Source organism: Alosa sapidissima, chromosome 5 (assembly GCF_018492685.1).
Source record: "Alosa sapidissima isolate fAloSap1 chromosome 5, fAloSap1.pri, whole genome shotgun sequence".
Lineage (NCBI taxonomy): Eukaryota > Metazoa > Chordata > Actinopteri > Clupeiformes > Clupeidae > Alosa > Alosa sapidissima.
The window spans coordinates 17,508,777-17,635,987 of record NC_055961.1 but is presented as its reverse complement, the minus strand read 5'-3'; the positions used below and the strand labels follow the sequence as shown (position 1 = coordinate 17,635,987).

At 40.7% G+C, this 127,211-nt stretch overlaps 12 protein-coding genes and 2 long non-coding RNA genes across 34 annotated transcripts; 7 read left to right on the top strand and 7 right to left on the bottom strand.

The window, feature by feature from the left end:
• The first annotated feature begins 6,021 nt into the window (after positions 1–6,021).
• Positions 6,022–10,147, top strand: LOC121709377 (mannose-P-dolichol utilization defect 1 protein-like). 4 transcript variants are annotated; one of them, XM_042092693.1, is made up of 8 exons: positions 6,022–6,157; positions 6,416–6,573; positions 6,986–7,051; positions 7,152–7,284; positions 7,424–7,509; positions 8,239–8,357; positions 8,751–8,861; positions 9,436–10,147. In XM_042092693.1, the coding sequence occupies exons 2-8, from the start codon at positions 6,468–6,470 to the stop codon at positions 9,556–9,558; spliced, it is 744 nt and encodes a 247-aa protein (XP_041948627.1). In that variant the 5' UTR covers positions 6,022–6,157; positions 6,416–6,467; the 3' UTR covers positions 9,559–10,147. The 4 variants fall into 4 exon arrangements, with proteins under 4 accessions (XP_041948627.1, XP_041948629.1, XP_041948630.1 ...); XM_042092695.1 differs by lacking the exon at positions 6,416–6,573 and having other exon boundaries at positions 6,079–6,157; positions 6,986–7,035; XM_042092696.1 differs by lacking the exon at positions 6,416–6,573 and having other exon boundaries at positions 6,084–6,157.
• A 6,660-nt stretch (positions 10,148–16,807) lies between these two features.
• LOC121709138 (transcription factor Sox-19a-like) lies at positions 16,808–19,459 on the bottom strand. The gene is made up of 2 exons (XM_042092272.1): positions 18,538–19,459; positions 16,808–17,951 (listed from the first exon to the last, which is right to left on the bottom strand). Exons 1-2 carry the CDS (start codon positions 19,182–19,184, stop codon positions 17,705–17,707), a joined length of 894 nt encoding a protein of 297 aa, XP_041948206.1. The 5' UTR covers positions 19,185–19,459; the 3' UTR covers positions 16,808–17,704.
• A 4,523-nt stretch (positions 19,460–23,982) lies between these two features.
• Positions 23,983–25,341, top strand: LOC121709978. The gene is made up of 2 exons (XR_006032072.1): positions 23,983–24,434; positions 24,913–25,341. It is a non-coding gene; the product is annotated as an uncharacterized LOC121709978 (long non-coding RNA).
• A 194-nt stretch (positions 25,342–25,535) lies between these two features.
• On the bottom strand, positions 25,536–29,933 carry plscr3a (phospholipid scramblase 3a). Its single transcript, XM_042093741.1, has 7 exons — positions 29,808–29,933; positions 29,247–29,305; positions 29,041–29,083; positions 28,534–28,754; positions 27,604–27,765; positions 26,386–26,544; positions 25,536–26,244 (listed from the first exon to the last, which is right to left on the bottom strand). The coding sequence occupies exons 2-7, from the start codon at positions 29,298–29,300 to the stop codon at positions 26,185–26,187; spliced, it is 699 nt and encodes a 232-aa protein (XP_041949675.1). The 5' UTR covers positions 29,301–29,305; positions 29,808–29,933; the 3' UTR covers positions 25,536–26,184.
• A 3,845-nt stretch (positions 29,934–33,778) lies between these two features.
• LOC121709176 (PHD finger protein 23B-like) lies at positions 33,779–39,838 on the bottom strand. Of its 2 annotated transcripts, XM_042092342.1 has the most exons (6): positions 39,372–39,838; positions 38,138–38,172; positions 35,819–35,911; positions 35,105–35,651; positions 34,824–34,874; positions 33,779–34,717 (listed from the first exon to the last, which is right to left on the bottom strand). In XM_042092342.1, exons 1-6 carry the CDS (start codon positions 39,397–39,399, stop codon positions 34,545–34,547), a joined length of 927 nt encoding a protein of 308 aa, XP_041948276.1. In that variant the 5' UTR covers positions 39,400–39,838; the 3' UTR covers positions 33,779–34,544. The 2 variants fall into 2 exon arrangements, with proteins under 2 accessions (XP_041948276.1, XP_041948277.1); XM_042092343.1 differs by having other exon boundaries at positions 34,524–34,874; positions 39,372–39,835.
• A 91-nt stretch (positions 39,839–39,929) lies between these two features.
• On the top strand, positions 39,930–47,980 carry LOC121709177 (CTD nuclear envelope phosphatase 1A). 3 transcript variants are annotated; one of them, XM_042092344.1, is made up of 9 exons: positions 39,930–40,848; positions 42,550–42,616; positions 42,713–42,831; positions 44,057–44,128; positions 44,703–44,819; positions 44,969–45,080; positions 45,237–45,311; positions 46,708–46,792; positions 47,118–47,980. In XM_042092344.1, exons 1-9 carry the CDS (start codon positions 40,744–40,746, stop codon positions 47,176–47,178), a joined length of 813 nt encoding a protein of 270 aa, XP_041948278.1. In that variant the 5' UTR covers positions 39,930–40,743; the 3' UTR covers positions 47,179–47,980. The 3 variants fall into 3 exon arrangements, 2 of the variants coding, with proteins under 2 accessions (XP_041948278.1, XP_041948279.1); XR_006031856.1 differs by lacking the exons at positions 45,237–45,311; positions 46,708–46,792 and adding an exon at positions 46,837–46,996 and having other exon boundaries at positions 39,940–40,848; XM_042092345.1 differs by lacking the exon at positions 45,237–45,311 and having other exon boundaries at positions 39,953–40,848.
• A 1,577-nt stretch (positions 47,981–49,557) lies between these two features.
• Positions 49,558–51,397, top strand: LOC121708747 (gamma-aminobutyric acid receptor-associated protein-like). The gene is made up of 4 exons (XM_042091601.1): positions 49,558–50,001; positions 50,282–50,360; positions 50,587–50,705; positions 50,801–51,397. Exons 1-4 carry the CDS (start codon positions 49,912–49,914, stop codon positions 50,882–50,884), a joined length of 372 nt encoding a protein of 123 aa, XP_041947535.1. The 5' UTR covers positions 49,558–49,911; the 3' UTR covers positions 50,885–51,397.
• A 409-nt stretch (positions 51,398–51,806) lies between these two features.
• gps2 (G protein pathway suppressor 2) lies at positions 51,807–58,052 on the top strand. Of its 5 annotated transcripts, none has more exons than XM_042091597.1 (12): positions 51,807–52,310; positions 52,569–52,686; positions 53,033–53,142; positions 53,237–53,349; positions 54,680–54,759; positions 54,902–54,981; positions 55,546–55,735; positions 55,915–55,998; positions 56,261–56,337; positions 56,492–56,587; positions 56,732–56,815; positions 57,194–58,052. In XM_042091597.1, exons 1-12 carry the CDS (start codon positions 52,308–52,310, stop codon positions 57,284–57,286), a joined length of 1,128 nt encoding a protein of 375 aa, XP_041947531.1. In that variant the 5' UTR covers positions 51,807–52,307; the 3' UTR covers positions 57,287–58,052. The 5 variants fall into 5 exon arrangements, with proteins under 5 accessions (XP_041947531.1, XP_041947529.1, XP_041947533.1 ...); XM_042091595.1 differs by having other exon boundaries at positions 54,881–54,981; XM_042091599.1 differs by having other exon boundaries at positions 51,808–51,958; positions 54,881–54,981.
• LOC121708748 lies at positions 52,687–64,181 on the bottom strand. The gene is made up of 2 exons (XR_006031755.1): positions 63,737–64,181; positions 52,687–53,311 (listed from the first exon to the last, which is right to left on the bottom strand). It is a non-coding gene; the product is annotated as an uncharacterized LOC121708748 (long non-coding RNA).
• tp53 (tumor protein p53) lies at positions 61,125–89,772 on the top strand. 6 transcript variants are annotated; one of them, XM_042091589.1, is made up of 13 exons: positions 61,125–61,145; positions 66,864–66,971; positions 67,162–67,198; positions 67,318–67,509; positions 69,721–69,907; positions 70,025–70,137; positions 70,405–70,514; positions 70,632–70,771; positions 71,419–71,513; positions 72,614–72,717; positions 72,817–72,927; positions 74,314–74,324; positions 89,762–89,772. In XM_042091589.1, exons 2-11 carry the CDS (start codon positions 66,922–66,924, stop codon positions 72,917–72,919), a joined length of 1,131 nt encoding a protein of 376 aa, XP_041947523.1. In that variant the 5' UTR covers positions 61,125–61,145; positions 66,864–66,921; the 3' UTR covers positions 72,920–72,927; positions 74,314–74,324; positions 89,762–89,772. The 6 variants fall into 6 exon arrangements, with proteins under 6 accessions (XP_041947523.1, XP_041947524.1, XP_041947525.1 ...); XM_042091590.1 differs by lacking the exons at positions 74,314–74,324; positions 89,762–89,772 and having other exon boundaries at positions 61,126–61,145; positions 72,820–73,087; XM_042091591.1 differs by lacking the exons at positions 61,125–61,145; positions 74,314–74,324; positions 89,762–89,772 and adding an exon at positions 66,403–66,490 and having other exon boundaries at positions 72,817–73,087.
• On the bottom strand, positions 80,361–88,912 carry si:ch211-114c12.5 (zinc-binding protein A33). The gene is made up of 11 exons (XM_042091588.1): positions 88,209–88,912; positions 87,801–87,883; positions 83,964–84,088; positions 83,782–83,862; positions 82,883–82,996; positions 82,466–82,573; positions 82,242–82,370; positions 81,835–81,886; positions 81,681–81,707; positions 81,541–81,567; positions 80,361–81,086 (listed from the first exon to the last, which is right to left on the bottom strand). The coding sequence occupies exons 2-11, from the start codon at positions 87,832–87,834 to the stop codon at positions 80,557–80,559; spliced, it is 1,227 nt and encodes a 408-aa protein (XP_041947522.1). The 5' UTR covers positions 87,835–87,883; positions 88,209–88,912; the 3' UTR covers positions 80,361–80,556.
• A 7,183-nt stretch (positions 89,773–96,955) lies between the features above and the next one.
• On the bottom strand, positions 96,956–106,422 carry LOC121709190 (macrophage-capping protein-like). Of its 4 annotated transcripts, XR_006031861.1 has the most exons (10): positions 103,851–106,422; positions 102,663–102,856; positions 101,543–101,697; positions 100,684–100,845; positions 100,262–100,411; positions 99,906–99,992; positions 99,568–99,700; positions 98,483–98,574; positions 97,195–97,357; positions 96,956–97,164 (listed from the first exon to the last, which is right to left on the bottom strand). XR_006031861.1 is itself a non-coding variant. In XM_042092369.1 (9 exons), exons 2-9 carry the CDS (start codon positions 102,853–102,855, stop codon positions 97,292–97,294), a joined length of 1,038 nt encoding a protein of 345 aa, XP_041948303.1. In that variant the 5' UTR covers position 102,856; positions 103,851–106,422; the 3' UTR covers positions 96,956–97,291. The 4 variants fall into 4 exon arrangements, 3 of the variants coding, with proteins under 3 accessions (XP_041948303.1, XP_041948304.1, XP_041948306.1); XM_042092369.1 differs by having other exon boundaries at positions 96,956–97,357; XM_042092370.1 differs by having other exon boundaries at positions 96,956–97,357; positions 98,483–98,571.
• A 75-nt stretch (positions 106,423–106,497) lies between these two features.
• On the top strand, positions 106,498–111,161 carry slc25a35 (solute carrier family 25 member 35). Its single transcript, XM_042092373.1, has 5 exons — positions 106,498–107,129; positions 107,412–107,477; positions 107,594–107,746; positions 108,168–108,302; positions 109,814–111,161. Exons 1-5 carry the CDS (start codon positions 106,758–106,760, stop codon positions 109,982–109,984), a joined length of 897 nt encoding a protein of 298 aa, XP_041948307.1. The 5' UTR covers positions 106,498–106,757; the 3' UTR covers positions 109,985–111,161.
• A 686-nt stretch (positions 111,162–111,847) lies between these two features.
• On the bottom strand, positions 111,848–124,553 carry rangrf (RAN guanine nucleotide release factor). 3 transcript variants are annotated; one of them, XM_042092374.1, is made up of 6 exons: positions 124,443–124,553; positions 123,834–124,022; positions 123,559–123,675; positions 119,021–119,183; positions 118,187–118,281; positions 111,848–112,305 (listed from the first exon to the last, which is right to left on the bottom strand). In XM_042092374.1, exons 2-6 carry the CDS (start codon positions 123,896–123,898, stop codon positions 112,182–112,184), a joined length of 564 nt encoding a protein of 187 aa, XP_041948308.1. In that variant the 5' UTR covers positions 123,899–124,022; positions 124,443–124,553; the 3' UTR covers positions 111,848–112,181. The 3 variants fall into 3 exon arrangements, with proteins under 3 accessions (XP_041948308.1, XP_041948311.1, XP_041948309.1); XM_042092377.1 differs by having other exon boundaries at positions 118,187–118,233; XM_042092375.1 differs by having other exon boundaries at positions 124,428–124,519.
• Between the last annotated feature and the right edge of the window lie 2,658 nt (positions 124,554–127,211).

The following is a 127,211-nucleotide window of genomic DNA, read 5'->3' as shown; positions in this document are numbered from 1 at the left end:
CTGATCAGGCTCTTCTGTTTAACAATAGTGCTGTGGAGTGGGTGACACTCATTGTCCAAGATGTTGATCAGTTTGTTCAGGGTCCTTTTGTCAGATAGTGAAGTGATACACTCCAGTTCAGCTCCCACTACAGAGCCAGCTTTCCTTACCAGCCTGTCAATTCGCCCCACATCCTTCTTCCTTGTGCTTCCACCCCAGCATACTACTGCATAGAAGAGGACGCTGGCAACAACAGACTGGTAGAACATCCTGAGGAGCTTACTGCACACATTGAAGGACCGCAGCCTCCTCAGGAAGTACAGCCTGCTCTGCCCTTTCTTGTAGAGTGCATCAGTCTTGGCTGACCAGTCCAGTTTATTGTCCAGGTGGAGACCCAGATACTTGTAGGTGCTAACCACCTCCACATTGACCCCATCAATGTGAACTGGTAGCAGAGTGGGCTTAGACCTGCGGAAATCCACCACCATCTCCTTGGTCTTTGAAGTGTTAAGTTGAAGATGATTGAGTTTGCACCATTGCACAAAGTCCTCCACCAGGCTCCTGTACTCCTCCTCCTGCCCGTTCCTGATACACCCCACAATTGCAGTATCATCAGAAAACGTCTGCATGTGGCATGACTCGGTGTTGTAGCAGAAGTCAGATGTGTACAGGGTGAACAGGACTGGAGAGAGCACAGTTCCCTGTGGCGCTCCGGTGCTGCAGATCACAGTGTCAGAGAGACAGTTCTTCAGTCTGACGAACTGTGGTCGCTCGGTCAGGTAATCTGTAATCCAGGTTACCAGGTGAGCGTCCACACCCATCTGCAAGAGCTTGTCTCCCAATCTGAGGGGCTGGATGGTGTTAAAAGCACTTGAGAAATCAAAGAACATGATTCTCACAGCACTTTTCCCCTTGTCCAGGTGGGAATGTGTCCTGTGTAGAAGATAAGTGATGGCATCGTCCACACCCACTCCAGGTAAGCAAACTGTAACGGGTCTAGTGCATGGCGTACCTGGGGTCTGAGCATGCCTAAAACCAATCGCTCCATTGTCTTCATCACATGTGATGTAAGAGCGACAGGTCTGTAGTCATTAAGCTCACTAGGGTGTGGCTTCTTAGGGACAGGGGTGAGACATGATGTCTTCCACAGTGTTGGAACTTGTCCAAAGCTGGTCATGCCAGCAGTTAGATGTACAGTCCATTATAGTGCCCAACAAAATGTTGTGTCAAATTTAGCATTATCGTCCTCTAGTCAAGTGGCACTTAACTTTTTTGAGCCGCAGTACCCCAGAATATCAGGGTGGTGTTTGGGACCCTCCACCCCACCCTCCAACTGCATGCTCCCTGCACTCTGCCCTCAGACAGAATAATACATTTACTTTTTATCCCCACTTTATTGCTTTTAGTTTAGATTTATATTGGAATCTTGAATTTGAATAACTTCACTTTTTCTAAGAAGCTATCTCCATTATAACAGGAATTCTTCATCATTAACAAACAACAATGCACAGCAAGCAAATACATCACATAGTGTAGAATTAAAATATGGTTTTTTTACTTTTTTTTCTTCCCTGATTGAGAACCACTCCAGTTGCCCCATCAGTGACTGCTCTTGACAATAACTACACATTATACACAGTCCTGGTTCTGTACATTAGAAATAAGCAAAATAGCTCTGCCCTCGGCTAAAACAATTCCAGCTAATCATGGGCGGATTATGAACTTTCGGGCCCCTGGGCCCAGATGTATTAAGGGCCCCCCACTTATTGTCGTATATGTGGGAGGGGGGGTTTGGGGGTCCTCCCCCAGAACATTTTTAATTTATTTGATGTGATTTCCTGTATTCTGGTGCATTTTGGGGATGGTCAATACTAAATTAAATCAGATTCATAGCCTACATCCTGATTTGTTGATATTGAGGCAATGATTCCATGCAAAGGCTTGGGCTTCAGGGCCCCCTGACCCCTTGGGCCCCTGGGCCTGGGCCCGGTAGGCCCGTGCAGTAATCCATCCCTGCAGCTAATCAACTTGCACTGTTCCCACTTACCCAAGACACACACTGGCCTATCATCAAATGCTGACACTGGTCTACCTCTTTAGAAAGGTGAGTCCCTATAGTTTCTTAGGAAACAATCAGAATAATTGTGTGAAGTACTGGCACAGAGTTACAGGGGTTACAATATTGTTTTTATGGAATAATATGGAATAATTACACAGAAGTCTCTATTTTTGCATTTTTTGTTGGCTCAATGGGTGTGTATACGATGGACTATATGAAGCACCGAGGGGGAGGGACGCTTATTATTGGGACAGTTATTATTGAGACATAGTAAAAATGAATTTGACAATGTAAAGCAGTATACATATATACATGAAAAAGGTTGTCATGTATGGATTCCCAAGAGTCCAAGCTCTCAAATGGTGTATAATATTACTATGCTACATATCAATATGATGCATGCAAAGGATTTAGAATGTTTGGGGGGAGGTGGAATGGGGGGGTAGGTACACTGACTCATAACAGGAGCAAGAAAAGATCGCCATAATCACAGACTACACCTAGGGTTGCCAACCGTCCCGAATTGTCCGGGACATCCCGTATTTTGGGTGATTTTGATTTGTCCCGCCAGGGACAGCTCCAGTCCCGAAATTTCAATCAATGCACCAACAGCATCTTACATAAGGATGATACTTTGGGGCCTCTCTCAGTCTCCATTATGCAGCAGATCTAACATGAACGTTATCCTTGAATTTCCTCTTTAATAAAGTATATCTATCCTACTCGTTTTAATTGGGAACGCGTCTGAGTGCGCAGCAGGTTCCAGCTGGCTTGTCATTGTTGATAATTGATTTATCCTTTTTAATATGAGAAACTTTTAAAAGGAAATCACGAGGACAACAAAAACAACGCTAGAGGAGATTGCGCAGTTATCCGGTTCCCACTACTGACCAATTATAAAATGTGAGAGGGCACTTTGACAGGCTGCACGCACAGTGATTTGGACTGTAAAGGAATTGGTGAGCCTTGAAGTCTTCAAAGAGTTTTTTTGTACCTTAAAATAATGTTCCCAAAATCGTTTCCGTGGTTCATCAACTCGTAACAGGGTGAACGGCAATTCTGCATTCGCTTCGCGGCCCTCTATCGGCTATAACCGCACTATGTAAGTTTGCCAGATCGGGTAGCGGATCTGTAGTTCGATGGAATGAGACATGAGTAAGTATACGTATATATACTCTTTTGATCCCGTGAGGGAAATTTGGTCTCTGCATTTATCCCAATCCGTGAATTAGTGAAACACACTCAACACACAGTGAGTTGAAGCACACACACTAATCCCGGGTTTGAACTGGCAACCCTCCGGTTACAAGTCCGAAGCACTAACCAGTAGGCCAATGCCCCCAAAGTAAGTATGTAGTAGGTAGTAGGTATGTCTCTGCTTCCTTGTAGGAGTTCCTGGCAGTGTGTTCCACCAACGAGGAACAACAGATGAGAAAAGATGAGAAAAGTTTGGATTGGCCTGAGTGTACCAGTGGTAGAGCTAGACGTCGTTCGTCTGAGGAGCGCAACGGTCTGGAGGTAGCGTATGTCTGTATGAGGACATTCAAGTAGGTGGGAGCAGAACCGTAGACTCCTTTGTAGGCAAGGGTTAGAGCCTTGAATTTGATGCGGGCCGCCATAGGTAGCCAGTGTAGCTGGATGAGCAGCGGGGTAGGCCCTAACATGTGCCCTTTCGGGTTGGTTGTAGACCAGGCGCGCCGCCGCGTTCTGGATCATCTGAAGGGGTTTCACTGTGCAGGCTGGGAGACCTGTCAGGAGGGCGTTGCAGTAGTCAAGTCTGAGAATGTTAGTTGGTTGTACTAGTACTGTACTGTAACTACTAGATTTCTTGCAGTCCTGGTAGGTGAAACAGACAGGGAATCAAATTTAATGTTGATGTCGTGGTGTATGGTAGGTTTAGCTGGGAGGACCAGCAGTTCAGTTTTTGAGAGGTTCAGCTGGAGGTGGTGTGCCTTCATCCATGTAGCTATGTCTGAGAGGCAATCCGAGATCCATGCTGAAACCAAGGGGTCATCAGGTGGAAAGGACAGATATAGCTGTGTGTCGTCTGCATAGCAGTGGTATGAGAAGCCATGAGAACGGATAATCTGTTCCAAGGAGGTGGTGTAGATAGCAAAGAGAAGGGAGCCCAGCACTGAGCCCTGGGGGACCCCTGTGGTGAGATGGTGAGGTGCAGATAGCTGTCCAAGCCATGATACATTAAACGAGCGTCCTCTGAGGTAGGATTCAAACCTGGAGATTCCCATGTTAGAGAGTATAGAGAGAAGGATGCGGTGATTAACCGTGTCAAAGGCAGCCAATAAGTCAAGCAGAATGAGTACTGATGACCGAGCGGTCGCCCTGGCTTCCTTTAAGGCTTCTGTTACAGACAGCAGAGCCGTTTCGGTAGAGTGAGCGCTTTTGAACCTAGACTGATTTGGATCCAGAAGGTTGTTCTGTGAAAGGAAGTCAGAGACCTGTTTGGAGACTGCTCGTTCAATGCCTTAATTTGTATAGGAAAGGCAGGAGTGAGACAGGGCGGTAGTTCTCGACTTGAGCAGGGTTGAGAGGTAACGGTGTTACCCGGGCCGTTTTGAACGCTGTTGGAAATGTGCCAGAGGTTAGCAAGGCATTGATCAAATGTGTGATAGCTGGTGCGATGGTCGGGCTGATGGACTGAAGTAGGCTCGTAGGTATAGGGTCCAACGAGCATGTGGTAGGACGGCTACATGTCAGGAGTCTAGATACCTCACTCTCGGAGAGAGGCGCGAATGCTAAGCATTTACGTGAAGCACATGATATGCCAAATGAAACACATTCCACTCAGATAGCAGATAGCAAACAGAAAATGTCTAGATAGCATCATGTCATACATGCTTCTATTTCCAAAGGAACGAAGGTTGTTTATACCAACTTAATAGTATGCTCATCATTGTTAATATTGTGCTATAAATGTGGCACAAATAATGCTAGAGTTTGTGGACTAGCAATACACGGGTTTCCCGTTTACCAACAAAATAGATGCGCGCGCAGCCATGGGGCAGAAGACGCTTGGTGGCCGTCCACAACAGTTATAAACTTAACCTAAATAGTCGACTGCTGTAAGCTACAATCGGAATTTTTGTATACCCCTGTTGTCTCAATGATAACATCTCATTTCAGGCTATATTTCAGAGTTTGCCGTTCATTTGCATTATTAATATAACATCGTATTTTGACAATTTTGGCGAAAACATCATTCCGTAAGGGATATTGAACATTCTTTAACCATCGTGATTTCGAATTGGTGCAGTTTTCAGCACAAAAACTCATTTTATTTTTTTCATGGAGAGCACTGCTCTATGCTGTTCTATGGTGCTTTCTGCCTCTTAGTTGCGCATGCATGTTTTCGTGACATAGAAATTCATGTATAGGGTATTTGAATGGAGCTGGCAAATTCTTATCAATGTGTAGACATTAGACAATGTTCTTAAAGTGACAGTGCACCATTTATAAATAGGTTAAACCGCATCAAATCGGTAGTATATTATTTTTAATATATATTTATTAAATCGGCAAACAATATTACTTTGTCATTGTTATCATCTGAATAAAACAGATGGGATTTTTTTGTTGGGGGGGCTCAAAGTGTCCCTCATTTGGGGTTGAGTGTTCCTCATTTGGGGTTGAAAAAGTTGGCAACCCTAACTACACCTTAAATTGTAATGGTGGCAATACTGAATACTGTATGGGGTCTTCACACAGGCTTCTTTCCCCCATAAACAACGGAGGGTGTAGGCCTGGTTCGGCTGTTGGATAAGCCATGTTGCTTCTGTAAATTTCATTTTATTTGACCAAATGAGAAGGCCTGCATGTACAATTGGAAATTTGATCATTACTATGAGTTACTGTTGATCGTTAATATGAGTTACTGTTTTTTGTGACCTTTATGTGTAGCCCCACTTTTGCAGGTCTATGAATTTAGAGTTTATGCAATTGGCCGTCCCCGGATTTTACGCCATGTTTTCCGCCCACTTTAGAGAATCAAATGCGCATCTGGCATGATCTCCCAAAAGGAATGTGGGGTTGTCTAGCGTACAAAGAGCACCCACCCCCTTCCTGAGTAGGCCAACGTGGACTATGAACGATTACAAGACCACGGTAGGTCTCCGCATGAAAGTATGTAAATACTTGTTAGACTCAATGCCATAAAGATATCATGGCAAAAGCGGGGTTCTTTTACCATGCATAGCCTTTTGTTTTAATGCCATCATTCATTTCATGATATTTTTAAGCTTTGTAAAATCTGGTTGTGGCTTCTAGTTGCATGAATGTGTATGCAAAAAGCACTAACCGAATCGTCCAGATGGTCAAAACAACCCGCATTGCTTAAGGATTTGCATGGGCTTGCCTTCGCAGGAATAGCTTAAAGGAATTTACCACAGAAACGAACTTCTTTTCTACATAAGTCATGGCGGAGACAGAGCAAATGCCATTTTTGAAAGAATTCCTTCTGACATTCTTCATGCCAGAGAAGTGTTACGACGAATTTTTTCTTCACTTCAACTTTGCTCATGGTGAGGTCTGCACAATATCGTAGTGGTGTTTTCACAGCGCAGCGACATCAGGCAATAAAGCAGTAAATTATTCCGAGGGGTGCACAATGTGCAGTTGTCCTCCATCTGACAGCATTTGAATAGATGAGGAGATATGGGACATACTGTCTGAAGTCCTTTGCTGAGGACTGTATATTATGCAGCTGTGCATCATAGTTTACGTTTTAATGTCTGGGGAGATTTGAAAATTAAGATAGTTGGGGTATATTCTTCACTCAACAGATATACGTTTTCAGCTTCAGTGAACCTAATAAAATGTGCATCCAAGGTTCATAAGAACCTTCCTTAATCAGGTTTGAATACAGCATAATATTAAGATACACTTATCATAGGTATGTGTGTTGGAATGAAGCCTTGTTTTGTATCTGTTTAGGGCCATGTTTGAGGATCACCCTGAGCAAAGTCATGGGTCTTTGGATCATGGTAGGCACTGTTCTTGGTAAGCTCTGTTCCCCCATCCTTTTCTCTCTCTGTCTCTCTCTCTCTCTCTCTCTCTCACTGTCCTCTTCCATCATGTAACATGTCTCTCCTCTACATAGCTCTGCTGCCTCAGATCTGGAAGGTTCTGAGGGCAGGAAGTGCAGAGGGACTGAGTCTGGCCTCCGCTGTGCTCAGCCTTTATTCCGTCTCTGGCGATGTGGTGTACTGTATAGCCCAAGGCTTCCCTATTGGGTAAAAACAAAGACATTTTATGAGACAGTGTGTTGAAATCCTGCTCCAAAAATGTTATGCAATGCTGTGGTTTGTGGAGGAGGAGGTTTATATTTAAAGATTTATATTCTCTGTAGATTTATATTTTCTGTTTACACAGAGCCTGGGGAGGGAGCCTGTTTATACTGACCCAGGTCATGTTCCTCAATTTCCTCATTCTGCATTATAATGGACAAATTGTGAGAGGTATGCCTTGTTTTCCATTCTCTTTGTGTGAGTGTGGGTTTTTTAATTGGGACACATTGATGGGGTCTCTTTGAGTGAGAAAAAACAGAAGCACTTTTTTAGCATGAATGTGGTTTGGTGGCAAGCATCTGGTGTGGATGTTCATCTCACATATCCACACACACACACACACACACACACAGACTCTCTCTCTCTCTCCTTCTCTCTCCCTCTCTCTGTCTCCTTCTCTCTCTCAATCATCACGTTTTCATGCCGGGAATAAATGGTTTTGAACCAGTTTATCGCCCAAATTCCGTTTATGTCAATATTCCATTTCACCTGTTTACAAGCAAGTAGAATGTCACATTTTGAGGATATTCCTTTTTACATAGCAAGGTGTTTTCATGACCCAATATTCTGTTTAAAACAGGCATATGCTAGGGTGGGCGAACAGTTTATTAGTAAACCGAATATGGCCTTTTTCAGTTTATTTCAATCAGAATAAGGTGTTTACAAGACACACGCATTTTCGGTTTATTCCCAATAAACTGATTCGAAAGCGTTTATTGGCTGCATGAAAACAGGATGATGATTCTCTTCTCTCTCATTCTCTCTACTTCTCCTCTCTCTCCTTCTCTTTCTCTCTCTCTATCATGCTCTCTATTTATCTTCTTATACCAGTTTAATAAAGTAAATAACACAACACTGAAAATATGAAGATTGTATTCATGCTTTGCTCTCTACTTACAGGGTTACTGTTCCTTGTGGTTTATAGCACCTTTATGTATCTCCTGACATCCCCATTGGTTCCCAGAAAAGCCATAGCTTTGATGCAGGAGTCGGTTGTGCTGGCCGTCATTGCTAGCAGGGTACGTCCTCACAAAAAGAACCTCGTCAGATGTAACCCTAACCCTTGGAAGGAATGCTGTAGTTTGTGTCCGTGTGTGAGTTAAATGTTTGGCTAAGGGGGTGACTTTTCATTACTCTGTATGTGAAGGGTTCAGATGCAAAAGCCTCTAAATGCCACCTATGTCAAAAATGAGATAAAGATGGTGAGGGGATGCTCTCCACACATAGTATACGCTAATCAAATAATTTAACTTCTAAACCCACTAAATACCACTGTCTTCCTGGTCTGAAATATCGATTTATAGGTAAAAACCTATAGGAGCCTGAATTTAAATGCTCATTTAAAAGAAAAGTAGTCAGACGGATTTAGAGGGTTTTGCATCTGAACTCTGTATGTGTGGTCATGTGTGCAGCTCGTCCAGATAGGCTGTAATTACCTGAGCAAACACACAGGCCAACTCTCTGCTGTGTCCCACTGCCTGGTGTTCTTCGGCTCGCTGGCGCGCATCTTCGTCTCTCTGCAGGTGTGTATGTCTCTGGTCCTGGACTCGGGTGACCTCTGGTGCATGGGAGGCAGCCTATATCCCAAGACACACACTCCTCTGTCTGGACTAATCATTTCTAGTGCAGCCGATGTGTGATTCATTCCTCCTGATAATCAGTAGGAGGTCATTCAGACTCTTGTGCAATATGTAAAAAACACAAAAGATTGGATGTGTGCTCTTGCATTCCAGTTAACCCATGAGAGAGATAAGTCAACTGCACTGACAGTTTTATCTGTGTAGCAGTAGACAGTCGCTGACAAACAGTGCAGTCATCCTAAATGGTTAACCAAGTACTCTCAAACAAAGCATGTTTTGATGAAAGCCGATAGCTCTGTGGCTTCGACAAAGTGAATGCTCACACTCATTCACTCACAAGCACACACACAGGCACACACACACACTCACTCACAAGTGCACATGAACACACACACACACACTTAGTCACACACACACACACACACACACACACACACACACACACACACACACACACACTCAGTTTCACACATACACACACCTGACTCTCCCTCTCTCTATCTCTGTCTCTCTGTAGGAAACCGGAACCTCGCTGTCCACTCTGACCCATGTTCTGGCATGTTTATGCAGCGGAGTCTTGGTGGCCCAGATGTTTCAGTACCGGAATGCCTCCCGCCCTGGAAAAGAGAAAGCTGAGTAGATGTTACGGGTAACTCCATAATGGCTGAAATCACCCAACCCTCTTACCTCAGTCCAACCCAAACACTGCTCTTATTGCATTCCAAAGGATATTACCCTAGTAGCAGTGTTATTAAGGCAGTACTTGGTACAATCCAAGCCTTTTATTGAACCCCACCCTGCATGTGAAAATCTCAACACAAGCAGTCCAGTGTTTTTCTTTTTTTTTTTTTTACAGTAGAATCAGTTACTGGTATAACTGTATTTCACATTAATAAGAAGGAAATAGGAATAATGTGAAATGTATAGCATCTCAGGGAAGACCTAGTCTTTGTTTGAAAAAAAAAAAACAGAAAACCACAATGTAGCTGTTATAACCTTTGAGCTTTCACGGCTGATGGAGCCATATGTGTCTATTTTCTTAGTGTGAATGTGAAAGTGTTGCTCTGAACAAAATAAAGTTACTGGTTTAGTTTGTTAGTTAAAAAAAAAAACATTATTTTGATAATGATGTAACAGATAATTCAAGATAACGCCAATATGGCCGGTGTCTACACATATCCCACCCCTTCCTCGCCAAAACGTCAACATGTGTATACATTGAGCCAATCATGTGGTGTGATGTGACTACATTGAGCCAATTATGTGCTGTGTTGTGCAGTCATCATGTGTCAATCATGTGTTGTGAACTCGCCGCTGAAGCACGGTTGGTGTCGTGAAGCCTTGCGTACGCGCATTTCTGCCGAATAGGATGCCCGATGAGTACCCAAAAAGCGTTGCAATATGGCCGCTGAGTGGAGGGAATTGCCTAAAAGGACTTTGTATAAGCAGAGAGGACATACCACTACATGCTCTTCTACTAAACAACCCCTAGAGAGCAGCAGTGCTTCATTATGTGATGTTCTCAACATGTTGAGAAATCATTAGCACAGAAATGTTTTTTTTTTTGTCATAAGAGTATCGTACGTCTCAATTTTTGGAGCACAGTCTGTCAGTTAGTCATACATGGGATCAGAGCTACTCTTCTCTACATTTATTGTCTTATAAGTGGGCTTTATTATGACCGCTGCGCAGCGAAGGTTCAGTCAGAGTTTTTTTCAGTAATTTTGTTTCAACGATTCCCAGGACACTGAAAGACCGGTGTGCACAAAACTTGGTGCATGTAGCCCCACAAGGCTGACACGGAACCATTGTTTTTCATTTTGATCTGTCGCCCCCCGTCGGACTGAACCCCCCCCCCTCCCGAAAGGAGGGTAGGGTGGACACAGTTTTCTGTGAATATCTACAGTCACTAAATATATAACAATAACATAACATTTAGTGTCTGTACACCAACTGGCCTGTAGATGGCTAGACACAGTTTTCTGTGAATATCTTAAGAACCGGTAGGGCCTAGGATGACCAATTTGTTTTTGTATGTTGGCCTCCAGGGGCCATGTCAGCCCATCCATATCACACGCAAGCAGGCACACACACATGCAGGCAAGCAGACACACACACACACACACCATTACCCCCACACACACATTCACAAGCGAACATACACACACACACATGCAGGCAAGCAAACACACACACACACACACACACACACACATCCCATTACCCCCACACACACACTCACAAGCGAAAACACAGAGAAGCACACATAAAAGCAAACACACACATGCACACTCTCATTTACATACAGAAAAGTAGCAAAAGTAGGGTATGGAGTAGGACAGTGGTTCTTAACTGGTCTGGCTTTGGGACCCACAATTTCCCATGTTCATGAAGTCGCGACCCATATATTTTTTTAACGATCAAGCCAACGGATACGGTGAGCTACATGTTAAGACTCGCAATGTGCCTGTAGGCCTACTTGTTTGGAACATGCTGGTGTTTGGTATTACATTTGTGAAGTCTTCAACTCCTGATGTCACCTTTCAAAGTACTCGACAGGTTTGCCTTTGACAGTGGTGCTTTGCTTCCATGTGGCATTTTCTCTTATGTACCAGCAATTCAGTGAACAATGCACACTGGGGTTTCTGTCCCATTTTGTCTTAATTTAAGTGAATCCATATCCTACTTCAAGTACAGTAAATACAGAAACATTTACAAGCATTACATTACATTACATTTGGCTGACACATTTTTAACCAAAGCGACTTACAACATGGTAACAGTTTAAGGTTTAAAGCAATTCTCTCACAATTTTAAGATAATTCAAAAACGGTAGAGTACAGTAAGAATAAGTGCATCAGTGAGTGCTGTTTTTAAACAGTTGAGTGTCAGTTCAAGACGGGTGATAAGTGCTAGGATACAAGCGTGATTTATTTTTGCGGAGAGAGTGTGCAAGACTGAGCAGCAGTCATATTTTTTACCACTTTGCGGTACATCTAGTTCTATTTTATCATTCCTGAACATTTGTGTGACATCCAGTTCACAAAATTGAACACAATGTTGTCACCTTAGGCTGTTCTACAGAAAAATATAAATAAATGAAATTGATCAAATATGCATTAATGGTTGTTTTCTTAACTTCCTGTTAATAGTTGAATTTCCCCTTGGGGATCAATAAAGTATCTATCTATCTATCTATCTATCTATCATAATGACCTCATGGTTAATTGTTGCTTGATTAGTTAAGAACACTAGGTTCGTAATATGGCAAGTAGTCTAGTACTGCCCACTATCCTTTGACCTGATAGCTCTGACGTTATGTACTGAATGGAAAAAACAAGAGGATGTTTATAGTCTTTACCTCTGCGTTGCTACAACCTCCTCCTGGGAGGTCTCACCTTGATGTCGAGCTGTATATCCGCAGCTGGGTAGATTAGCTGAAATGCTTGAACCGCAATGCGTGCATGTGTGTGTGTGTGTGTGTCCTTATCTACCTTGCCCAGCCTTATCTGATGTCTGCCTCACTCTTTCCACTCTCTCACGTCTCATCATGCACCCTTACACAGCGACCCATCTGTCCTCAACTATTTTACTTTACAGCTTTTCTCACATCACTATTAACATTTGCACAGCAGTTAGTGCATTTCTTAGTGCAAGTCTTGACACCATCGTTTATGAACCAGATAGTCAAATGGCTTTGTAATGTTTTCATTACGACAGTTTATGCTCTCAGTGTTTTCCCATGCAAAAAAGGTCAGAACTCGGTGACACTACCTGGAAATGCTCAAGACAGTACTTGTACAGCCATTTGAAAACTACAGTAAAGTTACAAATTGCTGTAGTTAGGGGAGTAAGTGAGTACAACACTGAATACAGTATGTACGTTTCACAGTTTTACTGTATGCTCTATGCAATTCTACAGCATTGTGACAGAATTTGATAACTAGTTCACCAATTTTTGTATGTAATGGCTGAAGCAATGAAATGAAGACTATTAGTTTTATTGGGAACGACTATTCAGCATCCATAAGTATAGTTCATTTTGATTGACGTGACAAAGCAACTGATACATGTTCAAAAGCATTTGCAATTTGTTCAGAGGAAGGAGAAATAGCGACTATGATGTGCACAAATGACTAAATGTTGTGGAGGTTGAACTAATAGTTATGAGAATTTTAATTCTGATCTGAGAAAAGCACCAGCGACTGAGAAAAACTGTAATACATTTTCACATGATTCCAAACCGTTCATACACACTTGCAAAGACTTTGCCATGTACGGTTTCATGACAAAGTTTTTGCAAAGGGTGTATGAATGGTTTGGAACAGATGGAACATTGAGTCAGATATAGGTCAATAAAACTAGTCCATTACTTAAGTAAACACTGAAGCATGTAAATGTTAAAGAGGTTCTCATCCGTCTATGTGTGCCTGTGCACATGACTTGCTCTCTCCTCCGCTGCTGCGCTGCTGCTGAGGCAGAGAAGAGACAGACAGCAGGGCTTCACGGGAGCAGTCAGGGGCCCTCTGATCTTAGGGCAACATCTGCTGGCAATCAATAACATAATCCCAGCCTGGTCCTAAGTCCTGCCACCGACCTGCTGTGAGGATACTGTCCTATACACATGCACATGGTCACTCATACAGTTCCTCACAGAGCTAATAAGTTAAGTAGGCACATGGGTAGGAATGATTTTTTGTCCCTGTGTAATTTTCCTTCACTGAATTATTTGGCTTTAAGTACATTAAGTACAATTTTACATTTTTAATGATGTTAATGTAGCTTTTTATTTATTCCCTACGAGACCACAGGGTTTTGGGAGCAGAGTAGGTGTGGAGTTGATGAACCTGTTCAGGGATTGGGGACAAATTGTGTGGTGAGTTTGCTAGTGATTGTTTGTGAGCAAGTGTGATGTGACTCAGACTGAACCTGCTAGGTAGACGTCAAGAGACATCGAATGGCAAAGCACTGACAAAATTAATATACTTAATACTATATTTATACTTAATCAGTCTATACTGATATTGCACTATTCCCACCCTCTTTTCAATGTATATTGCATCTTGCTTGTGCCTGCTGAGTTGTCCATGACTTTGCAACCTTGACAGGGACTACAAGGTCATCCCCAGCCGTACTCTTATGGACAATTGAATTACCCTATACCACCTTAGTGTCAATTTATTTGCAAATATACTGTATTTATTATTTTACATAGCCATATTCTATTCTACTGCCCTTCATTCTATTCTTACTGTTCTGTTTTCATTCTTTTAATTTATTTTTTTTATTTTTTATTTATTCTTATATGTTAAGTGAGTGTTGTACTTTGAGAGCAAAGATTAATCAGAGTCAAATTCCTTGTTTGTTTACACAAACCTGGCCAATAAAGCTGATTCTAATTTTAAAAATGTTTACTCAAAACATTACAGTTGAAATGTATCTGCAGTCTTAAATATTTAACAACACTCAAATACCCCAAAATGCTGACATCCCTATTCCAAAAAAGACTAAAATAACACCAAGTATGGCATTTGATAAAATCCAATATGTTAAAAGTACAAATACCAAAAGGTTTTTTAAAAGATGATGTCATATCTGCATTCATATGAGGTGTTCTTGTTCTAAAACACTTCATGTTTTTGCCCTTTCTACCTTCTTTTACCCTACAAAACTACTTGAACTAAATGTTTCTTTTCTAAAGTTCCACATATCTCTCTCTCACACACACACACACACACAATGTAAATGGAAGCCTGTCTGTCAGCCCTGATGGGCTGCACAGCCCAGCTCTTTTGTCCTGGTCTGCTGGACAGCTGTGCTGAGGTATGGAGCCCCCAGTTGTGACATTGCACTGGAGCGTGGCACCCTTTCTAGAAGCACAGGCCGCCCACTCCTTCCCATACATCACTCAGTTTGCTGCTGTAGACAACACCCCCCCCCCCTCCCACACACAAACACACACAGGCACATTCACACACATGCACATACAGACACTTGTGCATACACAGAGCTGAGAATGGGACTGTCTATGCATGGTACTGCTATCATATTTGAACTTCTTGCTTCAGCAAATGATGGAAAGAAGGTCTACGACAACAGACAGTATTGACATAAATTGAGACAATACTCAATAGAACCCATGGTTAGGTATTTAATAGAATATTCTTCTGGGTTTATAGGCCTACACTAAATATGAACAAGGTCCCAGGTAGGCTATAAATGTTAAGGTTTTTTTTTTGGTCATTTTTTTATATTTAGTCAATGCTCTTTAAAATTATGAATGGTTGGTGTCCATTAAATAATTAGGCTACATCTCAGATTATAATGATTGGAATAATTTTGTTACATCTGAAATGTGGAGTTTATCCTGATTTTGATAATCTTAAAAAAAGACCTTCAGCAGTGCAAAATCTCAGTTTTGAGTTAGCTGGGGGTTTGTTTCCAAGGTAACAACCTGTGGAGGCCTAGGCTTGTTGCTAAGAGAGTTGATACTTTCAGCGAAAAAATCTGACCCCCTCCTCCCCACATAGACACCCCCCTGCAGAAGGGGGGGTGGGGGCTGAAGAAAAAAACCTGGATAATGTTAGGTAGTCACACATTAGATAGTCACTCATGGTTAATGCTTAAACAACATAATTTGAAATAATAGCCTATAACAAACAGCTATGTGACTTTTAATCTGCAATAATAGGCTTTGCATGACTATTTCACAATTAGGCTTAAAAGCCATGTTAACCTGATTGTAGTGAGTTATTTTTTATCAAGTCTATTTTCTCTCATTACTAGAGAAAATGACTATATGCCAATAATGTGCCTTGATGATCAAATAACCACATATCAACTCTATAACTTTAATTATGGGCTAACCCACATCTTTATTAAGACAGTAGTTTCCTGCAGTAGGGCTATAATTAACGGATTAGCTCTGTAGGCTATATTTATGGTCATATAGCCTACCTTATATGAATGCTTGTGTTTATAACTCCCTCCCCCCTTTCAAAGCTTCTTACTTTCTTCCCATCCCCTCCCCTCCTCTTGCCCCTCGATTAGCCGGTCCTCACTGGACAATTTCCATGAGAATAGCGGGGGGCAGAGAAAGGGTTAAGCCGAAGAGAGTGGGGAGACGAAGCACTCTATGCAACGCTAATTTTCTGCCCAGCGGGACTCCGAAAGAAAGGAGAACAAAGGCGACCATAAGAGGCGCTGAGAACTACGCGGTTTTACTATGTGCACCTGCGTGCTCAAAAGCGCAGGACAATGCGTCTTCGAAACGGCCAATTACTATCTGGACAGGCACTCGCTCTCTCTTCAAGGAAAAAAAAACTGGGTAGACAAAACAGAGAAGTATACGACTTCTGTGTTTTGATCTTCCTAACTTTCTATCAGCTTTTAATCGGGCTTTCTCGCGAGGTGAGGAGAAGGGGTCGCATGTCCAAGCCACAATCGCAAATCTTCAGCCTACGTCTCCCTCGCTAAAGCAGCGGAAAAGTAGAGTGAGGGAAACGGACTATTCTTATTTAAAGACCAATTACAGTCAATATTGAATACGACTATTCGTAAAGATTGACAGACAGGAGAGGGAGAGACCAGCTGAGCGCAAATAGACCCACTAATTCTGTTCACGTTATTGAAAATGTAAACATAGCCTATCATGATGATCCATTAGGCATAGAGGTTGTTTCCAGATTGTTTATCTACTTTTAACATAGTTATTCTGTCTTTTTTCTGTTAGCTTTATCTCCACACTACCACGTTTAATTAACATCCTTTGTGGTAGGAAGTTGCAGTGTTATCATTTATTTGAAAGAGTTGTCTTCTTTAAAAAATAATTAAAAAAAAAACTTTGTGCACAAGTATTACAAAAATAATAAAATTCTTTATTACTTTGTTGTTTTCCCCATTTAACACTTTCAAGTTACACAATGCAATAGGTACCCTTAGTATAAGGGTGAGTAAAACAAAATTATACACAGTACAATCTCATTCACACGGGGTTTTCACCAACACATTTGAACACGCTATGAAAAAAATATTTACATAATTGAAAAGCTTGCACTATATTGCCAACATCTTGCAAATTGCAAATTTCATATTACACTGGATTTAAGTTTTTATGTACAGCAGTTTGTAGACCCTAACATGGGAAGACACTGATAGGATTCAACATTCTCAATCTCGTTGAATTGCCACCTATAATAACAGTCTACATATCAACAATAATGCCCTCTGATGAACAAAGTTCCTCTTTCAAAGTTCCTCACTATTGAGGAGGGCAGGGAGTTCCTGACTATCTCTTTATCTTAGATAGAAAAAGATAAGGAACTCTCCTCAGTCACAATTCACATTACTCAAAACATTGATTAAAAAAAACTATTTGGGAATGTGATGGTGAGTGAACACAGATTCTTTTCGGCAACTAAGAATGTCAACTTTCTTAGCTTTGCCATCCAATATAACGTTATCAGGACAAGTCACCTGTCAGGACTAACGGTAACACTGTCACAATGACATAAAACTATCATACACACTTGGATATAAAATCCACAGCATTTGGCCAAACAAAGCATCATAGCCTTGCAGCAAACACGTCTCTTTTGTCTTATAGTGACAACAAAGGCGTGCACCCCAAAGCAGCCTGAGGCCAGAAACCAACCGCCGGTTTCCCCAGACCACAAGCGGGAGAGCGATGCACCTCGTCCGAAACCACATGACAAGTCACACAGTCACATGACCGGTCTGTGCTGGAGGCCTCTCGTTATCGGGAGAGGATACCTGCGCTGCGCTGGTCAGATGTGAGTGAGGGGTGGCGTTCCCCCCACGTAGTGTTGCTGGAGGTTGGGGTAGCCCCTCTGGACGGCCGTGTCGCTGGTGTCCCCGTTTGGGATATACATGCTGATCATGTCCCTCAAGTCCCCCTGAAGGGGCCCCCGCTGGTGGTTTGGGGCGCCAGTTGGGGAATGTGACATGGGTTCAGGCTTCACCATAGACATCACTGGGCTGGGCTGCTGGGGACTGCTGCCATAGGACATGGAGCTGAGGGAGAAAAGGGAGGGAGAACAGTTATTCACATGCTCACACAAGTTCATACACTAGCTCAGGAATCTTACATTTAAGAAAGTTGGAATAGTTGGGGCTTTGTGGTGAGACCATATGCATGTCTGGATGCAATGAATTTAAATACATCTTACTATGCTTACGTGTTAAATTTTGCCAAGTGTGTTATCTAACCATAACCGTACACTGAAATATATACTGCAAGCTATGATGTAATTTTCCCACTTGACTGTTCAGGGGAAATCAACTTGGTAATGAAGTTGATCAACAGCCTTATATCATCAGAGATAATTGTTGCATCAAAGTAAACTCAATTTACTTGTAATGTAAACACTCACAACCAGGACAACTGTTGTATCATTAACACAAAGAACAGGAACAGCAGCATAGTTACAATGTCAATATTATTCCTTTAGATGTCTATTATGGAATTATGGGGAATGATTCTGTCATATAATAGTGCCTAATCTTTTAAATCATATTTGATCCTAACAAATTTTTAAATCTTAAATTTTAAAATGATCTCCTGGAGAGGGTAAGGCAAGAAGGTTTGATGGAAAATTACCTGTAGGAGTTGGCACCGTTCATGTACGTCTGAGCAGTGGTCATTGCTGACGGATACTGCAGGGCTGAGAGGTCATAGCGATACGGCTGCTGGCCATACCCAAGTGCGTCACTCTGCATGCCCGCATACCCTCCTGTGTGACCCCAGCCATAGCTGTCCATCCTTGGACTTCCCCCGGGTCCCTGGACAGCTGCTGCAGCTAACAGGTTGCCGGCCGACAGCGGGTACTTGGCGGCCGGGTTGTCCTTTTTGAGCACAGCCTTGGTCTTGCGGCGGGGTTTGTACTTGTAGTCGGGGTACTCCTTCATGTGGAGTGCACGCAGCCGCTTGGCCTCGTCGATGAACGGCCGCTTCTCGGCGTCGGTCAGCAGCTTCCACTCGGCGCCCAGGCGCTTGCTGATCTCCGAGTTGTGCATCTTAGGGTTCTCCTGGGCCATTTTACGCCGCTGGCCCCGGGACCAGACCATGAAGGCGTTCATAGGCCGCTTGATCTTGTCCATGGGGTCCACATTGGCCTGGTTGGCCGCTCCTTGTTTGTTCCCCCCGTTGCTGACCCCATGCATGGGCCCGTTCACAGGTGGCATCCCTGGGCCAGTCTGGTGGGACTGCACAGAAGACTTCAGGTCATGCTCCATCATGCTGTACATGGCTACACCTCAAAGAGAAGGCAATGTCACTCCAAAAAAATGTATTAAAAAGTGTTTAAACTACAAGCACGGCAGACCTATGTACCTCTAGACCTGTGCACTGACTACCCAGAAGAAACTTTTTATCATCTACCACACATCCTGTGTCTAGGGATGAGTTGAAGTTAATCCTCAGATCCTGTTTGCTCTAAATTAACGCAATGCCTCAGTAGCTCTCAGACTGTCGCTGCCAACTTCTTGCTCAAAAGGTGCTCAGATTCTAGTGTGTCATCACAGTCCCGTCCGCTCCTAACTGCCTCCTTGCCAGCAAGGTCATTTGCATGACTAAAGAAGGGGTGCGGTGAATTAGAAAGCCCTTCAGCGAATCGGAGGGACCAGTGTAGGGGGGGGGGGGAGTAGAGGGGTGGGGGGTTAGAAAGTTTCCGTCCCTTGTAAATAAGCAAGTTTTTAGGTCAAAAATACAATTAACAAACCTGACACTATAAAATTGTTAACTCTTCATATTACCTAAACATATTTAATACCAAAACACAGATTTTACAGCAAAACCGAGGCCTACGAAGTTTCGCAAAATAAAAATATCCTTAGGTCCAACACAAAGATCTTACACAAAGATGTCCTTTGGAACAAGAGACATTCTAACCAATAAAGTTCAAAATTAATCAACAAGTTGCAAACTGAATTGTAGTATGCAGAGGAATGTGATATACAAACACATGTGTACTTAAACATTGGCTAAACAAATCAAAGTACATAAAAATAATAGGTTTTAATGTTAGTCAAGAATAACTTTTTATTTTATGGTAGATACATCTTTCTCTAATGATAACCATGCCACCAAGCCACCATGACAAACAAGTCATGTTGATACCTCAGATTTTTTTGTGTGTGTGAGTGTGTGTTGCTTGTAAAGAACAGAGGTCAAATCACAGTTATGGAAGTATGTTGTTTGTTATGCTTATTAGCTTTTATTTGTGCTATTGGAACAATCTGGTCCACCACACTGCAACATTGTCCACTTTTGTCCATGACTTGACAGAGTAGGGGTGACGGCAGGTTAAAGAAGAAAAACACATAAGCTGCAAATACTCAGCACGTTGTGAGAGTGGCATGCTTTCCCTCCCCCTGTGTCCTGCTACTGTAATGAGCGCAGGTGTGAACCGCTCCTCCTTAGCGCCCAGTCGAGTGAGACCCATTAGTATCTATGGTCGTCACTTCACACGTTCATTGTGGTAAAGGTGTCTGCATGCACAGCAGAGACAACGGCCGCCCATCCGTGAGCCTGGCCCTCCCGGTGAGCCGGGCCAGCATCTGCATATTTTAAAGCGTCTCTTTTACACAATACTTTTCGCAGCGCGCCCATATTAAACTATACTGTCTGAATGAGTCTTAAGTACACCTCGGCTCATTAGAAGTGAGGCTGTCAGGGTGAAAGACTAAGGCATATTTAGAGTCTTTAAATAGCATGACATAGTGAAACATTAAATAAGTCCTTCACTAACACTGGGGCTATAGTCTCTGAGGATTAGGCTTGGTTTGAACTAAATAGCACCCAAAATAAGGGTCGGCAGTTGGTCTTTAAGAAAGTTGTTAGGGGTGACATTTTCCAGGATGGTGTTTTGAGTAGGCTAAAGACATCCTTCTGAATTCAGCCACACAAATGAAATATCACTCAAAATTATTAAATCAAACAAGGCTAAATGAAATAGAGGATTGTGGGGATGTCATACCCCCCACCCCCCCTTTTCCACTTACATGATTGAAGTTTAAATATGCCCAAATCTAGAAATATTTTGATACTACAATGTGCAAGACAAATGGATGGAAATAAAATGATATGTCTATATCACAAAGGCCGTATTACAAAAGAGTGGATGAAGCCTTCAGCTCAAGTCTACAAGATCCATCTAAAGGTCATGCATTAATTGTAAGAATAACATTACAATTCGACTGTACTGTGTCAATATTGGCTCATTCCACCTTGTGACTCATTGTTCCTCACTTATTATGCAATTAACCTTAGTTCGTATAGGACCTGAATATGGAGTGTGCCATTGCTATTGTGCATGGGTCATTCTCATGTATGGGATCAGTCTCATTATGAGCAAAAGCAAAGGAATAAAGAGAGGAAACACATTGATGTCTCCTGGCGTTGTGTCGACAATCAAATCAAAATTTAAGTGGGGCCGCTGGGGGAAAAGGAGAAAGAGGAGTGAGTATGAAAGAGCCAAACATCATACCCATAAGAGACAAGCGGATTGAGAATGACAGATTGGATGGTGGGGAATAAAAGAAAAGGAAAATGAAGTGAGGAGGTTGGAGGAATATAAAGCACGATGAACAGAGGGAGGGGAAGAGATGGAGGAGAGTTGGGGGACAGCGAAAAACACAGGGAGAATGAGCGAGCAAGCGAGAGAGAAACAGAGAGAGAGGTGGGGGGTTGTTGGTTGGAGGAGAAAGTTCTTAAGCTTTTCAATGACAAGTAGATTGAAAGCCCCTCTATTCAGTCCCACTCTGGCCGCTCTTCTCATGTAAATGGGTCCTGGGCTCTCCCAGCCATCCATCACTGGCCGCAGCGTTGCAGGCAGGCCCTTTACGATCCCCCCCCAACCCCCCAGTAGCACAATCACCCTGCCCCGCAAAAACTGAACTGCTGCAGAAGAGCTGGGGGGCAGGGGGCTATGGGGCTAAAGGGGGGGGGGGTTGGAGCGGCTCGGATGAGGAAGCGAGCAAAGTTTGGGGCCACCTACATGGTGCGAGAAAAACCGGGCATTGAGAACACGCCACAAATGTGAAAGGAGAATCGGTTCCAGCCAGATTAGAACGGTTGATTTCTGTAGCGAAGCCAAAGGATGGAGAGAGAACAGGGAATGACAGGCAGGATGCTTACTGGAAATGAGTCCCAGTCCCAAAATGTGACCACACATATAAAACTTCACCTGTGTTGGTTATACAAAGAGGATAACAAAATTCTCTGCAAGATGGCAAGAAGATAGAAGATAGACACTTCCCTACTTGCATTCAGGTCTAAACTGTAGCACTTAAAGTAACAATTATGTCATCTTTACTGAAGCCTATCTTTTACACAAAAAGTTCAACTCAAAAGTTCTGTCAAACTTACTTTGGTACACAAAGACTTACAATACATCGCTGCCTTGTTTGTGGCAGTTAAACGATGTTCAATGTTGTTTTGTTTCAGGGTGTCGTCACCGCTTTTTTGGCACTAGTTTTGAACCATTGGTGAGGGTTATAGTTTACCTTCAAGCATGTTTTTCAGTGTGTACTTAACTGTGCACATGCTTGTTTTTTATTTTTTCAATTGGGTCATTCCGTGTCAAATCAGACCAAATCCAGGAAAATGGTTGCTACACCATCTCAGATTTTGCTCAGAGTTTGTCTACCTATAAGATAAGACCTGTAAGATATTTTTGATAAATTCCAATGCTTTCATACATTTTTTCACCCTTGATTTTGTATCATTTTTACACCCTCAGAAAGGCCTTATTTTGGAGGCCATGTTTGAGCATTCATATCTTGAAAATTATTATTCCCAGCCTGCCTAAACTTTGTAGGGTAGAAGACAGACATGTTCTCAGTATGATTGGACTGTTAAGAGTTTGCACTGCATGGTCATTCATTTTATATAAGGCCCTAGATATGGAGCAAAATGCAAAACTGGTGACATTGACGGTCTTCTAAACTCATTTTTTTGTATCCACATGACACTAATCATTATTTTGTGTGCAAATACAATACTTTATTAATGTTGAGCCAGTATTTTAGGTCTCTGCAACAAATGAACATGAAGATATTAAGGATGAAACATGGTGATAACATTTTTTGGTAATTTGCATAGGACTAAAATGGTGTGTGGGGTAGTTAACATGGGAATAGCTCAGTTTATAGTAATTTTGTGTACAAAGTGGCAATGATGTACCATGTTTCATTCATACATAAATACAATTACTTGGTTACATTGTATACCAATGCCTTTTCATTCTTGTCCCTGAGGCAGAACAATGATTTTGACTCTTTATTTATCTATAGTACAACATAGGCACTAGGCAACATAGGCACATAATGCCCATACACTGAACTACTTTCACACAGATTTTCAAGTGCCTAGTAGATACCCCACATACCATTTTCATCCTGTGAAAATGACATAAAAACACAAACTCCCTTTGTTTAATCCTTAAAATCTTCAAGTCTACTACCCATAAAGTCACTCTTTTTGCACTTTTGTCCAATCTAGGGTCTTCTAGAAAATCAATGAGAATGCCATACAAACTTTTAATGGGGTCATATTGAGAACATATTTGTCTTCCATCCTACAAAAATTGGGCTGCCTATGAATAATACTTGTCATGATATTAATGCCCAAACATTGCTTCCCAGATAATGTGATTTTCAAGCTGTAAAACTGATGTAATTTTAAGGGCTGAAAATAACATGAAGACAGATTTGAACAGAGATATTTTACAGGCCTTGGTTTTAGGACCCATTCTTGAGATTTGAACAAAATGACACGATGCTGCAACAACCTTGTCTGATTTGACACGGAATGACCCAATTGTCTTTTTTTCCAGATTAAAAACAAATGCTACTTAAAATGCACTTCTATTCTACGAACTATTAGATATCAGGAGTTCTACACCTTTAAAAAAGAAATATGGTTCACTTGTTGAGCTTGTTTATTGTCGTGCAGTATCCATTTAAAGATGAACTATTCAGTTCAGCAAATGAGACACTGCTGATGGTTATAACTTTTATCTTGTAACACTTGTAGATCTCAGAGATCCAGCACATCTATACAAAAGAAACGTGTTATCATTCAATTGTGCATTTGATCACTGTTCATCTCTTGTTTATTGCCACAACAAGTATATTCCTTTAACTGTTAAACATTCAACACATTAAGGTATCAAATTAATTTAGTTAAGGACAGCAGAGCTCAGGAGGCAGGAGGTCAAGCCAAATCCCCTTTGTTGCATATAAGCAACCCACTGCCCAAAAGTTATAGTGAAACATTCAGTCAGACAGAGCTGGTAGTCCACCTTGTGGCCAGATATAGAAATTCTACACAGCCTTGTTTAACACAGTAGGCGTGCCACAGTAAGCTCAAGAAATGAATGCATGAGGTACACTTGGGATGAATGTGTATTTGAATGGTTCTGTTGAAAGTGGATGGCAAGGGCACTGCTGTTTAGCTTATTAAACAGATAGGACAAAGTACAAAGTAGGTCACAGGTCACCATGACCCTGTAATCCTGTCACCAAAACAGTGATTCTACAGAGGTTGATTTTATGTTACTGTCTTTTTTTACAGGCTAAACAGACTATGCGCTTCATATTGAAATATACATGATGACTGTCAGTGCTATATACGTTTGGAAACAAATTATTACCTTATTTACTATTCAGTCTAACAAGAATAGAGGTACAACAAAGAGAATCACACACAAAAACAGAGAGAGATTTTCCACCATTACTTTGTGGACTGTGTTGCAGTTGTGGAAAGGGATATGGGACCCTGCCACATTGGAGAGCAGCCCCATCTCATCTACCAGACAACTACATTCACCCTGAGCACAGAAGGCAACTCAGTGATTCTGGTGTGAGTGGGGGAAAAAGTAACCATCGTCGCTCTTTTCTCTTTTTATTTTGCCTGAAATGTCTTATCCGTAAAGTAGCACTATTCCCACGTACTCTTGACTCATTTGGGAAGAAAAAAAACTCTCAGGTTTTCTGCACAGTCAGAGTCACTGACACTGAAAAATAGAGGCTAGAATGCTGTTTATTTCAGATATCTGACACCAATATCTCCAAAGGATATTAGCCTTTTCCTCTAGGTCAGCTTTACAAACACACAAACCACCACCAGAATGTGTATCCAGGCTGGATAATGTCATAATAAAAGAACACAGGGATCCGTAACCTTTGCCCTGTTAGTCTCCATAGAGACATTTCCAAAGAGACATCTGTGTTCACACACATGATTTTATAAGCGCACAGCAGGTCTATCTACTACACATTGTCTTGAGCAGAGGAGGTATACTGAAATATCTAAATAGCAGGTTTATCTATTTATATTCTTAATATAAGAATAAAACACTTTATGCCCACAGTGTACATATTTGTTGGTCTTTTTAGTCTTTTTGGTGAACTTCAGAAAAACATTATTGCTTTGGTATATGCTTACTCAAATTACCAAATATACAGTTATGGCCATTTCAAGATATAGGTTATAATTTTCTGTAATAATCAGAAAACAAAGGAACGGTAAGCTGTTTAACTTAAAAGTCTGTTGGGCCCTCTTTGCCTTGCAGTAAAGGACAGGCTGACATTGCATCCTTGTTGCCACTCACAAAGACCAAGTTTAATCATTTAAGAAGTTGTCAAATTATCAACATTAATGAGCTGATTTTAACAGTTTACCAGTACAAAAAAGGTCATCAGAACAGAGATCAAATATTGACACATTAATAATTAAGATTGTATAAACAAAACTAAACTGGTACTGCATAACATTTGTTGTCTTTATATAAAAAATAAAGCACATATTATTACCAAAGAAATTTGTATTAGAAAGATTTTAGCAACAACGCTTTCACCAGTGCACAACAAATATAGGATTTCTTCCACATTAACATTCATTCATTTGGCAGACACTTTTATCCTTACAGCAATAGGATAACATAAGCTACAGTGTAGAGGAGACCGTAGCTAGGAATTACCACTGTATCTGTCAATACTAGTACTGAGAATAGGAGTGCCTACATTATAAGTACTAGTCAAAGTGTGGTAGGTGGAGAAAATGGTAGGAGGAGATAGAGGAGAGAGAGGGAGGTGGAGAGGAGGGAAGAGAGGGCAGGGCATGGCAAGTGCGCATAAGTTGTGTCAGGTTGTCAGAAGCGCTAGGAGAGGTATCCTTGGAAGAGTTGCGTCTTTCAAGAGCCAGAGAGGGACACCCCTGCTCTGGCGCCACTTCTGTGTGGCTTCACCCAAAGACACTGCATCGCTGTCCACTGTCCCTCGTATACTCGAAAAACATGAAATCCTTTCAAGTGAAGAGAAAACAATGACCAACAATAATTAAATGCAACCATCATTTTTAACAAACATCTGGAGAAGAAGGTCTCAGTATTACCTGTAAATGAATATACCATGATCCATGAATATGCACTTTACGTATACTTACGAGTAGAAAACAAGCCCCAAGCAACACAGCCTTCACTTTTACGTCGAGGTCGAGGGGAAATGTGATTCCGAAGTTGTCTGCATCAGTGAACGCCTCCTTCACCAGTCCACTCCATTGTTTACTAATCTTCCCAATGGCTTGGTCATCTTTACCTTTTAGCTATGAGGAAGAAGACCAATCAGAGACAAACACATGTCCACTTTGAGGAACCTTCTTGTAAAACAACATATAATCTGATACAAAGGATAGTGCATAACAAAAAACTCATTGTATTATCTTCAGAAAACATTTATGGGTCATTCCGTGTCAAATCAGACAAAATCCAGGATAATGGTCGCTGCACTATCTCAGATTTTGCTCATAAGTTTGTCTACCTAATATTTAGGTCCCAAAACTAAGACCTGTAAAATATTTTTGTTAAATTTCAATGTTTATGCATTAATATCTTTAAAAGTATTAATCCTAGCCTGCCTAAACTTTGTAGGGTGGAAGACAGACTGTTTTCAGTATGACTGGACTGCTAAAAGTTTGTACTGCATGCCCATTAGTTTCATATAAGGCCCTAGATATGGAACAAAATGCAATACTGGTGATATTGAAGGTCATTTTTTTGACACCAATCATTACTTTGTCAGCAAATACAATACTTTATTCATGTTGAGCCAATATTTGAAGTCTGTGCAACAAATGCACATGAAAATATTAAGGATAAAACAAGATGTGATTGCATTTTTTTTTTGTAATGTTCATAGGACTTAAATGGTAGTAGGAACTCGAAAATCAACGTGGGAACAGTTCAGTTTATAGTCGTTTCATGTAAGTGGCAATGATGTACCATGCTTCATTCATACATGAATATACTTACTTGGTTACATTGTATACCTAGGCGTTTTTCATTCTTGACCCTGAAGCAAAACAATGATTCTGACTACTTGCCTATGAATAATACTTTTCTTTCTAATAATGTCCAAACATTACTTCCCAGATAATGTGATTTTCAGGCTGTAAAACTGAGGTAATTTCAAGGGCTGAAAATAATAAGACATAAGATTTGAACAGAAATATTTTACAGACCTTGGTTTTGGGACCCATTCTTGATATAGACAACAAAATCTGAGACAGTGCAGTAACAACCTTATCTGATTTGACAAAGGATGACCCTTATGAGTTTAATATGAAAAATGTATACTCTAGTATCATTTTTTTACTCAAACGTACCACAAAGTCTACATCCCCACAGCAGCTAATGGCACAGCATGGTCCCTCTATTTTCATCAGGTTTTCCTTCGAAGGCCCCAGGACTGACAGTTTGGGTAAGAACATGTGCCAATCCTGGACCACATAGCCAATTGTAGTTCCTGGTGGTGACTGGACCTCTATCTTGGTGTGTAGAGAAAATGATAGTATATTTACATACTCTCTATGAAATAGTGTTCAAGCGTATTGCTAACGTATGAGGGGAATGACTTTACATTACATTAAATTACATTACAGTATGATTTTAACAAAATGCTTAACTGGGTGCGACATGTGTCACGTGTCTAAACACTATCTGTACTAGGGATGGGAATTGATAGGATTATATCCATATTGATGCCATTGTCGATTCTGCTTATCGGTCCGATTCTTATCAATTCTCTTTTCCTGTGTGGAAAAGGTAGTCCTTTCCAGCATCTACACAGTTGTTATTATCTCTTAGTCTGAATATAGTGTAAAATGTATGCCAAATAACATCTGAACATTTAAGAAATAATATGTAATTATCCCTTTTTAAACGCATTTAATGAAGAAAAGAATTACAAAACTGATTGGTAACAATTTGTCTTTAAAAAATATTCTTATAAAATAAACCTGTATGCCTTGCAGCCTATATTTGTTTAGTCCTCAGCTTGTTCAATTTTGCAAATGCAAACTGTTTGGTGTTGTGTTCAAGCCTACTGTTAAGCAAATATATAACCTAACTGTAACACCTTTGTTTAGGCACAGAAAACCTGCTTCAGAAAAAGCACACTAATAATGTAGGTGCTTGATTCCGATGGATTGGAAAATCTGGAGTCGTTTCTACTTGATACTTGATTCTGGATTTTCGATTCCCAACCCCTAATCTATGACGTTAATAAATAAATCAATGAGTGTATCTTGGTGTACCTCTTGAAGACAGCAGGGGCAGCAGCAGGACGCACACCGGAAAGGTCTGATCAAATGGATGACTTCCTGGTCATTGTGATCTTTGATCAGAAGGTCAAAGGGCCTCATTGGGCCACAACAGTTCCTGTTGCAGCAGTTTGTGTCCTCCTTGGCACTGAAGATCTTTTGGCCCATGCTGTTTTTGATCTCATACTTGTTTTTGGTCTCACAACCAAGAAAAGCTGGAGAAACAAAGATTACATTTGACTATGAAAATAAAGCGTAAAACAGTAAACACAGAAACAGACAGGACAGCCAATAAAATGTGGTTATATATTAGGATTGCGGGTCAGCCTATGGCACGTGATGTGTCTGTCTTAAGCCTACTGTGCACTGCCCTTGTATCATGTATTATTAGGCTTGATTGTTGTTGATCAGCCGTTGTGGATGGTCCCAAACCAATAGCACAATGTATTTTTATTTTCTTCTGTCTAACCATAAACAGAAAGGCCAGAGTAAAGTACACACCCTCCAAGAGCTCCACTTTCTGGTGAACCAAGAGCTGGTCAATCTGTAACGCAAAAGGCTGTTAAGACTGTGTACATATGTTAGTCATATATTATGGGTGTGTATGATTAGTCCTGCCCTGAATGCTACCTTATATCTGTAAACAACAATGTTAACACCATGTTCTGGCATAACGAAAGAAGATGAGCATAAATGACCATACTCACTTGAGTAAGATATTCTAAACCTGGTGGTACTCCTACTGGGTGAAAAGCCATCATGTAGCCTACAAAAACAGATGTTGATGGTGAAATTACATTAATCAATGTAGCCACGACCGTGGAGGGAAATGGTGGCAGTAGCCATATCTTACAGATAAGCATATGACATGATCATAAGCTTTAAGGCTGACGTGAGCAGGTGCAATTTGCTTTACAGCTCCCCCTTTCACACACAAGGAGTCAATCATTAATCTGATAAACAAATTAGGCTGGTGTGAATAAAGTTTACAAATATACTTCTAAACAATTCCTGAGGTTAATTTTTATCTTAATATTTACAATTAAGAGATTATCTGAAGGTAAACTTAAGGTTGGCATAAGGGTGTCATGTTTACGTAATGTAAACAAAAGATCCATCGGACATTGACACCCATCAGAACTAAAGTGCAGCAAAAAACAAGATGTAGGCCTACACAGTATTCATACTCTGCCTTCAAGTTGTCTCTGTAGTTATGTCAATGTTTGTGATCGTCCTTAAAGGAATCATAGTAATAGACCTATACTCACCCGATCTGGTAAACGGTGATCTCTTTGTACTGGCAACCCACACTGGGAGTTAATGAAGCATTTGCTTGACGATATTTGACTAAAGCAGAGGACAGCAGATGGCTCATATACCTGTAGTTAATTGCAATGCGCATGCTCCTGTGGTTTAAGAGGTGTGTGCTTAAGTAAAGAAACCTACCTTTCCATTATCTGAAGTGGGTTTTCCACTGAGATATGAGGGCAAGAGATCAATAGTAAGGATTATCCATACATGGGCATCATTCCTAAAGACAAGAATATTCAACTACAGAAGTATTAAGAGAGTGATCACTACACCATATAGTAATGAGCCATCACTGGACATTGGTTGGCAGAATTCAGGCAAAAGTGGAAAAGTTAGGTCTTCAGATATTTATTATAAGAGGACCATACAAGATATTTCAGTCTACCAAGGAACTATAAACAAACAATTGTAACTTAAAAGTATGATTTGAGAAGTCATATGCAAAAATGACCAAATAATATGGACCAGAGGTGGGAACAAGTCACTGTTTGGCAAGTCACAAGTAAGTCCCAAGTCTTAGCACTCAAGTCCAAGTCAAGTCCCAAGTAAATACAGAGAAGGGCAAGTCGAGTCCAAGTCCAAGTCTCATCAAAGCCAAGTCGAGTCCAAGTCCAAGTCCCAATCTTTTTCAAGTCCTGAACAAGTCATCAGGTACTCTTCACTTAATAATGGCATTATTAGACTATCGATCATAATTTTAACACTTCCATCTAATCCACAGATTTTTTTTTATAAATACAGATTAAAATATGTTCAATGTTTCTGTCTTGAAATCTTTTACGATATATGCATGCGCATACAATATACACATGTGCATACCTGAGTAATCTGTACAAAACGGATAGCTACATGACAAATAAAAATATTGTTTTTCCAAATTTCGGAGCCCACTGTAAGGATGAGTAATAATTTGACTGATGGCATTTCACTGTGCTAGGCCACAGATTTGCCTGCAAACAATTTATTAGGCTGTCTGCCAGTGGCGACTCATAAGGGAAGCCAAGGTCAACACTTTTATATTATTTAAAAGATAATAATGACACAGTAATTTTGTTTTAAAGTATTAATTTCTTAAGAAATACTACACATGTGATGCTGTTTATCTCATTTGTAAATGGTGCACTGTCACTTTAAGCCCATTGTGTGCCACTGTCCACACATTCTCATAATGATCTTTTTTACCAGCTCCATTCCTATGGCTAGTCCACAAACTCAAACATTGTTTGTGCCACATGAATAGCACAATATTAACAATGATAAGCATTATATTAAATTGGCACAAACAGCTTTCATTCCTTTGGAAATAGATGCATGTATGACATGATGCTTGCTTGACATTTTCTGTTTGCAATTAAATGTGAATTATGAGCCTGGTAGCCAGTAGCCACCTAGCTAGCTGAGTGGAATGCGTTTCAATCGGCATATCAATGTGCTTCATGTAAACAAATTATTGAATAGGCCTACTTCAAGACTCACCATTTCCATTAAACAAAGGCAAAGACAACTCTTCATATTCTTGTCCACTTTCCAAATCACAGTGAGTGCAGCCTATGTCATAGTGACCTGGATCTCATAGTTTATAACAGTAGTGAGAACCGGATAAATCCGCAATTTCCCCTAATCTCGTATTTGTTGCCTTCATGATTTCCTTTTATACGTTTCTTATATTTAAAAGAAAATATCAATCATCATCAACAATGACAAGCCAGCTGGAACCTGCCACTCGGTTTCTCTCCCTCTCGTGCGTGCTTAGATGGGGTTCTCAATTAAATGGAGTAGGCTAGCATAAGTTCAAGTTGGATCTTAATGGAGAGGACTCGAAAAGTATCATCTTTATGTAACATGCTGTTGGTGCATTTTGACATTGTAAACGTTCTCTAACAAGAGTGCAAATCAGTTTGCAGTAAAGCTACTAGTTATTAGCTAAATGTTGGTCGTTTCTCTGTCTCTTGGTGCTCTACACACAGTGCGTAACGCATGTGGGGGTAGCGGCAGCACTGAACTGTGCTCTGGACTGGCCGCTTGTCTCCGCTATTTTTTTTTTTTTTAGTCGCGGAGGGAAAACATCTCTGGGGTGACTGGTCCACGATCAGGAAATTTAGTTTTTGACTCGAGACATGTCAAGTCGTCACAAGTCAAAGAGGCAAAGTCCGAGTCAAGTCTCGAGTGAATAGTATTCAAGTCCAAGTCGAGTCGCAAGTCATGCCGAATTTTATCAAGTCAAGTCTGAAGTCATTAAAATCATGACTCGAGTCTGACTCGAGTCCAAGTCATGTGACTCGAGTCCACATGTCTGATATGGACTATCACAAATTGCTGCAAGCAGGATATGTGATGCAAACATATCTGTCGCAAAGTAGTGACTTAAGCATTACTTACTGTCCTTAGAGGAAAGCAATGACTTTAGAGTGTAGAAATATATTAAATGTCCAAAACTGAGACTAAGGAAAAGCTATTTCCCTCAGGCCATTAGACTCTTCAACATGGACATGCCAACTCTTATGAATACCATGGACCCCATCCCATTTTAATAACATTATAATTTATTTATTTATTATCATTATTATTCATGGAACTTTACTTTAATTCCATGAATATAACTTTAATAGTTCCATGAATAGAAATAATATAACTTTATTCTATTATTTTGAATTATTTATTATTACCTTCTAGCCTGGGTGCCATTCCGAACTTAGTCCCGCCCCACGGGAAGTTCGGTCTGACATTGCTCCATTGTGGGGCAAGTATGCTCGCCCTAAATCAGGCGGACCAATCAAATCAGGCTTTACGATGATGGACAGGTGAGCAACAGCGCTTGGTCTATCACGTCATCTGAGCACGCTTAGATTTGGCTTATGTTTGAAACAAAAACGCTGTGGCTAGAAGGATACATGGCTTTTAAGACCCCATATGGAAAATTCATATTATTTAATGAGTTTGTATCACTGAAAACGATTATTTCTGAAAACTTTGGCCAAAGTTGAGATGTGCGAAAACTGGTGGTTTCACTTTCATCAAGGGAAAACAGTGCTGTTGCATTGCGACATGTTCCCTCGTTCGTTTGAAATCTCTGATTGACCACCTGTTCGAGGGATTTGCGACAGCCTTTCCCAGCTGTTTAACATGTTTGTAGCATATCACTGTTCAACAGAATTATTTTAAAAACGGAGGGGATATAGGAGCAGAAGGATGGTTCGTGTGTTTTCTTCCTACACCTCACGGTAAGCTATTTTGTTGGTCTGATTGGTTAGGTCTATCCAATTGAGTGCAGAGGCATTCCCCCCCTGTATCGGTTGAAGCACGCCCCATAATTACGTCCCAATGGAGCAGTATCAGACTCATATTCTGACTAGAATTTGAGTATGACAACGTCAGGCTAATTACCTTCTGCTTTTAATCTTATCTGTTTACTTAATTATTTCTACTTTACAGTCATGAAGCTAACCAGACTTACTTTTCACTGCTTGTTATATACTAATATAAATATGTGATGAATAAATCTCTTTGAAACTCTGAGATGTAATGAGATGTTTCTTTACATTTTTCAGATATTTCTCTGAAACATCCTGATGAATATTTTAGATGACCACTAGAGGTCTCTCAAAGCACTCTGACTAACCAGCAGCAACATAGGCTGAGCCCTGAACCCTCAAAAGCCTTCACGGATATCCGTGGAGAGACTTTAAGGGTTTATAATGCTAATAAAAGGAATGTGACAGCACCTGTGAACTATTGTTAAACTTGACAACACCAAAAATGTGTGAAAATATGTTATGCAGTTGTTTATTGAGGTTTCCAGCCTGCCTTTGGGTAATCCCTGTGCATCACGTCACAACGCTACGAACTGTTGGCAATTCCCTTTAATAAAGTCTGCGTAAATAGAGAAAGGGCACACTCTAAATTTCAAAGAAATCTTCAAGGGGAAACATTTTTACAGCTGTAAACCTTTTATTCACTTTGGCATGGGTATACTGAGAACCACAAAACTATCACCATCCACTAGGGTATATTTACAGACTTCTCACACTGAAATTGGAGTCAAAGCCATTGTATACATTTCAAAAGGGGAACAAATATTCTTTAGTACTACTAGTACTAGTACTTTTTTAGTACTAGTACTAAAAAAAATTAATAAACATATTCATTCATAGAACCAACCAATTGCTCTTTCTAATCAATCAACAAAATTGCCATTCCCAAGTCATAACAAAATATTCAGTATATCCATCCAGCACAACACCTGACTTTTAGTCAGGTCTGCATAATTTCAGTTACAATAAAAACAGATAGCTCCATAGGGCCTTAGTACAGGTATGACTGAAAGTACATTCCATAATGCAGTATAGTGAACCACAAAGGTAAACACCATACAATTCATTAGAAAAATAAATAATAAAGAATATCTGAATAGAAAATCTGACTGCAAAAAGGGCAGTAGTGAGAGATCACTGGATTCATGTAGATGGCAGGCTTTACTGAATAGAGAAATTTACTTAACTTTGCAGAGTGGGACTCACCACTGTTGCAAGTAAATCCAAATTATTCTGGAAATACAGAGCAATTTAATATTACAACTTTGGCTAACTGTAAAAAGAAAATGCTCCGGCATTTTATCAGCATCACCTTCTTTGCATGGTGCCCAAAATGATTACCAAAACATATGCTTATGCCTACCAACTTGCCATGTCTCTAGGTCAGGACTGTGTCCGATCTTTAAAAATAACATTAAAAACAAGGAACTTGTTACTGTTAGTTTCTCCTGCTGAGGAACTGTATACATCAAATGAAAGATAACATAGTCTGCAGCAGTGACCCAAGTCTTCAGTGATCCTTCCTGGGCATGGATTTCCTATCATGTGGGCAGTTCCTGCACTTGTGACAGTAGAATATGTCAGGTACATTGGATTTTTTAATTTTGGCACATGACAGGTGCACCCATACACCACATTGGTTACACTCAATCATAGGCCTACCAGCAAAGGGCTTTCCACAGTAACAGGTAATCAAGTCCCACGAGTCATCACCTGTGATAAATAAATAAATAAATCAGATAGTTTAGCTATGTAATTCCACAAAATGCACGCACACACATCAATTCTCAGTTTTTAAGTTTGATTTGTCACAATATTTAATAGGGCACATCAGCACAGTTACTCATCTGTGCATGCAGAACATGAATTACTTCTGGCAGTAATGCCATTATTTTTAACAGGCTTCATTCCTTAATGGCCACTTTGCAGATGCAGACACTTACCTGACTCCACCATGATGTCTTCATCTGCAATCCATGTTTCACCCTCACTGGAACTCAAATCTGCTTCCCTTTGATGCTCATCCTTGAGCACTATTCCAATGGATCCAACACAGTCTTGCTCCTGTGTGCCACGTGACATAGACACATTACCCATTTGAAAGGAGTCTCCTTCAACTTTGACTGAACCATTGATCTTCTTTGGACTTGCTTTGGCCCCTTTATGCTTCTTGCTGTGCTTGATGCGCGCCCTTTTTTCTAACAAAACACAAGAATCGTGCCCTTCATTGTTGCTTACAATCCCAGGTGAAATCGGTTTCCAGTCCCCCTTATGTTCAGTATCTACACGAGGGCAGTCCAAAAGCCGAGAGTCATCCAGGTGCATCTTTTTTGCTGAGGCGCCTTCAGAGTGCTGAAGATGGAAGCTGTTCATGTCCCCGTTACTTTGAGACTTCTGAATGAATGTGTGGATTGTGTGCACATCTGTATGGCCCTTCTCTCCTGGGAGATTTGCGCTGGCAGATTTTGAGTTTGAAGCCCATACACTTTCCTAAAATAATAATAATAATAATAATAATAATAATAAAAATAAAAACACACATCATTGAAAATTGCTTAACTCAAAAAACATTAAAACACCAAATAAATAATTGCTACAGCAGATTACTGCCATCCTTTAAAACTTCTCACAATGCAATTTTATGCCTCACAACTCACTTCTTTAGATGAGGGCATATATCCAGAGTAGGCAAGGACAAAACTGCAGAATTTGTTGAAGTCTTCAACAGTCCTTTTCCTTCTCTCTGGATTCTGATCAGGAAAACAGTTTCTAATTAATTCCTTTTTGTCCCCATCAGTTGTCACATCATACAACTGCAACAAAATGTAACTGTAATATGGTACATTGCCATCTGATTCGACATATTATTCATTCTCTGTTCACAAATCTAAAACATTTCCACCGCCGAATACAAAACCAGATAACTCAATTATGAGTCATTTATTTATAATTTAATGATAGTTTTATTCTTTTAATCTTATATGTTAAGTGAGTGTTGTACTTTAAAGACCAAAGATTAACCGGAGTCAAATTCCTTGTTTGTTTACACAAACCTGGCCAATAAAGCTGATTCTGATGTAGGCTAAAGATCCATGTGGTCAATGTCAGGTGATGGTCTAATTTCATAATTTGACAAATTGACCACTTCTCAAATCTCCAATTGCTAACAGGTTTGTCTGGGTTCTCCCAGGCTACATGGACAGGGGCGGACTGGTACCAAAAATCGGCTCTGGCATATTTGGCCCAAGCGGCCCTCAAATTGGTCGGGCACACCTAATTAAATCCAAAATCCTTGCATTGCCCTTAAATATGCATATATTTTCAACTGTCATGGAGCACTGAAAGTGATGTAGGCCTCATTGGCTATCACTCTGACCGATGAGAGATAGCCATAGAGCACATGATCTCCATATTCAAGTAGGCTATACAAGCAATTATTAAAGAAGAGTTTTTGCTTGAATTCAAAGTATCATTTGAAATTATTCAATAGGCTACATTTTAAACTATACAATGTTCAATTGACAGCTGCACAAAACAATTACTGAAGCCTATGTGTAAATAGATAACCTAGATTGCCATATACATTAATGTAATTTATACCAGTTATCACTGTGGACAACTGAAACAACACGAAATAAACAGGGCTGTTGCTGGAAATATTTTATTCCTGTGGGCTATAGCCTACAATGAACAGTATAGCTACATGAACTAATTATCTTTAATGTTTTCCAGTAGCCTATCGTATAGTTTATATATAGCTTAGGTGGCTTGTGCATGAATATGACTTAACGTTTTGTAGCCTACATTTCCATCAGTCTACAGTCTTTTAGCCCATCTTTACCATGATAACTCTTTCAAGATAGAGAGACCAACCACCACTCATGCCATCGATGTTGAATTTTCCAAGTTTGGGCGTCTGACTGAAACTGATCAATCTGACCAACAATTAACAGAAAATTAATTTAGAAAATTTAAGTTGCGCTATTTGTTATTATAATGACAGCACGGCCTTACTATGTTATCATAACCATATCATTACATTATTGCAATTAATAAGTAATCATAATCATCATCGTCAGCATGGCATGTCACACATAGCCTACCTGCTCCACCACGGAGTTATTATCATGTAGCCTCAACTAGGCTCTACACTCTCCACCACCTGCTCACTGTCCCTCTGCTCTGTATGCTTGCTTACATCCTCGTTCAAACTCAACGAACTTCAACATGTTGCTGACATATGCTAGCCTACTTGCAATATTGTAGTTTTGAAGCTTCTACATTGGTGTTACTTTTGCATAATTGTCACTACCGGCACCCGCCGCAATTTCATGTAGGCTCTGAGACAAAATGGGAGGGGTGGGGCCTGACGTGAGCTGTTATTGGATCAGTCGAGTGTCAATATAGAAATGTAACCAATGGGCCGCTGATTGTCCTTCCTTTGGGCCGATCGTTGGCCAAAATGATTCAATTATATATATATACTGTAGCCTGTTCTATCAGCCCAAAAGGTGCGTCGGCCCACCGGGAAAATGCCCGGTATGCCAGATGGCCAGTCCGCCCATGTACATGGAGGATGTTCTGATAAAGAATATGTTGTCACCATCATGACCACAGCCAATTCTGCCAAGTTCAAATTGAACTATTGAAAAAATGAACTTCAACATGGTATACTATATCACATTATCACACTTAAAGAATCAAATGTGGTTAACAGTGATGAGTACTTCATGCTCATATTTCAAATGTAGTGGAGTCAAAAGTATAGTATTTTGTCTTTCAAACTTAGTGGAGTAAGTCACAATTTACAGATACTAAAAACGCATACTTAAGTACAGTAATCAAGTAAATTAACTTAGTTACTGTCCACCACTGTTTAGAATTTGTAAGATGGAGACAACATAATGGATTAGATGTGTACAATACATGTGTTGCTTGACAATGAGTCTTCTATGAACACTACACAGGCAACTCACCACAAAAGACTCTGATTTGCATTTCCGACCCGCACCTAAAGAAGAGAAAACAAAATCGTTTTACAAAACAGCGATCATCCTGTCAGTCACGCCCACGTGCAGCACGGGGATCTCCGAAAAACTAAAAAAACACTAGTATGCTTTGTTAGTGTTAGCCTAGCCTCGATCTTCAAAAGCTACATATTAGGCTACATACGAATGAGGGGTTTGGTAAGGTCAGAGAATGGTACGGTTAAGCTCAGCTCATAAGCTAAGCAATGTAACTTTTATCAAAGAGAGAATGTAAAGAAATTGCAGTAATGCTACTCTACAAAATCTGACCTGGTGTCTCGAGTTAGAAATCTCAGCATTTAGAATCTAGCAAATCAAATAGTTGAGAAGTTGGAGGATACCATGCTTAGAATTCTACAATTTACTAGCAATGTTAAGCCTTTGAGCATTACATGAGTGAAACACCGTTAACACTAACATTAACCATTTACTCGAGTAAGTTAATGTTCACGTTAGTTTAAGTTGTTTCTGCATCACTGTTACATGTTTGAGTTCTAACGTTTACTTCACGTTAGGTTAGAACATTAATTTAAATGGGTGTTGCCGTGAGCCAACGTATAACGTTACGCACGTTAACGTTAGCTGCTAACGTTACTGCGTTACAACTTCCTTGGTCCACTCCTAACGTTAGTTGGGACAACGAAGACCCTAAGAGACTTTGATAACAATCAACTTAAGATTAACGTTAATCACCGTCGTGTGATAGAGAAACAGTTAAAGTTTACACTAGTGCTACATTTCACTTAGCATTGATGTTAGCTATCAATGATATCAAGCTAGCAGCAACCATCAGTGAAACTGAAGTGTTCCATTGGATGGATAACGTTACTTGTGGTATGGCCAATTATAAAGCATAAAGTTAGTCTAATAAGTTTGAAAATCATCATAAATGTACCCATTTGCACAACGACACGTTATGGTTAACGTTACGTTACTTCTATTTTGCATAGAAATGACGTTAACGTTAAAGCTAGCCGGCTAACGTAAAATTAGCCAGCCACTGAGGCAACGTGAACGTTAGGTTAACCACACTTAACAGCAGACTTAAGCAAATGATAAGATCCCTTTTTAGCTTTCGTAAAATAAGTTAACGTTAATAGTTCGGACAATGCAATTATTTGACAAATCATCAAACAACAGCGGAAAGCAAAGGATCATCTTTCATGTTCAACGTTAACGTTACCTTGATGGCCAGCCATTACCCCATGCATGATGTTCAGGATCTGCAAACCGTCAAAATGTCCAAAAAGTTCCGTTGCTTTGAACAAAATCTCGTCCCAACCAGACGAGGTGAAATGATCTAACGTTAAAAACGTTTCCAATGCAAACCACCCGCCAGAATAAAGTTAGCCAACTAATATAGCTTCGTCGTCGCTAACGTTAACGTCTGCTATTTTACTACCCTGCTTTCCCATCCACCGCACTAATGAGAACATCCTTCGAGGTCTTTATGACCAAAACGACAGGCACGGTTACATTAAATAGAACTACACTGCAGAACAGAAGAAGTCCTTATCCTCGTAACGTTTCACCAATACTTCGGAACCTGGCTAACCATCTAGCACTAGTAGCAACACTTCAGACTGCGCGCGACGAGACAATCTGGTGTGGAAATCCTGCTGACGTCACATTTTGTGTAGTTGCCCGCGACCACGTGCGTGAACAGACAGACAGGATATGTATTTATCAATGAATTATGTAAAACCCTATGGTAAAACCCATGCTGCATACAATCATAACGTGAAAATATGTGAAATGCAGCATTTATTTCGTTTTCTCCACATTTATGATAGCTTTCATGGAAGTGTTCGACAGATGACTAACCTACTTTTTTTCAGACAACATAGTTGGAATTCTTACTTTGTATTCCCCCAGAGAATGATTCCCCCCAATAGTGTTTATATTTGTTTCTCATCAACTACCGCGAGGACAGGGACCATGTAGCTCTGGGACTTTCACGGAAGTGACGACTATTATACCGATGGCGGCCCTCATTACGGTTCCGGCTTGGAAGCTATTTTGACGGCGTCCACTGTGACTTTCTGTGTGTTTTTTTAAAATGGTCTCAAATAATCAGATGTTCAAGGGTACAATACCAAGTGCACTTGTCAATGCTTAGTACAGGTTTCAATTGAAGCAGCAACTTGGCTAGTTATTGTCCGAAACATTTACTCCAAACTCCACAAGACAGCCTTGCTACAGGTTATCCGTGAACGCCAAGAATGTCTTCTTGACAAAACCAACTCATAGCTTTTTGCCCGTTTAGTCGGGGCTTTTATTTTGTGTTAGGTGTAACGTTAGTTGTTGTAGAGCGAGGTCTTCAAGGTGAAAACAGGTCGACCCAATAACTGGGTTATAACTGTTAATATAAAGAGTCGACGTACAAGCAGCGGATTCTGGAGGGAAGTGGCTAGCTTTTAGCTGGCTACTACTGTAGCTAGCTGAAGCTGGACTCTCAGCTTTATCAAAGTCGTTTGGACCTGGACTACCAAGTTTGTGGACCAATTTTGGATTATACACTTGGACGTTTGCCGCATCGATCTTGACGTATCAACATGCTGAAAACTCGTCAGTGTTTACTCGGGATTAGGACTTTTCTTGGAGTGGCGTCCAGAATATGGGGTTTCATTTTGTACATTCTCAGGAAGCACTTAAGAACGGTTAGTATCCGTTGCTTTGTTACTGTTGCAATCACACCTGTTAAAATTATGATGTTTAGCCCACCTTTTGCCTAGTTTATCATAACTAATTGGCTTTTAATTGCCATATCATATGTACCCTTGATTCAACTAGTTGTATTTGCTGTTTATTGTTAACAGGGAAGACATGAGAATGACTTTATGCCAATAAATAGGCCTTTATTACTACATCAGCCCTTTCCTTCACAGTAAGCTGTGTAGTTAATTACTCCATGCACTTCTTATCAACCCCAAAACATTTTCTTAAATACGATTTACTACCGCAGCCGTCATTTGAGGAGCTGTAATTTGTGAGTCACATGATGAAGAGAAACAGTTTAAATGTAAATGTTTATGATGCTCTCCAGAGCCTCACACAGTTGAACCCTAGACTTTTGACCTGATAATATCAGGTTCAAAGTGAAAGAGTAAGTTAACATGTAATTGATTTTATTTAAAATGATAATGAAAACAAACTCATAATGTAGATTTTTGTTATTGATACTACAATAAATTATAAGCTTATTTTGTAAATAAATTCAAAACTTTTTCTGATGCCTCAATCGGGGCTTATTTTTTAAATTAATATGTGGACATTTTAATGTATAAGTAACTGAGTTTCATGATCCCATGTTGTGCACACCTGTTTTTATAAGATCTACTGAGTCAAACAGTCCATTATGACCTTCAAATGTTTTTTGTATTATTATTATTATTATTATTGTTATTTATGTAAGGACGACTTGAACTGGGGCAATGTCTTGTGGTCCTGCCAAGTGCAAACACTGTAATCCCTACTAATTGATCTCTTGTGGGGTCAGTCCAAGTTGTTAAAACACAACATAAAGTGAAAAAGTTAGTGTGCTGAAGTTTCACTCTTTATGTAAGCTTATAAATTGTGAAGTTGATATTGTTTACAGCTCTTAACAAATGTGAATGTGTTATTTGTTGTATGTCGCAAAGAAAAGCATGCTTGTGGTCATATACAAATAATGCAGGTGTGTTTTTAATAATGTGTATGTCAGCAAGTGTGAAGAAGCCCTTAAAAGACTTATGACTATACTGAAGTCACCCTGATCTACAGTTCCATGTTTGACAGCTTTTGACAGCTGTGGGAGGGGCTATAAATAGTGTCAGTTAGGGCTGGTGTGGGGGGCAAGGATGTCCTTTGCACACAGTGCTTCATTCTGCACTTGACACTGATATCTTACACTATCAAAGAGAAAAAAGACATTTCTTTGAAATATGAGTAATATGAACAATGCTCACACTTATGGGGTCAAGTTAACAGAAGTTAAAATACAGACAGGCACATTTTGGACATGGCATATCCTTCTGAGATGCACACATGAGGAAAACCAAGCTTGAAAGATTCAAACATTGCAAAGAAAGGCTAGCTGATGGGTTGACTTGGTATTTTAACAATCATTTAATGAATAGACCCTTTCAACAATAAAAACAAAAACAATGCTTGAACATTCTATTTGGTTTCCAATCTACTTCCTCTGCATTAAGATAACATATGGAATGTTAAAAAGGAAGTCTTGTGGGGCCAACTATGATGCTGATAATGGAACTCTCTTGAAAGGGTCCATAGCTTTGACTTCTGTAATGGTGAACAACCTTTACAATCACTGATGCCTCTATTCATCCTATGCTATTTCTGTCATTTATTTCACACAGATAATTCAGTATCAAACAGTGCGCTATGACATATTACCTCTCTCACCTGTGTCCAGGAATAGACTGAGTAAGTAACAGTTTTTGTAGTGTGAAACATGTTCTATGCATACCAATGCTATCTTGGAATATGCCACCATTGATGTTTGTGGTCTTGTTTCTTCAGATGCTGTCAAACGTAAAATCCTGGTGCTGGATCTGGACGAGACGTTGATCCACTCCCACCATGATGGGGTTTTGAGACCTACAGTCCGACCTGGCACACCACCAGACTTTATCCTTAAGGTTTGGACTGCTCTTATTCATTGTGCAGTTTTATAATCAACAAATCCACTGTTACATACATTCACAGTTATATTGTTTAAATTGCTTTGCCTTAATGTTGTAGCTCAAAACATATCATATGTACCCTTGATTCAACTAGTTGTATTTGCTGTTTATTGTTAATTTTATACTGTTTCAAACTAAAAATCTTGTAGCATGTTTAGTGGAAGCATGGTTAGTTGTTAGTAAACATCAAAGTGGCCAACATGACAAAACAAGTAGAATACATGAAACTTGTGTCATTCGGACATTCTTAAAGAGAGAGTTGAATGTTTTGAAGAGTCAGTTTGCGATTTCAATTTAACATTTTCACCGTTTCTACCCACTGTCAAAGCAAATATGGCTCAAAAATGAGAAGAGTGCACAGACTTATAGGAATGGTCAGCAGTAAGTGCATATTTAACTAAAACCGGGAGGCCATGTGCGATAGATATGAGGGAAGCGGTTTCAACAAGGAGACCGAACTGAACCACTGATATAGAGGTACCTAGTTTATCACTGCCCACAGACGGCACATGGCCACAGTCGGTTACACCAAAGGCTGTGCTTTCCAATGCAATGCCAAGGGTGGTGTTAAATTATTATAAACATCCTCCACCCATTATGCCAGCCAGAGTCAGTTACGTTTATTTCTTGAATTGGTACCCATTTGGAACCATAAACAGATTGTAAGAATATAGCTGTGTGCATGCAAAACTGACCCATATTTGTTTTACTGAGAGATATATATGCCACAATGTGTTGTTTTGACATGATGTATGCATGGGTTTCATCAGGTCCCTTTCCACAGGTGTATAAAATCAAGCACCTAGATTATGAATGCAGACTGCATGGTGCTTGATTAATACACCTGTGGAAAGGGATCTGATGAAACCCATGGATAGCTCTACTGTTCACATGTTGTTTGGTGTTATGCAGCATGTAAATCCAAGAACTGGTAGATTCTCGGTTTTAACCAATTTTAGATTCAATTTTGAAAAAGTTTTTAAACAGAGACAGATCACATACATGAGCAGTTCCCAAACTGCCCAGAACATATTTTCAACCTGATGGAGATGGTTCTTTGCATTATGCCAAAAGTTCATGCATAACATAACAGAATCTGGCACATAATAATGCAAGTGTTCACACAAATGTTCTGAATTGTCTAAATTTGCCTTTTTACTTGTAATTTCCCCACCTTTAGGTGGTAATAGACAAACATCCAGTAAGGTTTTTTGTCCATAAACGACCACACGTGGACTTCTTTTTAGAAGTGGTGAGTTTTTAAAGTATTTATGTTCTAGCTTCTATGTAAATTTGGTTGCTGGGTATTTGTGGAGGAAGACGTATAGCTGGCTTGACTGAGAAGTGACTAAAATGTAAAAGTGCTTTGCTATACAGAATATACAGTGTTATTTACCACAGGCCTATCATTTTTGTCAGTCAAGTTATTGCTGTCGTTGTGGTTGCTATATCTTTATTTTATGAATGTGAACTCTAGGGCATTGCTGTAATTGAGCTTGATGCTCAGTCAGTCTTTCCTGAATAAACAGTGAGTGATTGATTGAATGAATGAATGATAGTTTGGATGGTGGCAGTTTATGGTAATTAGGCACTAATGTGTTAATGATGATTAATCAATATCTTCGTGTTAAGATAAAATCAGTACTGTAGGGCACAGTGAGTCTTGAATGAATATGTTATATATGTGTTTATAATTTATAGAAATCAGTATTCCCTTATGTAGATTGTGCTCTGGATTGGTAGTGCAATTTACTCTGGCATGACAATTGTTTTGGTTTAGCTTCCTAATGGGGGTTGATTACATGTACGTGATCCTGTTCCCTCAGGTAAGCCAATGGTATGAGTTGGTGGTGTTCACAGCCAGTATGGAAATCTACGGCTCAGCTGTGGCCGATAAATTGGATAATAATAAGGACATTTTGAGGCGCAGATACTACAGACAGGTATGCTCACCATAGGTGTATCACTCCCGGATCTAATATCATATCATAAGTAAAAAAATAAACACATCTGTCATTTTATCTCACTCTATTATATACCCCTGCTGAGTGTTTTAACTTTGTGACTTACTTTGTCATCTACCTTTTTTTAGCACTGCACGTTGGATCTAGGTAGCTATATTAAGGACCTGTCGGTGGTACATAATGACCTGTCCAGTATAGTCATACTGGATAACTCTCCTGGAGCGTATCGCAGCCACCCAGGTGAGTGTCTTTGGGACATTTTGTGTCTTTAAATGAAAGGGCTTTTGTCGGATTATCAAAGACACAAGTATGGGGGAGTGTGACAATTTGAAAGTTCAATTATTTTGAATGAGCATACAGTCGGCATCTAGTCATAATGGTGGTTACCGCCCCCAGTTACTGTGGCTGAAACGCCTCCATGGGGGATCGTGTTCGATTCGATTGAATATAATCTAATGGAGGTACACCAGCGTGAGTACAGAAAACACCTCAAAAAAGATCAAATAAACATCAATAAATGGCACAACAAAGTTTGGACTGCGAGTTATCTGTGTGTCAACGAGGTTAAGGGTAACATTAAGTTCCCTAATTTTGGTAATTCCAGTTAAACTGCCAGAACTGTCCCATTGTAGAACTGTTTTCAATGACCAGACTGTGTAGCTCAGTTTAGCAAGCTAAGCCTTATGCCATAACACCACATACTCATAAGTTACATCTTAATTTATTCGCACATGAATGTACATTCCCTAGAATGTCTGTGGGAATAGTTTTAACAATTAATGTGTACTAGTTGGTTATGTTACACTGACAATATAAAATTAGCTAGTTAGCAAGCTAATGAAGCTACCATCGAATATGAGCTTCCAGATAAATTTGTCATTGGATTGGGAAATCGAGAGTGAATTAGGTAAGTAAACGCAATTCCTTTAAACCATTGTGTTCAGAAACAAACTGAACATCATCTGAATTTAAAACAAAGATATAACGTGTATCTGCTAGCGATTGTGCCCATTGAGTGCTGTTAGCATGCCTTCCCCCAACGTGGGGCGGTAACCTTTCAGAACCTTTCTGCCGACTTTGTATTACAGGTGGGGTCTCAAGAAATTAGAATATTGTGGAAAAGTTCATTTTCCCCCCTAATTTATTTCAAAAAGTCGATCTTTCATATATTTTAGACTCATTAGATAGAGAAATATTTCAAGCCATTTTTTGTCAAGCATAGTCCATTCAAGAACTTGGTGGAACTTACCTGAGCGAAGGAGAGACAGAACTGGACCATTCCTCTTTTCACTTGAAAACAAATTTTGCATTTCATTTGGATATCAGGGTCCAATCAAGGTCCCAAAAGTCTAAAGGAAAAGTGGAGAGGCACAAAATCCAAGTTGCTTGAAGTCCAGTTTGATGTTTCCACAGTCAGTGATCCAAGATCCAGAGTCAATGCAGCCTTCTACCAGGAGATTTTAGAGAACTTTGTGCTTCCACCTGTTGACAAGCTTTATGGAGATGATTGCCTCCATACTGCACCACATTGATGCAGTAATTTGTGCAAAAGTAGCCCGACCAGTATTGAGTGGATAAATTAACTATTTCAGATTAGTTAATTTCTTTTCAAAAGGTCAACATTTCTGTATCATAATCCCTTTATTTTAATATTTTGAGATACTCATTTTTGGTTTTCATTAGCTGTAAGCCTTGATCATCAAGATTAAAACAAATATTTCACTTTAAATATAATGAATCTAGAATATATGAAAGATTTACTTTTTGAAATAAATTAGGGGGGGTGAACTTTTCCACTATATTCAAATTTTTTGAGACTCCCCTATATTTCACCACCATATTGAATGCATCTTGTTTCTTTTTGCAGACAATGCAATACCAATCAAGTCGTGGTTCAGTGATCCTAGCGACACTGCACTTTTAAATTTGTTGCCGATGTTGGATGCACTAAGGCAAGTAACATCACATCCTTTTCAAGTGTAAACTCTTCTGTCAGTTTTCTTCTCTTGCAGCCGTGTCTAGGCTGAAGGTGTTTTGGCTGTTTTGGTCTTGGTCTGGTTTGATCATGACTGGTCTGGGGTTTGATCTTGGTCTGGCATGAATGCATATCCAAGGCACCTCAATTGTAAAATCTGAAGAATGTTTTATAGCTTCTAGTAAGTCCTGTAAAATTCAGTTTTGCTTCCTAAACTAAAGCTACACAGAACTCATGATACCCTTATTGAAGAAGTTATATTAGAAATGTTGCCAATAATTTGGTTGTGCCGTTTCTTCCAGGTTTACGTCGGACGTCCGATCCGTCCTCAGTCGAAACTTACACCAGCATCGACTGTGGTGATTCTGTCCACCGTGGCCTGCCTTCTTTCCGAGCCGGTTTTGTGAAAACGCCTCTTGCTGCCGTTCGTTAGCCCCATAGGCCCTTCATCCACTACTGAAGCCGTCAGCCCTTCGTCTCCATACCACTTCTGCTGAGGAAGTGGCGTGCAAAGAGTTTGAGGAATGGGGAAGGATAACAATTTTAGAGACTCTTATGGACTCTTATCACTGGGGCAGAGAGGCCTGCATCTATGATGATTTTTTTTTTTTTTTCTATTGTCCAAAATGGAAACTTTGCCTTACAGTCCTGGGATTCTGAGTGTGCATGTTGAGTATTTGTGCGAGAGTGTTTGTGTTTCAGCATTTTTTCTTTCTTTTTAATACAGAAGAAACAACTGTGGCTAAATGGTCTTTCCCCTGTCACTGTCAGGGCACTTATTTCACCCCAGATCTTTACTAGTCCAGGTTTTACACCATACCCAGCTCTGGTCTCTTTCTGTCCTCAGCCTTGCTGACTACCATGCTCAGGTAAAGTCATGTCATTGGTCCCCATCACTGGAATGTGATGAGCCATTAAGTATTTTTAAAATATAGATTTTTTTTGTTGTCCATAGTGACGAGCTGTGGTTCAAATCTCAATGAATGAGTTATTAGCAATATCAACTATTTATCCTATGATATTGATTTTTATTGAGATCTCGCTTGGGCAGAATCTAAGAAGAATAATTTGTAAGGGAAAAAAATTAAAGACTATTTTTACTGTTGTAAAAGATTTCTGTTCTCTCCCCAGGAATCGACCAAAAAAATAAACAAATAAAATAATACAATTTTTGAGTTCAAATATTTTATTAACCTTACCTATCCACTGTGACTAGTAGGCAGCAAATGCATATGGGTGAGTGTGTAAGAAAACCATTAAAATAAAAGCAAACATGCTCAAAGAGCATGCAGCAAAATATATTTATTGAGTTTATTATGTCGTTGTCACCCCTACCCAGGCTATTCACAACCCAGCTTGTCTGGCACGTTTCAGGTTGTCAGAATTTCAGAGTAAACTAAGTTTGTAAACTTTCATGTTTAATACAGGCCTAAATATTTAGCAGACTAAAATGACATCAACACCAGTTTACCTTTAAAATGATACTTGTATAATGTACTTATCAATAATCACAAAGACGGTGCAGCCTGTAGACAAAGACGGCTTCACTCTGCATAATCACATAACGCAGAGTTGCAGGTTTATGTGGTTAAGTGTTCCGTTAGTTGTGGCGCGTCAGGTCTGCACAGCTCCTGCGGATCTGGCCCACACCGGCCGGGCGGACTCAATTCAGTTGTGGCGCGTCTGGTCTGCGAAGCTGCCCCGGATAGGCGCCGCACCCGCTGGATGGACTGTCACAGTCAGAAGCTACAGACAAGTCTGGCGCAAAGTTGGTGCAGATCTGCATAGTGAGTGCGACTGCTGCGCGAATCTGCTGATTCAAAAACGGATCTGGCACAGATGTAAATGCTGTCTGGATGGGCATATGAATATTGCTGACATGAATTTAAAAGATAATTTTTCACGTCAAGAAAGTACTGTTGTTCGATAGACTTCAAAAGTTATGTTGGTTTTGTGCGAATCCGCTCAGTGGACTACATCTCTCGTCTCGAACGATGTACGTCACCAACGTAATTAACGATATGATTAGCTGTTATGCTAGTTAACGGTTGCATCTTGCTGCCTGCAATACCACTTAACAGTATCTAATGTACAGTCTATGGACGAATACAACTTACCTGATGTGTTTAATCCTCTGACTCATGGTATTTTCATCGGCAAGGAAAGCCCAATTAAGACCTGTTGTTGGTATGCTTGTACAATCTAGTGTGGCTGTGTATGAGCTACGTCACTAGCGCGACTGATTTGTTTTGTAGTCGTGGGAATTATGATCTTTCACAATGTTGTAATTCAATAGTTACGAAACAAACTGCAAATGTCTTTACATGAACATTTGTCTTTAAAATTGACAAACATCATATGGGTAATTCAAGGCACAAGTCAACCGGGACCAGAAAATAATTTATTTTTCGCCATAGACTGGCGTTCAAAATTTTTTGAAAGATAGGTCCCATGGAGGCAAATGGAAGTGGCGTCACTGGGACACTCTATAGCCTAAGGTTTGCAGTAGAGTTATCTCTAGGAGTTATCTTCTGAGTGATTTCGCAACAGATAGCTACATTTGAACCATTAAGCAACAGTTCACAAAGGGCGAACATTCACTGAAAACACTACCGAATAATAACCTAGTAGTAAAATTGTAATTACTTCCAGTAAAAACTGTCGTTTATTTATTCCCTTGTGTAAAGTTCGCATCCACACGCAATTTTAGGGTATGCACGTGCATTTGTTTCTAGGACACAGCTGCCAAGCGAAAATAACGGGGCGGGGCGGACTACAGTGAAACTGGGCTCTTGTTCGAGGATATATCTACTTAAATGATCATAGGGACAATACTAGGTTGAAATTTATTTACGCAAATGCAATAACTGAGTGCTGCTTTTCTTCAAACGTCATACTAAAGTGGTATTTTTGTTACGCTTACGCTAAGTGGGGTTTTTGTAACAGGCTAACCTAGAACACCTCTTCCGTGTTGTTCGAAACCCTTCCGCCTTCGTCAAATCCAGCTCACGCAAGTAAACATTAGCCTTGTTAGCTAACCGTGAACGTAAATTTAACAACAACTTACACGTTTCTAAAGGTCTCCCGTCTCCAAAAATGAAGTTTGTCTACAAGGAAGAACACTCTTTTGAGAAGAGACGATCAGAGGGTGAAAAGATTAGGAAGAAGTATCCAGACAGAGTGCCAGTAAGTATAGGCTATTATAGGTTAGATAGATAGATAGATAGATACTTTATTGATCCCCATGGGGAAATTCAAGAAGGTTCAATTCAAGGTTACTTTCATTTCTTATGCCCATACTAACATTTTACTATTTCAAGTCCTGACATCGAGCTCCTGGGATAATCATTTGGTTAGGCTATAACATGGGTGTGTCGTTTGGCTATGTTATGGGACATCAGCCGGTTTACCGTAATTAATAGATTCTGTCATCAGCTTGGGCCTTCTGTTTGTCTTCTATTTTCAGGTGATTGTGGAAAAAGCTCCTAAGGCCAGGATCGGGGACCTTGACAAAAAGAAGTATCTTGTACCATCAGACTTAACAGGTTATTATGTTAATTTAATTGTCCACATTTCTTAGCCTTACCTTGTCGTATAGGCGTGCTATTATACCTTCGGCACCTCTTGACTTACATAGAATGAGCTCCTCATGGGAACCAAAACTGTATAGTCATAACATAAAATAATGTTAATGGATATAATGGAGTAGGCTACCATACCTTTTTTGAAGAATCTGAACAATGTTATATGGTCTCTCTTTTTAAATTGAAGTGGGACAGTTCTACTTCCTGATCAGAAAAAGAATTCACCTTAGGGCTGAGGATGCCCTTTTCTTCTTTGTCAACAATGTCATTCCCCCAACATCAGCAACCATGGGGTTGCTGTATCAGGTAGAATCTCTCTCTCTCTGTCTCTCTAGAGAGTATGGATGTTAACATACCAGTGTTTCTTTCCTTTTCTGTAATCCTTTTTCTTTGTGTTTCAGGAGCATCATGAAGAGGACTTTTTTCTCTATTTTGCATACAGTGATGAAAGTGTCTATGGACGAGACCAGACAAGAAGCATGTAACGCAGCCCATGTTGTCAACTGCCATACCAATAAAAACGAGAACATCAAAGACTTACAATGAATATTTAAATTAGAAGGAATTATTTTAAAACATATTATGCCAGTGCCTCTTATCCATGTTTATACCATAAGAAGGCTATTTCAATGTTTGTTCTTCAGATGGATATTTTTAATTTCATACAGCATTAATCACCTGCACATTGTTGTCTGTCACCCTGTCTGTTAGCTTCTGATACACTACATTAATCATTTGATATGCATACATTAATCAGGATACTAGAAACAGGTAGCACAGCAACCTAAATAGAAATGTAATATTAAAGGGGAATGTTCATGAGACTTCTCATGATGAGATTACTCTTTTTTGCCTTTTTTTTTGTTCATTTCTTTGCACCCACAATATTTGTTGCCTATTTTAATTCTGTTGGGTGTTTTTAACATAGTGGTTTTATGTTACAAGCAAATGTGAAACATAGATGTTATTTTTTGCCCAATACAAACTTGACCAACAAATGAGAGTTTTATTTCTGACATATGAAGATTTTACTTCATTTTAAACACATTGACCTAGTGCCATGAAAAACTGTAAAATGGAAGTAATGATTTGACTACAAATAGCAGGCCTAGGCTTAAACTACACTGACATATTAGCAAGCCTGTTATATAGGCCTAAGTAGCCTAGTTTTCCATTTCATGTATTTTTTTTTTTTTATTAATGCGTTAGCTAACCACTAGCACCACAACAAAAATAAACAAGAAAACTGGTAGGTGTTTACAGAAGATGAAATGCAACGTGTCAAACTAATCAAAAGAGGAGAATGTAGGCTACTTGTAGTTTCTCATACTGGTTCAACTATAGTTGATATGTCTATGGTTTTGACGTTTGCCTTGCTGGCAGGTATCACGTATTATTTTTGCGACGTCTGGCGCTTATCGCCGGAAATGCGACAACCGAATGTGTATTCATTTTACAGTTAGCTGACTGCCTAACATTTAGGGCCTTATATTTTTGTCAGTTAATGTGACAAATAACTTCAAACAAGCTCAACACAGTTTTCTCAGACACGGACAAAAGTGCGTTAAAGAGGATTTTGTGAATATCGGTTCAAAACTATATTGTTGGCTTGTTAACGTTAGATATGTCGTTTTATGGAGCTAGCTGGCTAAGCTAACATAACGTTAGTTATTGACAAGGCAGTAATAGCTATTTGAGATTTTATTTTTGACTGTTCTGAATAAGAAGTAATCTGTAGTATTGCCTGGTTCAAGCAAGGCAATAGCCTGGCCAGCTAGCTCTTTCTGCACCCAGAGCAGGGAATTGGCTATTATCGACGGCTCTTAGCTAGCCGTAGCTATTCTGTGCTAGGCCTCTTGACAGTAGTTATTTCTGTCTTAGTGGTAGACTGTCGTTGTAGAGTTTGACATGGTAAGTAAGTAATGTGACCGATGTAGCAATATCTAGAGTTTTGGAGGGCGCTATGTGACAACTAATGAGCAAGGAATTAATTTCTCAAATATCTTCACTAGAGTGTCCAGCGCCCTTTTGCGTAGTCATCTTTTCCCTTTTAGTGAAGTGGGTCAATAAGCATCCATACCAGTATTGTGCTGGCTAACTAAAGATAATGTTTTAATAATAATATTCGGCGCTGTAGTATCTAATGTTCTCGTCGTATTTTCTCACTAGCTGGCCCCTCCAATACCAACCATCATGCCAGCTCTTCTGGAGAGGCCCAAATTGTCCAATGCAATGGCACGAGCATTGCACAAGCATATAATGAGAGAGAGGGAGAGAAAGCGACAAGGTTTGTACATTTATTTATTTTAATGACCACATCACTTTGATAAGTGGAGGCATCTGCATTCTGTCGTAAATCCAGGGAGAAACTGCGAATTGTTTTTATTTGAAGCTCTAGATGCTATTGCTTGTGCTGGCTAAATGTGAACGTAGCCTAGTCAGTACTAACTTAGCCTCTAAATGGTTCAAAATGCATTCAAGGATATATCTAGAGCCAGGAATAGATCATATAGAGCATATCTCTTCAGACAACAAGAACAATTCCATCACATGTGATTAACATGAGCTGAGTGACTTGTTTTGCCTACATCCATATTTGATATGCTTGATTTTGATTAAAAAACTGTCCACAGAGGAAGAAGAAGTGGACAAGATGATGGAACAAAAACTTAAAGAAGAGGAAGAGAGAAAGCGGAAGAAAGAGATGGAGGAGCGGATGTCCTTAGAGGAGACCAAAGAACAGGTGTGGCTGTGACAACGCAACTGACATCTCAAAATGACCTTGGCCTCCAAATGGCTTTTTCTACATTTCTTCTGGACATGTCCTACTGTTGTAGATTATGAAGATGGGTGAGAAACTGCAGGGGCTTCAGGAGGAGAAACACCAGCTCTTCCTACAACTCAAGAAGGTCCTGCATGAAGAGGAAAAGAGACGAAGAAAAGAACAGAGGTGAGCATGGTATAAGTATATATACTCTTTTGATCCCGTGAGGGAAATTTGGTCTCTGCATTTATCCCAATCTGTGAATTAGTGAAACACACTCTAATCCTGGCGCAGTGAGCTGCCTGCAACAACAGCGGCGCTCGGGGAGCAGTGAAGGGTGAGAGAAAGTGGAATAGAACATTATGTCCAATATTCCAATATGTGGTTTAATGTTCTGCATTTCTCATTAGTAGGTCACTTGATACTAAAAGTATGATTCTATGTAATGACTGTATGATATCTGTACTGTCCCTGTGTATATCTGTGTGTGACTATTTAGAGATAAGCAGGAATATTATGACTTTGCAGTGTTTCACTGTTCTGCATGGCTGCGTCAGTAGCTATCTGCTCCGGATTGCCAGGTTGCCACTAATCAGAGTCTGATTCAGTGTAGTCCACGTGAGATGTGATGACCAACGCCATCTCCTGTCAGCCTGGAAGGATACTTAAACCCTAACTATTTCCTTGTCTAGTTAGAGCAGCTGATGGATCTTTAGGTGAAGTCATGCTGTCTCTCCCTTGATGCGCATCATTGTAAATAAACTCTGTTCCTGATTTTTCTTACTATTGGTCTGACTGGGTCTCTAGTAAATCTGTGGTATCAAAATTACCATCAAGGGTTAGTTGCCTTGCTCAAGGGCACTTCAGCCGTGCCTACTGGTCGGGGTTCGAACCGACAACCCTACGGTTACAAGTCCGAAGCGCTAACCAGTAGGCCACGGCTGCCCTACGGCTGGTGATTGTTGTCTGTCAAATTGTCAGTCTGTGAAATCCCTTAGAAACACATATTGTGTTAAAATACTGGTGATCGCTAAGCTTCTATAGTTGTGCTTTCCTGATGTGTTGGTTCATCTGTACAAACAAACCCAAAACACACTGAAGAGGTAGCATTTCTTTAGAACCGTAGATAGGTGGAAATATTCTACCAAACATTCAAGGACAGTGAAAGAGGGTGGTTCTGGCAACTGTCGTTTTAAGCTTTCAAGAAGAGAAAGGTGCCAATATGATTATTTAATTTAATTATAGTATTTTTAGTCTGTCTCTGTTTCTGTCGTTAGGTCTGTTTCAATAGCTATCACGGTTACACCATATAGCTACATATGTGGAATTTGGGACAATTTTTGCTAACTTATGTCTTATTATTATTATTAATATTATTATTACCAAGTGTGCGATTCAGGACATAAAGCATTGTTCTATGCTGTTAAGAGTATATGTTGTTGGACCCAATTGTTCCAGTAATGCACAGAGAATTCTTCAGTCTGATGGGTTGTATTCATGTATTTTCTCTATACAGTGACATGACCACTTTAACTTCAGCCACATACCAGCCCAACATGGCCATCCACTCAGGACAGCATCTTTTGAGCATGCAAGGTAGGCGGACCACCCAGCAAGACACATCATAGCTAAAGATATGTATTTGTCTGTGGTGTGTTACTGTCAAAAACATATTCGTGGGCATTCGTATGTTTATTTCTTTCCTTTGTGATCACATGTCTGTGGTTTAAACGCCCAGCGAGTCCAGTGAGTCACGGTCGACCGGGAGCACTCCTGGGAGAGAGGAGTAAGCAGCTCTTTCAGACTCCTATCATTCCGGTGAGTATTCTCTATTTGATTTTTCTTTATGACATTCTGAAAAGCTATGTCTTACAAAAGTCCCCATTGGCATACGTTATGTCTTACAAAAATCCCCATTGGCATCTTCGTCTCTCCTCCGTGTGCCAAAAAACCCACACATTTATTGGCAGCTCGGATGCTAAATGCTTTTGAAGTTACCCAATTAGTTACCATAGCCAGAGTATGAAATGACATCAGTGTCAAGGAAAGTCCCACATTCTTTTAGAGCTTTTTTTTTTCTCTGAATATTAAAGGTTTCTAGCATAAGCATTACAAAGCATTAAACGTATTTAGACATTTGTAACACTGTAATGAGTCGGCTTTAATGCATTTCAGATCCCTATTGGTCTATAAACCTCAGGCCATTCAGTCCGAATGCAGTGATCTAAGAATGACTCAGAGTCCTTCCTGTACCGCTTCGCCAGAAAAGTGTTGAGCAACCACTGTGTTAGCTAAGAATAGTCCCTATCATTGAGCGGTAGTTTATGTGGCCCTGTAGTCTGTGTATGGGGAAGAATTCATCTCCTGTCCTTGACCTCACAGGGCCGACACTACCAGTCCCAACAGGGTTTCAGTGCGGGGACCTCAGAGCATGCTCAGTACTCTGGAGTCCAGCCAGCCCATGGGCCCTATGGTGTGGCCCAGTCCCAACACGCGTCCCCCTTCACCCCCAGTCAACCGGTGCCTGTCAGCTATGCCAGCAGTTCCCAGCTCAGAGGTGTGCTGTGCTCTGGTTTGTTGGTGTATTTCTTCGTCCCTTGTCCCTGTCTGTGTTCCTATATTTCAGAAGCAATTAAGAGGGTGTGAAGTGAAAACAAGACTGACATGACTTGTTTTAAAAGGCATGATATTTTTTGAAGGTGAATGCAGTCTTATATACTCATCAAGTGTTGCAACGATGTTCCTCTTTAGGCGCTGCGGCATTTCCGACCATGCCCTACTTGCCTCACCAGCAGCAAGGCCATGCAGTATACGGTCACTTTGTTTCTCAACCAGGTGCGTCCTTAGTCAGTCATAGGATAATTGCTAATGATAACTCATAAACTCACTCAATCATAACTCACTTTACTTTCCTTCCTGTGGTGCATTTCTCAAAACCATATTTGCTAACCTGTTAGCAACTTAGTTGGTTGGCAATGGGAAATTAGCAACTATTTTTGGGGGAAACGGGTTTGGTTCCGTTTGTTGTTTATAGGACTGGAATGTAATGGTTAAGTGATCAGGAATGTCATGCAGTCTCTCTCTTATTTCCACAAAGGTATTTTCCCGAGTGCTGCAATTCCTTTACAGAAACAGCTGGAGCATGCGAACCAGCAGTCCGGCTTCACTGACTCTGTGAGTCCACATCACAGACGCAAATATGATCATTCAATTTACACTACGTGTTAGTCTGTTCCTTTGAAATCAACGTCTGAAACACTGGGCTTCTTTTAGCCCATTATTGTGTATATATTTTCATAATGGTAATGTTCTGTGTGCTTGTGTTAAGAGTACTTTGAGGACTATGCCTCCTCAGGCTCTCCATGCTAGTGCTGCTGGTTTGCTGCCTACCCCCTCCATTGCAGTCCAGATTCCATCTGGCAAGGTTGGCATTGCTGCATTTTTCAGTGTATAACACAGTAGATCACACCAATAAGAATAAAGTGTCAATATTTCTGTTCCGTCAGGATTCAGTTTCTTGAAATATTGTAACACATTAGTGATAGTTGTGGGTTTAATATCTACACAGACTGGACTGCCGTATGCTCATCCGCCAAGGCCAGCCTCCCCAGGAGCCTTCTCTCATGGGACACCCCCACAACCTAGCCATGCTGTGAGTCCCACCATCCACAATACACTGGAATTTCTGAACTTCACACAAACTTCTGAACTTCATCACCATATTACCTCAGCGAATGAGTCTGGGTGCTAGAATAGTCTGACGTTTACAGATATTCACTTGTTAGTAAGTGAAGGGAATGCCTGAATAGGCTGTAGGAAGCAAAGAAGCAGATTTGGCATGGAGCTGGGTTTTTTTTGTTGTTGTTGTTTTTTTTACTTGATGATTATGATCCATCATCTGCCAACCAGTGAAATGAATGACGCAATCCATTACATCCTTTGTAGACAATGGTGATAAGGGAGCCAAAAATTGCTTTCCTGTCATTGTTGCCCTTTTGACCTAGCTTCTATTCTCTGTTCTCCAATAAAGGCTTCCTTTCAGAGTTCTCCTCAGCCCGGCCCACGAGCCGCATACATCCCTCACAGCCAGTCGGGTCAGAGGTTCTACCACCATGGCAAGTAAGCCCAGACGCAAGGCCTCGTGCAACGGAGATGGGAGTCAAGGTCCAAGCGAAACCTGCTCTCGGATGTTCAGCTCCCCACTCAGGGTCATTGTGTTGAAAAAGGTCATGTGACTGGGTGACCTTCATTATCAGTCTGCACGAGCATGGAACTCAACCCCCCCCCCCTCTGTGGTTTTTACTCTTCATGTTAATGTACAGGGTATATGATTTTACATAAAATGACAAAAGCAGGTCATTTTTGGTTGTTTGAGATGTAATCATAGTAGTCACAACCATACCTAATGCTAATGATGGGCTTGTGATGGTTGCCTGATGAAGTGCACCTTAAAATCTGTTGCTTTTCTTAAGAGAAATAGCCAGATAGGCTTTTATTGAGTGAAAAAATGTTGAACTGCATTTTTTTTTAAATGAATATATAAGAAAAAAACATGTACGGAAAAAGAAAAACCCTTCTCAGGGCTTCAGCAGGTGTTTGGATGTTATGACAAATGCCCTTACTTACTCCGTGATGCACTTATACACTAATACCCACAGCACTCTCGCACACAACTTGTTCACACAAATGCAAGTCTTTGTTACTGACAGACACAGAAACGCACACATACACATTTACATGTATGGACTGATATTTTCATACAATTAAATGTTTGTAACAAGGTCTTTTTAAATTATATTGAAAAATTTCTACTAATTATGGAGATCACATGAAAATGAAATTTATTTTCGCCAAATGTATCTCAAAAATTAAATCATACATTTAACTGATGTGGTTTGGTACTCATTTGGAAAAATATTTTTGGGTTTGTTAACAAATATTGGGCATGAATTACCAGACACATGAATCTTGAGAGCACATATTACCTATACTGCAGGTCACTTTGGATCAGCAATTGTGAAGGAAGTTGTGTTTGTTCATGTTTATATTTAAAATGATTAGCAGATGCTTTTGTCCAAAACAACATGCATTATATTTGAAGTAACCAAGGACCAAACGAAACAGCGGTACTCTGCTCACCCCTCCCTTCATTATTCCCAGGGAAACTCCTCACTGGGTTGTTTTTGTTTGGAGGACAGGCTGCCCCCACTTCGTTTGTTTCCAGTTTTCTGAGCCTGGGCTGCCTACAGAGTTTTTTTTACAGTACTCACAGAATGGGCAGCTAGCGGATCGTGAGGAGGTGATTGCTGAATGTGACAAATAATTGGGTTTGAAATCGCATACGATCGCTGACTACACCTTTAATTTACAAGTACCAGCAGCATACACTAAACACAAGGGGTCCCCCTCCAAAGTGATTTTTTAAATTCCTTTTTCCAGACCTGGAAAAGTCCTGCAATTTAGCAAATTCATTGAACGTTTAGGGGAAACTCATAAAATGTTATTTCCTTAATAAGGAAATTACAAAGGCAATTTATGTTGCTTCATAGGTGTTTTCTCAGTTTTTAATTTCCATCCAATAATTTAGCCCAAGCTGTGTAATGTTGTCTGCTGCAAGGTCATAGTAGTAGATATTTTATTAAGGGTTATTGAAGTTTTAAAATGTCAATGAAAATGGGAGGGAACCCTGGCTATACCTGAACCCAGACTAGAAGAAGAAGTTCAACAACTATTATTCAGGACCTTAGCACCTGGTGGCAACGTGGATACAAGTACAGAATGCAGAAATCCTTAAACATTTGTGTATCCAATGTGTTTTCAATCTTATTTTTGACACCTGACTTTTTGAACAATGCCTTTTATGCTATAAGTCAATATCAAAGTACAACACCTGACTAAATACTACTACAACAACTAAAAACTGGTTTCCAACTAGAAGTTGCCCTATTTGCTTAAAATGACTATTTGCTATTGGAAGAATATGCAACATTTAATTGCAGGTTTAAAAACTGACAATAAGTAGAGCTGTTTAAGCAGATAGTTTAGTGATCAAGTTTAATGATTAAAATTGGGATAATCACAAAATCAAAGAGTGTGGCGACAAAAAGAATTCAGGTAAAACACCAGGGAAAACTAAAAGGTGAGGTCATTTTTTCCAACCCATGACACTTGTTAAATTCACAAAAAAAGAAAAACAATGTTAATCAAACAAAGTGGCTTAGACCAAGCATACAGTATTCCAGAATATCATAATCAGTGTATGCTCCAATGTCACTTCAGGCACAGATGGAAGTTGTATTTCATTGGCTGTTCTTGTATCAACATCATCTTGCAAGGATCACAGAAAACAAACAACCCCGAATCAATGGACATTATGCATTTAGCATTATGACTTATATCCTATCAGCACCTTTAAATAAATATCTGTCCTGACCTGTCTTGCTCAAGGCAAATATGTAAAGCCTCTATATAAAGTTTATGAATTTAGATACAGAGACATGGAATGGAAGACAGCAATAAGAAGTGTCATGCTTTAGGTTAGTATTATCTAGTCTCTTTAGTGTGGGTGTAGTGTAGTGAGGGTCAAAATTGACTCACTTCCTCACACACACACACACACTCATTCAAATAACTTAATGTGTGCCGTTCAGTGCGCAAAATGGCGGTAAACACTCTGCAGACGCCTGTGTAGTGTGGGCACCCAACATCAGATCTCTGTGCTGCCAGTTAGTTGAAGTATCAGGACATTTCTCAGTCTCTAAAATGTATTAGGTCAAGCTCAATATCTCTATCAAGCATGGCTTTGGTTCGGGTTGAACTGAAGAAAAAGCATAAATTATCTTTTCTAAAAAAGCATTTTGGTTCTTAATAAGTAGCTCTCCAGACACATTCATCCAGTAAATGACCCATGAAGCAAGTTTAACATTATCCCTGTCCCCCCTCTAACTGATCTCCTCTCCTCTTGAAGAGAAGGGGGTGTGGTGTTCCGTTTAGCCAGTTTGTCAAACTGGTTCAGTGATGTGAATAGAAGCAGGAGAATTTTGGCGGGACTTTAACTAACCTAACAATATCAACACAGGAAAGGACTAGAGCCTTCTTTGTCTAGAAATTCAAACAAATCAAGCCCATACAGTAGTAGTACAGCAGTAGAAGAGGATGAATTGTAATAGATAGGAAAGAGTCTTGCATTTGAAATAGCAGCTGTCCGTTGTGCAGAGGCGGAAGTTGACTCTGCAGTTTCAGAAAGGGAGGGGAGAGAGAAAGCCTCTGAGGGGGAAAAAAAAGTCCCTCTTATAACATCGTTAAATTCTCTATGTGGAATGCACAGATGACAGAAGTAACATTACATTGTTGTTGTCAACAGTACATCAATAATGAAAAACCATACTATGGATGGATTTTAGTGTCATTTTGTTTGAAAGTGAAACCAGTACCCAAATGCCTCGAATGAATGAAGTTTTGGCTTCCAGGAGACAGAGATGACTGTATCTTTGGGCTCGTCTCTGGTAGGTTTATCTACACTTTTTCTTTCGGCTTGTATACAATTATTTGTTACTCGTTATTGGTTTGCATGAATTAAGCCACAGGCTGCCGCAATCCAGATTTATTTTTTGTTATAAAATGTGTTGCTCTGGTCTGGCTGCTGTCCATCTTATGTTTTAAACCATCCAATCGTTTTTACCATCCTATGAAGTATAAGTCATGCAGCAAAAAGCTCACTATAGTTCGGTTTGATGATTTCAAGACCATGACGTTTGAATACCACCTTTGTGACGTTTTTGATTCTTATTTGATGCCCGAAATCCCAAATGCCCGATGCCCTCCCTTTCCGCCTGAAAACACTTAAAAGCAGAAAAAATATATAAGAAATATCACCTAGACAGTGAAATTGGTATGGATAACGCATTTCCTTCCACGTCCTTTTCTCCCTATTTTGACAGGCCTGATTCATATATGGCTTCATCTGTCTACAATGACAACAGGTGGGTGCTCATAGCTCACTTTTAGAAATGTAATATTTATATAACCCTTTAGAGCTTGAATAACTAGAGAAAATGAAGCAATATGACCATTCATTGTTCATTTGTTTTTTTTTCAAATCTGCGTTGGTCTTGACATTTTGAGGCTGTAGTTACTTTGGACAGTGGTGGCTTGTGCAACATGCTAACTTAACATGTGCTTTGGTTCAGAAAGGTCTGCGATCATGCATGTCAATATTTTCAATTCCAATTTAATATCCGATTAAACCTTTTATGAGGATCTTACACGAAGATTAAGATTTATCCCAAAATTTCTTAAGGCAATATAGGTTCAGCAGTACAAATGGTATTCAGACAGCCATTTTAGGCATGAAGAAATTTCACAGCCATTACAACTATGACATACAACTTCTATTATCAAGGAGATGGCCGGATATGATATGAACCTCTTTTGTTCAGAAAGATCTAAGATCATACATCCCGATCTAAGATCATTCGATCCCGATATTTTTAATATCCGATTCAAGTAAACTTCTTATGAAAATCCTAAGATTAAGATTTCTCAAAAATTCTTTAAAGAAGGGCAATATGGTGTCAGCAATGCAAACTGTATACTGCAGCCCACCATTTATATATATATATATATATATATATATATATATATATATATATATATATATATATATATATATATATATACATATATATATATATATATACACACACATATACATATACACATACACACACACACACACAACGTGGTAAGAGTGATAACGTTTTATATTCTTTTGGTTTTCTTTGGCATGATCCTCCTTAAACTATGATTATTATTATGAATAATAATTATATTGTTATAGCCTATTGTTTTAGGCTATTGTAAAGAGAAAGACACCTCTGCTTAATGTTATAAAGTCCAGACAGAGAGGGAGATACATCTGGTGTGCAGACTTTATTGCTATTGCTGTGACTTTTGCTTTTGTCCACACTCTATAAACTTAGGCTGCTTGGATATACATGCCTTTTGTAGACGTTTCACCTCTGCTCAATGCTCCCTTGCAGCCAATTCAACTAATCTAAAAGCATCTGAAAATGTATATTCTTTTCTTTTTGATACTGTTTTGTGAAATTGGCAAACATCTGCTTCAATAATATTCTAGGGTGACTACAATCGGTGATTGGTATGCATACCTTTCACATTTTACAATCTAACTCAATTTCAGGTGTCATTTGTTAACTGACCTGATTACTAGTGATTAAAATGTTGTTATTTTGCATATAAGTGTTGCTGTAACGGTTCCTGGGAGCTCCCATTGAGCCTGCACATACGTATTTTCACTGCAAATTTGCTTTTAGAAATGTAATATTTTCTCAAACCTTCAGAGCTTGAATAACTAGAGAAAATTAAGCGATATAACCATTAATTGTTCATTTGTTTTAAATCTGTGTCAGTCCTGACATCCATTCTGAGGTTTCAGTTACTTTGGACAGTTGTGGCTGCCAAATGCTAACATAACATGTGCTTTGGTTCAAAAATCTCTAAGATCATGCCAATATTTTCAATATTCCAATATCTGATTCCAATTCTAATATATTTTTATATATATTTATTTCCTATGAAGATTAAGATTCATCTCAAAATTCCTTTAGAATTTTGACATAAAACTTGTATTATCAGAGAGATGGCTGCACATGTGTGGTATAACCAGTTTTGTTCAGAAAGGTCTTTAATCATACATATCATTTTTTAAATTATTATTATTTCGATTCCTGCACAGATATATTGTCAAGGCATATTTCCTTGCATAGCCATACATGGGGAGACTGGGTGAACCCAGACCAACCAGTTAGAAAATTTGATGCTATAATGGGAAGAATTTGCAGGCCTAGATCAATTAATAATTAACAAGCCATTCGGTTAAATTTAATTTTAAGAAGTTTCACAGCCTATCTAGATCGTTGTATTTATTTTCAGACGCTTTTACCAAGCATGGTGCTTTGCGCGTGATGGTGCGGAGAGCTGTGGAAGGCCTATTGATGTCAGACTTTCATTCATTTGCCAAGTCATTTCGATTTGAAATTCGGTCTTCATAGATCACAGGTTAACCACACTTTCACTCTTATGTTATGATGTGTAGTTATGAAATGTTTAGGCTATGAAGTGTAGCTTGTGCTGGACACATGCCAAACAAATCCAAGTCGTTTTATTGGGCCTTATAAATGATTAGCCTACATTTAGCAAACTGAAACAGATTTATAATCAAAATAAAATAGCTTCGGCTTCTATACTTATCGAATGCAGGCGATGCCGATATGCAGTAGGCTCCCATAGCCTATAGTATACTATTACCCCAGGCCTCATGACATTATCAAAGCGGACGTATCAAAAGCAGCATGCGCTGCAATAATAGACTAGCCTCACTGAATTATAAATGATATGATGCATTTGATCAGAAGAAATGTTATATCGATGGGACACATAAGTTACGCAGCATCATTACCAATATAGGCCATGACGAAAGTTCAGCGCCGAATACAGATCAGCAATAAGACATCAGCCTATCTATATATTAACACGTTTTAGGCTTACTTACGTTATGCTTTAACTCCTGGCTTTCCACGCAGCGAAAACAAATGTCTTCGCTTTCGTTCTTTTCATCTTGCCGCCATTTCAGGTTTTCTTAATCAAGATAGCCTACACCAGTTGAACTGCAGTCATCCATGTGATGTCTGCCAGTATGTTTGCAATAGCCTAATCAAAAATCCCGTCCAATCAGGCCTAGGCCTATATCATACAGCCTAATGGCAATTAGCCTAATCCTAATGAAGGCCTACAATTTTAAACAAGGCATAGCAAAGATGGGCCTGTTAGCTTATTTGTTGAGACATTTATCACGAAGTAAACGACAGGACCAAACGAGCATCACTTTAACCTGATTTACCGGGGACGAGAAGTTGTCGGCTGGCCTAACATGTTAAATTCATATGCACCTGTTGGCTAGGTTATTGCTTAGTCTGAGCCTATAACGACTTGCACCCATCATTACAGTGTTCTGTTATCCGAAGTCTTCTTCTTCCCACCAAATTTCTGCGTCTAATTCAGCTTCAACCGTTTAACGTAGAAACCTCGTTCAAACTTTGTAACGTAGGTCTTGAAAAGGACACGTGGGTAATGTATTTTTCACTTTTGTAAACTTTATACTTTGAGATATTAATAAAAAACAAGCTTATTTTTCCCCCATAGACTTTGTATGGGGACTATGACATCATAATGGGCTAATTAACTTGATTTGCACCTGTATCAACTTCCAGCTGCTCAACTAGGTCCCATCAAAAAGCTAGTTAAACTGATTGCACCTGTATCAACTGCTTTCTGCTTAACTAGGCCAACTCTCTCTGTGTATCTCCATTCTACAAGGATATAAGGCACATCCAACTTTCTATCCATTCATCCTCTTCAAACCATTCACTCATCTACCCATTAAACTATACATCAACTTCCATTAAACAATCTGCCTATCAACATCCATTCAACTTTCTGTCTATCAACATCCTAGCCTGGGTGTTCCCATGCTGCCTTGCGCGCGATTTGATTCACGCTGCTAAGGCAGCCTGGAGACCATGGAGCAAATTTTCGCCTGAGATAGGGAACCAATCACAGAACAGGGGGGAAAGCAAGACGATGATGAGCTATGCACAGACGCATTTGATAGACATCCGTGGCACCCAATAAACGGATCTGGGCATTTTTTTTCAAATACGAGAAAATGAACGTTTGGTTCCCAGACCACGTCTCATTGAGAAGTGGTGGCGCTAGCCAGGCTATCAACATCCATTACACTATCTACATTTAACTTTTAAACTATATACTCTGTCTCAGGCTTTAAACATACAATCTGGCTCTATTTCCTCTGCCCACAACTGTTTCAAAATAAATGTCCTCACTACAATAATTCACTATTAAATAATTTAACTATTTAAACTACTCAACTATTTAACTGTTCAGCCATTTCAACTGTCAGTTGTTATCAACTGTGACTTCTGCCAACTGTTATCAAATAAAACTTTGTTTTGCATTTTATGTTAATATACAGTATGTTTATATTTTCATGCACTGGTAATTTCCTCGAAATTACATTTTCTAGTTTAATGCACTGTTGCACTATATGGACTTATAGAAGAGATAGAATAGGTCACTTCCCGCATTAATCGTGAGATTAGCATCCTCATTACCAAAAATGCCTGACTAGTCCAATTTTCCTGACCATTTTGATATCCTCCGATTATCCCGTAAATTCCCGCCAATTGCCCCCACTCTATGGTCTGTCTGAAAATCATATTTTCGAGCGAATACCCTCACCCGCGCGTACACACACACACCTCGTGTAAATTCAGCGCTGTAGCCTAGTTGGCTGTCAAGTGCGTTCTCTCTAACGCAAAGTAATAATAATAATTCAAATAATAATAATTCAAAAACATCACCACAGCATTAAGCTAGAGACACTGGCTAAACTGTAAAATATATCATATAGGAACTATAGGCTACTGAAATGTAGGCCTATTGAAAAGAGTTCCACTATAAAGTCATATAAAGAACAAAGAAAACACTTAAGCTATCTTTTCGACCAACAGCTGTTACCATTGTTGTAAAGGCCTGTAGCCTATTCTATTTTTTACGTTAAGTTGTATAGTGCACGAGCTACAATTGTTATAATAATTTCGATTGAGGTGGATCCAACACCGTGGCAATACCTAAGGAAATTGAATGGTTGGATGGTGTGATGGATGGATGACCTCACCTCAGATATACTTGTTTGACAACCTCGTTGACATAGCCTAGGCCTACCGAAAAACAAGGTAGAGACCTCGCCACAAAGTATCAAGATGTTCACCCTATCTACAGGCGACCCTGCCAGTTTGGACGATAGGCTGTCATCGCTCATCGCGTCTCAACGTGAATCAATAGCCTATAGGCCTATTAAATCAGACATTGCATAAGCTAGGTGTAATGGAAACGGGGATGTGTAAGGTCGAAATGGTAGGCCTTGTGTTGTGCACGCACTGTCAACATTATTTTGCTAACGACACATGAGTAAAGAAAATGGTGCGAAGTGTGGATCAGGCATGCTCGTCGCACAAATCTGCGCGACTCGGTAGAATGTTCATTCATTTCAAGCAGGTGACGCTCGCTTCTGGTCTGTGGTCATGTGACTTAAGTACCTCCCACCTGGGAATCCCCCAACGAAGCGTGAGATTTCGCATCTAGCTGCCTGCGTTCGTTGAGTCTACGTTTTACATCGGGGAAAAAAACAGTGCCGCAACTCTGTGGGGTTTGGAGAACTGAGACGGTAATATATCATTCTGTAAAAAAGTATATATGTATGAAAACCAATACGAAAAACTGTAGTCTTGCGTTTAGTAATCCGTAAGTCACGTGGAGTTCATAACAAAAATTCTAAGGTAACGTTAACTTTGGTTAAAGACCAAAACCCCAGATAGGACTCAAGTGAGGCTTGCTATTAGCTTGCTAGCTTGTGTTGATTCAGGTAACGTAGACCGATAACCGCCAGGAGTAGTATACTTTTAATCTTGAAACAACATTTAAACGAACTTGCTCGTAGTTTGATGTATTGAGGTAACATATTGAAAACTCAAGCATCTTCATATTGAAAACTCAAGCATCTTCTCACGCCACCTTACAACTTTGCCATTCTCTCTTAGTTCCTCTGAGTGGTGCCTCTGTCCTAGCTATTGGGATAGACCAGGGCAAAGGGCCACAATGAATGATCAGGGGAACAGTCAGGATTTCGAGGACCTGTGGAACTCAATGTGAGCTTACGTTTCTGTCTGCATTTTCCTTGCATTGTTGCATATGTGTTATTGTTTCAGTCACCAGTTTTTAATGGAGGGAAGAACATGGTTTTTTTTTAAAAAAGATCATGCTGTAAGTTTCGGTGTTGATTGCACTTGATATGGGTCAGTACATTTGCCTCCCTAACTTCAACTTTGTGTTTTGCAGGGTTCAACCAACTGCAGACGTGAACTGGGAAACATCTGTAAGTGGACATTTACATACATTTACCAGTGATAATTACCCAACACTGCCACATTCCTGTTCTTCTGTCATAATTAAGCTTCATGTTGAGATTAACGTTTGTTTTTGTGTTTCTGGTAGTATTTATCAGAATCGCATTTTGACGAGCAGGTGTTCGAGCAGCTGCATGTTTCTGAGCCGTACCTCTCCGCTCCGGACGGTGGTGGCGCCCCTCCATGTTCCACAGTGCCCACCACCACGGACTACCCAGGAGTGCATGGCTTCCAGCTTCGCTTCCCAAAGTCCAGCTTTGCCAAGTCTGTGACCTGCACTGTGAGTTTAGCTATATATTTTATATATATATATATAACACATTTATGACTAGACATTCAGACCCTATGTTGAGGTTTGAAGGCACCTTCTGTGCTGTCCTTGATGTATATAGTCTAAGAGAAGTAAAGAAAAGCTGCACATTCAAAAAACATTGTGAAAGACTTGGTTAGCTAGACATGACTGTTTGGCTAGCTAGTCATCACTGGTTTTCAAGCTTCCTCATCTGAATGGGCTGAAGCTGTGTGGTATCAATTCATTACCCACAAAATCATCCTTCAGTGTCACCCCAGGGACAGAATGTTGTGGCTGAATATGAAATCAAGTGAAGAAAAGTGTTTACACTAGTTTTGCTACTCCACGTTATGAACTCATTTTGTGGGGACACTCATTGTACTGTGTGTATATATATATATATATATACACACAATGTTTAAAACTCCGTACTGTTATGCCAATTGTAAAAGGAGTAGTAATATCCTACCTGTGCAGATATTTAAGGACTGAAGTTCTTGAATCAATCTGCTTTGTCTGTGTGTGCTTTAGCAGTAGGGCTCTTGGATCCCAACACAAGAATAATAGGAGAGTGATCGTGTCAATTTAAAAGCATATGATAAACCTTTACATGAGAGCTCTCACTGAGTAGTGCTGCAACAATATGTTTTTTGGGGTAAACACAGAACAATACTATGTTGTTAGTTTTGTTCTTGTTGTTTGTTTGTTTTTTACTAGCCAATTTGGTGCTCAACTCTTCAAAGACATGTCAAGGCGTATCTGTGAGAAGGTAGTCCTATTGGAATCTGATGGTCGGTATAACTGACAACTGAAACACCACCCTCTGCCCTGCCCCCTTTTAGTATGTGTTTATTTAATGATCTTTTTTGTTGTTGTTGAATTTGTTAGCCTTAACTGATAATGCCACCACTAATGTGCTTGGTTGCTTTGCTGTAATAAGTGAGTGCGTGTTGGATCTTGGGAATCCTCATAGGACACACACACACACATATATATATATATATATATATATATATATATATATATATATATATATATACAGACACACACACACATATATATATATATATACACACACATACATACATACATACATACATATACACATGCACTGGATTAATTAAGACTATATTTAACTAATTAATCCACTTTTTGATTCCTTTTAATCCAGAACTGGGAGTTTTCTATCAGCAGTCAGCAGTGAGGCATGCCTTGACATGCCTACTGAGAGTGGAATGGGGGAGGGGCATGTCTGTATCACTGAGCATATTAACTAGAGTGTTTCTGTGGAGTTGCATCTGTGCTAAGGGACCTCAAATTGAACTTGAAAAAATAACTTGATGTTGTAGTGGAGTTTTTACCACATTGTCATGGTCTTCGGCAGGGGTAGAGGAATCTTGATGAGGACTATATGGTAATGGATCATCATCAGAGAAAAAGGGTTAGATTCAAAGTAGTAAGAGTTTGTATCTGAGTTGTATTTTGAATATATATGCATTTGGAATATATATTTTATATTGACTCTGTCAGTGGTTGTTTTTGTTCATTTTTCTGTTTGACATAGTTAGTATTCCATTTGAATGTAAAAGGACTCTTTGTCATATCTGTCTTGTTCATTTCTAGTGGTCTTTCATAATGTGTTTAACTGAGCATGAAATATTGAGGGTAATGGTATAATACAGTGTTCCGTAACTGGTGGGTCGCGGAACCGTTCTGGGTCGGTCGCAGACCTTGTGGTTATATGGATTCACTTAAATTGAGAACAAAATGGGACCGAAACCCCAGTGTGTGGGGTGCAGTGAATTGCTGGCACATGAGAGCATGAAACCATCAAAACTAAAATGCCACAAGGACATGAACTGTCTAGTACTTTGAAAGATCAGAAGACTTCACAAATGTAATGCCAAACATCGGTATGTTTCAAACAAGTAGGCCTACAGGCACTTTGTGTGTTTTACCATGTAGCTCACTGTATCCGTTGGCTTGAGCGCTAAAAACATATATGGGTCGCGACTAAATAAACATGGGAAATTGTGGGTCCCAAAGCCAGACCAGTTAAGAACCACTGGTATAATATATCAAACATCAGTTAGGGTGGACTGCTTAGAATTTCAAACCACGAGGTGAGCTAAGACAATGGACTAAGGAAATTAACCATTGTGAAAAAATTGTAAATGCATATGTGGCCCTTTTCCACAGTACTCTACGGACCTGAATAAGCTTTACTGCCAGCTGGCAAAGACCTGCCATATCCAGATGGTTGTGGAAACGCTGCCACCTCCAGGATCGATGCTGAGAGCCACTGCAGTCTACAAGAAGTCCGAGCACGTGGCCGAGGTGGTCAGGCGATGTCCTCATCACGAGAGGACCCCAGAAAACAATGACGGTACACACCACCTCACCAACTGCCTCCCGTCACACATTACTCTATCCTTGTGTGTGTGTGTGTGTGTGTTGTTATAATTGGCATGTGCCCGCTCTTTATCCTGTCTATGAACTCCAGGGCAACCCCCTCCCAGCCACCTGATCCGCGTGGAGGGGAATCTGCATGCTGTTTACCAGCAGGACCCGAACACCGGCAGGCAGAGTGTAGTGGTACCCTATGAGCAACCTCAGGTGAATTTGTGGCTCAACTCTATACAACCTTGCTAATAGTCTCATAGAATGTGAAAACGTTTTAATATATACTGTTGAATTATGTATGTTCATTTTTATTATGTACTATTTCCTGGGTTTATTTTTAAACCTCCCAAAAGATTTCAAGTTCTTTTCACTGTGGAATCTCCACTCCCTATCAAACTTAAAAATGTAGTAGTTATTAACCAGTGCATTTTGTGTACTCATTTTATATTGGTATTATATTTTTTGTTTATTTATTTACAGCTGGGTTGTGAATACACCACGACTCTCTACAATTACATGTGCAACAGCAGTTGTATGGGGGGGATGAACCGCAGACCAATTCTGACAATTGTCACCCTGGAAACGCAAGAGTGAGTACACTTGTAGCTGCATGTTACCTTACAGTGTTTTTCCCCTGACTGCTTTCATCCCTGTCCACATCTGTGACTATGTGTTCTCTGCGCTGATGTGCTGCTTTTGACCTGCAGGGGAGTCGTCCTCGGCCGACGGTGTTTCGAAGTTAGGGTGTGCGCTTGCCCTGGACGGGACCGAAAGACGGAGGAAACCAACTTCAGGAAAATACAAGAGGCCAAGCCATCTGTCAAGACTACCGCTACTCCCAAACGCAGTATGCATTGGCCCTGTTTTTGACTCCAGACACCAGGCAGAAGTAGGGCGAAAGATTAAAGATGCTGTTTTTCTTTGATGAATGACGAATTCAGAATGTTGTGTTTTTAACTACAAATATTTGGGTCGTTGCACTGGTGATATGCAGTTGTGTGTTTTCTAACAGCATTAGCTAAGCAGTCGTTTTACCAAAGTCAGGTAGCTCATATCTGAACGCAATCGTCAGAACTATGCTCATTATCCCAGATTTGACATCATTGATCATGCTTAGGTGCAGTGGCAAGAGGCAGTGGAATGGGAAATGGGATGCTCAGAGAGGCAGTGGAATGGGAAATGGGATGCTCAGAGAGGCAGCGGAATGGGAAATGAGCAGTGGAATGGGAAATGGGATGCTCAGAGAGGCAGCGGAATGGGAAATGGGATGCTCAGAGAGGCAGTGGAATGGGAAATGGGATGCTCAGAGAGGCAGCGGAATGGGAAATGAGCAGTGGAATGGGAAATGGGATGCTCAGAGAGGCAGCGGAATGGGAAATGGGATGCTCAGAGAGGCAGCGGAATGGGAAATGGGATGCTCAGAGAGGCAGCGGAATGGGAAATGGGATGCTCAGAGAGGCAGACGTTTCGCTTATGCCTTGTGTTTGCCCTCAGGTCTGAAGGAGACGCCTCAGGCGGCTGCACACCCAGAGGGCAGCAAGAAGGCCAAGTCCGGTTCCAGCACCGAGGAGGAGATATTCCACCTGCAGGTACCAGCACATGGGAAACACTGACCAGTAGCCTACCTCCTATTGAGGTCGGAGAAAAACAATGAATACATGTTTTTTGCCACAATATTATGGCAATAAGGCTGTGCAAAGTATTGGGATATTAATTTAATTAATATCATGATTTTTATTTATGTATGCACTCTGATGACATTACTTCAAAATTCCACATGTTGGTACAAAAACTTGTTCCTCTTTTGCATGGCAGCAGAAAGGAAGGGAAAGGAAGTCTAGATTACTAGACTTCTAGTTTACTTTACTGTGCTGATGGCTACTGAGACTTCTAGTATACAAAACATATGGGAGAAAATAGATTGCGATGTATCTCTGAATCAAATCACAGAATTTGCTGCATCATAAAATATGTAAAGAATCTGAATTATATTGTATTGTGGACAATTTTGTGATGGTATTGTATGCTCTTTCTTCATTTATTTAAATTAAATTATTCAAATGGGCTCTTCCCATCAATACCTCACACACACACAATGGTGTTTTAACCTTTCTGGCATCCTAGGTGACACTATTTCTAAAAAAAGAATTGTCCTTAATTCACATTTATTTTGTGTTTATGATATATTTACATTTATCTCAGTAGATGTAGCAGAGATGCCCCCCTTGGTTGCCCACGCCTAAAAACGCAGTCATAGATTTTTTTTTAACTAGATGTTGTACTGTATTATCAGAATTTTTTTATTTTAAGCTCTCCAAGTTACCTACACAAATGTAGGTAGAAAAATGTATTGAAATTGCAGTATATCAATAGCAGTGATATTACGCTCAGCAGTATTTGCAGCAGAAGAGGCGTTTTGGCTGTGATGTAATGCAGAGTAGTAATAAATGTGTGATATTAAATCAGGCATTTGCACAGACGACTCGGAACTCCTGAAATTAGTGTCCCTTTCTCTCCCTTGTAGTAATTTCTCACATCCAGTGTGTACTGCATGCCTCATAATTACTTTGAAAGCAGAGTGACCGCTCCTATGAGCAATTGCACATTTTATGTACTAGAGGTGGCAAATCTCAGTGAGTTCCAGTTGATCAGGGAGCATCTGGTACTGAAATGACTGCTATTCTTACAGGTCCGGGGGAGAGAACGCTATGAAATGCTGAAGAAGATAAATGATGGTTTGGAGCTCAATGACCTGGTGCCCCCTAGTGATGCAGAGAAATATCGCCAGAGACAGTAAGCACGCTTCAGCTGTGTGTCTTTCTTCACTATTAGCAGAATGTTTTTAGAATCTGTTTGGGATCCCTAAACTGTTATCTCTTGTCACTGTTCTAGCAGCTCTAAAGGCGGTAACAAACGCGAGCGGGATGGCCACACCATGGAACCAAAAAGAGGAAAGAAACCTCTTGTGAAAGGAGAAAAAAGCGACTCTGATTAATAACATGATGTTTATATATATGTTTATATATATATATATATATATATATATATATAAATAAATGTTTTTTTTTTTTTTTTTTTTTTTTTATTGTTGTATCACTTTTTACTTTGGACTGAGATGGCAGGTTCTGAAATTAAAAGATGAAATTGAATTATTTGCTTGATTTAAAAAAAAAAATCTGATAATAACATTTTGTTTTAATAAAAAAAAAGGTTTACCCTATTGCCCCATCGACTCTGAATCGCATGGCGTAGAGATCACCTCTGCCTGTCCATACTGAGTTTGTGATGGGCAGATTGTTTTGGAAAAGCAGAGAAGAAAATGTATATAGTGTAGTTTTGTTTCATTTTCTTCTTCTGATTTGTCTTTAACTTTACCTGTATTTAACGATTGTGGCTCTACACAAATGGCTATTTACAAATGTCTGTGGTGCATCAAATTAATGAAACGTGGCCGCTAGGGATCGACCGATATGTTTTTTTCAGGGTCGATACCATATCAATTATTACCAAAAGAGGAGGCCGATAACCGATATGTAAAACCGATATGTCAGTGGTCAAAAAGGAGGGTAGATAGTAAAGGCGATATGCTGCAAAAAAATCATTCAGAAGCATTTAATTATGCAAACTTTCCTTTCTTCTTTTGATACACAATTGTCTATCAACTTGCATCACAAGTGTAAATCCTGTGTATGATGTTAATCCAAGTTAATCCAATCCTATGTTAAGGGACCTGTCACAAAGAGGATGCTTTGCCATCGTGTGTGAGTGTACGAGAGAGGGAGAGGAAGAGATGCATGCGTGATGGCAAGTGTTAAGGTTGAACAGTCTAACAAAACAGTTTTAAAATAGTTCTTAGGCTATTTAAGCATGCAATTCTATCTATCTATCTATCTCTCTAATTTGTGTCCATATGTAGGCTTTAGCCTACACTTGTGTGAGCCTAAAAGGCACGTTAATAGCCAGCTCAGGACGCGATTTACTTCAGGTCGGATTAAATTACTGCTGGCCCTGGGTGCCTGTAGCCTGGTCTTTTCTGACAGTCCGTTTCAAAAAGGAGCAACTAGACTTTTTGACGTTCGCTATCGCATAATTTAGGACTTGTCTACTATGTAGGCCTAAGGGATAACGTCCGCCAAGGTGTCCCGTTATTCACAATTAATGGACGAGAGTTTGTAACTATAGGCTAAACAGCATCACTATCGTGCATCAATCGGGAATTTGCTAAATGAAGGAAGTGGGTGCTTTACTTATTGATCCGGATCAAAGAGACAATAGCTTACAAGTGGTGTTTTTGTAACTTCAGTGTAGATGATTGTGATTCATTGCAACTTCAGCAATGTAAGGTACCTTCCTTAAACTACCTTCGAAAAATAGCTCCGTACAGCTTAAGCCCAGTCAGTCTGCCTCAGTTAGCATCCTAAACTTTCTCTGTGTTCAGTCTTCGATCCTGATTGGCTGCAGTCGTGCTAACTAACAAATCAGACGGTGTAGTGGGCGGGACAATGCTCTCGACCACAGAGTAGCAAATGCAGGGAGTGAGAGACGCTTTACAGACAAAGTAGCGCGTTTCATTCATTTATCCATTTCAATATCGGCTTATCGGTGGGAAAAATGACCGATACCGATTATTATAAAAATGCTAAATATCGGCCCGACCAATAATTGGTCGACCCCTAGTGGCCGCACCTTTAAGAAATTGAACTTGAACAACATAAATTATCCTCCTTTTGTAATATTTTTCTTTTCAAAATCTGCCATCCAATCCTATAGGTGGTGTGTATCTGTTTCACAGTTTCATTACATTGCTACTTTGAATGGCGAATGGGTCTTTGAAGATTCAAGCTGTTGACTGCGCTGTTTTTTTTATATTTTATATTAAACATTTTTAAATATTTCTTTGTTTTTGTCTCACACATTTACTATCTTGAAAGTGTAATTTTGAGCATGACAAAAGTATCCTTGTAATCTGTATTTAAGGGGATTGTTTACATCTGTCTAGTTTGTAGACAAGCCAGAAGTTCTATACCGAAATATTGCTGCAACCGGAAATAAGGGGGCCAAGCAGATCAGCAAGCCAGAGTTGCTTTAGAAACTTGATCTTATTTGCCTTATTCATGTGACGGCCATTGTAAACCAAAATGAGGCTACCAGGGGGTAAGCGAACATCCAGAAAGCATAGCCTACTCCCTATGGGAGATTCCATAGGCTAACAAGCTATCACCTACTGCTAGCATTCCATTGAACCCCATTCATTTTGGTGTCACGTTGACAGCGAATAACTTTACATCTGAAGCGTTTAAAGACTATTTGTCCATTGCTTATTTTCTAAAGAAACACAACAATGTATTAATGGCTCCATTACCTTGTATCTCACGTTATGGCCCTGTAGCAGCCATTTTTGTAAAAAATAGGCTAACAATGATGTCATGACCACACAACTTTCTGCCATATTTATTCTGCTCTTATAAGGTTACTGTTAATACACTTTACATACTTATATTTAATTTATACATGGATTTCTATGCAACGTCACAAAAACATGCATGCGCAACCAAGAGGCAGAAAGCACCATAGAACAGCATAGAGCAATGCAAAAGAGCACAAGAATAAAATGAGTTTTTGTGCTGAAAACTGCACCAATTCGAAGTCACAATGGTTAGAGAATGTTAAATATGTTCAATATCCCTAACGGAATGCATGTCTTCGCCAAAAATAACAAAATATGATATTAATAATGCAAATGAACGCAAACTTTGAAATATAGTCTGAAATGAAATGTTATTATCATTGAGACAACAGGGGTATTCAAAACAATCCGATTGTAGCTTACAGCAGCTGACTATTTAGGTTAAGTTTATAATGTTGTGGACAGTCACCAAGCATCTTCTGCCCCACGGCTTGTTGGTAAACAGAAAACCCGTGTATACTACTCTAAACCTAACCTGACTCTCGCCAGATGAATTTCGTTCCGCTTAGCTCCGCCTACCTTCACTCACATCCATCTGGGACCTCTTCCGTTGAGAGTGATTTCTGCACCAGATTTTATGGTAGAGCCAATCAGGACGCAGGGCGGGAGTTTCATAGATGTGACATAGCGTAGAAGCGACTGTGAGACTGTTATCAGCGTCACGGTTGGCTTCGATGTGAGTAGTTGAAGTAGCACGTCAATAGATGACGGACAAGTGGCTTATCCAATCATATGCAAGCATTTTTTGATTAGGCCCAGCCTTCTGAAGCAACACTTCAATGGATTGATCCCAGATGGATAAGTGGAGCTAGGCGGAATAAAATTCATCTGTGGGGTATACTACGAAGCACGTTAGACATATCTAGGCTATGTAGACATATCGAGGCTTGACAAAGCCTTGACTCAGGGGTATACGTTAAGTGATACTACAATTGCAGTTATGTGATATATTTGTCAAACTAGGCTTTCAGCTCAGATCTGTGCGCATTCTCGGTGTTGGGATGACTTTGGCCAATCGTGTAACGTGGAGACGCACAAGACCGCCTCTATTTAAAAACAATTACTTCCGCATTCATGTGCGATAGCTTAATCTACACTGCGGTCATTTTTTGTGTCTATAACTATAACCTATAACATCGAATAAATCAATTGTCATCAGTAGTTGTATGGTATGCACGTCCATAGTGGGATATTTGCACGCACAGCACTATTAAAGCACATTCGAGATCCAAAATGTTAGTAGAGGCGGAGCTCCACCTGTAAGATATATGACAGAATCCTACACGTGAGAGAACTTCGTTTTTAAGACAATTGATTGGTCAGCGTGCAGTAGATTACACATATTTCAGCACATAACCTCCTCCCGACCAGGTTTGGTTGACAGCATAAGATACCATGGTGATATAGCGACACTAAAACAGATCCACTTTCGTGTCACAGCCTGGCTTTGAGCGCAACATACCTCGCTAACCCACTAATCGAGATTCGTAGTACACCCCACTGGCGAGTCAGGTTACTCTAAACCACCTTCTGAAAACAACTGTAGGCCTATACTACTGTCTACACTGCACTATATCTTCTGTCCTGTCTATGCACCACCTACTTTGTATCACATTGCACTTTTCTGCTTTTTTACACTTCTGGTTAGACACAAACTGCATTTCGTTGTCTCTGTACTTGTACTCTGCACAATGACAAGTTGAATCTAATCTAATCTAATTAGAAAGATACCGCATTGGGTTCCAGAACGTACGTCAATAGCGCCGCCATCATGGTGAGGGCAACAATCACTGGAGGCCAATGGAGAAACAGGTGTCTCTGATTGCCGGCAAGTGTTGCCCATACTGTAGACAGTAAGCCGGTGTTTGCCCCCAGCAATATGGCGGCCGTGTTCACTTATGCCAACTAATAGAACTTGACGGAAAATGCGGTATCTACCTTTCTAATATTTATGCATAGGGCCCCTTTAAGGATATTTTTGGCTGAAATAGCTAGCCTTGCATCGCCCATTTAAATGAAAAGTGCAGGAACTTCCTTCCTCTTTGGCCACTTTGGCGCAGACTGCTCCAGTGAAGTGTGTTCCGTTGTCCGAGCAGATCTGTTCCGGCAATCCGTATCGGGGAATGATGTCTTTCAATTGTCACGAGGACTTTGAGGTTCCAGATCGTGCAGGGAATGCCTCAATCCACCTGGAGAACTTGCACAGGACAATCAGAACATCTCGGTAGCCTTTGCATTTGGGAAGAGTGATGTAATCTATTTGGAGAACTCTGAATGGTCCTGGTGGAGCTGGTGTCTTCAGCATGGACAACTTAACCTTCTTGTCGTGATTGTTTTGCCGACAGGTGACACACCGCTTGACGACGTCTTTGGCCGTTGCTGTGAACCTCGGTGACCACCACACCTGTACGAATCTGTTCCTCATCTTCTCCACTCCCACGTGTCCAAGCGAATGAATTTGCGCCGCCAGATAGAGCAGAAGACTTTCTGGAGCCACTGTTCGTGTTCCAAACCTTTACAAGTTGTCATAATGGAGCTTCGCCATATTTTCAATCCAAGTCCACTTTTCTTCTCGGCTTGAGCTGTTCTGCATGTCTATGATGTTGGCCAAACTTTCCCGTTTTCCCTCTTCAGATGTTTCCTTGACCTTCTTTGTCACTCTCATCATGCATTTCTCATCGTCATTTTCAAAAATGTTCCTGTTACCGTTACCGTGTTTCCATTCTCGTGTCCATTCTCTTTAGTTGTTTCGTTATCTCCTCCCTCTCTTTTCCTTGCGGCTGTTCTTGATGCCGCATCCGCCATTGCATTGCCTCTTGCTTCAATGGTGTCTTGCCTTGTATGTGCCTTTACTTTGATCACTGCCAGTTCCTCTGGCAGCTGCATTGTATCCAACAATTCTGCCACAAGCTGTCCATTCTTGATGGGACTTTGTTTCATTTCCAACAGTCCACAGTCATTCTTTCCCCTAGCCCATGTAGGATGTTCCAGGAGATCCTCTCTTTTTAGCCTTCTCAGGTTCCACAAGACTTCTCCATCTCCCTCTCCAATGGCTATGGTGACTGGGGCTGTCTGCTTCAGACTGCATTTTTCTCCGGTTGGTCCACCAGCTGTCTTGATGACGCCTGACAGAGGTATTTTGTGTTTCTTCAATAGGCTGGATGAAAAGACTAAGTTCAGCACCAGTTTCAATAATGTGTTCTTCAAGCAAGGCAGTAGCATAGAGGGTGTTGTCGGTTCTCGCTGGTTGGTAAAGCACAGACACGCCGTCCGCGGTGGCTACTGTGCGCACAGGGCATGAGTGCCTCGTCAGCTGACTCATCCCAGGTATCCCAGTCCTCCATCGCTGGCCTGGTTTTCTTTGTCTTCGGCCTTGTTACCGAAGCAGTCGCTCCCTGGGCAGCATCGGATGTAGATGCCCCATCATTCACTGGTGTGGGTGGGGGTGGGTGAGGTAAGGACAGGGGCGCAGCTACCCATTTTTTGAGGGGTATGCAATAACAAATTGCCCCCCCCCCCCCCCCCCAAAAAAAAAAAAACACAATCAACTAAAGTAAAACAAAAGGCCAATAATTTACACTATTAGTTAAATTATTATTTTTTTAAGAAATTCTGCCAATTTGAACTTGAAGTATTGTTAAATGGTGCATTGTCATTTTAAGAGAGTCTAAACGGTTCTCATAACGTCCTTTTGCCAGTTGTTGCTCACGAAGGATACGGCTGATCCAACTCTAGCCTTTGTTTGCCACATTATCAGCACAATATTAAGCTATTGATATTAGGATTGTTAGGAAATGGAAATATGTAATGAGTTGTTGCTAGAGTGACATTTCTGTTTGCAGTTTGCCATTAAAAGTTCAATATGAGCATGGTAGCCACCTAGCTATATTAATGGAATAGCTCATGTTTTAATCGGCATATGCTTAGCAAACGCTAGTTAGTCTGTTAACATGAATATTTGCAAGCCTCCAAGCAGACGTCACACTTTAAATCCTACCTGTTGCTTTTCACCATTTACTTATTTAACTACTGTCGCATCCCTTGACATGCCATCTCATTTTCCCTCTTTCTTTTTCTATGTTTAGCCCCCGACAGCTTTTTTTGCTGTATCCATCTTTTTTCATAGACGGCAACTTACTACTCCCTGCTCACTCAGCGCTCACGGTGCCCCCACTCCCTTTTCTATGTCAAAATTCTATGATGGAATCTTATAAGATAGGGCGCCTACTCTAGCCTGTTAGTCCTCTAAAATGTTATTTAACATTGAGGAAATTCAGAAATGATTTAGAAACGTATAACAGTAGCTACATATAGAATATACCAAATATATTATTATTATTATTATTATTATTATTATTATTATTATTACCATCGCTTTGGCGCCCCCACGGTGCTGCGCCCCTATGCGCCGCATATAGCGCATACCCACTTTTTGCGCCACTGGGTAAGGAGTTGACAGGTGGGGGTGGTGGGGTACGGAAAGAGTTGACAGGTGGGTAAGGTGGGTAAGGGCTTGTAACCAGTGGCATTGGTAACAACAATGGGGGAGGAGGTGGTACTGAAACTATGGCTAGTGGCTGTGGATAGCCATACTGGAGTGGAGCAGTTTGATGATGGTTGGTTGCAGACGTTATTCCTTGTCTTTGTGGATTGTAGAAAGCAGTGGCTGCTGATGGGGCCAAAATTACTTGTTTTGTGTTACCTGCTGGCTGTTGGTCAGGCGGGGTGCTGTTTCTTGGCCCATGTGGGGTTCCCATAACAGCAGCATTCTGTCCAATGAAGCTGTCTTTATCAATGTCCACTGCACTTCTAGATGTCTCCACCATGTTACACAGGCCTAAGGCACAGTTATGTTATGTACAATAGTATGGACCTCTCCCCGTTGTATACTACACACAGAAGTAACATATGAACACATCAGAATACAGTAAGAATACCCCAGAACACATAGTATGCAAGGATACAGGAATAATTTGAAGCATTGCATTTTATTCACATTGAATTTTGTCATGTAACACCATTTCAAGGGTAGAGACTGACCAGTCTGATGTGAAAATAATGTACCATAATTTATCATAAGAATAATTCAGATGGGGGAGCAGAAATGGAAATGAGTTGTTGACAATAAATTGGAATTTGTTTTGTTGCCAAAGCTTTTGAAAGCATTACATTAACGTTATCTCAGGGGATGAAATAGTCATGAGCGTACGTCCATCCAGAGGTGCGAAGAGGGGGTAAAGCTTTTCACGGAAGGTACCCTTGAATGTGAAGATATGTGACCGTGTCTCCACGTTGTAGAAGGAGATCTGACCTTCGTCATAGTCCAAGTAAATGCCCATTCTGGTGGGCACCAACTCCTGAGGCAGAGGGGTCTCCGGAGTAGTGCAGGCATAGAACTGCCGAGTACTTCGCCACAGTGTCCAGTAGCCCTCCTCAGGGCACATGGTGAAGCGACCCTGGCGCTTTGAGGAGGCTGTGGTCAAGCCTAGCCTCCAATAGCCATTGTTGGCCAACTGTACCTCCCAGTAGTGCCGGCCGACGACCATACCCTCCCAGCCCAGTACACATGGCCAACCGTCAAAGCGCTGTGCGCTGAAGGACACTTCTATCTCCGTGTGCGCCTCCTGCACCCTCTTACGGTCATCAGACACGATCAGCCATGGGTGATTGGTCATTGTGTCCAGCATTACATTGACTGTGTGAAAACCAAAGTCATAAACATATGGTTACCATCTCAAAGGATCAGTGTTTCATTATGCTATTATTCATATGATATATGAATGAGTCACAAGGCACAGCATGCAGTATACATTAATACAGGTGTTGCTATTAAATAACAAGACCTGCTATTAACCTGTTACTGACAGTCTCAGATGAGAAGAAGATACTTGCAACTAACTATAACTTACTCATGGAAGAAGACCCACTACATTATGGAAGATGGAAGATCAGAATGCAAGGGTGTGTAGTTGCAAGTTTTATACATTAAAATTGGATCACACTTTTCATTTATATGTAATAGTTACTCCGCTAATTGATTAGTAGCCTAGAGTAAATGTATGAAAATAAAATCTAAAAAGTTGAGACATGCAACAAATATTATCTGACAAGTATGATCTAACAACAGAAAACAGCAGTGGAAACCCTACCTGATGCACTACAGATCCAATCCCACACTAAGGGAAATATGAATTACACAATTTAATTTCATATGTTATCAAAATAAAAAAAATAATTAAGATGACCATATATTTAATAAAGAATAATGTAAAAATGTCAACACTGATACCTGAATTTGGGATGTACTTTGGTGTCTCTGTTTTGGGAAGAGAAACTCAATTAGCGTTAATAGCTTACCTTTACAATAAGATATCACACATCCAAAATAAATTGCTAATGAGACATTGAAATGCATCAGCTCCACTGATATTAATGAGTTTAACCTGTCTTCCAGGTGCGCTGTTTGGTGACAAGCCACAACTGAGACACAGAGTCCTGAAACAGAGGGACAAAACAAACAAACTTTGTAGAATGCAAAAGCGTGCCTGTCGTTTGTTGCTTTGTATTAATTCATACTGTGCTGCATAGATGTAGTCAAGCTCAGGTGGGACCATGAAGATAATTTTGGTGAGATGAAATCTCCAGAAAGCAATGGGGTGAGAAAAGTACTTGCACATACTATTATCTGACCCGCTACCTTCTTGAATGCAACCGATAGACGATTGAGATGTTGACAAGTGCTATTGTTTGGAGTAGGGAAGAGCTCTTTCTTGAGAGGACTTTCAGCAATCACAGTGATTGCATGGCCTTTGGCAGTTTGTCAAGTGTAATTTGCTGGCTCATGTCTTACCCGGTCTTCTTTCAGCATCGACCAGGTGATAAATTCCAGGAAGGGGAGCAGGGTCATCATCAGTTTCTTCTTCCGCAGTTCCAGCAGTCTCAGAGCCTGGAGAATCTCCTCTCTCATCAGACCACAGCTCTTTTCACACACACACACACACACACACACACTCTTTTTTACAGCAGATCCATATCATGAGAAAAGTATTTTCAAGCGATATCCATGAGATGTACCTCGGTGATACGCTGAAGCTCTTTGGCCCATTCTATGATCCTCTGGTCTACTTCAGTGTTGTCACTCTGTGTTGTTGCCTTCTTCTCCTCACTAACATCACTGAACAGCTGTGAAACACACACATACGAGGCAGACCATTGGACTACTACGAATATCAGCCACTTGTCAGATGTCATCATAATGCTCTGTACCTGTACTCTGCTAAATGACAATAAAGTTGAATCTAATTTAATCTAATCTAATCTAATGTCATCATAATGCAGCTACACAGACATATACAGTATATTACAGTACAGTACAGTACTGTACAGTATATTAATAATCTACACTTTGTTCTTTGGTTTACGTATGCTTTGAAACAGACATGAAGAGTAACAGACATTAAACGTTATATAAGCATGATAGAAGCTGCCTACCGCGTCTACTGTCTTGAGCTGCTCAGCCCATTTTAGAATGAGTTTGCGACTCCGCTCGAGACTACTGGGTTGGTCTTTCTGGTCTTTGCTGCTGCCAGCGTCCGTTCTGCTGTTCTGATCATGTGCGGAAACACACACACACACACACACACACACACACACACACACACAAAGGAATGTGACCACCCAATACCATAATCATCATCATGACCATTTCCAAAAAAACTTGACTGGCTATATTCAAGATGGTTTGTGATCATGGTCTCTTCCCCAGATAACTGCATATGAGAACCTTGTCTTGATAGTCCACTGATCATAGGACACATGTGATTGTTATGGCTCCCATTGTCGTCTAAGGCAACAGAATGAACAGATGATGACCTGTGATAAGTGGTGAGACGAGCTGTTGTCTTTATTATTACTTAAAACTTATTACTATAAACTTTATACAGCAGTTTATATGATGCCACCACTATATTATCCAGTGTTTTCACCCACTTCATCTCACTTGAGATTACTCAGCGTCTCCCTACTATTCTGATTGGGCTCTAAACAGTGCAGAGATTCTTGCCCTGTGCCATAAAAATAGAAGTGATGACTGGACAGCTACATGGTGCCATCATATAAATTGCTGTGTAAAAGAATAATCAAACAAAAAGACAAAAGACTCATCTCACAAATGATCATGGCTAAATCAGCATTAGTTAAGAGAATTTATAATGGACATACTAATAACAGAGTTAGAATAGTAAGAATGACATCAACATCATCAACAGTTCATCAACATTCTGTAGTGTTACAAAGTTACACACATGTTAAGTTGATATCAGCAGTGGGAACTGTATCACTTCTATGACCAGAATGATAAAACGGCATTAAATCAGATTAAGATAGCCAACCTTGCAAACATTCTCAACTTGTTGCTTCCAGTTTATGATAAATTTTGTGCATTCCTGTAGGCCACGCAGATCTTTCAGGTCCTGAGGAGGACAGTAACAAAAGGGGTGATATAAGTACATAAAAACATAAATAATAAAAAAAAAAACAATATGTAAACTATTGACAGATTATCCGAATTAACCTTTGGTTTGCGGGTGGTAATTTTGGTGGGTGCTGAGCTGTGCATATGAAGGAACTCATATGGAAGTGCCCAGCGCACAGCTCCAGTGGAGCTGTTCTGGGTAATGTTCTCCGGGTCTTGGAGTCCTGACACACACACACACAGGCAGACAAATAGACACACAAACACACACACACACACACACACACACACACACACACACACAGAGGCAGACACATAGACACACAAACACACACACACACAAAGGCAGACACACAAACACACACACACACACACACAAAGGCAGACACATAGACACACAAACACAGACAAACACACACACACACACACACACACACACACACACACACACACACACACACACACACACCGAGAGAGAGGTAGACACAAACACACACACACACAGAGGCAGACATAGACACACAAAAACATATTGGTACCAATATACTGTGCAGGTTTCTATTCACACGTGCATACACATTTTAGACATACACATATGGAGGGATCCCATAACGTATGAGGACTAGGGCTGTAACGATATGCGTATCGAAATCGAAATCGCAACACTCGGTGTGAGAAGGCAGAATCGCACCTCTTCCAGTGTTTCCCGCAGCGCTTGCTACCTAAACAACACACATCTCCCGCCTTAACTACCGGTAGGCCTACGTTGTCAAAAATAAATAAACAAATCATAATTTCGTAGCTCTCGTAGCTTTCATTGTGGCCTAGAGCTATGGGTGCAACTTTACCAAACAGTATAGAGGTACCTTAAACCCCCTCTACTTGCCCCACTCTCTCTCTCTCTCTCTCACGCGTGCTCAATGGACACTCAGCATGCACATTTAATCCAAATAAAACATTCACAATTGTGAAAGCAAGGACGCATAGATGACCATTCTTATTAATATTATAGCCTACAATAGCCTATTGTATATTATTATATCCTCCTGACTACCAGAGTTACATTTTATCCTCTCTAGAGGACAACTTGACTTAACTATCTCCCAGACCATGCATACTACTGAGCTAAATCATTTTGTTCTTTACAGAGGACATTCAGGACTTTTAATTGATAACAAATATATGGCGGTGGGGTTTTGGGAACTTCCTCCTTCTTAAAATGTCCTTGTGGTGATGGACATAGATATTAGAAAGCTAGATACCGCATTGTCCGTCGAGTTATATTAGGTGGCATACGTGAACGCGGCCACCATATTGCTGCGAGCAAACACCTTACTGTCTATGGGCAACACTTGCCTGCAATCAGAGACACCTGTCTGATTTCCAGTCAGAGTCACATGTTTCTCCATTGGCCTCCAGTGAATGTTGCCCCCACCAATATGGCAGCACTATTTACGTACATTCTGGAGCCCAATCAAAGATGGTTGATTACGAAGATACTTCCTGAGATTTCCTGTCCCCGCAAATGTATGCAAATAGGGTAGCAGTAGTACACGCCCCGCACGAGAGGGGGCAGGGGCGTAGATTTGCGTGGGGACCGAAGGACGTGTCCACACCAATGTCAAATTACGACTGAAATGTCCCCACCAATATTCAGGTCGAAATGGGGGGAAAAGCGCTCACATGCGCTACACAAAGAGTTAAATAATTTCTCACTTCACTTACATATCTTGTAATGTGCAGTAGCCTATAAGGGTAAATCGCGCTGATTTGAAGTTACCTATAATAACCAAGGGCGCAGCTACCCATTTTTGGAGGGGTATGCAACAACAAATTGGCGCCCCCCCCAAAAAAAAACAAACAAAAAAAAAACAACGAAAGTCAAACAAAAGGCCAATAATGTATTACACATTATTATTTTTTACGAAATTCTGCCGATTTGAACTTGAAGTATTGTTAAATGTCGCAGTCACTTTAAGAGAGTCTAAACGGTTCTCATAATGTCCTTTTGCCAGCTGTTGCTCACAAAGGATAAGGCTGATCCAACTCTACCTTTGTTTGCGCCACATTGACAGCACAATATTAAGTTATTACAAGGAGTCTTCATTGTTAGGAAAATGAAACATGTAATGAGTTGTTGCTCGTGTGACATTTCTGTTTGCAGTTTGCCATTAAAAGTGCAGTATGAGCATGGTAGCCACCTAGCTATCTGAATGGAATAGGCTATGTTTCAATCGGCATATGCTTAGCAAACGCTAGTTAGTCTGTTAACATGAATATTTGCAAGCCTCCAAGCACAGACGTCACACGTTAAATCCTACCTGTTGCTTTTCACCATCCACTTATTTAACCACCTTGACATGCCATCTCATTTTCCCTTTCTTTTTCTATTTTTAGCCCCCGACAGCTTTTTTGCTGTATCCATCTTTTTCCATAGACACTACTCGTTGGCCTACCTGCTCGCTCAGCGCTCACGGCGCACTCCCTCTTCTATGTCAAAATTCTATGATGGAATCTTATGAGATAGGGCGCCTACTCTAGCCTCTAAAATGTTATTTAACATTGAGGAAATGCAGAAATTATTTAGAAACGTACAACAGTAGCTACATATAGAAAATACCAAATATATATATATATATATATTTTTTTTTTTGTTTTGTTTTACCATCGCTTTGGCGCCCCGTGGTGCCCTATGTGCCGCATATAACGCATACCCACTTTTTGCGCCAGTGAGCGCGCTTCAGCTTCACTACAAGGCATATGAAGTGCGTCCAAATGTACCCATTCTTCGGAACTCCTCGAGAAGTAGGCTCACGGTTAAGAGTTTGTCAATGTAGCCTTAATGATTTCTTTTCACAAAATGCTAAGCATGCATGTATTTCAGTTTCTTAAATGGGTCAATGCATGATTTCATAACATACCAAATAGAAAATAAATGTTAAATATAGCCTACATATCTGTACATATTAAAATCAGATTATGTAGGCTACACAGTATAGTTAGATCAAGTTGGACAGTAGCACATTTTAATCATGGATAGTAGTTGGACAGTAGCACATAATTTTATATATCTACAGTGGCTGGTGAAAGAGTTGAGTGGCTTTTTTTTTTTTTGGGGGGGGGGGTTATAGTGGTGTCCCCACCAAAGCTCAGACCAAACCTACGCCCTTGAGGGGGGGCCACTATCCCCCATTTATGCAGTGATCGGGCTCCCTTTTTAACATTGAGGTCTATGGCAGAATCCAAGACTTTCCCAGAATTTGTCAAAGCCTTATTTTTGTAGTTTTGTACTCCGGCTTCTGTCTGGTGTGGAACCGAAGCGTTCAAACGTCAGTCATACGTCAGTGACACGCCCCTGTGCAGGCGGGGACTGAACCAGAGCCCGTCTCTGACTGAACTCCACTTTGCCCTCATAGACATGAACTAGGACGACCCATCTTGCTACGCATTAATTATCTTTGGCCCAATACAGTATCTAGCTTTCTAATATCTATGGTGATGGACGCCATTTTCCAGGAAGAGAACGAGGAAGTTCCCAAAACCCCACCCCCATACATTTGATACCATTTAAAAGTCCTAAACTCCTCTTCAGAGAACAAAAGGAGTTAGCAGTATATATGTTAGGAGTTAGTTGTATATATGTTGTGGGAAATATTCCAGTTTATAAAGGTCCTCTAGAGAGGACAAAATATACAATTTATATGTGTATCTATATTCAGTGTTCAAATCAGTCCAGTTTATACAGGTTTTCAAATATTCTAATCCTCGAGTGTTCCAAATGAATAAAATGTCTAAAAAAAATCGAGGGGATGTATCGAACCGTGGGTCAAAAATCGTGATACAAACCGAATCGTGAGTTTGGTGTATCGTTACAGCCCTAATGAGGACCATATGAAAACATAAAAAATATATATTTTAAAATGAAAGAGAACATACTGGTCTTCTTCACTTTCTTCTCAACTGTGCTCATCGTTGTGGATGATTGTTGTGTTATTCCAGTGTCACCGTTTAGGCTGTGCCTATAGCATAAACTTTTATGAAAAATGTATACATGCAGTTATACTACTTCTACTACTAATACGGTCCAGGTTCGATTCCTCAACCCACCATTGTGAGTTAGTGTCACTTTGGATAAAAACATCTGCTAAATACCAGTCAACTTTAACTTTACTACTGCTACTACTACTACTGCTGCTACTACTACTACTACTACTAATAATAATAATAATAATAATAATAATAACAATAATAATAACAATAAAACTTTTTGATTTTTTAGCTTAATATATTGTAATGTAAACCTTATACTATAAACTATATGAACATGATAGTTAAATGCCTTACCTTTATGAGGAGCCTCAGAGACCTGTGCATTCCAGATGGAGCAGCGAGGAAAGACACCGTTCTTCCTGGGTCAGCTCGATTTTCTTTTTGTGTTGTTCGTCATCTCACCAACCTTTGTGCTTTCATACAAGGAAAGTTCATCAGTTGGTAGTTTATTTTATTACCATATCATGGTTTGGAAAGGGTGAGGGAGATAGCACCAGCACATTTTATGACTTTATGTAATCAGTTTTACTTGTGGTTAGGGAGAGGTGGTCTTTTGATTAGCGGATTGAAACCGCCAAGGAGGTTATCTTCTGGTCTGGGTTGTTTGTTTGTTATCGGAACAGGACATAATAAGCCTTTAAGACTGTCCAAATGCCCTTCTATTATTATGTAACCCTTATAAGCTTTGCTGGTGAAACTTCTAATAAAATAATTGCAAGGGGAGCAAGTGAGCAGACATTCCCTGCTGTTTAATGCTGTATATGTTAATACTTTTTGATCCTGCACCTGTTTTTTGGATGTGAGCACCACAAAATATTTTTTGAACCCTTAAACGGTCACTGCTTCCGTCTGATCTCTGTATCTCAGAGTGCCATCCAGTAAATAAAAAAATATCGAGTGAGAATTGATGAAGACACTGTTATAAATCATAAAGACTGGTTGATTATCAAATATGGTATGGTTGTTTTGCATGCACAAATGATAATGCCACACCCATGACAGTGACTGTATCTATTGATTTGGTCTCCTGCCTGGAGGTTTTGCCATGTTGTCAGATTTGATTTACTGACATCTAACTGAATTCATAATTGTGAAAAACCTTTGTTTGACATGCAATGCAATGCAATGTGTGTAAAACATAGAGTGTAAAATATAGCACAGACAAAACTAATGGTTGACACAAACACAAAAATTGTGACTGGAGGATGACTGACTCATAATGTCCTGTCTGTGTTTCAAAGTCAGTCCACATATGTCTACATGCCTTGTTAAAAGAGCACTGCATTAACGATGCATAAACATTATTGCCACATTTGGGGCCCGATGACATTATGGGGGGCAGCCGTTGCCTACTGGTTTGGGCTTCGGGCTTGTAACCGAAGGGTTGCTGGTTTGATCCCCGACCAGTAGGAACAATGTGAGCGGGGAAAGTGGTTGAGCACTGCTCTCCCATGCCCACATTCATGGCTGAAGTGCCCTTGAGCAAGGCACCTAACCCCTCACTGCTCCCCGAGCGCCGCTGTAGCAGGCAGCTCACTGCTCCGGGTTAGTGTGTGCTTCACCTCACTGTGTGCTGTTTGTGTTTCACTAATTCACAGATTGGGATAAATGCAGAAATCCAATCTGTGAATTTCCCTCACGGGATCAAAACAGTATACAGTACCCTCCAGAATTATTGGCACCTCTGCTAAAGTTTACTAAAAACCGGTATAAAAAACAATCTGTTGGTGATTTATTGTAATCTCACAATGAAAGAAATTAGGAAAAATCCAACCTTGAAGGGAAGCAAATTTATTTTGAGAAAAAGGAAAATCTCATAAAGAAATAAATATTTTTAACTAAAGCACATTGCTCACAATTATTGGCACCCCTGAAAAATCTTATATACAAAACCTAACAGAAGCATTTTCCTATCTAATTTCAATTTATTTAAGTTAATCAGACTGTCTGTGAACTTTCAGAAGTAGTTCATGACTTTCTTTTCCATGGTATGGAAATAAAGTCACAAAGAGGCTAAATCCTCCAGTCATTTTTCAACATTGGACAGACAAGAGAATACATTAAATTTAAATAAAAAGAAAGTGTGTTGAAATTTGTAAGTCAAAGAATGTCTATGACAACTAGGTACTTTGTTGAAAAGTACAGTTTTTTTTACAGTTAAAACAATGATTAAAAGGTTCTAATTATCTGGAAATGTGACAAACAAGGACCCATGGTTATCTTGCCCCCACATACAGTAAAATTCCACAAATTCCAAAAGAACCACTGTTGGAGAGTTACAGACAAAGGTAACATCTTGGTGTCACCAAGTCCCCCAAAAAATCTTCAAAAGTGACCTCACTGATAACAGATTATTTAGAGGGCATGCCAAGTAAAACCCTGTCCAGTCATTTTACCAGTTGCGTGTGTTGCAGTGCTGGAGACGCATCCTGTTCACTTTACATGGGCTTACGTCATCCGTTGCCGAACTGAATTGTGGGTCCGTTGCATCGCTTTGCTCCCTTCGCTCGCGTTGAGAAGTTCAGCTGTTGCTGCGCCGACGGACGACACCGGCAAATCAAGCCAATCGACGGACGGTATTACCAGAGAGGGTTAAAGCGGAGTAATCAAGGATCTTTGGTATTACCAAAGATTCTATAGTTAACTAAGATGAATCATAAGACGATTCATCAATGGAACGAAATGGCACTAGTTCCGGACTCCTAAATAGGCGTGTCAAAACATAAACTTTTCTCTGAATAAGCAATAATAACATATACATATAATTTTGTATACTATTTTACAGTCATTGTTTGTGTGTGATGCCAATGAAACACTCTTTCGGACACGCAATGAATAATTTCATTTTGCCCCGTTAACCGAGCTAGCTAGCTAGCTAGCTAACGTTAGCATAGTAAACGGAAAGTGAATGGGAATGTTCGCTAGCAGCTAAGAACTTTGGTTAAACGTATATATTGTTGCAAACAAACCTGAAATAACATATGTTCAGCAACTTTGTGGTAGTCTACTAGTTCTAGCAAAAAATATGTTAGGTTAGTTTATCAACCATCTCTGAGTCTAGAGCCTCTGAGAACAGGTGGCTGTGCACCAGAGCTTTGAGGAGACAGTGACAGATCACGAACAAAGCTATTTTTGTCTTTATTTGTTTCGTTGGAAAATACAATTTCAATGTCGGAATGCTAGGGAGACATGTGGCTTCTAGAAAATGGGTTCAAAACTTACATCGCTGAATGTAGGGCTAAGGGATTGGTCATATTCCGTGAAAATGTTCATTTCTGCCATAGGAATACATAGACACTGGACCTACCGCTAGACTCCTAAATGGGCGTGACTGCTTCGAACCCCACGTCACAACGTGCCAGAATTTACCCTCTTATGAATCGTCTCGCTTTATCAACCGTCTCTGGTATTACGGTAACGGACAAATTACGGTTATTGACCGTTTCAAGAGAGTTCCATTATCAGCATCATAGTTGTTCCCACAAGGCTTCCGTTTTAACATTCCATATTAGGCTAGTGACAAATGGTCAGAAAGGACTTTAGTTTTTGAGATACCCCTACCGGAGAACTAAACCCAACAATGTTTTTCCTCATCTCTAAGGTGTCCCATATATGAAATGGATTCTTAGCTAAAAATATTTTACAGCTAAGATTGTTAAATTAAAGGGACACCAGGCAAGCCTGATGCTTAGGCCAAGTATACTTGCGTATACAAGGAATTTGGTCTCTGCATTTATCCCATCCGTGAATTAGTGAACACACAGAGCACACAGTGAACACAATTAGGTGAAGCACACACTAACCCGGAGCAGTGAGCTGTCTTATTACAGTGGCGCTCGGGGAGCAGTGAGGGGTTAGGTGCCTTGCTCAAGGGCACCATGGATGTGGGCATGGGAGAGCAGTGCTCAACCACTTCCCCCGCCTTTTTCCCTTCTGGGTCGGGGATCGAACCGGTAACTCTTCGGTTACAAGCCCGAACCCCTAACCAGTAGGCCACGGCTGTCCCCAGTACCAGAGACAAGGTCCTTCGGGCAGCTTCTGAAAGGCTTGATGAAGATGTACATTCAAATTCTTTCATGCCCAGATCTCTTTGCATATGATGCCAAATACCATAAAATGTGCCTTGCACACTACATCTCTAAAAGAAATATAACAGCAGCCATAGAAAATAATCAAAAAAGCAGACCAATGTCTATAACAAAGCGTTTATTAAGCTCACTGAAGACATTGATAAAACAGTATTGTCCAAAGATATAAAAGTGAGATCTCAATTCTTTGACTGATAGCTATGACAACATACTAATGACCATTGCTGAGCAAGAACGTGTGTCTATAGTTCAACACAAGAAATATAGATCCTGGAAACTGGAAAAGCATTGATACAGCATTACAAAGACAGGCTTGCATTTGTTCCACGTCCAAGACAGTCAGATCTGATCTGCTCAGATAGTATGACCATATTGTGCACTGAGGGAAGCTGCTAAACTCACAGAAATAACAGTAGACTGAGACTACGTTTCCACAGACAAGTCAGAGTCTTTCTGAAATCCAAATATTACACAGGGCTGCAGACATATTGAGGAAAAGCATGGATCAGGTAGAGCATGACAGTGAGTAATATGTCAGCAGTGACTGTCTATTATGTTTCCAATGCAGCAAGTATGTACCCAACATCCTGTAGGACTTTGTGAACTGGTGTGTTGATTAACATGCCCACAGAAATTACCAAACATGTGGTGATGACCCAGCTTCAAAGGAGAATCTGTGTGTTAATTTGTCATGATCTCATTGAACAGAGCGGTCACATCCATACGCCAATCACACTGGGACTTCCCATTTTGATACATCATGAGTTTGGTAGTAAGACAGTCATCAATGAGCTCAGTGCAATGGGACACTGTGTTTCCTATACAGAAGTTAGGCACTTCTCACATCTGTTGCAGCAGACCAGATATCAAGGACAGGGAGTGGTGTCTACATCCCAACTGGCCCCACTGGAGTTGCTGAACATGGAATTTGTGATGCAGCCATCAGCAACTTTGACCAAAATGAAGACACCCTGGATGTGAAGCGTAAAAGAATGGACAAAATGTACCTGTAAAGTTTATCTCCATCCATTCATATCAATCGTGTTTAAGGTGGTGAGGGACCTCTGAACATGAGGGAACCTGTGCTAGGCATTTATCTGCTGTGGAGACTTGGCCTCTTCAGAACACAACAGACGTCAAAGCATGAGTTGTACACTTCCCATCCAGGGTGTCTTTATTTTGGTAAAAGTTGTCGATGGCTGCATCAACAATTCCATGTTCAGCAACTTAAGTGAGAACAGTTGGGATGTAGACACCACTGTCCTTGATCTATATTTCTTGTGTTGACACACCTTATTGCTCAGCAATGATCTTTAGTATGTTCTCATAGCTATCAGTTAAGGAGTTGAGTCCTCACTTTCATACCTTTGGACAATACTGTTTTATCAATGTCTTCAGTGAGCTTAATAAAGGCTTTGTTATAGACATTGGTCTTCTTTTTTCATTCTTTTCTATGGCTTCTGCTATATTTCATTTAGAGATGTAGTGTGCAAGGCATTTTATGGTATTTGGTATCATGCAAAAAGATCTGGGCATGAAAGAATTCGAAGATGTACATCTACAAGCCTTTCAGAAGCTGCCCGAAGGACCTTGTCTCTGGTACTTGCGACTGTTCCAGTTGAAATTGCAGTCAGAGGTTCTGGTTTAGAGCTGGCCTTCCCACAAATGAAACAATCTCTCCGCATTTGAAATTATGTTGTATCAGCCCTACTCAGCCTTCTTGGTGCAGATGTGCTCTCACTCTCAACATTTGCAACTTGCTGCTGCTCACTGATTTTTGTCTTACTGCAGTAGTTCGCTATACATGATACATGATATGAAACTTTGATTTTGGAGAAAATATCATCTGTATATGGAGTTTTATGGACATCACCATCTCTCTCTCTGCTGAGCAAGGGTAAGTATGCGTTGGAGGCCTTCTACTGTGGGGTTTTGTACATAAGGATCTTTTTTCTTGCCCTTTTCAAAATGTTTCCCACAAACTTTGGATCCAATGTCTGTAAGTAAGACATTCTCAGTAGGCCTTTTCACACTGCCAAAATCGCCGCGATTTTATGTACCAGAATCGCGGAACGACTGTCCCTTTCACATAGACCGAGGCGGAACGGCGGGACAAAGTGTCTCGCCAAATTTACTACCAAGCCCCCTTGACATTTTGCCGAGTTTTTTCGTTCCGGCATCAGTGTGAATGGGTCATAAGCAACAACAAAGCAACTTCACCCTACAAATGCAAGCTAACCAAAGTGCAGTCGGTGCTCCCACCATGGTTTTGGAAATCACACACCTGCTGCATCTGAAGGCCCACACATAATAAGGCCTACGACTATCACTCTACATGCCCCCTATTGCACGTCACATTTTAATTTGCTAGCTGATCCTGCCTCCTGGCTCCCCAAAATGCCTCATCGTGTGAACAGATGAGCAGGCCGGCAAATTTTCACCTCATTTTCAGACACACGTTTCGGCAAAAGGACGTCTCCTCTTCCCGCAAATTTAGCGTAATCTCTGTATGAAAAGGCCTTATAATTCAAGAGACTAGTGAAAAGGAAAAATTTCAGAATTTTCATTGAAATGCAAATCAAGTTGAATTACACATGCAACATTAGTGAGAGCGCTAAGTACTTTCTTAGCTAGGGAAAGTAGTTTCTACAACTAACTGTTTAGCTACTTAGGGGTGAAGTAAGCAGTGTAGGCTCTACTGTCCACTGCTGGTCTGGACAGACAAAAGCTAACAATATTATTTTCCATTATTCAGTAATGACTTGACCAAAACAAAATTCAAGTGAATGTAAATATTTTAATAAAGGTGTTCCATTCCAGTGTTAACCTGATTCAATTGGATCTGTGTTTCATATGAAATGTATCATTATTAAATGTAAATATAGATCAGCACTTGCCTTGCAGTAACAATGAATTTATCAACATTCTTCTAACCACTGATAATGTGATTTGGACTTGAGACTGTATTTTGCTAGTGTTCTGTTTTCTTTCATTTTGGACACCTCATACATTGAGTGACAGAACACCCTAACTTGTCATACTATATTTACATATTTGGTATTGTTAGATTCAGTACAACCCCACCTTTCCCATATCGCCATCATATGTGTTTCTATGACAATCCCTGGTAAAGCAGTTACAAAGTAAATGAAAACATTCTGCATAGATATTCATTTTTTACATGTCCGCTTATTTTAGGTGTATGTTTACATGTCTCTATTTATTCCATACATCAGTCTTTTCTAGTAGGTAAAGCAACTTCCTGACTATAAACATGCCATGTTTCAAAGCTCTCAGAGCTTGTGTGATTGATCTGCACTAGTTTATATGCCAGGCTATATTTTAGTCCTTTTTTGGTTTTGGGGTGTATAACAATATCTGTTAATTTAACAATCTTAGCAGTAAAATACTTTTTAGCTAAGAATCCATTTCATATATGGGAGACCTTAGAGATAAGGAAAAACATTGTTGCATTTAGTTCTACCGCCGGTAGGGGTATCTCAAAAATGTGGGGCCATTGTCACCAGCCTATATGTTATCTCAATGAAACGGAAGTAGATTGGGAACAAAATAGAACGTTCAAGCATTGTTTTTGTTTTTCTTGTTGAAAAGGTCTATACTTCAAGTCATTTGCATAGCTACCGTCGGAAACACCCACTGGCATGCGTTGACGGAACACAACTGTGTGTATGAGCCGTTACTGAATGGTACAGTGACTTTGTCTGGAAGTGTGGTCTATTGTCAGATGAAATGAAAATTGCGCTCTTTGGCTAGAAACACTTTGGTGTTTTTGGCGTACATAGAAGAATGGCTATACTGAAAAGAACCCCATGCCTAATGAGAATTATGGTGGAGGGGCTGTGCTATTGTGGGGCTGTTTTTATTCCCAAAGGCCTTGGGAATCTAATTAAGATGCATGGTATCATGAACACCAAGAAAAACCTGAACATTTTCAAAGGAAATCTGTCAATCTCTGTCAAGACACTGAAAGTTGGTCTTAATTGGATCATTCATCAGGTCAATGAACCAAAACAAACGTCCAGATCAAAACAAATATTGTTTGCTGAACACAAAATCATACTTCAGACATTGCCATCTCTGTCCCCTGATCTAAACTCCATAGGAAAACAGTGGAGTGAGTCAAAGAGGAGAGAAAGTGTGGACCTAGGAATCTGGACGATCTAGGGAGATTTTGTAAAGCCGACGGTCTTAAATCCCTTGCTTTGTATTATCTAACTTTATGGGGTGTCATTGGAGAATATTACAAGCTGTTTTATTGGCAAAGGGAGGCTTAAGAAGGTATTACAAGCAGGGGTGCCAATAATTGTGAGCAATGTGTTTTTGTTAAAAATATTTCTTTCTTTATGAGATTTTCCTTTTTCTCAAAATAAATTAAATATGAAATAAAACATTTTCATTGTGAGATTACAACAAATCACCAACAGATTATGTTTTATACCGGTTTTTAGTCAACTTTAGCAGAGGTGCCAATAATTCTGGAGGGTACTGTATATACTTATACTTATGGAGAACTGACTCAGTGTCAGCATCAGTAAAAACTTTTTTTTTTCAATTCTGTGGAAACTAAAACTGTGACCTTAGCATCGCTGGCACCGTGGTCATTCTAGTGAATTACGGGAAGGCTGTTTATGGTCAATAAGCCTGCCCTCTGTCTAAAGTTGCTATCTACAGTAGTCGGTGCCAACATTTGGGCCTTAAGTCAGGATATGCAGTAAAACATGATAGCCTACTTACCAAGGATCAATGATCTGCTTTAAGAAAATGTACTTCTGACATTTTCCCTTTTGTATTCTTTATTATGTTTTTCTAGCTTTAGCTAAAGTATTGTTTAGAAAGATGGTGGTGATTGATTCTGTTGGTGATGATGGGATCAGGATCCAAGGCTGTTTATCTTGTTTCTCAACCAAGAAGAAGTAAATGGATTTCTTATACTTTAGTACAACCACAGTGTTTTATCAACATTTTTCTAATTGTACATCAGTAAATACATGAGGAAGCCCCAGAGATGTTGGAGACACATCAATATACAAACTGTGAACTATTGGCTTTGATTAGATAATAATAGACAAAAGTGGTGCCTATCATAGTCTATTAGCACTGATAGATCTATAGTTTAGAGTAGACTATTGGGACTGATAGATCTATAGTTTAGACTATTAGCACTGATAGATCTATAGTTTAGAGTAGACTATCGATCTGTTTTTTTGTCACTCCAGTTTCCATTTTGTGTCCCTCCAGTTCAGTGTATGTATGTCACTCCAGTTTTTTTTAACTCCAGTTTTTGAAAAATTGCTTAAAGAGGATTGATTCGCGGCCCTGAGGGAGAATTTCCACCTACAAGAAAGGAAAAAAACAGGTGTTAGTCAGCACTTAGCAGTCTGAGATTTTCTTGGGAAATTATACATGGTTCTTGCTCTCATGGGGGAAATACTCCCATGTGCGTAACTCAAAAGCGCTTAACTAGAAGTTCGTAAAAAAGGACTTTCGAGAGAACTGGAGAATGCGGGACACAGTCAAGTCAAGTCAAGTCACGTTTATTTATACAGCGCATTTCATACGCAGAGGTCATTCAATGTGCTTTACATAAACGCAGCAAACAGAAATAGCAAATAAAAGCATAGAAGGACAAAAGTCAAAGAATAGTTTAAAAAGTAAAGAATAAAAGAAAACATAAAACACAAAGGTAAAGGTACATAAAAGTATAAAAGGGCAATAGTTTAAAAGTGTTTAAAAAGTAATAATTAAAAGACATAAAAAACAACACAGAATGATTACTCCGAGATAGTGATACTAGTCAAGCACCCAGTGAACAGCAGCACTATATGGAGATTCTTGAAGTAGTCCCAAACAGTGAATACCCTGGACTCTTCCATTATGTATGTAGTATTTACATAATTACTAATTACTACATAAGCTTAATATGGGCACTAACTTACATTGTTCAGATGTACACTCTATACAGAGGAGGCTGTTACTGAAATGTCTCAAGGCATGGAATGAACCGCACACCATATAGCTCCCATGTGATTTCATTTTGTTTTACAGAGCACTTACATTTTTAAATCACATGGGAGTTAGATGGTTAGAGGTTTATTCCATAACTTTATACTTTAAGTTTAACATTTTTGAATCAGCATGCAACCTTTTTAAGTTTGGATTGTATGTGATTGTTGTACCTGTTACTGAAATGCTCGCAGTCTTAACAGGAGACTGCTACCAGGGCTTAAAAGCAAGGAACATTTCTGTGTCTGAAGTTATCTATTTTCAAATCATAAACGGCCAGGTCCACGCCTAAATGCTGTCACCGAGCCTGAGAACTTTAAGCCCTGTGCTACTGTCAGCACAAAACTTCAATCTGTGGTTTGACTTTCTAAAAATCTGTGGTTCGAGTCACATGCCATGATGTGGTTTTACTTTTACTTTCTGAGTTAACAGTGATATAAAATACCTGTGTCCTACCTGTGTTTCCAAGGGATAGCTCATCCGCTGGATAAATTGGTCAGCTATTTTCAGAGACATCATCTTCTCCTCAGAGTTGGCTCCATGCCCTGCTGGTCAGTCAATCATTTCATTAGCCACCAAAAGTAAACTCACTGCAAAGCATACTTGATCTTCACACACACAGACACAGACACACACACACACACCCAGATGAGCAGTATTTATGATAAATGTATTTAAAATATGTATTTTGTGGAAGAAAATGCCTTCGTATTTTGTATCAAAATACTTCATAGGTGTGTATTTTTGTAGTTTAACAATACTGCCAAATATTTTTGGGTAAAACCAATACTTCACAATCACATCATAAAAGTGCAAAACAGTTAATGCAGCCTCTGACTGGTGCTGACTTCTTGTGGTCAGAGTATTGAGATTCAGGAAGATGCTCCACTGCAAGATCATGCAGGTTGCTCACACACACTGTACTGTACATTTCCTCTCTCGCACCAACCTCAAGTTTCTTGAGAACTTTACCACAAAACCATCAGCTTTTTCTTGAGAACTTTATCGACTTTAACAACTCGATATTGGTTTTTCACATTGCTCTCCATTTTTTCACATAGATCTCACCATAGAGCTATGTGAAAACTCAGATTTCTCCTTTAATCAAACATTCTGTATCTCTCAGGTTCGGTCGTTAGTTTGTGCCACTTGACAAGTTAGGTTGTGACTTTTTGAGTACATCTCCGATTCAGTATTTAGGCTATAAGATGTAACAGGCAGGTCAGCATAGTTGATCTGTTGACCATTTGCAGATTTATGGCATGCCAGAGTAAAGCTATTGCTCTCAAACACTGTCCACTTAATCGAGTCAGTGTACTGATGAAGGAATAGATAAAATAGACAGATATGGAATGTTTGCAAAGTGATTCATGCTCCTTTTAAAGAGTAGTACTGTACTTACTCTCAATTACAGTATTTTATTTTGATACATGGTGTGGCTACTGTATTTAGTAGTTTATTTTGATACACTTAAAATTAGGGTATTTGATATCTTATTTTAAAATACATTTTGATGGATTTTTGCCCATCCCTGCACACACCTTTCCAGACATATATTTTGCCGTTGTAGCCATTGTCCAGTATGAAGCAGTCGTCTCTTTCTAGCAGCTCTTGACTAAAAGGGCTTTTGTCAGACAACATGGTCAGTGCCATGGATCCTGTGGCATCAGACACCTGTGGAGGGAGAGAGAGAGAGAGAAAAAGCGAGACAGAGAGAGAGAGAGAGAAAGAGAGAGAGAGAGAAAGAAAGAAAAAGAAAGGAAGAGAGAGATAGAGATAGAGAGAGAGAGGTTCCAAGGTGACTGGAGGATGACTGACAAGTTTAGAGACGCTCAATCATGAGGCAGAAAGTACAACAGTGCTATTTGAGTCCCCCCACCTTGTACAAAGTGGCTGAGTTCAACACGTCTGTCTGGGTGTCATCCTCTGGTGTACTCTCTCCCAAATGTGGAATAGGTCCAAGAACCTGTAATTGAAGAAGTCCATTGTCTTGCCTACATGCTCTAGTAACCTTAGTGTCAATGTATCTGTGTCTGTAACATGTTAGTGTCACTAACATCTGTGTTGGTCATTTGTCTGTGTTAGTAATGTGTTTGAGTTATTGATCAGTGTCAGTGTCAGCGTCTGTGTCTGTGTCTGTGTCAGTAATGTGTCAGTATCAGTTACATGTCTGTCAGTAATGTGACTCTGTCAATAATATTATCCTGTTTATTTTTGCTGGTGTTGACCTCTGACCTCAACCATTTCCAGTGGCTCCTCTCCCTCTCTGACATAGATGATTTGGGCTTTGCTGTTTCTCTCCGTGTCACGTATGAGTGCAGCGATTTCCCGTACCTTCTGACGCTCAAACATGTTTGCCTTTGATCCGCTCCATGATACAATGGTCTGAACAAGTGCACAAAGACACACACACACACACACACACACAGGTGCATGATGAATACATTACATAATCATACACTTTTTCAAAGCCTTATCTCCCCAGCTATCAATGAGTCTCCACACCCCCATTACGCCCATTCACACCCAAGATTCGCCCATTCAAACCTTTTCATGTGCCTCAACACACACACACACACACACACACACACACACACACACGCACACACACACACACACACACACACACACACACACACACATACATGCACACACACCTCCCCCAGATCTAAGACAAAGCAGTCCCCTTTGTTGAAACTCTTCCAGCTCAGCTCAACCTCCTTGGCTCGGACATTGCGCTTCCCTTTGACCTGGTAGAGACGGTGGACCAGACCAGAAGCCCTCTGGGCCCTCCTAAACCCAGACTCCACACCACCCTCCTTCAAACAGAATAGAACACAAGCAGATACATCAAAAGGATTCACTGTGTATCATTTTACTTGACACTTGTCATAGGACATAAGATCTGTAAATGTAATGTAAGACTTCAATAAATTGAGTGCAGATGGTAAATCTGATTATTTTGAGTTATTTGAGTGTGAGTTATTTTGAGAGTTGGTTTGCAGAACAGAGTCATGTGATCACTATTGGTAACGGCCTTGACAGTATTCTGAATGTCTGGTGTTGTGACAGTGTATGAGCATTTGTCACCCTCATGCCTAGAGCATGACCTAACACAGTAACATGACACAGTTATGATGACATGATTATGCCTAATCATGGGATATATGTTCGCATATCTATACAAAGGCTATGTCCCTCTTAAGCTGATGATACAGAGGGCAACCTTTGGAGCAATGAGGCTGGGCTTTGTTCCTGAGTATTGTTGTTCTGGTTCTGGTGTTGTTCTCTTTCATATTGGGTAACAATTTGTTTCCTGGAGAACTTTAATCGTCAGTAGGCAAACTGTCGGTGTGAGATCGGCCATGTGGTTGCTTGCCACCATTGCTCAATTAGTTTCCACCTTCATGGTGGAGGGCTGGTTGCCTACTACTCTCCTTGGGGCCTCATGTAATCCATGTGCCCCTGCAGATAAGGACACAAAGAATAAAGTCTATCTTGGTCAGCGTAGCTCACCTTGTAGCTGACTCCGTTGGGGAAGAGGCTCATGAACTCGAGTGTCTCGTAGCCCTGGACCTGCCGGTGCTGGACTGGGTGTCCGCCCAGGAAGTGGTCCAGCTGGATGGCCAGCATGGCACACGCCCCCTGCTCATCCCGTGAGGACTTCTCTCCTGAAAGGGCAAGGTTGGGTTGCAGTTAGGATATGGTTGGTTGGAGCCTTTCTTGAACTCTCTGAACTCGCTGGCAAGCTAATAAACTTGTATCATGGTGACACATTGTCAGGGTTTGTTTCAGTCTCACGCATACACGCACACGCACACACACACACACCCCACCTGTTAGTGGTGGTGGGATAAGGACATAAAGTTATGATTATCTACATATTGTAACTAAGAAGCCAGGGATCTCCTTCTGTACATCCGTGTCTGTCTTTGTGTTCTTCACATGAACCGTTCACACTTGGCGAGTGTAAACACTGTGTCAACTGGCATAGTGAGACTGTTACAGACTGTTGCTGACAAGAAAACAGTTAGCAGATTTTGACCTCTTCTATATGGCAACTGAGGAGGGGAACAGCTGCTGTGTTATACAAGTGGTATTTGCAGTTGCCATATTGGAGAGGTCGAAATCCAAAATCCAATACTGGACTAGAATGTTGAGAAAAAGAAAGAACTTCTAATCCTCAATCCCTTTCACCCTCTATCTCCACTTCAAGACCTTACAAATCAACCTTATAGCCATCATATTCAATGAGGTTATTTCCCAGCAGTGCTGTAAATGCTGTAATCTCTTGTCCTCTCTCTCTGGCACTCTCTCTCTCACACACAAATTGAAACAAAGCCATTAAACTCGGGAAAAACACTGGCCCTCTTGACTCAGTTGACTTACCATTTTCGAAATGTAAAAAAATGCACAACAAAAAATCATTCATAAAAACTATCAATGTGTATGGCAACTGCCTTAATCTGATTTTGGCCTAATCTCACTCCAACAAATCCCCCCAAATTTCAATTCTGCTTTATAATCCTGTCTAATCCAGTCAGTCTGTTTCCAACCAAAGCCTCCACTAGGACACACACTCTTTCTCTCTCTCTCTCTCTCTCGGTTTCTCTGTCTCAGAACGAACCCTACACACCCATCCACATGTGCAGGTCCGCTCCCTCCTCTCCGCGGTTGCTCAGCACCAGGTAGGCGTCCCCGTTGAAGAACACCCCCAGCCGCTCCGACTCAAGAGGCATGGCCTTCATCTTCTCCACCCTCCACGCGCGCAGCCCCGGCTCGCGGACCTCCGGGCTAAACTGACCCGGCACAGCCCGGAGAGGAAGCATCCTGCCGGGGCAGATGAGAGGGGTCAACAGGTAGGGCGAGCTGATAGGGGAGTCCAAGAACGCGAAAGAAAGCGCTGTGTCAAAGCTGGAAGTAATTAGGAAAATAATTATGATGAAAGGAAAGCCGCATCAAATACATTTCAGATTAACGACGAGGGCCAGAAAAGGAATGAAGAGTATACGGAGAGAAAAGTGAAGAAGAAAAGGATGACAAACACGAAGAGCAAGAACAAAAAAACATTGAGCGGACTTGAAGGGATACACTGAAGGGGAAGGAGAGATGGGGTCAAAAGAAAGGCAAGAAGGGGGGTGTGGTGGGTCCATTAGAGGAAGACAAAAGGGAAAGGATGGTAGGTGAGAGAGCAGAGAATCCGGGCATAATGGCAGCGTAAAATGAGACGCGATTGGACAGGGCAAATAATTCATGAGGCAAGCCGATGCTGAAATCATAGTGAGATTAGAGAGGTGAGGGGGCAATGGGGCCGAACTGCGGAAGAGCGCAAGAGGCACAAGATGTCCATAAATCCCACAGTTTCCCCTTTCTGGCATTACTCAAAGGCTTTGCTCAATGTGTTGCTATTTATGATTTTACAAAATAATTTATTCTCATCAAGTTTGGTTTATTTCATTATTTTCAGAATACAGATCAACATGTTCTTGTTTACGATCATATCTTGTCTATCACACAGCCACCAGGTCCAGAAGTTGGATGTGTGCCTTAGAATGGCTCCTAAATATTCAAAAAAATAGTATTTCCTCAGTCGAATTCACCAGATTTGTTGTCATTACTGGTCAACATTAAATCTTCCTTTGTGTCATGTTAAGTCTAGCTCTAGCATACAGAAAGCATCTTTCAGACAACCAAATATCCTTACTATCAGTATGATGTCACAAATATACTATTGATTCAACTTCATATATTGAAACTTAAGGTCATCTAATGTTTTGGCAATAAGGACTCCAACCAGCAACAGATTGATTTGAGGTTTTCTTACCTTGTGGTTTATCCTCTTGAGCTTCTAGTCCTCTTCAGACTTCAGAGATTAGACTGTGGTGTGTGTTACCGTTTCACAGTACTACTTATTGTGAAAAGTGACTTCCCCAGTGGTTTCCTGAAGTCATCATCCAGCTCAGTAGTTTTGAAAGGCAAGTGCAGTGACTGAGACACAGGCCATACAGTGCATCATACCTCCAGTGGACCAGAACTCCCACACATGTTAGTCCAAGAAAGGTTTTCTGTCCATATTTTTGGAAGATTATGTTTCACTACTTCTTTGCACCTGTAAACATGCATTCTCTTTGGAGAAACAAACATGGAATGGAAATTAATTCATTATCTTAACCTGCCTGGTGCAAAAGTAAATGCAGACCTGCACTGGATTGATGATAACAACACTGCTATACACAGTATTGTTCAACCATTGTTTGCATTATGTAAAGTTTAATTAATCATCAGCAGAAATAATCAGGCAACTCCTTATTCCAAGTAATACAGAATAGAATTCAGCATTGGAAAACGGGTAATGGAAAGACATAATGGTACGGAACACTTTGATACAGTAAATTGCTAAATACTGCCACTAGGGGGAGATCTCACCGTATTTTTCATCATTCAGGCCGTATTTGGCCTAATAAAAATCAAGACTGGCAAAGGTCAGCAGAGAAACTTGTGTAACTAATTACACAGGCAGGTATTGTAAACAGCCTAAAAGGGCAGTCCAGGGATAGCCAGTGTGAAATGTGACTATATTGTTTATAATAGCCAATCATGATGTAAGGGAAAAGGCTAAAGGTGCTTCTGCTTCTACCATTGTGATGCTGTAAAATTTTCTTTGGAAAAGGAGGGTAGTGGTGAGTGAGAACTCCATGGAGGTTGGTTATACGGAGAAAGCTTATCTTGGGATTTGTGGGAGAGTCGCTTGGTGTACCTCATAGAGGAACATAATATGACTGCCGTACAGTGCTGCATGTATCTGAAGAAAATCACTTCTTAACTTCTCCCCATCCCCTACTCCTGCAATTCCTTGTAAACCACAAGTCTGACATGCTCTCCCCCTTGGTTGCTCAATAATTGTTGAAACTCTGCTTATGTATGCATATGTATATTTCACAAAATGTTCAAATGTTTGTACAAAAATATATGTTCTAAAACCACACTCATCCTCATATTCTCTACAAGGTCACATAAGAACTAAAGACAGGTTTACAATGACAAACAAAGATGACACCCAAATGTACATCTGTATTTGCATTGCACAAGTATTTATTATGATACTACACACATCTATGCATGTGCGTATGTGTGAGTGTGTGTTTGTGTGTGTGTCAGTGTGATTTTTAGTACCAGTATGTGTGTCTCTGTGTGTGTGTGTGTGTGTGTGTCCGATGTGTTTATGTACGTATGTGTATGCCAGTTTGTGTGTGTGTGTGTGTGTGTATGTACAAAATTGTGTGCACTGTCATTGTGTTGAACCAAATGTGTGTATGGTGGATGAAATCAGTCCCTGCCATTCTATTATATACAAACACTTTTTAATCACACCCAATCTGTGATTCCTACTTTGTCAAACTCATAAAAATTCAGACCAACATACTACCAAAAAAATGGTTATGGGAGTTATGGGACAGTTATACTGCAGTGGATTTCTGTGTCCAAAATATTGCATTTGTGTAGTAAAATGCAGTGTAGTGTAATGCAGTTTTCCTTGTATAACATGTTGCATTTCTTGCATATGAACTGCAGTTTTGATACTTATGTGGGTGGGTGGGGGTTCTATTCGTGCTGAGATAGCGTAGGGGCGGTATAATTACAGAGGGAGCCTTGTACTGTAGGACTGAGAGGGTGGGTTTCATTCACTCATACCATTCTCAGACCTCCTCCTTTTCTAAATATATAGCCTAGTTATCCGTACCTCTCCAGGCTACTAAACATGCTTATTTGTGTGTTAAATGGAGTTAAATCCATATTTGCTTAATTGGGTTATTTATTGGAGCAACAGAAAATATATTAACATCCTATAGGCTTTACAGGCAGCTCTTGCTCTTGCATTCCCCTTTCCCACCGACCCCCCTCGGATACCAACTGAGAGCCAAACTCGTGAGTCATGATCCAAGTTAAACGTTCACAGTCAGCCCTCAGAATAGCCTTTTCATAACAATGGGGACTATCTGACACAGCAAGTACAACTGGATGAACTGCACAAGACAAAGAGGGCCCTCTGGGCTAACCCTATCACATGGTTATTCCGAAGGCAAATGCAGGCTGAAGTTACAGGACACCTCGCTATAGGCTACATTTTCGTGCGCTAGACGTATATGTAGCCTATGATATCATAGACATTTGATTAATTTATTTAAAGGAGTAATTAAAAAAAAAAAAAATAATAATGTCAGTGACTAGACAAAGGCCTATGCCCTATTTTAACACTCATGTCATGTTATAAAAATGCATGATACATCTGTTGGTAGCCATAACTCAAAACACGATGCAAATATGCAACGTTACTAAAGTCACGTGGAAATAGACCGTGTTTTGGATATCCAATCAAAGGGGGCACGATGAAGGTTGGAGCAGCATCTCGATTTTAATTGGATAAGACGCAAAGCCTCAGGTTTGGTCGGAGAATCGTACGTTGACATAATGTACGAGCATGATGCCTACACGTTGTCGTGAATGGCGTAAAGGGACGTAGCAAGGCTTTGAATTGTATATTACCGTTATGCAATGTAGTGACTTTATACGGGACTTTTGCTGAATACCTTTGCTTTTTTGTATCACCCCCAGACGTTTACAAGACAGTGGTGAAATCAGTCAACTGAAACAATGTAACGTTAGCATCGCGGCTAAATTCATTAATAGCATCTGTCGACAACTGTAGCGCCCTACAACAACATAGTTAATCATGGATTTCGTTTTGAGTGGGATGGCTGCTTGTGGGGCTTGTTTATTTACAAACCCACTCGAGGTAGTGAAGACGCGGATGCAACTTCAAGGAGAGCTGAAGAGCCGGGGAACGTACCAGGTCTACTATCGAAATGTGTTTCATGCCTTCTACACAATTGGCAAAGTCGATGGACTTGCGGGATTACAAAAAGGCTTGGTACCAGGACTCATTTATCAGTTCTTTATGAATGGGGTGCGTCTCGGTTCATATGCCATCATCGAATCCGCCGGTTACATTCAAACTGACGGCAAGGTCAGCGCGGTGAAGAGCATATTGGCAGGGGCTATTGCTGGGGTCGTCGGTGCCTACATGGGCAGCCCGATTTACCTGGTAAGTCCAAAATGTCGCTTTAGCTGGGTATGTTTCCTAGTACGGATTACTACCCGTGTTAGTGTGATAACCTAATCTGTTTTGATTGACAGAATGACGGGTGCAATCGACATTACATTGTTAATATGAGCCAGAATCAAGAGTGAAAAGTGAAAGCGAATGCTTACAACAGTGAATTTGGGGGTCCAAATGAATAGGCGTGCCTTTGTATGCACTTGCTTCAGTCGATTTGCATCAATACGCTGTTTAATGGTTCTGAGATGATCATGTTCTCGTGTCTAGGTCAAGACACATCTACAGAGCCAGGCAACGTCCTCCATTGCCGTTGGGCATCAGCACAGACATAGGGTGGGTTAATTACGTTTGCCATTTTGTATGTTTTTTTTTTATTTTTTATTATTATTTCCAGTTTCAGTCTTCATTTCGAACCCCAAGATTTACAAGTGTTCTTGCTACTGTGTCAGGGGATGCTTCATGCACTGGCGGCCATCCACAAAAAGCATGGCATGATGGGATTGTGGAGGGGTTCCAGTGCTGCTATTCCAAGGGTCAGCGTGGGTTCAGCTGCCCAACTCTCCACTTTCTCCTCCTCCAAGGAGCTTGTAACAGATCTACAGGTTGGGTCTGAAGCCACAGAGAGCTTAAATATGAACTGGAAATAAGATTGAATAATATTAAAAGTTTCACTGTTGAATTATACATTGTTATATATGGTGTTGAATAGTTACATTTCTACATGCATTCCAGATTAATAATATTGACTGCTATAGTAGATTTTAATATAGATTAGTTCTTGGAATTTGCATATGTCTATCAGTGCACACGTTGTGTAGGTAGATATGGAGAAATTCCACTGGAAACTCCAATATGAATACACACATTACATAACACTCTTACAGCAAATGAGGAACAGAAAAAAACCCTCAGTGGTCTTATTTCAACATAAGAGGAATACTGGCTTATTCAGGAATGTTTGACTTTTGATTTTACTTGCTAAATGTCTCCCAGACTCAAACCTGTGCTCTTGTTAACTCTAAGCTGTTTCCAGAAGGCAGCTGGCTGATAGGCTTAACCGCTGGAATGGTCAGTAGTGTGGCGGTGGTGATGGCCATGACTCCATTTGATGTGGTCAGCACACGACTCTACAACCAGCCAGTGGACCACCTCGGCAAGGTAAGAAGACATGGTCCAGGGTTTCCACTCTAAGTCAAATGTAAAATTCCATGGCTTTTCCCTGACAAAAAAACTTCCATCGCAAATGTAAAATTTCCATGACTAACTATATAATTAAAGTGATGGTTCGGAGTAATTTCACCCTAGGGTCCTTTGCACCATGACCCGAGCCAAACACCCTCCCAGAACCTTTTTTCCCTTGGTCGAACCCTGGTCGAGTAGCGCTGTCAGAAACTGATGACGTTCTGCAGTCGTAATGGAACCAACTTTTATCTCGTAAATTACCCCACTAATAATGCCCTGAATGGTACGAAACTTCTACAGTAGTACAAGTGCACCAGGAGTTTTAAGGAGTTTATTTAAATAACACTTGCCTGATTATCTGCTACTATACCGTTGCATCGACGTTTCTTCCGTGATTTGGGAAAAGCCCGTAAAAGTCCTGGCAGAAGGATGCATAAGGATGTAGATCCAGGAATGCACTAATATTTTGTTCGTTGTCCAGTTTGCAACAATTATTAGTTAACACTAAGTTGTAAACACTTCGGGAAAAAAAAAAATAAAAACTGGATATACCAAAAAACTTTGATGTAATCGCTTCCCGCCAGGACTTTTACAGGCTTTTTTACGAGGGTAATTTACGAGATAAAAGTTGGTTCCTAGCCTGGGTGTTCCCATGCTGCCTTGCGCGCGATTTGATTCACGCTGCTAAGGCAGCCTGGAAACTACCGCCCTAATTTTTGCCTCAGATAGGGAACCAATCACAGAACAGGGGGGAAAGCAAGATGATGATGAGCTATGCACAGACACATTTGATAGACATCCGTGGCACCCAATAAACGGATCTGGGTATTTTTTTCAAATACGAGAAAATGAACGTTTGGTTCCCAGACCACGTCTCATTGAGAAGTGGTGGCGCTAGCCAGGCTAGTTGGTTCCATTAAGACTGCAGAACGTCATTAGTTTCTGACAGCTCTACTCGACCAAGGGAAAAAAGGTTCTGGGAGGGTGTTTGGCTCGGGTCATGGTGCAAAGGACCCTAGGGTGAAATTACTCCGAACCATCGCTTTAATTGTACAATATACCAACCAATGAGTTCAGAGCAGCCGCGTAGCGTTCCATCTTTTACTTCTTTAGAGCAGGAGATGAATAAATGCGCATTGAATAAATAAATTTGGGCTACTCAAGCAAGCAGTAAAGCGAATAACCAGATATACTCCAATTCTGCCTGGAAATATTTGAATTAATGTATTATTTTCGGCAAGTACATTTTAAACTGCTACAACAAAATTCCCTGATATTCCATGACTTTGTCCCAAAAATGATCAAATTCCCTGACTTTCCATGTCTGGAATAGACTTTCCAAAATTCCATGATATTCCAGAAATTCCATGACCCGTGGGAACCCTGATGGTCGTTGAAAACACTACACAAGTTACACAAGCTCACCTCCTATGTGTGAATTGCGTGTGGAATTCATGACATGAGCGTCTGGCACTTCTCATCCACAGGGCGAACTTTACCGGGGCTTCAGCGACTGCTTCTCCAAAACACTGAAGAAGGAGGGAGTTACAGGCCTCTACAAGGGCCTGGGCGCTTCATACTTCCGCCTCGGTCCACACACCATCCTTTCTTTGGTCTTCTGGAATGAGCTGCGAAAGGTTTACCAGAAACACAGTTAGTACCTTAAGGGGAAATGTGTGAGTGTGTATGGGAGTGAGCGAGCAAGCAAGTGAGGGAGGAAGGGAGAGTGTAGAGATCACTCCTGATAGGACAAAACTACTCACACACAAAGCCCTCAGGTAAACAGATGTCTCATTTGCAATGGATGCAATGCTAGTTACTTAAAAGAGGAGGCCAGTGTATACAGTATGCCACAGGAGAATGGAAGTATGTGGTATGAGGAGAGTTTTTTTAAATAGACCTTCTGATATGCAAAGGGACAGCATGTCCTTTAGGCATACAACAAGGCCATAATGCATATATAGCAAGTTACATCTTCTCAGATTACTAACGGGAAATAATGAATAATTTTGCTTAAAATGTTTAAGCACCTAATAGAATGTGTACGTTAAATATGCTATCTTGCAATGGGATACCAAATAGTTTCACAAGTTTTAGTTTTTAAAATGTATTATATTTTAAAGGTATAAATATTTTTAAATTCCATGATGTAACTGGAACAGTAAGCAAATAACATTTCTGAATACAGTAGAGGCAAAGGAAAGAGGAAGGGGTGTGATGTAATGTCTTTATGAACAAACTGTTACTCAATATTACTGACTTATGACTCTGGTTAGACATTCCACAGTCATTCTTACAAAGATTGTTGATGGGACTCAAGATTAGAAAACCAGTGCGAAGGTTTGCCATTTCGGAAGCTAGTAGTGCAACCAAAACATATGGGAGGATTGCTCACATAATGGTCGTGGTTCTTCTCATACCGGCATTCGTTTGGTTTTGGTGTGATGCAGTGCAGGGGCCCGCTTCATATTCATTCCCAACTTAAATGAAAGACAAACTGGTCTTACATTGGTAAGACTGAGAAACAATAGTCAATGTTGACAGTATAGTGTTGTTTCTAATGACACTTGCTTTGTCCTTGTCCTTAAGAGATCATTTGCATGTCAGTGGTTTGAAGATGACAAGTGGATTGTGCTGAAAGAAAACATAAACCCTTTGCCTTACTTTAGAATAACTTTTGATACAGAGTATAGCGCTTTTTTGTGATGCTTGATATAGGAAATGTACTGATACAGATATTGTAAATCTGCAAATACAGCAGATATATTGGCATTAATTGAACTGGTATTTGAAACTGACCGAAATGAATCAACAATAAATTGTGTTAAAATAAAATACTTGGTCTATTCACTATTCACAGATGTTAAGGGAAAACAAAGTTAGGAGTACTGAAACATCCTCTGCCCAAGTGTCTCAGTTAAACATTACATAGACGCTGTGGCCTTGTTGCATTACAATGAATGAAAAGAGCCTGGTTTCTATGACAACCGGAAAAGAATAATGTTCCGTCACACTTGATATGTTTACCAGACTCACAAACAATTCAAGAGAAACACCCATGGGAATATGAGTCTAGGGTGGTAAGAAGCATGTAAGAAAGGCAAGGAAAAGGTTTTACGGGGACGCTCTTAATTACTTCCACGTTTAAATGTCAGGTAATGTTTAACAAACCATTTAAGTAATTCGGCCAACACTTCAACCAGTATGAGCACACATTCTCCTCAGGTACATTTCATGGGTAAGCGATAAGCCGTTTCCCTAATGTAATTAAAACACGAAACAAACAAGTATTTTTTTTTTAATTTTACAATCAAATGTTTTCAAACATGTTATTAACTACTAACTAAAAGATGAACAGAACATCATCTAACTTACAAATTATAAATGTAAATTTAGTCAATGTCAAACTGTGACACATTATCATATGAAACGCAAGCCCCTTTGCACTTCAACTGCTTCTAGCTTTTGGTCAGAAGTCAACTGCACACTACCCATAAGTTATGAGGCTGACCAGTCAGTCACAAGGTACAGTGCCGTTTATTGTGGACAAACTTGTGTAAGTTAGAAAACACCCCTGTGTGAATGTCATTGACTTGCATTCTTTAACCAGGCAGACGGAAGAAGGAACTATGCAACACTTTTAATAGTGTTCATTAATTAATCTGTCTCAAACTGACACACAGTGTCACTGTTGAATATAAAATTCTTCAGGAAACTAAATATATTTGAATAACACCTCAGTCATCCTTTGTTTAATTTTCCCTAATTCTAGATCAATCTTTGATAGGACATCCACTTCACAGTAACACCTAAAAGTCTTTACATAACATTTGGCTTTGCGTCCAGCCCGATAAGCTATCCAAATACTCCAGGGTCGAGCAGCTGTAAGGACGTCATCACACACTGGAAGTCCTGCACTGTCCAGGGCTCTGCAGCCGGCCCAGCCACTCCACTGGCACCTTTACTGCTGCTGAGAGGGCTGAGGGCAAACACAAACACACATACACACACACTGAGTTCAGCCAGGAGGAGGAAATAATATAATATATATGATCTACAGTGTATACGGAAAGTATTCACAGCGCTTCACTTTTGCCACATTTCGTTATGTTTCAATCTTAAAATGGATTATATTTTTTTTTGTTCTCATCAATCTACACAGAAAACTCCAACACCCCACAAAAAAGCAAGTGTTTGGAGTGTTTTGTAATAAAGAATGTAGCTGATAATTTTTTTGCAGCTTGGTCTGAAGATCATGTGTGTCAAGTTAGGTGACTATCGGACAAAATGTGTGACCTGTGAAGCTTTAGTTTCACCTTCACTAAAATCCAATATGGCGGAAAATCCATTATGGCGGAAATTGATGTCATAGAACTCGTTGAACTCATCTTCGTCCAAGGATTCCAACGATACCTCATTTCTGAAAATTGAGCCAACGGGTCAAAAGTTACGTGTGTGAACGTACGTCCAACTTTGTCCTGTTGGTGGCTCTAGAGGGCTCGAGGTGCCGACATGAAGCTTGGTGAAATTAATCATGGGACTGTCCCCAATCAGTGTACCAAATTTCACAACTTTTTACCAGACGGTTCTATGGGCTGCCAATTCACCTTATTCCACGCGCAAACATGGGGGCGCTAGCTTTGCCCACATTGTCTCCGAACTTCCGATTGAGCAGTACATCCATTGCGATACATTGAGATAGCAGAGCTCTATCGAGATGACTGGCATCATATATTATGGGTCATCCTAAAGTTAGGAACGTTTATTTAGGATTTTGGTGACTTAAGACATTTCTGTTATACCGCTTTCCTATCTGAAGTTAGGAAAAAACTGACTTTGGAGTGGCTGTTCTGTAAGTTAGCCTCTCAAAGTCAAAGTCAAAGTCAAAGTCAGCTTTATTGTCAATTTCTTCACATGTTCCAGACATACAAAGAGATCGAAATTACGTTTCTCACTATCCCACGGTGAAGACAAGACATATTTTACCAATTTAGGTCCACAGACAAACATAACATTCAAGTAAACAAAAAAGTAAGTAAATAAGTAAATAAGAGGGCACATATAATAATAATGAAAAAATAAGAGCAGCAAAATTTGGTTGAAATTGTGCATAGACAGTCAATAAAATGCTAGTGCAAAGTCAGGCCAATAAAAGGCTTGGGTAGTTCTGTTTGACCTAAGTAAGAAAGAAAGTGGCATAGTGGTGCAAGTTATGTAAGAGCAGCAGAAGTGTTGTGTTTTCAGGACAACAACACCAAGTTGTAAAGTGTACAAGTGTGCAAGTGGAGTAGTGCAGGCGGCCATTTTGGGTCCAATGTCCAGGATGTTATGTAGCTGAGGGTGGAGGGGGGAGAGGGGGGAGAGGAGGGAGAGAGTTCAGTATCCTTACAGCTTGGTGTATGAAGCTGTTGGTGAGTCTGGTAGTGCGGGAGCGCAGGCTTCTGTACCTCTTCCCAGAGGGCAGTAGATCAAACAGATTGTGAGCGGGGTGACTTGCATCACTCACAATTTTGGTCGCCTTGCGGGTGAGGTGGGTGGTGTAAATGTCCTTCAGGGAGGGGAGTGAAGCACCAATAATCCTTCCAGCTGTGTTCACTATGCGCTGCAGGGCTTTCCTGTTGTATTCAGTGCAGCTTCCGCCCCACACAGCGATACAGCTGGAGAGGATGCTCTCAATGGTGCCTCGGTAGAATGTGGTCATGATGGCTGGTGGAGCACTTGCTCGCCTGAGTTTCCGCAGGAAGTACAGGCGGCGCTGAGCTCTCTTCGCCAGTGATGCAGTGTTGGTGGTCCAGGAGAGGTCTTCACTGATGTGCACCCCCAGGAATTTGGTGCTGCTCGCTCTCTCCACCAAAGCACCGTTGATGGTCAGTGGCAGGTGTTGGGTGTGACCTCTCCGGAAGTCAACAACAATCTCTTTGGTCTTGCTGACGTTCAGCAGGAGGTTGTTGTCCCTGCACCACGTGGTCAGATGGTCGACCTCCAACCTGTATTGAGTCTCGTCGCCCTTGGTGATGAGACCCACCAGAGTTGTGTCGTCAGCAAATTTCACTATGTGATTGTTGCTGTAGGTTGCAGTGCAGTCATGCGTCAGCAGGGTGAAGAGCAGCGGACTGAGCACGCAGCCTTGGGGGGCCCCTGTGCTCAGTGTGATGCTGCTTGAGGTATTGTTGCCAACACGTACTACTTGGGGCCTCTGACAGAGGAAGTCCAGTAGCCAGTTGCAGAGGTAGGTACTGACTCCCAGTTTGTCAAGTTTGCAGAGGAGTTGTTGTGGTATTATGGTGTTGAATGCAGAACTGAAGTCTATAAACAGCAATCTCACATATGAGTCTCTTTTTTCCAGGTGGGTGAGGGCTGGGTGGAGGGCAGAGCAGATTGCATCCTCTGTAGACCGCTTGGTTCGGTATGCAAACTGGAAGGGGTCCAGGGTGGGGGGGAGAATGGCTTTGATATGTGACATGACAAGCCGCTCAAAGCACTTCATGATGATGGGTGTCAGTGCTACAGGGCGGTAGTCATTGAAGCAGGATGGAGCAGTTTTCTTCGGCACAGGTATGATGGTGGCAGCTTTGAAACATGATGGGACGATGGCTTGCTTCAGGGAAGTGTTAAAGATGTCTGTGAAGACATCCTTAAGCTCCCCTGCGCAGTCCTTCAGCGCACGACCTGGGATGTTGTCTGGACCTGTTGCCTTACAGGTGTTGATAGCAGCAAGTGTCCTCTTCACGCTGTCGGCAGAGAGGCACAGGGTCTGCTCATGTAGAGGGGGATGGGTCTTCTGTGGGCAGGTGCTGTTTTGTGCTTCAAAGCGAGCAAAGAAGCGGTTCAGGTTGTTGAGCAGAGGGATGTTCTCACAGCTCTGTGGCGCGGGCTTGTAGTCCGTGAGGGCCTGAATGCCCTGCCATAGGCTTTGTGCGTTCCTGCTGTCTTTGAAGTGGGTGGTTATCTTGTGAGTGTATTCCTTTTTTGCTTCCTTGATGCCACGGGACAGGTTGGCTCTCGCTGTTTTCATGCCAGCTTCATCCCCAGCTCTGTAGGCTTTGTCTCTGGCCCTCAGCAGCCTGAGGACATCCCCTGTCAGCCATGGCTTCCAGTTAGCCCGAGTGATGATGTCTTTTGTGTGGGTCACATCATCGATGCACTTGGTGATGTAAGAGGTTAGTGTCTGTATACTCCTCTATGTCTGTCCGGTTGTTGTAAGTGGCTGCCTGCTTAAACATTTCCCAGTCTGTTGTGTCAAAGCAGTCTTGAAGAGCATCGGAGGCTCCCTCAGGCCACACTTTTACCTGCTTACGAACCGGTTTGTTCGCTGTTACCCTTTGTCTGTATGCGGGCATTAGCATAACAGTGATATGGTCTGAAAGTCCAATGTGGGGGAGGGGGGTGGCTTTGTATGCTCCTTTGTGTGTAGTGTAGACCAGGTCCAGGATGTTATCTCCTCTTGTTGGAAAATCAACATGCTGGTGTAGCTTTGGAAGTACAGTTTTGAGATCAGCATGGTTAAAATCTCCAGTGAAGATGGTGAAACCATCTGGGTGTGCCGTCTGTTGTTCACTGACAGCCTGGTACAGTTCACTAAGAGCCGCGTTCTTATCGCTGTTGTTGTTGGTAGGCGGGATGTATACTGCGACTAGCAGAATCGCAGTAATTTCCCTTGGCAGGTAAAAAGGACGGCACTTTATGATCATAAACTCTGCCAGTGGTGAGCAGTGTTTGCATACTACTACAGTGTCCCGGCACCATTCGTCACGGATGTAAACACAGATTCCTCCTCCTCGTGATTTACCTCCCTTTACAATGGCCCTGTCTGCTCGATAGCATGCTAACTGCTCCAGTTGTACAGCAGAGTCCGGAATGTTGTCATTTAACCAAGTCTCAGTGAAGACGAGCACACAGCAGTTACTTACTGTCCGGTTCGTTGATCTCAGCAGTCGTATGTGATCCATTTTGTTGTCCAGTGATCGTACATTTGCCAGGAGAATGGATGGTATGGCTGGGCGAGTTGGGCTGGCCGCTAGCCTGGCCCGGACGCCTCCGCGCTTGCCCCTCTTCTGCTTCCTCGCACACCGCTTCCGACGCTTTCTTTCCGGGGGAGGAGTAGCAGGCGAGTCCGGTGTTGTTGCAGGCCGGAGTAGTCCGAGTTCCTTTAGCGTCTCTGTTGCAAAGTCCAGAACGCTGCAAAACTTGCTTTTGCAGATGTCTCTCTATCCTCTTCTGCCGTGTTATCCCAATGAAGCTAACTAGACGTAGCTAGCCGACCGGAAGTTTAAAGGCAACGTGGAATTTTAAAAAAATGGGCGGGGCTGAATAAGGTGAATAGGGCTGAAACGATTCATCGAGTGCCTCTGCCGCCCTCGAAGCCTCGTTAAATTCCTATGACGCGCACTATACGCGCAGGGATCCGATTGTTCCACATGGACCGTTGTTCAGGAAGCACACCACTAGCGCGTGATACATTCCAGAGAATGTCTAATAAGGGGAGAACCTCCACTCTCGGGAAACTTCCGGTTTATGAACTGGTTGCAGTTCCTCTTCTGGTTCCACGTGAGGGCGCTCACGAATAAGTGCAGAATGAATGGAGGTCTATGGAGCTGTACCCCTCAAATCCACTTTTCTCTGGATATAATTTTTTGCCCAGAAATTTGAAGGGTGCAGAGAAAATACAGACCGCTGAGTATTATATTTTTTGAATCACTTATTTGTTCTAAAAAGCCTTTCAAAAGTGTCAATGACTTCATTCATTAGCAGAAAGCTAGTGTGTTGTGGGCAACAACGACCTAACCTGTAAGAAATCGAAAGGACGCAAGTACTCGTTCATTCAACTCAATAAGGAGTGATCCGGCTCTCCGTAAACGGGCTCTGTACATTCTGAGAAGTTTGCCTACAAAAAAGATCCAAAACGGCCATCTTTGCCCATATAAGGAGATCCGGTTGTTAATTGAAGCTAACAATTGCATTGCAAGTTAGCTCTGGGTAGCAAAAATCTAAGTGTGCCGCCTTCACTTACGGGAGATAACAGTATCCACTCGAAGGCAGAGGACAAAAGTGTGTTTCATACTTTTTCATCCTCACGAGACTTTAACAGGTGCGATTATTCAAAATGCAAAAAAAAAAAAAAATACCCGATTAATCGATCGATAAAGTGCTAGATTAATCGATTACAAAAAGAATCGATAGCTGCAGCCCTAGCTGCAATAGACTCCCATGGAAGCGTAATAATAGGAATACGTAGAAACACAATCGGTGCCTAAGCAGCTTCGCCTGGTTTTCACTCTGACATACACCAACTGTGAGACCTTATATAAAGGAGATGTGTGCCTCTCCTAATTATGTCCAGTGAATTGATTTAGGCACAGGTGGACTCCAATCAAGTTGTTGAAGCATCTCAAAGATCATTGATAGAAGTAGGATGCACCAGAGCTCAATGGCAAGTGAATAAATAAATACATTTTAAGATGAGTCTGAAATATAACGAAATGTGGAAAAAGTGAAGCGCTAGGAACTTTCCGTATGCACTGTACTTTGACCAGGTGCTTCTCAGTAGGACAGCAGACTTTAAGATAAAGAGAGGGAGCTGGAGCACACTGATCGCTTGCAGTCTTTTATTTCAGTGCAAACACTGAAATGTTTCAACACTACTATGTCTTCCTCAGAGGACACCGATGCTGTAAGTTCCTTCCCATGATATGATATGATAATTAAGTTTAAATTCCCTCATTTGACACTTGTAGACGGTCTACTCCTATGCCTATTCTATATTGGATGGCCCTCACAGATAGATAGTTGTGAGGGCTCACCTCTACAACAACTCACTGACTGTGACATAAATAATGAATGAGAACATGAAAGACACTCACTTGATGATAACTGGATCATTGAAGGTTACAAGGACATCTGTGGAGAACTGAGGAAGCCGAAAGAGGCACATGTGGATATTCACTGTGTTTTTCGCCTAAAGATGGTCACACAAGGTCAATCAGATAACAGGCAGGCCTCAAAGAGAAAGTGCTTCAATTGTCTTATGCACCATTTTCAATCAGATTGTTTTGTAATTAAGCATTCCACTGTACAAATATTTCGGTGAATTGGTTCAGTTGTGGTAGTTCAAACTTCCAGTAGTTCAAGTTCAAGTAGTTCAAACTGTCTGTGATACAGATATTCTGGGTTGATACTGGCTTTTAAATGATTGCATTTTACAGTCCTGTTATTATTATAGCCAGGTTAAAGTTACAACAGATTTATTTTTATCGTTAAACATATTTTGCACAAATCTTTTTAAATTTTAGCTGATTGTTCCACCTAGCGATCCAGTCTGTGTGTATGCATTCAAAACTCAAAAAGGTGTTCCTGCACCCTCCTTGCTACAAAGTGGCTGGAACTGAGGAATATACTACTGCCGACAGTCAATATGCTGCTTCAGGAGCGCAGAAAAGAGGGGTGCAATTATACTGGAGCCCAAATATCAACAGTCTTTTGTCAGAATCTTTACAAAGTCAGAAAGACTTTACCTTAAGTGTCAAAAATCAATCATGGATGTGCAAAAGCTATGCCAGCATATTGTTTGCTGTTATAGCATTTTACAAAATAACTCCCTTGTCAGTTCCAGTACTTCAAACAACAGCTCTACACCCGTTAACAATCAATTTCACTGGGAAAAGACATTACAGTCTGCACTCTGCAGCCTAACTCACTTCCTCGTTGAATTTCGAGACAAGCTGCCCCCCCGTCAGGAGCCAGGCGGAAGCGCACTGCTGCAGCGACAGCTCTGCTTTGGGGATGGCCTGGACCGACCGCACCTCACAGGTCCCTGGCTCAGAGGCTTTGTTGCTTCCCGCCACATCTTCAAAGTGATACCTGGGGTATCAAAGAAACAGTCTCATCAGAATCAGCTTTATTGTATAGTATAAGTATATATACTTTTTTGATCCCGTGAGGGAAATTTGGTCTCTGCATTTAACCCAATTGTTGAATTAGTGAAACTAAAAACAGCACACAGTGAACACACAGTGAGGTGAAGCACACACTAATCCCGGCGCAGTGAGCTGCCTGCTACAACGGCGGCGCTCGGGGAGCAGTGAGGAGTTAGGTGCCTTGCTCAAGGGCACTTCAGCCGCGGCCCACTGGTCGGGGCTCGAACCGGCAACCCTCCGGTTACAGGTCCAGAGTGCTAACCAGTGGGCCACGGCTGCCCAACAACCTGGCGTATTGGCCAGGTTTGCTTAAAACAAACAAGGAATTTAACAAGTACAACACTCACTTAACATAAGAATAAAAAAAATAAAGAAAACAAGAACAGTAAGAATAAAATGAAGAGCAGTAGAATGGCTTTTATGTTTATGTTCTCATTTATATTCTTCATGTGTTCATTAATGTACTGACACTTCATTGTAATGAATTCTGTGGAGCTCTGTGGAGGGAGATCTGGACAAGGCGAACCAGTTGTATCATCTCTACAACAGGTTCAACTGCCCAGCCCCAGCGGCAGTGGTCTGTCCACCCCCCTTTGCTAACTCCCCCCCTCACTCTCAGTGCAACACTCACCCCCACCATCAAAGGCTGATGCACCCCTCCCCCACAAGGTGACTCATGCTCCATTCGATTTGTGTTTGCAAACTCGGAGCTCGTCAGTGACGTCATGTCATACGAGCTGTTTGTGTTCTGTTTGTCAATCAGCTGTGCTACCACGCGTTAGCATTTGGCTATTGTTAGCAGTTTGTAACGAAGCATTGCACAGTGTTTTACCCAAACAAACGTCATAGCATCATGGCGACAGATAGAGGTTGGACACTGTTGTTTCTACGACTGATTTAATGTGCCACAAATGCAACAGAACTGCTAATAAACAGTACATATAAGGCTCGCATTTACTATTAATGGGCGCAGCCATCTTGGAAATTCAAACTCATTGTACTCTGCGTTCGATCAAGTTGACGAGTCGTGTTTGAACTTCAGAGGGCGTTCCCTGAGCGTTTCCTTTGCAAGTTTGAACCAAAAACAGCTCGGAAAACGACTTAAAAAGACAAATGGAAAGACCCATAATGCCCCGTTCTATTAGTCTCGTACGCCCATGAACGAATGAGTTGCTAGCGCAAACCCTGGGGTTTGTAGTCTTTTTGGGAAGAACATGGATGCCACCAGGGCAGCAGCTGTCTCTAAGTGCTGGACATTTGTCTAGAACACGTCCCTCATTCTCCCTTGTTGGGTATGGTCAATGTGAATTAATAATAAAAACTTTTTTTAGTAACTCAATTTCGCCTATTTCAATTTCAACAAGTGCTGTCACGTTTCTGTCGAGCCACGAGGGGCATTAGCAGGCTAGTCATTGTTATTGTTTTATGTAGCCTCTTTAGCAAACCGGCTGGAAAACAAATCGTTACATTGTATTGCACACACAGCAAGACCGTGCAATGCATGAATTAGTGACCGGATTGAAGCAGCAATGTAATCTAGTGTGTAAGAGCATTGCATCGACATTAAAATTACCAACACAGTACAAATGCAAAGAAAATAGGCCCTGACAGACGGTGTCCATAGCTGCTCAGGGTCTGTGCTGCGCTGAACTGGGGAGCCACTGAAGCACATCTTCCACCTGAGTCTCCGTCTCAGAAAGTCCCAACCCTGTTTAAGACAGTCATCCCCATCCCAAAGAAGCCACACCCAAGTGAGCCTCTCTGACACTGTGATCAGCAGCACCGGAGCTTCACATGGAACTGTGCTCTCTCCAGTCCTGTTCACACTGTACCTGTCTTACTTCTGCTACAAAACAGCAGCCATGCCACATGCAGACATCTTCGGGCGATACTGCAATGGTGGGGTGTATCAGGGATAGGCAGGAGGAGGAGAACAGGAGCCTGGTGGAGGACTTTGTGCAATGGTGAAAACTCAATTACCTACAACTCAACACTGCTAAGACCAAAGAGGAGGTGGTGGATTTCCGTAGGTCTAAGCCCGTTCTGCTGCCAGTCTCCATTAAGGGGGTCAATGTGGAGGTGGTAAACACTTACGAGTATTTGAGGATACACCTGGACAATAAACTGGACTGGTCAGCCAACACTGAAGCACTCTACAAGAAAGGGCAGTGTTTCCCATACATTGACTTATTTGTGGCGGCCCGCCACAATATCAACATTGACCACCACACAATGATTTTCCAGGTTGTACTAAATTGTGCTTGAATCTGGTTAGAATCATAACCGCGCTGCACTAATTTGTTAAAAACTGTTGCATTCGAGTTAATTCTGCAAACCTACCACCACAAATAGAATTCAATTCTGTGGGAAACACTGAAGGGCAGAGCTGGCTGTACTTCCAGAGGAGGCTGCGGTCCTTTAATGTCTACAGCAAGCTCCTCTGAATGTTTTACCAGTCTGTTGTTGCCAGCATCCTCTTCTATGCTGTAGTATGCTGGGAAGGAACCACTAAGAAGAGGGATGCTGGGCGACTGGACAGGCTGGTAAGGAAAGCTGGGTCTGTCGTGGGCGCATAACTTCAATATCAGATAAAAGTACCCTCAACAAACTAATCAACATTTTGGACAATGACTGTGATCCACTTCACGGCACTATCACAAAGCAGAAGAGCATGATCAGCTCAAGACTACGCACACTGCCATGCACAACTGACAAACTGAAGAAGTCATTTGTTCAAAGGGCCATACAACTCTACAATGCTTCAAGGGAAGAGGAGCGATAGACTTCTCTGCATAGTCTGTCTGCCTCTCCATTCTCTCCACCACTTCCACTACCACCTATAACAATGTGTGTGTACTGACTGTCCACTGGCCCACTGTTTGCTGCTTGCGTTGTTTACTGGCTAGATTAGCCCATATGGACAACCCCTCCCTCCTTCCCCCAGCCTAGACTGAGGCCTAACTTCATACTTGACCAATGGCTGTAACCCTATTACTTCAAACCTCTAATATTGACTGTTGATTTTTGTCTCTCATACTTTCTACTAAACTTTATCCCATATGCACTGCTATCCTTGCACTGCTATAGTTTCTACATTACTCTCTTATATTGGCCATATGTAATGCTGGTCTCTAGACTCTATCCTTGCACTGTTGAACTTATTTGCACTACCACCATGGCGCACATACTCTCATAGAGCACCTTACATGCATACTGAATCACAGGGTCAGTCACTGCAAGTGTCTCATGCTATACATCCCTTAGTACATTCATGTGGATTTTTGATTTAGTATCTTTTACTATCCATATTATTTAGGTGGATTAAGTTATTTTATCATACTGTTTATGTTGTAAGTGTATGTTGTGTGAGACGTCTAAGCTACTGGGACCTTGAATTTCCCCCTGGGGATCAATAAAGTATCTATCTATCTAAATAACTTTTCATTGGCTTTTAATTCAAACATTATCTGCATCATGAATGTATAGTAATAGAATTATGAACCCTCTTGGTAGTCTTAAACATAAGAGTAAACATAATTTATTCCACTGCTTGGTTGAATTTCCCATTGTCCTACGTAATTTAGAACGACCATTAACCGTATGTTATATGCACACCTATGAAGTAGATCCAATTTTTTGGCCGTATCACACTTGTATATTAATTCGCCGAACTCGTTGTGAACTGTCACGTTGCATCCGAGATGTAAAATGCAGACGTTCAGAACATTGCAACATTGTAGCATATGACGGAGGTGGCTTTTAGCTAGATGGATGACAGCAGGCTAAGTAAAAGCGATGTTTCAAAGCTAAAGTTCATCAGAATCTTGGGATACGCCCGCTTGACAACGGGAGAGATAGAACTAACGACTGGCCTTTGGCCGTAGCAACCATCCATTTAGAACTAGTAACGGCAGTTTGTCTTGTGAGTTGAGAAATTAGTTGATATGTGTCGGAAGAAATTAGTTCTACAAACAAGACAGTTTTAGCGATTAAAACGTTTAAATTGTAACAGGAAATGAACACAACGCAAGTGGCAACAGTGGAATAAGCGGGATAATGGCTTCGCGTCGGGGCCGTTTTACAACCTCGACCGTGCATTAACTTCTGTGAACAGACCACCGTGTCGTCCATTATCCCTTAGCACATAATAACCTTGGAGAATCATCCTGTTTTTGAAGTTTTGGGGTGACAAACCAAAACCTTTTGTACTGATGTGAAATATACCTAACTTGCTGTAAAGATCATTTCAAATTTTTGAATAGCTTAGGTCACTTATCACCCCTAAACAATGATTCTTTATAGTTTGTTTTAATAATTACTTTGCTGCATCTTCATTTTCCACTTGGCTCTGGTACTCCAGCAGTTCAACTATGATGCTCTGGTCAGTGTCCCGATGAGCAAACACCTCCTGGTTGTCTGGGATCTCCCGTAGCTCACTGCTCTCAAACAGATCAACAGGAGTCATATCAGCAAAAAACAGGATCATTAACCATAGTAATGTGACTGTCATGAGTATTGGATTTCAATTTACAAGAAATGTGATCTGATCTGTCAGCAGAGGTAACACAAAACCATATAATAATGCTACACTTACCTGATATCTTGAGCACTGGGCGGGAAAGTGGCTGACAAGGCTCCTCCAAACAGTGGCCGAGCCATCTCACTGCTTTTAGGGAGAAGATGTTCTTCTAGAAGTGGTTACTTCTCGGACAGAGTTGCAGGTTCCAGACGCAGTAGAATGTAAGGTGCCTTGTCATCTTCCAGGAATCAGCTAACATGAAAACTAAAAGTATAGGCCTAAATAAGTCTCAACTTGGGCCAATTACAGTAAGATCGATCCATGTCAGTACAGGACAATATTGTGTCTACACCATAGACTGTATATATAGAACTATATAGTTTTAAGTCTAATGACTACCCTACTTATTAGGTCATCACACTTGCTCCGGTGACTTGTCCTCTATTTAAGGACACCAAGTACACATTAGATACACGTCAAAAAGCTCTGTGTTGTGTCATGTTTGCAAGTACCATTGACAAGTAATCTAGGTTAGCATAGTCGCTATCTTAGCTACAAAACATCAGCAATATGTCAAATACTAGAGTCGGAATCTGTCTTATACCGTATCCCTTATATGTCATTGTAAAACATTGCAAGAAAAGTTACTACGGCAGCAAAAAAACTAACGTGTAATTTCTTTACCAGGATCACAATGTTACACATGTCTCGGCTTCAAACCATCAGCATCAGCCACATGCGTCGCACGGATATGAGGTAAGAGATTGCTATGAGCTTTTACTGTCTATGTGCTGCACTCTAGTGGCTGTATTATGTCTTGCTTAGCCCTTTGCAGACGGCCCATTCTAATCAAAGATTGTTAAGGCGGAGCAAGATCATGTCTATGGGCCAAGGGGGCAGGCGAATTCCCGGAAGTAGAAGAATCGACGTAGGCTGGAGGGACCACCTCTCTGCTAACTCCCATAGAAGTCCATTCATTCTAGGATTTTTTTGAAATGCCATAACTTCATATAACATATATCCTGTGCTGATATTGTAGCTTTTGTGTAATCAACATAAACACTACAAAGGCAAAACAGACTCCACTACCTCGTCCGTAACGTTGGTTACCCGTAAGAAGAATGGTTAGCTTGTTTGGTTGGAGGGAAGCTAGCTTTGACGTAATCTCTCTTTCGCGCCGTAGGGAGATCACCGTACTGTTTGGATAAGAAGCTCAGTCCACCTAACTGTCTATGACGGTAACTCGTAAGCAAAACCTAGCATACACGACCGTATGTTAAGGTAAAGCATTACACAGAGGCAACCTAATTTAAAAAAAAAACAAAAAAAAACGGCAGTAATCATTTCAGAGGTTTTCGATGGATTGACCGTAGGTCGGAAAAGTGGAAAGAAAATAGCTTCAAGGCTATAACTTTTTTGTTTTGTTTTAGCATGACTGTTTTTGAAGATGATCATGTATGGTAGCTTCAACATTAACACGACTTGGTGAGGATGATATTAATAATAATACATAAATAAATGTTTAACTTTGATGACTTTGAAGGCGAAGGAAATGTGAGAAGAATTTCTGTGTGTCTATCATATGAGTTACAAGATTCAGTTCTATGGCTATCGTCACGAAGTTAAGTGTGAGGCTGCGCAGTACTGGGGGGACCAACTGAAAAATCGTTCTATTTGACTCAGTGCCCTCCCATTGAAAACGACGGAGTCTGTTCGTCCATTTCTTTTACTGTCTATGCTATGGGCTAGAAAACTAGCTAAGTTAGGTAACGTTAGCATCAGGAGAGGCTGCAACTGCATCTTTTACTGTCTATGGCTGCAACATGTCCTTGACGCGTAGTCGCGATAAAGTTCCCGTGCTTCATGACTGCCAACTGTAGGCTATGTCAAGTACACCTAATCGGTATTTTATTGTCAAATAAACGTTTCATTCCTTCGTAATATGTATAGCACAATTTACAGTTGTTTGTAGCCAAGTTGCTTAGCTTACTTAGATAGAAACATCTGACATGAATGACAACGTTAATGTTACGTTACCGACGTGAAGACTGTGTTGATCACCGATGGTGTAACGTAAGGATTTTATTCATTGACTGCTGTTTTCATTAATACATGACTGAAGATTTGTTATAAATGTGTCTTAGTATTGTTTAGCTTTTAGGCTGTAAGGTTGGCTGCTACGATTATGAGGTTTTTGGGTGGCTAACTATGATGGGAGCTCATACACCCAAGCCTACTCGTCGACACATTATTTTCTAAGGGGGTGTTTTGTCTTTACGCAACTGCAGTAGCCTATGCACGGTGTGTATGTGTATGCATACGCTGTTTAGATGTGTATGTGTATGCATACGCTGTTTAGATGACACCAACTCCAATAGCATTTACACCCCATCGTCTGCTAGGCTTAGATGGACACACACACGCATGCACGCGCATGCACACACACACACACACACCCCACACACACACACACACACAACCATGCCACAGCTGTGACAATGCACACACCACGGATCTGGTGTGAATGTGGCGTTAGTGTATCACCTTATGTGTAGGGCAAATGATATCGATAATTATATATTGTATCGAATTATATGCTGTATTGTTGTTAAATGTATTGAATTTCTTCTAACATTTTAATTGTTTATATATATGTGTGTGAATGTTAGTATGAATTGATGTTTTGTTCACCATGTAAGATTTGTTGATCTTTGTTATACTGTTGTCTTGTCATTCTTGTAGTTCTAATAGTTACTGCATGTTTGTAAACATATGTTTGTTATTTACCTGAAGTTGTTGTTCCTGGTTATTTAATCACATTGTTTAAGACTAAAATGATTTATTTCTCCTTTCGTAAACCTAACACATGTGCCAGTGTCTCTATATTCTTGTTTTCATAGTAGAATGAAGCACACGGAGAAGCAGTTACAATCAGCTAGTCTGTCTTTCAGCCTTTATCTGTCCTCCCCACAATTGATTTAGCCTCTTCAGAATACAGTAAGACATCCCATATTGAGCTTGTTTTGATGGTAAAACATCTTATTTTTTTTACATGACCATTATATCTGTAATTTTAGGTCAGATGCCAAACCGGGAAATTCTACATTCTACTCTTTAAAAATTGTTATGAGTAAATTAATCATAACTTCTGAACCAAAGGTGATTAAATTGATTCTGTTTTTTTCACTGAGGAGAACACAACACTGGCTATCCTTTGCACACTATATCTACAACAGACATTAGGTGAAAAGAAAGATTCATCTTGACATTGATATTTTCACGTTTTTTGATGTTGAATTTTGAAGGTTTTGTTTAAAAACAATGTGTGGTACTCTCAAATGTATTAACTATGATGTGTACCATTTTAAAGAGCTAGTTTTCCTGATTACAATGGTGGGTATATCTCTGTCATGTAGCATGGCCACACAATAAGCCTTTTTGTCTCACAAGGGC

Coding starts and splice junctions, on each gene's coding strand:
- LOC121709377 (XM_042092693.1), top strand. CDS start 6,468: ATGGCGGAGACAGAGCAAATGCCATTTTTGAAAGAATTCCTTCTGACA. Junction 7,052..7,151: donor CATGGTAGGCACTGTTCTTG/GTAAGCTCTGTT, acceptor TCCTCTACATAG/CTCTGCTGCCTCAGATCTGG. Junction 8,862..9,435: donor GCATCTTCGTCTCTCTGCAG/GTGTGTATGTCT, acceptor GTCTCTCTGTAG/GAAACCGGAACCTCGCTGTC.
- LOC121709138 (XM_042092272.1), bottom strand. CDS start 19,184: ATGTACAGCATGATGGAGCATGACCTGAAGTCTTCTGTGCAGTCCCAC. Junction 17,952..18,537: donor AACGGTGCCAACTCCTACAG/GTAATTTTCCAT, acceptor TTTCTCCCTCAG/CTCCATGTCCTATGGCAGCA.
- plscr3a (XM_042093741.1), bottom strand. CDS start 29,300: ATGATGGCTTTTCACCCAGTAGGAGTACCACCAGGTTTAGAATATCTT. Junction 28,755..29,040: donor GAAAGTGGAGCTCTTGGAGG/GTGTGTACTTTA, acceptor TTGTTTCTCCAG/CTTTTCTTGGTTGTGAGACC. Junction 26,245..26,385: donor TTGGGGCTTGTTTTCTACTC/GTAAGTATACGT, acceptor TTCACTTGAAAG/GATTTCATGTTTTTCGAGTA.
- LOC121709176 (XM_042092342.1), bottom strand. CDS start 39,399: ATGCATGGGGTAATGGCTGGCCATCAAG. Junction 35,652..35,818: donor ATATGCCCTCATCTAAAGAA/GTGAGTTGTGAG, acceptor TTATTATTTTAG/GAAAGTGTATGGGCTTCAAA. Junction 34,718..34,823: donor CTGTGGAAAGCCCTTTGCTG/GTAGGCCTATGA, acceptor TCACAAGTGCAG/GAACTGCCCACATGATAGGA.
- LOC121709177 (XM_042092344.1), top strand. CDS start 40,744: ATGCTGAAAACTCGTCAGTGTTTACTCGGGATTAGGACTTTTCTTGGA. Junction 42,617..42,712: donor TGTGTCCAGGAATAGACTGA/GTAAGTAACAGT, acceptor TTGTTTCTTCAG/ATGCTGTCAAACGTAAAATC. Junction 45,081..45,236: donor AGCGTATCGCAGCCACCCAG/GTGAGTGTCTTT, acceptor TACCGCCCCCAG/TTACTGTGGCTGAAACGCCT.
- LOC121708747 (XM_042091601.1), top strand. CDS start 49,912: ATGAAGTTTGTCTACAAGGAAGAACACTCTTTTGAGAAGAGACGATCA. Junction 50,002..50,281: donor AGTATCCAGACAGAGTGCCA/GTAAGTATAGGC, acceptor TTCTATTTTCAG/GTGATTGTGGAAAAAGCTCC. Junction 50,706..50,800: donor CCATGGGGTTGCTGTATCAG/GTAGAATCTCTC, acceptor TTTGTGTTTCAG/GAGCATCATGAAGAGGACTT.
- gps2 (XM_042091595.1), top strand. Junction 52,687..53,032: donor GAGGGAGAGAAAGCGACAAG/GTTTGTACATTT, acceptor AACTGTCCACAG/AGGAAGAAGAAGTGGACAAG. Junction 56,338..56,491: donor AGTCCGGCTTCACTGACTCT/GTGAGTCCACAT, acceptor GCTTGTGTTAAG/AGTACTTTGAGGACTATGCC.
- tp53 (XM_042091589.1), top strand. CDS start 66,922: ATGAATGATCAGGGGAACAGTCAGGATTTCGAGGACCTGTGGAACTCA. Junction 70,515..70,631: donor GTCACCCTGGAAACGCAAGA/GTGAGTACACTT, acceptor TTTGACCTGCAG/GGGAGTCGTCCTCGGCCGAC. Junction 71,514..72,613: donor AGGAGATATTCCACCTGCAG/GTACCAGCACAT, acceptor CTATTCTTACAG/GTCCGGGGGAGAGAACGCTA.
- si:ch211-114c12.5 (XM_042091588.1), bottom strand. CDS start 87,834: ATGAGCACAGTTGAGAAGAAAGTGAAGAAGACCA. Junction 82,371..82,465: donor AGCTTCAGCGTATCACCGAG/GTACATCTCATG, acceptor GTGTGTGAAAAG/AGCTGTGGTCTGATGAGAGA. Junction 81,887..82,241: donor CGATGCTGAAAGAAGACCGG/GTAAGACATGAG, acceptor CCTCTGTTTCAG/GACTCTGTGTCTCAGTTGTG.
- LOC121709190 (XM_042092369.1), bottom strand. CDS start 102,855: ATGCTTCCTCTCCGGGCTGTGCCGGGTCAGTTTAGCCCGGAGGTCCGC. Junction 100,846..101,542: donor CCAACGGAGTCAGCTACAAG/GTGAGCTACGCT, acceptor TTCTGTTTGAAG/GAGGGTGGTGTGGAGTCTGG. Junction 99,701..99,905: donor ACTCAGCCACTTTGTACAAG/GTGGGGGGACTC, acceptor CTCCCTCCACAG/GTGTCTGATGCCACAGGATC.
- slc25a35 (XM_042092373.1), top strand. CDS start 106,758: ATGGATTTCGTTTTGAGTGGGATGGCTGCTTGTGGGGCTTGTTTATTT. Junction 107,478..107,593: donor GGCATCAGCACAGACATAGG/GTGGGTTAATTA, acceptor CTACTGTGTCAG/GGGATGCTTCATGCACTGGC. Junction 107,747..108,167: donor AGCTTGTAACAGATCTACAG/GTTGGGTCTGAA, acceptor GTTAACTCTAAG/CTGTTTCCAGAAGGCAGCTG.
- rangrf (XM_042092374.1), bottom strand. CDS start 123,898: ATGGCTCGGCCACTGTTTGGAGGAGCCTTGTCAGCCACTTTCCCGCCC. Junction 123,676..123,833: donor CCCAGTGCTCAAGATATCAG/GTAAGTGTAGCA, acceptor GTTTGAGAGCAG/TGAGCTACGGGAGATCCCAG. Junction 112,306..118,186: donor AATGATCCAGTTATCATCAA/GTGAGTGTCTTT, acceptor GTTTGCCCTCAG/CCCTCTCAGCAGCAGTAAAG.